Consider the following 144179-nt stretch of genomic DNA (forward strand, 5'->3'; position numbering starts at 1 on the left):
GTTTTTCGGCGGAGGCCAGGGGGCTGCTGGGTAAGTAAAACACTATATATTTGGGCGGTTTCTGAACCCGAGACACCACACTTGTAGTGTCTCCCACCCGCTCTCCTCCTCTAACCAAAAAAAAAGGACTCGGTGGGGTGTTTATAAGGTAAGGCTTTTTCGATTTCTCTGGTTTTATTGTGATTGGTAAAAACTTTTCGTTCCTTTTTCATTTAACTAAGTTTAAACTTAAGATTAAAAATGGCAGGAGATCTCAGACCCGTATCATGCTCCTCTTGCTCAATGTGGGAGCTCAGGGACATGGCTGATGACCCTGACTCCTTCACGTGCAGGAAGTGTGTCCAGCTGCAGCTCTTGTTGGACCGCATGACGGCTCTCGAGCTGCGGATGGACTCACTTTGGAGCATGCGCGATGCTGAGGAGGTCGTGGATAGCACGTTTAGTGAATTGGTCACACCGCAGATTAGGATTGCTGAGGGAGAAAGGGAATGGGTGACCAAAAGGCAGAGAAAGAGCAGGAAGGCAGCGCAGGAGTCCCCTGCGGTCATCTCCCTCCAAAACAAGTATACCGTTTTGGATACTGTTGAGGGAGATGGCTCACCAGGGGAAGGCAGCAGTAGCCAGGTCCATGGCACCGTGGCTGGCTCTGCTGCTCAGAAGGGCGGGAAAAAGAGTGGAAGGGCTATAGTCGTAGTGGATTCGATTGTAAGGGGAGTAGATAGGCGGTTCTGTGGTCGAAAACGAGGCTCCCGAATGGTATGTTGCCTCCCAGGTGCACGGGTCAGGGACGTCTCAGATCGGCTACAGAACATTCTAAAGGGGGAGGGTGAACAGCCAGTTGTCATTGTGCACATAGGCACTAATGATATAGGTAAAAAACGGGATGAGGTCCTACAAGCAGAGTTTAGGGAGTTAGGAGCCAAGTTAAAAAGTAGGACCTCAGAGGTAGTAATCTCAGGATTACTACCAGTGCCACGTGATAGTCAGAGTAAAAATGAAAGAATAGTCAGGATGAATGCGTGGCTTGAGAGATGGTGCAGGAAGGAGGGGTTCAGATTTTTGGGACATTGGGACCGGTTCTGGGGGAGGTGGGACTATTACAAATTGGACGGTCTACACCTGGGCCGGACTGGAACCAATGTCCTTGGAGGTGCTTTTGCTAACGCTGTTGGGGAGGGTTTAAACTAATGTGGCAGGGGGATGGGAACCAATTGAGGTCAGTTGACAGTGAGGAGGTAGTAACAAAAGCCTGTAAGAAACTAGATAATGAAGTCAGTGTGACTAAGGGGAAGAGCAGGCAGGGAGCAGATGATGAATATAAAGGGACTGGTGGTCTGAGGTACATTTGTTTTAATGCAAGAAGTGTAGTTGGTAAGGCAGATGAACTTAGGGCTTGGATTAGTACCTGGGAGTATGATGTTAATGCTATTACTGAGACTTGGTTGAGGGAAGGGCATGATTGGCAACTAAATATCCCAGGATATCGATGCTTCAGGCGGGATAGAGAGGGAGGTAAAAGGGGTGGAGGAGTTGCATTACTGGTCAAAGAGGATATCACAGCTGTGCTGAAGGAGGGCACTATGGAGGACTCGAGCAGTGAGGCAATATGGACAGAACTCAGAAATAGGAAGGGTGCGGTAACAATGTTGGGGCTGTACTACAGGCCTCCCAACAGCGAGCGTGAGATAGAGGTACAAATATGTAAACCGATTATGGAAAGATGCAGGAGCAACAGGGTGGTGGTGATAGGAGATTTTAATTTTCCCAACATTGACTGGGATTCGCTTAATGTTAGAGGTCCAGATGGAGCAGAATTTGTAAGGAGCATCCAGGAGGGTTTTCTAGAGCAGTATGTAAATAGTCCAACTCGGGAAGGGGCCATACTGGACTTGGTGTTGGGGAATGAGCCCGGCCAGGTTGTTGAAGTTTCAGTAGGGGACTACTTTGGGAATAGTGATCACAATTCCGTAAGCTTTAAAATACTCATGGACAAAGACGAGAGTGGTCCAAAAGGAAGAGTGCTAAATTGGGGGAAGGCCAACTATACCAAAATTCGGCAGGAGCTGGGAAATGTAGATTGGGAGCAGCTGTTTGAAGGTAAATCCACATGTGATATGTGGGAGGCTTTTAAAGAGAGGTTGATTAGCGTGCAGGAGAGACATGTTCCTGTGAAAATGAAGGATAGAAATGGCAAGATTAGGGAACCATGGATGACAGGTGAAATTGTGAGACTAGCTAAGAGGAAAAAGGAAGCATACATAAGGTTTAGGCGGCTGATGAAAGACGAAGCTTTGAAAGAATATCGGGAATGTCGGACCAATCTGAAACGAGGAATTAAGAGGGCTAAAAGGGGTCATGAAATATCTTTAGCAAACAGGGTTAAGGAAAATCCCAAAGCCTTTTATTCATATATAAGGAGAAAGAGGGTATCTAGAGAAAGGATTGGCCCACTAAAGGACAAAGGAGGAATGTTATGCTTGGACTCAGAGAAAATAGGTGAGATTCTAAACGAGTACTTTGCATCGGTATTCACCGAGGAGAGGGACATGACGGATGTTGAGGTTAGGAACAGATGTTTGATTACTCTAGGTCAAGTCGGCATAAGGAGGGAGGAAGCGTTGGGTATTCTAAAGGGCATTAAGGTGGACAAGTCCCCAGGTCCGGATGGGATCTATTCCAGGTTACTGAGGGAAGCGAGAGAGGAAATAGCTGGGGCCTTAACAGATATCTTTGCAGCATCCTTAAACACGGGTGAGGTCCCGGAGGACTGGAGAATTGCTAATGTTGTCCCCTTGTTTAAGAAGGGTAGCAGGGATAATCCAGGTAATTATAGACCGGTGAGCCTGACGTCAGTGGTAGGGAAGCTGCTGGAGAAGATACTGAGGGATAGGATCTATTCCCATTTGGAAGAAAATGGGCTCATCAGTGATAGGCAACATGGTTTTGTGCAGGGAAGGTCATGTCTTACCAACTTAATAGAATTCTTTGAGGAAGTGACAAAGTTGATTGATGACGGAAGGGCTGTCGATGTCATATACATGGACTTCAGTAAGGCGTTTGATAAGGTTCCCCATGGCAGGCTGATGGAGAAAGTGAAGGCGCTTGGGGTCCAAGGTGTACTAGCTAGATGGATAAAGAACTGGCTGGGCAACAGGAGACAGAGAGTAGCAGTAGAAGGGAGTTTCTCAAAATGGAGACGTGTGACCAGTGGTGTTCCACAGGGATCCGTGCTGGGACCACTGTTGTTTGTGATATACATTAATGATTTGGAGGAAAGTATAGGTGGACTGATTAGCAAATTTGCAGACGACACTAAGATTGGTGGAGTAGCAGATAGTGAAGGGGACTGTCAGAGAATACAGCAGAATATAGATAGATTAGAGAGTTGGGCAGAGAAATGGCAGATGGAGTTCAATCAGGGCAAATGCGAGGTGATGCATTTTGGAAGATCCAATTCAAGAGTGAACTATACAGTAAATGGAAAAGTCCTGGGGAAAATTGATGCCCAGAGAGATTTGGGTGTTCAGGTCCACTGTTCCCTGAAGGTGGCAACGCAGGTAAATAGAGTGGTCAAGAAGGCATACGGCATGCTTTCCTTCATCGGACGGGGCATTGAGTACAAGAGTTGGCAGGTCATGTTACAGTTGTATAGGACTTTGGTTCGGCCACATTTGAAATACTGCGTACAGTTCTGGTCGCCACATTATCAAAAGGATGTGGATGCTTTGGAGAGGGTGCAGAGGAGGTTCACCAGGATGTTGCCTGGTATGGAGGGCGCTAGCTATGAAGAGAGGTTGAGTAGATTAGGATTATTTTCATTAGAAAGAAGGAGGTTGAGGGGGACCTGATTGAGGTGTACAAAATCATGAGAGGTAGAGACAGGGTGGATAGCAAGAAGCTTTTTCCCAGAGTGGGGGTTTCAATTACTAGAGGACACGAGTTCAAAGTGAAAGGGGAAAAGTTTAGGGGGGATATGCGTGGAAAGTTCTTTACGCAGAGGGTGGTGGGCACCTGGAACGCATTGCCAGCGGAGGTGGTAGATGCGGGCACGATGGAGTCTTTTAAGATGTATCTGGACAGATACATGAATGGGCAGGAAGAAAAGAGATACAGAAGCTTAGAAAATAGGCGACATGTTTAGAGAGAGGATCTGGATCGGCGCAGGCTTGGAGGGCCGAAGGGCCTGTTCCTGTGCTGTAATTATCTTTGTTCTTTGTTCTGACACTCTATCACTCTCAGACTCTCTCTATCACTCTCAGACAATCTGAGACACTCACTATCAATCTCTGATGCTTACTATCACTCTCAGACACTCTCGCACACTCTCTGACACTCTCTGAAACTCTCTATCACTCTCTGAAACTCTCTATCACTCTCTGACACTCTCAGACACTCACTATCACACTCTGATACACTCTGACACTCACTATCACTCTCTGACACTCTCTATCACTCTCTGACACTCTCTGACACTCACTATCACTCTCTGACACTCACTATCACTGTCTGACACTCTCTATCACTCTCTGACACTCTCAGACACTTACTATCACTCTCTGACACTCTCTATCACTCTTAGACACTCTCAGACAATCACTATCACTCTCTGACACTCTCTATCACTCTCTGACACTCTCTGATACTCTCAGTCACGCACAGACACTCACTATCACTCTCTGACACTCTCTGACACTCTCTGACACTCACTGTCACTCTCTGACACTCTCTGACACTCTCTGATGCTCTCTGACACTCACTATCACACTCTGACACACTCTGACACTCTCGACACTCTCTGTCACTCTCTGACACTCTCAGACACTTACTATCACTCTCTGACACTCTCTATCACTCTTAGACACTCTCAGACTATCACTATCACTCTCTGACACTCTCTATCACTCTCTGACACTCTCTGATACTCTCAGTCACTCACAGACACTCACTGTCACTCTCTGACACTCTCTGACACTCTCAGACACTCTCTGACACTCTCTGACACTCTCTGATGCTCTCTGACACTCACTATCACACTCTGACACACTCTGACACTCTCGACACTCCCTGTCACTCTCTATCAATCTCTGACACACTCTGACACTCTCTGACACTCTTGGACACTCACTATCACTCTCTGACACTCTGTGAAACTCTCTAACACTCTCTGACACTCTCTGACACTCTCTGACACTCTCTGACACGCTCACTATCACTCTCTGACACTCTCTGACATTCTCTGACACTCTCTGACACTTTCTATCACTCTCTGACACTCTCTCTTACTCTCTGACACTCACTATCACTCTCAGACACTCACTATCACTCTCTGACACTCTCTCTCTTACTCTCTGACACTCACTATCACTCTCAGACACTCACTATCACTCTCTGACACTCTCTGACACTCTCTGACACTCTCTGACACTCTTTGGCACTCACTATCACTCTCTGACACTCTCTATCACTCTCTGACACTCTCTATCACTCTCTGATACTCACATGCACTCACTATCACTCTCTGATACTCTCTGTCACTCTCAGACACTCTCAGACACTCACTATCACTCTCTGACACTCTCTATCTCTCTCAGACACTCTCAGACACTCACTATCACTCTCTGATACTCTCTATCACTCTCAGACACTCTCAGACACTCACTATCACTCTCTATCACTCTCTATCACTCGCTATCACTCTCTGACAATCTCTGACACTCACTATCTCTCTCTGACATTCACTATCTCTCTCTGACACACTCTATCACTCTCAGACACTCTCTATCACTCTCAGACACTCTCAGACACTCACTATCACTCTCTGACACTCACTATCACTCTCTAACACTCTCTCACACTCTCTGACACTCTCTGAAACACTCTATCTCTCTCTGAAACTCTCTATCACTCTCTGACTCTCTCTGACACTCTCAGACACTCTCAGACACTCACTATCGCTCTCTGATACTCTCTGACACTCACTATCACTCTCTGATACTCTCTGACACTCACTGTCACTCTCTGACACTCTCTATCACTCTCTGACACTCTCTGACACTCACTATCACTCTCTGACCCTCTCTGACACTCACTATCACTGCCTGACATTCTCTATCACTCTCTTACACTCTCAGACACTCACTATCACTCTCTGACACTCACTATCACTCTCTGACACTCTCTCACACTCTCTCACACTCTCTGAAACTCTCTATCTCACTCTGACACTCTCTATCACTCTCTGACACTGTCTGACACTCTCAATCACTCTCTGACACTATCTGACACTTTCAGACACTCTCAGACACTCTCAGACATTCACTATCACTCTCTGATACTCTCTGACACTCACTATCACTCTCTGATACTCTCTGACGCTCACTATCACTCTCTGATACTCTCTGACACTCAATATCACTCTCTGACACTCTTTATCACTCTCTGACACTCTCTGACACTCTCTGGCACTCACTATCACTCTCTGACACTCACTATCACTCTCTGACACTCTCTATCACTCTCTGACACTCTCTATAACTCTCTGACACTCACAGACACTCACTATCACTCTCTGATACTCTCTATCACTCTCAGACACTCTCAGACACTCACTATTACTCTCTGACACTCTCTATCTCTCTCAGACACTCTCAGACACTCACTATCACTCTCTGACACTCTCTATCTCTCTCTGACACTCTCTGACACTCACTATCTCTCTCTGACACTCACTATCTCTCTCTGACACACTCTACCACTCTCAGACACTCTCTATCACCCTCAGACACTCTCAGACACTCACTATCACTGTCTGACACTCTCTATCACTCTCTTACACTCTCAGACACTCACTATCACTCTCTGACACTCACTATCACTCTCTGACACTCTCTCACACTCTCTCACACTCTATGAAACTCTCTATCTCACTCTGGCACTCTCTATCACTCTCTGACACTGTCTGACACTCTCAATCACTCTCTGACACTCTCTGACTCTTTCAGACACTCTCAGACACTCTCAGACATTCACTATCAATCTCTGATACTCTCTGACACTCACTATCACTCTCTGATACTCTCTGACGCTCACTATCACTCTCTGATACTCTCTGACACTCAATATCACTCTCTGACACTCTCTATCACTCTCTGACACTCTCTGACACTCTCTGGCACTCACTATCACTCTCTGACACTCACTATCACTCTCTGACACTCTCTATCACTCTCTGACACTCTCTATAACTCTCTGACACTCACAGACACTCACTATCACTCTCTGATACTCTCTATCACTCTCAGACACTCTCAGACACTCACTATTACTCTCTGACACTCTCTATCACTCTCTGACACTCTCTATCTCTCTCAGACACTCTCAGACACTCACTATCACTCTCTGATACTCTCTATCACTCTCAGACACTCTCAGACACTCACTATCACTCTCTGACACTCTCTAACTCTCTCTGACACTCTCTTTCACTCTCTATCACTCTCTGACAATCTCTGACACTCACTATCTCTCTCTGACACTCACTATCTCTCTCTGACACACTCTATCACTCTCAGACACTCTCTATCACTCTCAGACACTCTCAGATACTCACTATCCCTCTCTGACACTCACTATCACTCTCTAACACTCTCTCACACTCTCCGACACTCTCTGAAATACTCTATCTCTCTCTGAAACTCTCTATCACTCTCTGACTCTCTCTGACACTCTCAGACACTCTCAGACACTCACTATCACTCTCTGATACTCTCTGACACTCACTATCACTCTCTGACACTCTCTGTCACTCTCTGACACTCTCTGACACTCACTATCACTGTCTGACCCTCTCTGACACTCACTATCACTGTCTGACACTCTCTATCACTCTCTTACACTCTCAGACACTCACTATCACTCACTATCACTCTCTGACACTCACTATCACTCTCTGACACTCTCTTACACTCTCTCACACTCTCTGAAACTCTCTATCTCACTCTGACACTCTCTATCACTCTCTGACACTATCTGACACTCTCAATCACTCTCTGACACTCTCTGACACTTTCAGACACTCTCAGACACTCTCAGACACTCACTATCACTCTCTGATACTCTCTGACACACACTATCACTCTCTGAAACTCTCTGACACTCACTATCACTCTCTGATACTCTCTGACACTCACTATCTCTCTCTGACACTCTCTATCACTCTCTGATACTCTCTGACACTCTCTGACACTCTCAGGCACTCACTATCACTCTCTGACACTCTCTATCACTCTCTGACACTCTCTATCACTCTCTGACACTCACAGACACTCACTATCACTCTCTGATACTCTCTATCACTCTCAGACACTCTCAGACACTCACTATCACTCTCTGACACTCTCTATCTCTTTCAGACACTCTCAGACACTCACTTTCACTCTCTGACACTCTCTATCTCTCTCTGACACTCTCTGACACTCACTATCTCTCTCTGACACTCACTATCTCTCTCTGACACACTCTATCACTCTCAGACACTCTCTATCACTCTCAGACACTCTCAGACACTCACTATCACTCTCTGACACTCACTATCACTCTCTAACACTCTCTCACACTCTCTGACACTCTCTGAAACTCTCTATCTCTCTCTGAAACTCTCTATCACTCTCTGACTCTCTCTGGCACTCTCAGACAGTCTCAGACACTCACTATCACTCTCTGATACTCTCTGACACTCACTATCACTCTCTGATACTCTCTGACACTCACTATCACTCTCTGACACTCTCTATCACTCTCTGACACTCTCGATCACTCTCTGACACTCTCTGACACTCACTATCACTCTCTGACGCTCTCTGACACTCACTATCACTGTCTGACACTCTCTATCACTCTCTTACACTCTCAGACACATACTATCACTCTCTGACACTCTCTATCACTCTCTGACACTCTCAGACAATCACTATCACTCTCTGACACTCTCTGACACTCTCTGACACTCTCTATCACTCTCTGACACTCTCTGATACTCTCAGACACTCACTATCACTCTCTGACACTCACTATCACTCTCTAACACTCTCTCACACTCTCCGACACTCTCTGAAATACTCTATCTCTCTCTGAAACTCTCTATCACTCTCTGACTCTCTCTGACACTCTCAGACACTCTCAGACACTCACTATCACTCTCTGATACTCTCTGACACTCACTATCACTCTCTGACACTCTCTGTCACTCTCTGACACTCTCTGACACTCACTATCACTGTCTGACCCTCTCTGACACTCACTATCACTGTCTGACACTCTCTATCACTCTCTTACACTCTCAGACACTCACTATCACTCACTATCACTCTCTGACACTCACTATCACTCTCTGACACTCTCTTACACTCTCTCACACTCTCTGAAACTCTCTATCTCACTCTGACACTCTCTATCACTCTCTGACACTATCTGACACTCTCAATCACTCTCTGACACTCTCTGACACTTTCAGACACTCTCAGACACTCTCAGACACTCACTATCACTCTCTGATACTCTCTGACACTCACTATCACTCTCTGAAACTCTCTGACACTCACTATCACTCTCTGATACTCTCTGACACTCACTATCTCTCTCTGACACTCTCTATCACTCTCTGATACTCTCTGACACTCTCTGACACTCTCAGGCACTCACTATCACTCTCTGACACTCTCTATCACTCTCTGACACTCTCTATCACTCTCTGACACTCACAGACACTCACTATCACTCTCTGATACTCTCTATCACTCTCAGACACTCTCAGACACTCACTATCACTCTCTGACACTCTCTATCTCTCTCAGACACTCTCAGACACTCACTTTCACTCTCTGACACTCTCTATCACTCTCTGACACTCACAGACACTCACTATCACTCTCTGATACTCTCTATCACTCTCAGACACTCTCAGACACTCACTATCTCTCTCTGACACTCTCTGACACTCACTATCTCTCTCTGACACTCACTATCTCTCTCTGACACACTCTATCACTCTCAGACACTCTCTATCACTCTCAGACACTCTCAGACACTCACTATCACTCTCTGACACTCACTATCACTCTCTAACACTCTCTCACACTCTCTGACACTCTCTGAAACTCTCTATCTCTCTCTGAAACTCTCTATCACTCTCTGACTCTCTCTGGCACTCTCAGACAGTCTCAGACACTCACTATCACTCTCTGATACTCTCTGACACTCACTATCACTCTCTGATACTCTCTGACACTCACTATCACTCTCTGACACTCTCTATCACTCTCTGACACTCTCGATCACTCTCTGACACTCTCTGACACTCATTATCACTCTCTGACCCTCTCTGACACTCACTATCACTGTCTGACACTCTCTATCACTCTCTTACACTCTCAGACACATACTATCACTCTCTGACACTCTCTATCACTCTCTGACACTCTCAGACAATCACTATCACTCTCTGACACTCTCTATCACTCTCTGACACTCTCTGATACTCTCAGACACTCACTATCACTCTCTGACTCTCTCTGACACTCAATATCACTCTCTGACACTCTCTATCACTCTCTGACACTCTCTTGCACTCACTATCACTCTCTGACACTCTCTATCACTCTCTGACACTCTCTATCACTCTCTGACACTCTCTGACAATCTCTGACACTCTCTGACACTCTCTATCACTCTCAGACACTCTCAGACACTCACTATCACTCTCAGACACTCTCGATCTCTCTCTGACACTCTCTATCACTCTCTATCTCTCTCTGACACTCTCTGACACTCACTATCTCTCTCTGACACTCTATCACTCTCAGACTCTCTCTATCACTCTCAGACACTCTGAGACACTCACTATCAATCTCTGACGCTCACTATCACTCTCAGACACTCTCGCACACTCTCTGACACTCTCTGAAACTCTCTATCTCTCTCTGAAACTCTCTATCACTCTCTGACACTCTCCGACACTCTCTGACACTCTCAGACACTCACTATCACGCTCTGATACTCTCTGACGCTCACTATCACTCTCTGACACTCTCTATCACTCTCTGACACTCTCATACACTCTCATACACTCACTATCACTCTCATACACTCACTATCACTCTCTGACACTCTCTGACACTCTCTGACACTATCACTCTCTGATACTCTCTGACTCTCACTATAAATCTCTAACAGTCTCTGTCACTCGCTGACACTCTCTGTCACTCATTATCACTCTCTGACAGTCTCGATAACTCTCTGACACTCTATATCACTCTCTGAAACTCTCTATCACTCTCTGACCCTCACTGACACTCTGTGACTCTCCCTGACACTCTCTGACACTCTCTGACACTCTCTGACACTCACGGACACTCACTATCACTCTCTGATACTCTCTGACACTCACTATCACTCTCTGACACTCTCTATCAATCTCTGACACTCTCTGACACTCACTATCACTCTCTGACACTCTCTATCTCTCTCTGACACTCTCTGTCCCTCTCTAAAACTCTCTGACACTCTCTGACACTCTCAGACATTCTCATACACTCACTATCACTCTCTGACAACCTCTGACAACCTCTGACACTCTCTGACACTCTCAGACACTCACTATCACTCTCTGACACTCTCTATCTCTCTCTGACACTCTCTGTCCCTCTCTAACACTCTCTGACACTCTCTGACTCTCTCAGACATTCTCATAAACTCACTATCACTCTCTGACAACCTCTGACAACCTCTGACACTCTCTGACACTCTCAGACACTCACTATCACTCTCTGATACTCTCTGATACACACTATCACTCTCTGATACTCTCTATCAATCTCTGACACTCTCTGACACTCACTATCACTCTCTGACACTCTCTACCACTCTCAGACACTCTCTATCACTCTCAGACACTCACTATCACTCTCTGACACTCACTATCACTCCCTGACAATCTCGGCCACTCTCTGAAACTCTCTATCTCTCTCTGACACTCTCTATCACTCCCTGACACTCTCTGACACTCTCTATCACTCTCTGACACTCTCTGACATTCTCAGCCACTCTCAGACACTCACTATCACTCTCTGATACTGTCTGAGACTCACTATCACTCTCTGATACTCTCTGACACTCTCTATCACTCTCTGACACGCACTATCACTCTCTGACACTCACAATCACTCTCTGACACACTCTGACACTCTCAGACACTCAGTGTCACTCTCTGACTCTCTCTGACACTCTCTATCACTCTCTGACACGCACTATCACTCTCTGACACTCTCTGACACTCACTGTCACTCTCTGACACTCTCTGACAATCTCAGACAATCACTATCACTCTCTGACACTCTTTGACACACTCTTTCACTCTCTATCACAATTTGACACACTCTGACACTCAGACACACTCACTGTCACTCTCTGACACTCTCTGACACTCTCTAACACACACTAACACTCTCTGACACTCTCTGCCAATCTCTGACACTCTCACTATCACTCTCTGACACTCTCTGACACTCTCTGACACTCTCTATCACTCTCTGACACTCTCTATTACTCTCTGACACTCACTATCACTCTCTGATACTCTCTGACACTCAATATCACTCTCTGACACTCTCTATTACTCTCTGACACTCTCTGACACTCTCTTGCACTCACTATCACTCTCTGACACTCTCGATCACTCTCTGACACTCTCTATCACTCTCTGACACTCTCAGACACTCACTATCACTCTCTGACACTCTCTCACACTCTCTCACACTCTCTATCAATCTCTGACACTCTCAGACACTCACTGTCACTCTCTGACACTCTCTGACAATCTCAGACAATCACTATCACTCTCTGACACTCTCTGACACACTCTTTCACTCTCTATCACACTCTGACACACTCTGACACTCAGAGACACTCACTGTCACTCTCTGACACTCTCTGACACTCTCTAACACACACTAACACTCTCTGACACACTCTGACAATCTCTGACACTCTCACTATCACTCTCTGACACTCTCTGACACTCTCTGACACTCTCTATCACTCTCTGACACTCTCTATTACTCTCTGACACTCACTATCACTCTCTGATACTCTCTGACACTCAATATCACTCTCTGACACTCTCTATTACTCTCTGACACTCTCTGACACTCTCTTGCACTCACTATCACTCTCTGACACTCTCGATCACTCTCTGACACTCTCTATCACTCTCTGACACTCTCAGACACTCACTATCACTCTCTGACACTCTCTCACACTCTCTCACACTCTCTATCAATCTCTGACACTCTCAGACAATCTCAGACAATCACTATCACTCTCTGACACTCTCTGACACACTCTTTCACTCTCTGTCACACTCTGACACACTCTGACACTCAGAGACACTCACTGTCACTCTCTGACACTCTCTGACACTCTCTAACACACACTAACACTCTCTGACACTCTCTGACACTCTCTGACACTCACTATCACTCTCTGACACTCTCTGACACTCACTATCACTCTCTGACACTCTCTATTACTCTCTGACACTCTCTGACACTCTCTTGCACTCACTATCACTCTCTGACACTCTCGATCACTCTCTGACACTCTCTATCACTCTCTGACACTCTCAGACACTCACTATCACTCTCTGACACTCTCTCACACTCTCTCACACTCTCTATCAATCTCTGACACTCTCAGACACTCACTGTCACTCTCTGACACTCTCTGACAATCTCAGACAATCACTATCACTCTCTGACACTCTCTGACACACTCTTTCACTCTCTATCACACTCTGACACACTCTGACACTCAGAGACACTCACTGTCACTCTCTGACACTCTCTGACACTCTCTAACACCACTAACACTCTCTGACACTCTCTGACAATCTCTGACACTCTCACTATCACTCTCTGACACTCTCTGACACTCTCTGACACTCTCTATCACTCTCTGACACTCTCTATTACTCTCTGACACTCACTATCACTCTCTGATACTCTCTGACACTCAATATCACTCTCTGACACTCTCTATTACTCTCTGACACTCTCTGACACTCTCTTGCACTCACTATCACTCTCGGACACTCTCGATCACTCTCTGACACTCTCTATCACTCTCTGACACTCTCAGACACTCACTATCACTCTCTGACACTCTCTCACACTCTCTCACACTCTCTATCAATCTCTGACACTCTCAGACAATCTCAGACAATCACTATCACTCTCTGACACTCTCTGACACACTCTTTCACTCTCTGTCACACTATGACACACTCTGACACTCAGAGACACTCACTGTCACTCTCTGACACTCTCTGACACTCTCTAACACACACTAACACTCTCTGACACTCTCTGACACTCTCTGACACTCACTATCACTCTCTGACACTCTCTGACACTCACTATCACTCTCTGACACTCTCTGACACTCTCTATCACTCTCTGACACTCTCTATCACTCTCTGACACTCTCAGACACTTACTATCACTCTCTGACACTCTCAATTACTGTCTGACATTCTCAGACAATCACTATCACTCTCTGACACTCTCTGACACTCTCTATCACTCTCTCACACTCTCTGACACTCTCGGACACTCACTGTCACTCTCTGACACTCTCCGACATTCACTATCACTCTCTGACACACTCTGACACTCTCTGACACTCTCTGACACTCTCTATCAGTCTCTGTCACTCTCTGACACTCTCTGACACTCTCTGACACTCACTTTCACTCTCTGACACTCTCTGACACTCTCTGACACTCTCTGTCACTCTCTGATACTCTCTATCACTCTCAGACACTCTCAGACACTCACTATCACTCTCTGACACTCTCTATCTCTCTCTGACACTCTCTATCACTCTTTAACACTCTCTATCACTCTCTGACACTCTCTGACACTCTCAGACACTCACTTTCACTCTCTGACACTCTCTGACACTCTCTGTCACTCTCTGAAACTCTCTGACACTCACTGTCACTCTCTGACACTCTCAATCACTCTCTAACACTCTCTGACATTCTCAGACACTCTCGGACACTCACTATCACTCTCTGACACTCTCGGACACTCAATGAAACTCTCTGACACTCTCTATCACTCTCTGACACTCTCATACACTCTCATACACTCACTATCACTCTCTGACACTCTCTGACACTATCACTCTCTGATACTCTCTGACTCTCACTATCAATCTCTAACAGTCTCTGTCACTCGCTGACACTCTCTGTCACTCATTATCACTCTCTGACAGTCTCGATAACTCTCTGACACTCTATATCACTCTCTGAAACTCTCTATCACTCTCTGACACTCTCTGACACTCTCTGACTCTCCCTGACACTCTCTGACACTCTCTGACACTCACGGACACTCACTATCACTCTCTGATACTCTCTGACACTCACTATCACTCTCTGACACTCTCTATCAATCTCTGACACTCTCTGACACTCACTATCACTCTCTGACACTCTCTATCTCTCTCTGACACTCTCTGTTCCTCTCTAACACTCTCTGACACTCTCTGACACTCTCAGACATTCTCATACACTCACTATCACTCTCTGACAACCTCTGACAACCTCTGACACTCTCTGACACTCTCAGACACTCACTATCACTCTCTGACACTCTCTATCTCTCTCTGACACTCTCTGTCCCTCTCTAACACTCTCTGACACTCTCTGACACTCTCAGACATTCTCATACACTCACTATCACTCTCTGACAACCTCTGACAACCTCTGACACTCTCTGACACTCTCAGACACTCACTATCACTCTCTGATACTCTCTGATACACACTATCACTCTCTGATACTCTCTATCAATCTCTGACACTCTCTGACACTCACTATCACTCTCTGACACTCTCTACCACTCTCAGACACTCTCTATCACTCTCAGACACTCACTATCACTCTCTGACACTCACTATCACTCTCTGACAATCTCGGACACTCTCTGAAACTCTCTATCTCTCTCTGACACTCTCTATCACTCCCTGACACTCTCTGACACTCTCTATCACTCTCTGACACTCTCTGACATTCTCAGCCACTCTCAGACACTCACTATCACTCTCTGATACTGTCTGACACTCACTATCACTCTCTGATACTCTCTGACACTCTCTATCACTCTCGGACACGCACTATCACTCTCTGACACTCACAATCACTCTCTGACACACTCTGACACTCTCAGACACTCAGTGTCACTCTCTGACTCTCTCTGACACTCTCTATCACTCTCTGACACGCACTATCACTCTCTGACACTCTCTGACACTCACTGTCACTCTCTGACACTCTCTGACAATCTCAGACAATCCCTATCACTCTCTGACACTCTCTGACACACTCTTTCACTCTCTATCACACTCTGACACACTCTGACACTCAGAGACACTCACTGTCACTCTCTGACACTCTCGGACACTCTCTAACACACACTAACACTCTCTGACACTCTCTGACAATCTCTGACACTCTCACTATCACTCTCTGACACTCTCTGACACTCTCTGACACTCTCTATCACTCTCTGACACTCTCTATTACTCTCTGACACTCACTATCACTCTCTGATACTCTCTGACACTCAATATCACTCTCTGACACTCTCTATTACTCTCTGACACTCTCTTGCACTCACTATCACTTTCTGACACTCTCGATCACTCTCTGACACTCTCTATCACTCTCTGACACTCTCAGACACTCACTATCACTCTCTGACACTCTCTGACACTCTCTCACACTCTCTCACACTCTCTATCAATCTCTGACACTCTCAGACACTCACTATCACTCTCAGCCACTCTCTATCTCTCTCTGACACTCTCTATCACTCTCTATCTCTCTCTGACACTCTCTGACACTCACTATCTCTCTCTGACACTCTATCACTCTCTGACACTCTCTGACATTCTCAGACACTCTCGGACACTCACTATCACTCTGTGACACTCTCGGACACTCAATAAAACTCTCTGACACTCTCTATCACTCTCTGACACTCTCTGACACTCTCTGACACTCTCATACACTCTCATACACTCACTATCACTCTCTGATACTCTCTGACACTCTCTGACACTATCACTCTCTGATACTCTCTGACTCTCACTATCACTCTCTGACAGTCTCTGTCACTCGCTGACACTCAATAAAACTCTCTGACACTCTCTATCACTCTCTGACACTCTCTGACACTCTCATACACTCTCATACACTCACTTTCACTCTCTGACACTCTCTGACACTCTCTGACACTATCACTCTCTGATACTCTCTGACTCTCACTATTCAGTGCAGCAGCTTTTTCGGGAGCAGCGCGTGAGCGAGTGAGCAGCTGGGAAAGTCAGTTTGAAAGTAAATTTAATTTCCTTTTGTTTTTCGGCGGAGGCCAGGGGGCTGCTGGGTAAGTAAAACACTATATATTTGGGCGGTTTCTGAACCCGAGACACCACACTTGTAGTGTCTCCCACCCGCTCTCCTCCTCTAACCAAAAAAAAAGGACTCGGTGGGGTGTTTATAAGGTAAGGCTTTTTCGATTTCTCTGGTTTTATTGTGATTGGTAAAAACTTTTCGTTCCTTTTTCATTTAACTAAGTTTAAACTTAAGATTAAAAATGGCAGGAGATCTCAGACCCGTATCATGCTCCTCTTGCTCAATGTGGGAGCTCAGGGACATGGCTGATGACCCTGACTCCTTCACGTGCAGGAAGTGTGTCCAGCTGCAGCTCTTGTTGGACCGCATGACGGCTCTCGAGCTGCGGATGGACTCACTTTGGAGCATGCGCGATGCTGAGGAGGTCGTGGATAGCACGTTTAGTGAATTGGTCACACCGCAGATTAGGATTGCTGAGGGAGAAAGGGAATGGGTGACCAAAAGGCAGAGAAAGAGCAGGAAGGCAGCGCAGGAGTCCCCTGCGGTCATCTCCCTCCAAAACAAGTATACCGTTTTGGATACTGTTGAGGGAGATGGCTCACCAGGGGAAGGCAGCAGTAGCCAGGTCCATGGCACCGTGGCTGGCTCTGCTGCTCAGAAGGGCGGGAAAAAGAGTGGAAGGGCTATAGTCGTAGTGGATTCGATTGTAAGGGGAGTAGATAGGCGGTTCTGTGGTCGAAAACGAGGCTCCCGAATGGTATGTTGCCTCCCAGGTGCACGGGTCAGGGACGTCTCAGATCGGCTACAGAACATTCTAAAGGGGGAGGGTGAACAGCCAGTTGTCATTGTGCACATAGGCACTAATGATATAGGTAAAAAAACGGGATGAGGTCCTACAAGCAGAGTTTAGGGAGTTAGGAGCCAAGTTAAAAAGTAGGACCTCAGAGGTAGTAATCTCAGGATTACTACCAGTGCCACGTGATAGTCAGAGTAAAAATGAAAGAATAGTCAGGATGAATGCGTGGCTTGAGAGATGGTGCAGGAAGGAGGGGTTCAGATTTTTGGGACATTGGGACCGGTTCTGGGGGAGGTGGGACTATTACAAATTGGACGGTCTACACCTGGGCCGGACTGGAACCAATGTCCTTGGAGGTGCTTTTGCTAACGCTGTTGGGGAGGGTTTAAACTAATGTGGCAGGGGGATGGGAACCAATTGAGGTCAGTTGACAGTGAGGAGGTAGTAACAAAAGCCTGTAAGAAACTAGATAATGAAGTCAGTGTGACTAAGGGGAAGAGCAGGCAGGGAGCAGATGATGAATATAAAGGGACTGGTGGTCTGAGGTGCATTTGTTTTAATGCAAGAAGTGTAGTTGGTAAGGCAGATGAACTTAGGGCTTGGATTAGTACCTGGGAGTATGATGTTAATGCTATTACTGAGACTTGGTTGAGGGAAGGGCATGATTGGCAACTAAATATCCCAGGATATCGATGCTTCAGGCGGGATAGAGAGGGAGGTAAAAGGGGTGGAGGAGTTGCATTACTGGTCAAAGAGGATATCACAGCTGTGCTGAAGGAGGGCACTATGGAGGACTCGAGCAGTGAGGCAATATGGACAGAACTCAGAAATAGGAAGGGTGCGGTAACAATGTTGGGGCTGTACTACAGGCCTCCCAACAGCGAGCGTGAGATAGAGGTACAAATATGTAAAACGATTATGGAAAGATGCAGGAGCAACAGGGTGGTGGTGATAGGAGATTTTAATTTTCCCAACATTGACTGGGATTCGCTTAATGTTAGAGGTCCAGATGGAGCAGAATTTGTAAGGAGCATCCAGGAGGGTTTTCTAGAGCAGTATGTAAATAGTCCAACTCGGGAAGGGGCCATACTGGACTTGGTGTTGGGGAATGAGCCCGGCCAGGTTGTTGAAGTTTCAGTAGGGGACTACTTTGGGAATAGTGATCACAATTCCGTAAGCTTTAAAATACTCATGGACAAAGACGAGAGTGGTCCAAAAGGAAGAGTGCTAAATTGGGGGAAGGCCAACTATACCAAAATTCGGCAGGAGCTGGGAAATGTAGATTGGGAGCAGCTGTTTGAAGGTAAATCCACATGTGATATGTGGGAGGCTTTTAAAGAGAGGTTGATTAGCGTGCAGGAGAGACATGTTCCTGTGAAAATGAAGGATAGAAATGGCAAGATTAGGGAACCATGGATGACAGGTGAAATTGTGAGACTAGCTAAGAGGAAAAAGGAAGCATACATAAGGTTTAGGCGGCTGATGAAAGACGAAGCTTTGAAAGAATATCGGGAATGTCGGACCAATCTGAAATGAGGAATTAAGAGGGCTAAAAGGGGTCATGAAATATCTTTAGCAAACAGGGTTAAGGAAAATCCCAAAGCCTTTTATTCATATATAAGGAGAAAGAGGGTATCTAGAGAAAGGATTGGCCCACTAAAGGACAAAGGAGGAATGTTATGCTTGGACTCAGAGAAAATAGGTGAGATTCTAAACGAGTACTTTGCATCGGTATTCACCGAGGAGAGGGACATGACGGATGTTGAGGTTAGGAACAGATGTTTGATTACTCTAGGTCAAGTCGGCATAAGGAGGGAGGAAGCGTTGGGTATTCTAAAGGGCATTAAGGTGGACAAGTCCCCAGGTCCGGATGGGATCTATTCCAGGTTACTGAGGGAAGCGAGAGAGGAAATAGCTGGGGCCTTAACAGATATCTTTGCAGCATCCTTAAACACGGGTGAGGTCCCGGAGGACTGGAGAATTGCTAATGTTGTCCCCTTGTTTAAGAAGGGTAGCAGGGATAATCCAGGTAATTATAGACCGGTGAGCCTGACGTCAGTGGTAGGGAAGCTGCTGGAGAAGATACTGAGGGATAGGATCTATTCCCATTTGGAAGAAAATGGGCTCATCAGTGATAGGCAACATGGTTTTGTGCAGGGAAGGTCATGTCTTACCAACTTAATAGAATTCTTTGAGGAAGTGACAAAGTTGATTGATGACGGAAGGGCTGTCGATGTCATATACATGGACTTCAGTAAGGCGTTTGATAAGGTTCCCCATGGCAGGCTGATGGAGAAAGTGAAGGCGCTTGGGGTCCAAGGTGTACTAGCTAGATGGATAAAGAACTGGCTGGGCAACAGGAGACAGAGAGTAGCAGTAGAAGGGAGTTTCTCAAAATGGAGACGTGTGACCAGTGGTGTTCCACAGGGATCCGTGCTGGGACCACTGTTGTTTGTGATATACATTAATGATTTGGAGGAAAGTATAGGTGGACTGATTAGCAAATTTGCAGACGACACTAAGATTGGTGGAGTAGCAGATAGTGAAGGGGACTGTCAGAGAATACAGCAGAATATAGATAGATTAGAGAGTTGGGCAGAGAAATGGCAGATGGAGTTCAATCAGGGCAAATGCGAGGTGATGCATTTTGGAAGATCCAATTCAAGAGTGAACTATACAGTAAATGGAAAAGTCCTGGGGAAAATTGATGTCCAGAGAGATTTGGGTGTTCAGGTCCACTGTTCCCTGAAGGTGGCAACGCAGGTAAATAGAGTGGTCAAGAAGGCATACGGCATGCTTTCCTTCATCGGACGGGGCTTTGAGTACAAGAGTTGGCAGGTCATGTTACAGTTGTATAGGACTTTGGTTCGGCCACATTTGGAATACTGCGTACAGTTCTGGTCGCCACATTATCAAAAGGATGTGGATGCTTTGGAGAGGGTGCAGAGGAGGTTCACCAGGATGTTGCCTGGTATGGAGGGCGCTAGCTATGAAGAGAGGTTGAGTAGATTAGGATTATTTTCATTAGAAAGACGGAGGTTGAGGGGGGACCTGATTGAGGTGTACAAAATCATGAGAGGTAGAGACAGGGTGGATAGCAAGAAGCTTTTTCCCAGAGTGGGGGTTTCAATTACTAGAGGACACGAGTTCAAAGTGAAAGGGGAAAAGTTTAGGGGGGATATGCGTGGAAAGTTCTTTACGCAGAGGGTGGTGGGCACCTGGAACGCATTGCCAGCGGAGGTGGTAGATGCGGGCACGATGGAGTCTTTTAAGATGTATCTGGACAGATACATGAATGGGCAGGAAGAAAAGAGATACAGAAGCTTAGAAAATAGGCGACATGTTTAGAGAGAGGATCTGGATCGGCGCAGGCTTGGAGGGCCGAAGGGCCTGTTCCTGTGCTGTAATTATCTTTGTTCTTTGTTCTGACACTCTATCACTCTCAGACTCTCTCTATCACTCTCAGACACTCTGAGACACTCACTATCAATCTCTGACGCTTACTATCACTCTCAGACACTCTCGCACACTCTCTGACACTCTCTGAAACTCTCTATCACTCTCTGAAACTCTCTATCACTCTCTGAAACACTCTATCACTCTCTGACACTCTCAGACACTCACTATCACACTCTGATACACTCTGACACTCACTATCACTCTCTGACACTCTCTGACACTCTCTGATGCTCTCTGACACTCACTATCACACTCTGACACACTCTGACACTCTCGACACTCTCTGTCACTCTCTGACACTCTCAGACACTTACTATCACTCTCTGACACTCTCTATCACTCTTAGACACTCTCAGACTATCACTATCACTCTCTGACACTCTCTATCACTCTCTGACACTCTCTGATACTCTCAGTCACTCACAGACACTCACTGTCACTCTCTGACACTCTCTGACACTCTCAGACACCCTCTGACACTCTCTGATGCTCTCTGACACTCACTATCACACTCTGACACACTCTGACACTCTCGACACTCTCTGTCACTCTCTATCAATCTCTGACACACTCTGACACTCTCTGACACTCTTGGACACTCACTATCACTCTCTGACACTCTGTGAAACTCTCTAACACTCTCTGACACTCTCTGAGACTCTCTGACACGCTCACTATCACTCTCTGACACTCTCTGACATTCTCTGACACTCTCTGACACTTTCTATCACTCTCTGACACTCTCTCTTACTCTCTGACACTCACTATCACTCTCAGACACTCACTATCACTCTCTGACACTCTCTCTCTTACTCTCTGACACTCACTATCACTCTCAGACACTCACTATCACTCTCTGACACTCTCTGACACTCTCTGACACTCTTTGGCACTCACTATCACTCTCTGACACTCTCTATCACTCTCTGACACTCTCTATCACTCTCTGATACTCACATGCACTCACTATCACTCTCTGATACCCTCTGTCACTCTCAGACACTCTCAGACACTCACTATCACTCTCTATCACTCTCTATCACTCTCTATCACTCTCTGACAATCTCTGACACTCACTATCTCTCTCTGACATTCACTATCTCTCTCTGACACACTCTATCACTCTCAGACACTCTCTATCACTCTCAGACACTCTCAGACACTCACTATCACTCTCTGACACTCACTATCACTCTCTAACACTCTCTCACACTCTCTGACACTCTCTGAAACACTCTATCTCTCTCTGAAACTCTCTATCACTCTCTGACTCTCTCTGACACTCTCAGACACTCTCAGACACTCACTATCGCTCTCTGATACTCTCTGACACTCACTATCAGTCTCTGATACTCTCTGACACTCACTGTCACTCTCTGACACTCTCTATCACTCTCTGACACTCTCTGACACTCACTACCACTCTCTGACCCTCTCTGACACTCACTATCACTGTCTGACATTCTCTATCACTCTCTTACACTCTCAGACACTCACTATCACTCTCTGACACTCACTATCACTCTCTGACACTCTCTCACACTCTCTCACACTCTCTGAAACTCTCTATCTCACTCTGACACTCTCTATCACTCTCTGACACTGTCTGACACTCTCAATCACTCTCTGACACTATATGACACTTTCAGACACTCTCAGACACTCTCAGACATTCACTATCACTCTCTGATACTCTCTGACACTCACTATCACTCTCTGATTCTCTCTGACGCTCACTATCACTCTCTGATACTCTCTGACACTCAATATCACTCTCTGACACTCTCTGACACTCTCTGGCACTCACTATCACTCTCTGACACTCACTATCACTCTCTGACACTCTCTATCACTCTCTGACACTCTCTATAACTCTCTGACACTCACAGACACTCACTATCACTCTCTGATACTCTCTATCACTCTCAGACACTCTCAGACACTCACTATTACTCTCTGACACTCTCTATCTCTCTCAGACACTCTCAGACACTCACTATCACTCTCTGACACTCTCTATCTCTCTCTGACACTCTCTGACACTCACTATCTCTCTCTGACACTCACTATCTCTCTCTGACACACTCTATCACTCTCAGACACTCTCTATCACTCTCAGACACTCTCAGACACTCACTATCACTGTCTGACACTCTCTATCACTCTCTTACACTCTCAGACACTCACTATCACTCTCTGACACTCACTATCACTCTCTGACACTCTCTGACACTCTCTCACACTCTCTGAAACTCTCTATCTCACTCTGACACTCTCTATCACTCTCTGACACTGTCTGACACTCTCAATCACTCTCTGACACTCTCTGACTCTTTCAGACACTCTCAGACACTCTCAGACATTCACTATCAATCTCTGATACTCTCTGACACTCACTATCACTCTCTGATACTCTCTGACGCTCACTATCACTCTCTGATACTCTCTGACACTCAATATCACTCTCTGACACTCTCTATCACTCTCTGACACTCTCAGACACTCTCTGACACTCTCTGGCACTCACTATCACTCTCTGACACTCACTATCACTCTCTGACACTCTCTATCACTCTCTGACACTCTCTATAACTCTCTGACACTCACAGACACTCACTATCACTCTCTGATACTCTCTATCACTCTCAGACACTCTCAGACACTCACTATCTCTCTCTGACACTCACTATCTCTCTCTGACACACTCTATCACTCTCAGACACTCTCTATCACTCTCAGACTCTCTCTGACACTCTCAGACACTCTCAGACACTCACTATCGCTCTCTGATACTCTCTGACACTCACTATCACTCTCTGATACTCTCTGACACTCACTGTCACTCTCTGACACTCTCTATCACTCTCTGACACTCTCTGACACTCACTACCACTCTCTGACCCTCTCTGACACTCACTATCACTGTCTGACATTCTCTATCACTCTCTTACACTCTCAGACACTCACTATCACTCTCTGACACTCACTATCACTCTCTGACACTCTCTTACACTCTCTCACACTCTCTGAAACTCTCTATCTCACTCTGACACTCTCTATCACTCTCTGACACTGTCTGACACTCTCAATCACTCTCTGACACTATCTGACACTTTCAGACACTCTCAGACACTCTCAGACATTCACTATCACTCTCTGATACTCTCTGACACTCACTATCACTCTCTGATACTCTCTGACGCTCACTATCACTCTCTGATACTCTCTGACACTCAATATCACTCTCTGACACTCTCTGACACTCTCTGGCACTCACTATCACTCTCTGACACTCACTATCACTCTCTGACACTCTCTATCACTCTCTGACACTCTCTATAACTCTCTGACACTCACAGACACTCACTATCACTCTCTGATACTCTCTATCACTCTCAGACACTCTCAGACACTCACTATTACTCTCTGACACTCTCTATCTCTCTCAGACACTCTCAGACACTCACTATCACTCTCTGACACTCTCTATCTCTCTCTGACACTCTCTGACACTCACTATCTCTCTCTGACACTCACTATCTCTCTCTGACACACTCTATCACTCTCAGACACTCTCTATCACTCTCAGACACTCTCAGACACTCACTATCACTCTCTGACACTCTCTATCACTCTCTTACACTTTCAGACACTCACTATCACTCTCTGACACTCACTATCACTCTCTGACACTCTCTGACACTCTCTCACACTCTCTGAAACTCTCTATCTCACTCTGACACTCTCTATCACTCTCTGACACTGTCTGACACTCTCAATCACTCTCTGACACTCTCTGACTCTTTCAGACACTCTCAGACACTCTCAGACATTCACTATCAATCTCTGATACTCTCTGACACTCACTATCACTCTCTGATACTCTCTGACGCTCACTATCACTCTCTGATACTCTCTGACACTCAATATCACTCTCTGACACTCTCTATCACTCTCTGACACTCTCTGACACTCTCTGACACTCTCTGGCACTCACTATCACTCTCTGACACTCACTATCACTCTCTGACACTCTCTATCACTCTCTGACACTCTCTATAACTCTCTGACACTCACAGACACTCACTATCACTCTCTGATACTCTCTATCACTCTCAGACACTCTCAGACACTCACTATTACTCTCTGACACTCTCTATCACTCTCTGACACTCTCTATCTCTCTCAGACACTCTCAGACACTCACTATCACTCTCTGATACTCTCTATCACTCTCAGACACTCTTAGACACTCACTATCACTCTCTGACACTCTCTAACTCTCTCTGACACTCTCTTTCACTCTCTATCACTCTCTGACAATCTCTGACACTCACTATCTCTCTCTGACACTCACTATCTCTCTCTGACACACTCTATCACTCTCAGACACTCTCTATCACTCTCAGACACTCTCAGACACTCACTATCACTCTCTGACACTCACTATCACTCTCTAACACTCTCTCACACTCTCCGACACTCTCTGAAATACTCTATCTCTCTCTGAAACTCTCTATCACTCTCTGACTCTCTCTGACACTCTCAGACACTCTCAGACACTCACTATCACTCTCTGATACTCTCTGACACTCACTATCACTCTCTGACACTCTCTGTCACTCTCTGACACTCTCTGACACTCACTATCACTGTCTGACCCTCTCTGACACTCACTAACACTGTCTGACACTCTCTATCACTCTCTTACACTCTCAGACACTCACTCTCACTCACTATCACTCTCTGACACTCACTATCACTCTCTGACACTCTCTTACACTCTCTCACACTCTCTGAAACTCTCTATCTCACTCTGACACTCTCTATCACTCTCTGACACTATCTGACACTCTCAATCACTCTCTGACACTCTCTGACACTTTCAGACACTCTCAGACACTCTCAGACACTCTCAGACACTCACTATCACTCTCTGATACTCTCTGACACTCACTATCACTCTCTGAAACTCTCTGACACTCACTATCACTCTCTGATACTCTCTGACACTCACTATCTCTCTCTGACACTCTCTATCACTCTCTGATACTCTCTGACACTCTCTGACAATCTCAGGCACTCACTATCACTCTCTGACACTCTCTATCACTCTCTGACACTCTCTATCACTCTCTGACACTCACAGACACTCACTATCACTCTCTGATACTCTCTATCACTCTCAGACACTCTCAGACACTCACTATCACTCTCTGACACTCTCTATCTCTCTCAGACACTCTCAGACACTCACTTTCACTCTCTGACACTCTCTATCTCTCTCTGACACTCTCTGACACTCACTATCTCTCTCTGACACTCACTATCTCTCTCTGACACACTCTCACACTCTCTGACACTCTCTGAAACTCTCTATCTCTCTCTGAAACTCTCTATCACTCTCTGACTCTCTCTGGCAGTCTCAGACAGTCTCAGACACTCACTATCACTCTCTGATACTCTCTGACACTCACTATCACTCTCTGATACTCTCTGACACTCACTATCACTCTCTGACACTCTCTATCACTCTCTGACACTCTCGATCACTCTCTGACACTCTCTGACACTCACTATCACTCTCTGACCCTCTCTGACACTCACTATCACTCTCTGACACTCTCTATCACTCTCTTACACTCTCAGACAAATACTATCACTCTCTGACACTCTCTATCACTCTCTGACACTCTCAGACAATCACTATCACTCTCTGACACTCTCTGACACTCTCTATCACTCTCTGACACTCTCTGATACTCTCAGACACTCACAGACACTCACTATCACTCTCTGACTCTCTCTGACACTCAATATCACTCTCTGACACTCTCTATCACTCTCTGACACTCTCTTGCACTCACTATCACTCTCTGACACTCTCTATCACTCTCTGACACTCTCTATCACTCTCTGACACTCTCTGACACTCTCTGACACTCTCTGACACTCTCAGACACTCTCAGACACTCACTATCACTCTCAGACACTCTCGATCTCTCTCTGACACTCTCTATCACTCTCTATCTCTCTCTGACACTCTCTGACACTCACTATCTCTCTCTGACACTCTATCACTCTCAGACTCTCTCTATCGCTCTCAGACACTCTGAGACACTCACTATCAATCTCTGACGCTCACTATCACTCTCAGACTCTCTCACACACTCTCTGACACTCTCTGAAACTCTCTATCTCTCTCTGAAACTCTCTATCACTCTCTGACACTCTCCGACACTCTCTGACACTCTCAGACACTCACTATCACACTCTGATACTCTCTGACGCTCACTATCACTCTCTGACACTCTCTATCACTCTCTGACACTCTCTGACACTCACTATCACTCTCTGACACTCACTATCACTGTCTGACACTCTCTATCACTCTCTGACACTCTCAGACACTTACTATCACTCTCTGACACTCTCTATCACTCTTAGACACTCTCAGACAATCACTATCACTCTCTGACAATCTCTATCACTCTCTGACACTCTCTGATACTCTCAGTCACTCACAGACACTCACTATCACTCTCTGACACTCTCTGACACTCTCTGACACTCACTGTCACTCTCTGACACTCTCTGACACTCTCTGATGCTCTCTGACACTCACTATCACTCTCTGACACACTCTGACACTCTCGACACTCTCTGACACTCTCTGTCACTCTCTATCAATCTCTGACACTCACTATCACTCTCTGATACTCTCTGACGCTCACTATCACTCTCTGATACTCTCTGACACTCAATATCACTCTCTGACACTCTCTATCACTCTCTGACACTCTCTGACACTCTCTGACACTCTCTGGCACTCACTATCACTCTCTGACACTCACTATCACACTCTGACACTCTCTATCACTCTCTGACACTCTCTATAACTGTCTGACACTCACAGACACTCACTATCACTCTCTGATACTCTCTATCACTCTCAGACACTCTCAGACACTCACTATTACTCTCTGACACTCTCTATCTCTCTCAGACACTCTCAGACACTCACTATCACTCTCTGACACTCTCTATCTCTCTCTGACACTCTCTGACACTCACTATCTCTCTCTGACTCTCACTATCTCTCTCTGACACACTCTATCACTCTCAGACACTCTCTATCACTCTCAGACACTCTCAGACACTCACTATCACTCTCTGACACTCACTATCACTCTCTAACACTCTCTCACACTCTCTGACACACTCTGAAACTCTCTATCTCTCTCTGAAACTCTCTCTCACTCTCTGACACGCTCTGACACTCACTATCACTCTCTGACCCTCTCTGACACTCACTATCACTTTCTGACACTCTCTATCACTCTCTTACACTCTCAGACACTTACTATCACTCTCTGACACTCTCTATCACTCTCTGACACTCTCAGACAATCACTATCACTCTCTGACACTCTCTGACACACTCTATCACTCTCTGACACTCTCTGATACACTCAGACACTCACAGACACTCACTATCACTCTCTGACACTCTCTGACACTCAATATCACTGTCTGACACTCTCTATCACTCTCTGACACTCTCTTGCACTCACTATCTCTCTCTGACACTCTATCACTCTCAGACTCTCTCTATCACTCTCAGACACTCTGTGACACTCACTATCAATCTCTGACGCTCACTATCACTCTCAGACACTCTCGCACACTCTCTGACACTCTCTGAAACTCTCTATCTCTCTCTGAAACTCTCTATCACTCTCTGACACTCTCTGACACTCTCTGACACTCTCAGACACTCACTATCACACTCTGATACTCTCTGACACTCACTATCACTCTCTGACACTCTCTATCACTCTCTGACATTCTCTGACACTCACTATCACTCTCTGACACTCACTATCACTGTCTGACACTCTCTATCACTCTCTGACACTCTCAGACACTTACTATCACTCTCTGACACTCTCTATCACTCTTAGACACTCTCAGACAATCACTATCACTCTCTGACACTCTCTATCACTCTCTGACACTCTCTGATACTCTCAGTCACTCACAGACACTCACTATCACTCTCTGTCACTCTCTGTCACTCTCTATCACTCTCTATCAATCTCTGACACACTCTGACACTCTCTGACACTCTTGGACACTCACTATCACTCTCTGACACTCTGTGAAACTCTCTAACACTCTCTGACACTCTCTGACACTCTCTGACACTCTCACTATCACACTCTGACACTCTCTGACACTCTCTGACACTCTCTCTTACTCTCTGACACTCACTATCACTCTCAGACACTCACTATCAATCTCTGATACTCTCTGACACTCACTATCACTCTCTGACACTCTCTCTTACTCTCTGACACTCACTATCACTCTCAGACACTCACTATCACTCTCTGATACTCTCTGACACTCACTATCACTCTCTGACACTCTCTCTTACTCTCTGACACTCACTATCACTCTCAGACACTCGCTATCACTGTCTGACACTCTCTGACACTCTTTGGCACTCACTATCACTCTCTGACACTCTCTATCACTCTCTGACACTCTCTATCACTCTCTGATACTCACATACACTCACTATCACTCTCTGATACTCTCTATCACTCTCAGACACTCTCAGACACTCACTATCACTCTCTGACACTCTCTATCTCTCTCAGACACTCTCAGACACTCACTATCACTCTCTGATACTCTCTATCACTCTCACACACTCTCAGACACTCACTATCACTCTCTGACACTCTCTAACTCTCTCTGACACTCTCTATCACTCTCTATCACTCTCTATCACTCTCTGACAATCTCTGACACTCACTATCTCTCTCTGACACTCACTATCTCTCTCTGACACACTCTATCACTCTCAGACACTCTCTATCACTCTCAGACACTCTCAGACACTCACTATCACTCTCTGACACTCACTATCACTCTCTAACACTCTCTCACACTCTCCGACACTCTCTGAAACACTCTATCTCTCTCTGAAACTCTCTATCACTCTCTGACTCTCTGTGACACTCTCAGACAGTCACTATCACACTCTGATACTCTCTGACACTCACTATCACTCTCTGATACTCTCTGACACTCACTATCACTCTCTGACACTCTCTATCACTCTCTGACACTCTCTGACACTCACTATCACTGTCTGACCCTCTCTGACACTCACTATCACTGTCTGACACTCTCTATCACTCTCTTACACTCTCAGACACTCACTATCACTCACTATCACTCTCTGACACTCACTATCACTCTCTGACACTCTCTTACACTCTCAATCACTCTCTGACACTCTCTGACACTTTCAGACACTCTCAGAAACTCTCAGACACTCACTATCACTATCTGATACTCTCCGACACTCACTATCACTCTCTGAAACTCTCTGACACTCACTATCACTCTCTGATACTCTCTGACACTCACTATCACTCTCTGACACTCTCTATCACTCTCTGATACTCTCTGACACTCTCTGACACTCTCTGACACTCTCTGACACTCTCTGGCACTCACTATCACTCTCTGACACTCTCTGACACACTCTATCACTCTCTGACACTCTCTGATACACTCAGACACTCACAGACACTCACTATCACTCTCTGACACTCTCTGACACTCAATATCACTCTCTGACACTCTCTATCACTCTCTGACACTCTCTTGCACTCACTATCTCTCTCTGACACTCTATCACTCTCAGACTCTCTCTATCACTCTCAGACACTCTGAGACACTCACTATCAATCTCTGACGCTCACTATCACTCTCAGACACTCTCGCACACTCTCTGAAACTCTCTATCTCTCTCTGAAACTCTCTATCACTCTCTGACACTCTCTGACACTCTCTGACACTCTCAGACACTCACTATCACACTCTGATACTCTCTGACACTCACTATCACTCTCTGACACTCTCTATCACTCTCTGACATTCTCTGACACTCACTATCACTCTCTGACACTCACTATCACTGTCTGACACTCTCTATCACTCTCTGACACTCTCAGACACTTACTATCACTCTCTGACACTCTCTATCACTCTCTGACACTCTCTGATACTCTCAGTCACTCACAGACACTCACTATCACTCTCTGTCACTCTCTGTCACTCTCTATCACTCTCTATCAATCTCTGACACACTCTGACACTCTCTGACACTCTTGGACACTCACTATCACTCTCTGACACTCTGTGAAACTCTCTAACACTCTCTGACACTCTCTGACACTCTCTGACACTCTCTGACACTCTCACTATCACACTCTGACACTCTCTGACACTCTCTGACACTCTCTGACACTCTCTATCACTCTCTGACACTCTCTCTTACTCTCTGACACTCACTATCACTCTCAGACACTCACTATCACTCTCTGATACTCTCTGACACTCACTATCACTCTCTGACACTCTCTCTTACTCTCTGACACTCACTATCACTCTCAGACACTCACTATCACTCTCTGACACTCTCTGACACTCTTTGGCACTCACTATCACTCTCTGACACTCACTATCACTCTCAGACACTCACTATCACACTCTGACACTCTCTGACACTCTTTGGCACTCACTATCACTCTCTGACACTCTCTATCACTCTCTGACACTCTCTATCACTCTCTGATACTCACATACACTCACTATCACTCTCTGATACTCTCTATCACTCTCAGACACTCTCAGACACTCACTATCACTCTCTGACACTCTCTATCTCTCTCAGACACTCTCAGACACTCACTATCACTCTCTGATACTCTCTATCACTCTCACACACTCTCAGACACTCACTATCACTCTCTGACACTCTCTAACTCTCTCTGACACTCTCTATCACTCTCTATCACTCTCTGACAATCTCTGACACTCACTATCTCTCTCTGACACTCACTATCTCTCTCTGACACACTCTATCACTCTCAGACACTCTCTATCACTCTCAGACACTCTCACACACTCACTATCACTCTCTGACACTCACTATCACTCTCTAACACTCTCTCACACTCTCCAACACTCTCTGAAACACTCTATCTCTCTCTGAAACTCTCTATCACTCTCTGACTCTCTCTGACACTCTCAGACACTCTCAGACAGTCACTATCACACTCTGATACTCTCTGACACTCACTATCACTCTCTGATACTCTCTGACACTCACTATCACTCTCTGACACTCTCTATCACTCTCTGACACTCTCTGACACTCACTATCACTGTCTGACCCTCTCTGACACTCACTATCACTGTCTGACACTCTCTATCACTCTCTTACACTCTCAGACACTCACTATCACTCACTATCACTCTCTGACACTCACTATCACTCTCTGACACTCTCTTACACTCTCTCACACTCTCTGAAACACTCTATCTCACTCTGACACTCTCTATCACTCTCTGACACTATCTGACACTCTCAATCACTCTCTGACACTCTCTGACACTTTCAGACACTCTCAGAAACTCTCAGACACTCACTATCACTCTCTGATACTCTCCGACACTCACTATCACTCTCTGAAACTCTCTGACACTCACTATCACTCTCTGATACTCTCTGACACTCACTATCACTCTCTGACACTCTCTATCACTCTCTGATACTCTCTGACACTCTCTGACACTCTCTGACACTCTCTGGCACTCACTATCACTCTCTGACACTCTCTGACACACTCTATCACTCTCTGACACTCTCTATCACTCTCTGACACTCTCTTGCACTCACTATCTCTCTCTGACACTCTATCACTCTCAGACTCTCTCTATCACTCTCAGACACTCTGAGACACTCACTATCAATCTCTGACGCTCACTATCACTCTCAGACACTCTCGCACACTCTCTGACACTCTCTGAAACTCTCTATCTCTCTCTGAAACTCTCTATCACTCTCCGACACTCTCTGACACTCTCTGACACTCTCAGACACTCACTATCACACTCTGATACTCTCTGACACTCACTATCACTCTCTGACACTCTCTATCACTCTCTGACATTCTCTGACACTCACTATCACTCTCTGACACTCACTATCACTGTCTGACACTCTCTATCACTCTCTGACACTCTCAGACATTTACTATCACTCTCTGACACTCTCTATCACTCTTAGACACTCTCAGACACTCACTATCACTGTCTGACACTCTTTATCGCTCTCTGACACTCTCAGACACTTACTATCACTCTCTGACACTCTCTATCACTCTTAGACACTCTCAGACAATCACTATCACTCTCTGACACTCTCTATCACTCTCTGACACTCTCTGATACTCTCAGTCACTCACAGACACTCACTATCACTCTCTGTCACTCTCTGTCACTCTCTATCACTCTCTATCAATCTCTGACACACTCTGACACTCTCTGACACTCTTGGACACTCACTATCACTCTCTGACACTCTGTGAAACTCTCTGACACTCTCTGACACTCTCTGAGACTCTCTGACACTCTCTGACACTCTCACTATCACACTCTGACACTCTCTGACACTCTCTGACACTCTCTATCACTCTCTGACACTCTCTCTTACTCTCTGACACTCACTATCACTCTCAGACACTCACTATCACTCTCTGATACTCTCTGACACTCACTATCACTCTCTGACACTCTCTCTTACTCTCTGACACTCACTATCACTCTCAGACACTCACTATCACTCTCTGACACTCTCTGACACTCTCTGACACTCTTTGGCACTCACTATCACTCTCTGACACTCTCTATCACTCTCTGACACTCTCTATCACTCTCTGATACTCACATACACTCACTATCACTCTCTGATACTCTCTATCACTCTCAGACACTCTCTATCACTCTCAGACACTCTCAGACACTCACTATCACTCTCTGATACTCACTATCACTCTCTAACACTCTCTCACACTCTCTGACACTCTCTGAAACTCTCTATCTCTCTCTGAAACTCTCTATCACTCTCTGACTCTCTCTGGCAGTCTCAGACACTCACTATCACTCTCTGATACTCTCTGACACTCACTATCACTCTCTGATACTCTCTGACACTCACTATCACTCTCTGACACTCTCTATCACTCTCTGACACTCTCGATCACTCTCTGACACTCTCTGACACTCACTATCACTCTCTGACCCTCTCTGACACTCACTATCACTCTCTGACACTCTCTATCACTCTCTTACACTCTCAGACAAATACTATCACTCTCTGACACTCTCTATCACTCTCTGACACTCTCAGACACTCTCTATCACTCTCTGACACTCTCTGATACTCTCAGACACTCACAGACACTCACTATCACTCTCTGACTCTCTCTGACACTCAATATCACTCTCTGACACTCTCTATCACTCTCTGACACTCTCTTGCACTCACTATCACTCTCTGACACTCTCTATCACTCTCTGACACTCTCTATCACTCTCTGACACTCTCTGACACTCTCTGACACTCTCAGACACTCTCAGACACTCACTATCACTCTCAGACACTCTCGATCTCTCTCTGACACTCTCTATCACTCTCTATCTCTCTCTGACACTCTCTGACACTCACTATCTCTCTCTGACACTCTATCACTCTCAGACTCTCTCTATCGCTCTCAGACACTCTGAGACACTCACTATCAATCTCTGACGCTCACTATCACTCTCAGACACTCTCACACACTCTCTGACACTCTCTGAAACTCTCTATCTCTCTCTGAAACTCTCTATCACTCTCTGACACTCTCCGACACTCTCTGACACTCTCAGACACTCACTATCACACTCTGATACTCTCTGACGCTCACTATCACTCTCTGACACTCTCTATCACTCTCTGACACTCTCTGACACTCACTATCACTCTCTGACACTCACTATCACTGTCTGACACTCTCTATCACTCTCTGACACTCTCAGACACTTACTATCACTCTCTGACACTCTCTATCACTCTTAGACACTCTCAGACAATCACTATCACTCTCTGACAATCTCTATCACTCTCTGACACTCTCTGATACTCTCAGTCACTCACAGACACTCACTATCACTCTCTGACACTCTCTGACACTCTCTGACACTCACTGTCACTCTCTGACACTCTCTGACACTCTCTGATGCTCTCTGACACTCACTATCACTCTCTGACACACTCTGACACTCTCGACACTCTCTGACACTCTCTGTCACTCTCTATCAATCTCTGACACTCACTATCACTCTCTGATACTCTCTGACGCTCACTATCACTCTTTGATACTCTCTGACACTCAATATCACTCTCTGACACTCTCTATCACTCTCTGACACTCTCTGACACTCTCTGACACTCTCTGGCACTCACTATCACTCTCTGACACTCACTATCACACTCTGACACTCTCTATCACTCTCTGACACTCTCTATAACTCTCTGACACTCACAGACACTCACTATCACTCTCTGATACTCTCTATCACTCTCAGACACTCTCAGACACTCACTATTACTCTCTGACACTCTCTATCTCTCTCAGACACTCTCAGACACTCACTATCACTCTCTGACACTCTCTATCTCTCTCTGACACTCTCTGACACTCACTATCTCTCTCTGACTCTCACTATCTCTCTCTGACACACTCTATCACTCTCAGACACTCTCTATCACTCTCAGACACTCTCAGACACTCACTATCACTCTCTGACACTCACTATCACTCTCTAACACTCTCTCACACTCTCTGACACACTCTGAAACTCTATATCTCTCTCTGAAACTCTCTATCACTCTCTGATACTCTCTGACACTCACTATCACTCTCTGATACTCTCTGACACTCACTATCACTCTCTGACACTCTCTCTCACTCTCTGACACGCTCTGACACTCACTATCACTCTCTGACCCTCTCTGACACTCACCATCACTTTCTGACACTCTCTATCACTCTCTTACACTCTCAGACACTTACTATCACTCTCTGACACTCTCTATCACTCTCTGACACTCTCAGACAATCACTATCACTCTCTGACACTCTCTGACACACTCTATCACTCTCTGACACTCTCTGATACACTCAGACACTCACAGACACTCACTATCACTCTCTGACACTCTCTGACACTCAATATCACTGTCTGACAGTCTCTATCACTCTCTGACACTCTCTTGCACTCACTATCTCTCTCTGACACTCTATCACTCTCAGACTCTCTCTATCACTCTCAGACACTCTGAGACACTCACTATCAATCTCTGACGCTCACTATCACTCTCAGACACTCTCGCACACTCTCTGACACTCTCTGAAACTCTCTATCTCTCTCTGAAACTCTCTATCACTCTCTGACACTCTCTGACACTCTCTGACACTCTCAGACACTCACTATCACACTCTGATACTCTCTGACACTCACTATCACTCTCTGACACTCTCTATCACTCTCTGACATTCTCTGACACTCACTATCACTCTCTGACACTCACTATCACTGTCTGACACTCTCTATCACTCTCTGACACTCTCAGACATTTACTATCACTCTCTGACACTCTCTATCACTCTTAGACACTCTCAGACACTCACTATCACTGTCTGACACTCTTTATCGCTCTCTGACACTCTCAGACACTTACTATCACTCTCTGACACTCTCTATCACTCTTAGACACTCTCAGACAATCACTATCACTCTCTGACACTCTCTATCACTCTCTGACACTCTCTGATACTCTCAGTCACTCACAGACACTCACTATCACTCTCTGTCACTCTCTGTCACTCTCTATCACTCTCTATCAATCTCTGACACACTCTGACACTCTCTGACACTCTTGGACACTCACTATCACTCTCTGACACTCTGTGAAACTCTCTAACACTCTCTGACACTCTCTGACACTCTCTGACACTCTCTGACACTCTCACTATCACACTCTGACACTCTCTGACACTCTCTGACACTCTCTGACACTCTCTATCACTCTCTGACACTCTCTCTTACTCTCTGACACTCACTATCACTCTCAGACACTCACTATCACTCTCTGATACTCTCTGACACTCACTATCACTCTCTGACACTCTCTCTTACTCTCTGACACTCACTATCACTCTCAGACACTCACTATCACTCTCTGACACTCTCTGACACTCTCTGACACTCTTTGGCACTCACTATCACTCTCTGACACTCTCTATCACTCTCTGACACTCTCTATCACTCTCTGATACTCACATACACTCACTATCACTCTCTGATACTCTCTATCACTCTCAGACACTCTCTATCACTCTCAGACACTCTCAGACACTCACTATCACTCTCTGACACTCTCTATCTCTCTCAGACACTCTCAGACACTCACTATCACTCTCTGATACTCTCTATCACTCTCACACACTCTCAGACACTCACTATCACTCTCTGACACTCTCTAACTCTCTCTGACACTCTCTATCACTCTCTATCACTCTCTATCACTCTCTGACAATCTCTGACACTCACTATCTCTCTCTGACACTCACTATCTCTCTCTGACACACTCTATCACTCTCAGACACTCTCTATCACTCTCAGACACTCTCAGACACTCACTATCACTCTCTGACACTCTCTATCTCTCTCAGACACTCTCAGACACTCACTATCACTCTCTGATACTCTCTATCACTCTCACACACTCTCAGACACTCACTATCACTCTCTGACACTCTCTAACTCTCTCTGACACTCTCTATCACTCTCTATCACTCTCTATCACTCTCTGACAATCTCTGCCACTCACTATCTCTCTCTGACACTCACTATCTCTCTCTGACACACTCTATCACTCTCAGACACTCTCTATCACTCTCAGACACTCTCAGACACTCACTATCACTCTCTGACACTCACTATCACTCTCTAACACTCTCTCACACTCTCCGACACTCTCTGAAACAATCTATCTCTCTCTGAAACTCTCTATCACTCTCTGACTCTCTCTGACACTCTCAGACACTCTCAGACAGTCACTATCACACTCTGATACTCTCTGACACTCACTATCACTCTCTGACACTCTCTGACACTCACTATCACTCTCTGACACTCTCTATCACTCTCTGACACTCTCTGACACTCACTATCACTGTCTGACCCTCTCTGATACTCACTATCACTGTCTGACACTCTCTATCACTCTCTTACACTCTCAGACACTCACTATCACTCACTATCACTCTCTGACACTCACTATCACTCTCTGACACTCTCTGACACTCTCTCACACTCTCTGAAACTCTCTATCTCACTCTGACACTCTCTATCACTCTCTGACACTATCTGACACTCTCAATCACTCTCTGACACTCTCTGACACTTTCAGACACTCTCAGAAACTCTCAGACACTCACTATCACTCTCTGAAACTCTCTGACACTCACTATCACTCTCTGATACTCTCTGACACTCACTATCACTCTCTGACACTCTCTATCAATCTCTGATACTCTCTGACACTCTCTGACACTCTCTGACACTCTCTGACACTCTCTGACACTCTCTGGCACTCACTATCACTCTCTGACACTCTCTATCACTCTCTGACACTCTCTATCACTCTCTGACACTCACAGACACTCACTATCACTCTCTGATACTCTCTATCACTCTCAGACACTCTCAGACACTCACTATCACTCTCTGACACTCTCTATCACTCTCTGACACTCACAGACACTCACTATCACTCTCTGATACTCTATATCACTCTCAGACACTCTCAGACACTCACTATCACTCTCTGACACTCTGTGAAACTCTCTAACACTCTCTGACACTCTCTGACACTCTCTGACACTCTCTGACACTCTCACTATCACACTCTGACACTCTCTGACACTCTCTGACACTCTCTGACACTCTCTGACACTCTCTGGCACTCACTATCACTCTCTGACACTCTCTATCACTCTCTGACACTCTCTATCACTCTCTGATACTCTCTGACACTCACTATCACTCTCTGACACTCTCTGTCACTCTCTGACACTCTCTGACACTCACTATCACTGTCTGACCCTCTCTGACACTCACTAACACTGTCTGACACTCTCTATCACTCTCTTACACTCTCAGACACTCACTCTCACTCACTATCACTCTCTGACACTCACTATCACTCTCTGACACTCTCTTACACTCTCTCACACTCTCTGAAACTCTCTATCTCACTCTGACACTCTCTATCACTCTCTGACACTATCTGAAACTCTCAATCACTCTCTGACACTCTCTGACACTTTCAGACATTCTCAGACACTCTCAGACACTCACTATCACTCTCTGATACTCTCTGACACTCACTATCACTCTCTGAAACTCTCTGACACTCACTATCACTCTCTGATACTCTCTGACACTCACTATCTCTCTCTGACACTCTCTATCACTCTCTGATACTCTCTGACACTCTCTGACAATCTCAGGCATTCACTATCACTCTCTGACACTCTCTATCACTCTCTGACACTCTCTATCACTCTCTGACACTCACAGACACTCACTATCACTCTCTGATACTCTCTATCACTCTCAGACACTCTCAGACACTCACTATCACTCTCTGACACTCTCTATCTCTCTCAGACACTCTCAGACACTCACTTTCACTCTCTGACACTCTCTATCTCTCTCTGACACTCTCTGACACTCACTATCTCTCTCTGACACTCACTATCTCTCTCTGACACACTCTATCACTCTCAGACACTCTCTATCACTCTCAGACACTCTCAGACACTCACTATCACTCTCTGACACTCACTATCACTCTCTAACACTCTCTCACACTCTCTGACACTCTCTGAAACTCTCTATCTCTCTCTGAAACTCTCTATCACTCTCTGACTCTCTCTGGCAGTCTCAGACAGTCTCTGACACTCACTATCACTCTCTGATACTCTCTGACACTCACTATCACTCTCTGATACTCTCTGACACTCACTATCACTCTCTGACACTCTCTATCACTCTCTGACACACTCGATCACTCTCTGACACTCTCTGACACTCACTATCACTCTCTGACCCTCTCTGACACTCACTATCACTCTCTGACACTCTCTATCACTCTCTTACACTCTCAGACAAATACTATCACTCTCTGACACTCTCTATCACTCTCTGACACTCTCAGACAATCACTATCACTCTCTGACACTCTCTGACACTCTCTATCACTCTCTGACACTCTCTGATACTCTCAGACACTCACAGACACTCACTATCACTCTCTGACTCTCTCTGACACTCAATATCACTCTCTGACACTCTCTATCACTCTCTGACACTCTCTTGCACTCACTATCACTCTCTGACACTCTCTATCACTCTCTGACACTCTCTATCACTCTCTGACACTCTCTGACACTCTCTGACACTCTCTGACACTCTCTATCACTCTCAGACACTCTCAGACACTCACTATCACTCTCAGACACTCTCGATCTCTCTCTGACACTCTCTATCACTCTCTATCTCTCTCTGACACTCTCTGACACTCACTATCTCTCTCTGACACTCTATCACTCTCAGACTCTCTCTATCACTCTCAGACACTCTGAGACACTCACTATCAATCTCTGACGCTCACTATCACTCTCAGACACTCTCACACACTCTCTGACACTCTCTGAAACTCTCTATCTCTCTCTGAAACTCTCTATCACTCTCTGACACTCTCCGACACTCTCTGACACTCTCAGACACTCACTATCACACTCTGATACTCTCTGACGCTCACTATCACTCTCTGACACTCTCTATCACTCTCTGACACTCTCTGACACTCACTATCACTCTCTGACACTCACTATCACTGTCTGACACTCTCTATCACTCTCTGACACTCTCAGACACTTACTATCACTCTCTGACACTCTCTATCACTCTTAGACACTCTCAGACAATCACTATCACTCTCTGACAATCTCTATCACTCTCTGACACTCTCTGATACTCTCAGTCACTCACAGACACTCACTATCACTCTCTGACACTCTCTGACACTCTCTGACACTCACTGTCACTCTCTGACACTCTCTGACACTCTCTGATGCTCTCTGACACTCACTATCACTCTCTGACACACTCTGACACTCTCGACACTCTCTGACACTCTCTGTCACTCTCTATCAATCTCTGACACTCACTATCACTCTCTGATACTCTCTGACGCTCACTATCACTCTCTGATACTCTCTGACACTCAATATCACTCTCTGACACTCTCTATCACTCTCTGACACTCTCTGACACTCTCTGACACTCTCTGGCACTCACTATCACTCTCTGACACTCACTATCACACTCTGACACTCTCTATCACTCTCTGACACTCTCTATAACTCTCTGACACTCACAGACACTCACTATCACTCTCTGATACTCTCTATCACTCTCAGACACTCTCAGACACTCACTATTACTCTCTGACACTCTCTATCTCTCTCAGACACTCTCAGACACTCACTATCACTCTCTGACACTCTCTATCTCTCTCTGACACTCTCTGACACTCACTATCTCTCTCTGACTCTCACTATCTCTCTCTGACACACTCTATCACTCTCAGACACTCTCTATCACTCTCAGACACTCTCAGACACTCACTATCACTCTCTGACACTCACTATCACTCTCTAACACTCTCTCACACTCTCTGACACACTCTGAAACTCTCTATCTCTCTCTGAAACTCTCTATCACTCTCTGATACACTCTGACACTCACTATCACTCTCTGATACTCTCTGACACTCACTATCACTCTCTGACACTCTCTCTCACTCTCTGACACGCTCTGACACTCACTATCACTCTCTGACCCTCTCTGACACTCACTATCACTTTCTGACACTCTCTATCACTCTCTTACACTCTCAGACACTTACTATCACTCTCTGACACTCTCTATCACTCTCTGACACTCTCAGACAATCACTATCACTCTCTGACACTCTCTGACACACTCTATCACTCTCTGACACTCTCTGATACACTCAGACACTCACAGACACTCACTATCACTCTCTGACACTCTCTGACACTCAATATCACTGTCTGACACTCTCTATCACTCTCTGACACTCTCTTGCACTCACTATCTCTCTCAGACACTCTATCACTCTCAGACTCTCTCTATCACTCTCAGACACTCTGAGACACTCACTATCAATCTCTGACGCTCACTATCACTCTCAGACACTCTCGCACACTCTCTGACACTCTCTGAAACTCTCTATCTCTCTCTGAAACTCTCTATCACTCTCTGACACTCTCTGACACTCTCTGACACTCTCAGACACTCACTATCACACTCTGATACTCTCTGACACTCACTATCACTCTCTGACACTCTCTATCACTCTCTGACATTCTCTGACACTCACTATCACTCTCTGACACTCACTATCACTGTCTGACACTCTCTATCACTCTCTGACACTCTCAGACACTTACTATCACTCTCTGACACTCTCTATCACTCTTAGACACTCTCAGACACTCACTATCACTGTCTGACACTCTTTATCGCTCTCTGACACTCTCAGACACTTACTATCACTCTCTGACACTCTCTATCACTCTTAGACACTCTCAGACAATCACTATCACTCTCTGACACTCTCTATCACTCTCTGACACTCTCTGATACTCTCAGTCACTCACAGACACTCACTATCACTCTCTGTCACTCTCTGTCACTCTCTATCACTCTCTATCAATCTCTGACACACTCTGACACTCTCTGACACTCTTGGACACTCACTATCACTCTCTGACACTCTGTGAAACTCTCTAACACTCTCTGACACTCTCTGACACTCTCTGACACTCTCACTATCACACTCTGACACTCTCTGACACTCTCTGACACTCTCTCTTACTCTCTGACACTCACTATCACTCTCAGACACTCACTATCACTCTCTGATACTCTCTGACACTCACTATCACTCTCTGACACTCTCTCTTACTCTCTGACACTCACTATCACTCTCAGACACTCACTATCACTCTCTGATACTCTCTGACACTCACTATCACTCTCTGACACTCTCTCTTACTCTCTGACACTCACTATCACTCTCAGACACTCGCTATCACTGTCTGACACTCTCTGACACTCTTTGGCACTCACTATCACTCTCTGACACTCTCTATCACTCTCTGACACTCTCTATCACTCTCTGATACTCACATACACTCACTATCACTCTCTGATACTCTCTATCACTCTCAGACACTCTCAGACACTCACTATCACTCTCTGACACTCTCTATCTCTCTCAGACACTCTCAGACACTCACTATCACTCTCTGATACTCTCTATCACTCTCACACACTCTCAGACACTCACTATCACTCTCTGACACTCTCTAACTCTCTCTGACACTCTCTATCACTCTCTATCACTCTCTATCACTCTCTGACAATCTCTGACACTCACTATCTCTCTCTGACACTCACTATCTCTCTCTGACACACTCTATCACTCTCAGACACTCTCTATCACTCTCAGACACTCTCAGACACTCACTATCACTCTCTGACACTCACTATCACTCTCTAACACTCTCTCACACTCTCCGACACTCTCTGAAACACTCTATCTCTCTCTGAAACTCTCTATCACTCTCTGACTCTCTCTGACACTCTCAGACAGTCACTATCACACTCTGATACTCTCTGACACTCACTATCACTCTCTGATACTCTCTGACACTCACTATCACTCTCTGACACTCTCTATCACTCTCTGACACTCTCTGACACTCACTATCACTGTCTGACCCTCTCTGACACTCACTATCACTGTCTGACACTCTCTATCACTCTCTTACACTCTCAGACACTCACTATCACTCACTATCACTCTCTGACACTCACTATCACTCTCTGACACTCTCTTACACTCTCTCACACTCTCTGAAACTCTCTATCTCACTCTGACACTCTCTATCACTCTCTGACACTATCTGACACTCTCAATCACTCTCTGACACTCTCTGACACTTTCAGACACTCTCAGAAACTCTCAGACACTCACTATCACTATCTGATACTCTCCGACACTCACTATCACTCTCTGAAACTCTCTGACACTCACTATCACTCTCTGATACTCTCTGACACTCACTATCACTCTCTGACACTCTCTATCACTCTCTGATACTCTCTGACACTCTCTGACACTCTCTGACACTCTCTGACACTCTCTGGCACTCACTATCACTCTCTGACACTCTCTGACACACTCTATCACTCTCTGACACTCTCTGATACACTCAGACACTCACAGACACTCACTATCACTCTCTGACACTCTCTGACACTCAATATCACTCTCTGACACTCTCTATCACTCTCTGACACTCTCTTGCACTCACTATCTCTCTCTGACACTCTATCACTCTCAGACTCTCTCTATCACTCTCAGACACTCTGAGACACTCACTATCAATCTCTGACGCTCACTATCACTCTCAGACACTCTCGCACACTCTCTGACACTCTCTGAAACTCTCTATCTCTCTCTGAAACTCTCTATCACTCTCTGACACTCTCTGACACTCTCTGACACTCTCAGACACTCACTATCACACTCTGATACTCTCTGACACTCACTATCACTCTCTGACACTCTCTATCACTCTCTGACATTCTCTGACACTCACTATCACTCTCTGACACTCACTATCACTGTCTGACACTCTCTATCACTCTCTGACACTCTCAGACACTTACTATCACTCTCTGACACTCTCTATCACTCTTAGACACTCTCAGACACTCACTATCACTGTCTGACACTCTTTATCGCTCTCTGACACTCTCAGACACTTACTATCACTCTCTGACACTCTCTATCACTCTCTGACACTCTCTGATACTCTCAGTCACTCACAGACACTCACTATCACTCTCTGTCACTCTCTGTCACTCTCTATCACTCTCTATCAATCTCTGACACACTCTGACACTCTCTGACACTCTTGGACACTCACTATCACTCTCTGACACTCTGTGAAACTCTCTAACACTCTCTGACACTCTCTGACACTCTCTGACACTCTCTGACACTCTCACTATCACACTCTGACACTCTCTGACACTCTCTGACACTCTCTGACACTCTCTATCACTCTCTGACACTCTCTCTTACTCTCTGACACTCACTATCACTCTCAGACACTCACTATCACTCTCTGATACTCTCTGACACTCACTATCACTCTCTGACACTCTCTCTTACTCTCTGACACTCACTATCACTCTCAGACACTCACTATCACTCTCTGACACTCTCTGACACTCTTTGGCACTCACTATCACTCTCTGACACTCTCTATCACTCTCTGACACTCTCTATCACTCTCAGACACTCTCAGACACTCACTATCACTCTCTGACACTCTCTATCTCTCTCAGACACTCTCAGACACTCACTATCACTCTCTGATACTCTCTATCACTCTCACACACTCTCAGACACTCACTATCACTCTCTGACACTCTCTAACTCTCTCTGACACTCTCTATCACTCTCTATCACTCTCTATCACTCTCTGACAATCTCTGACACTCACTATCTCTCTCTGACACTCACTATCTCTCTCTGACACACTCTATCACACTCAGACACTCTCTATCACTCTCAGACACTCTCACACACTCACTATCACTCTCTGACACTCACTATCACTCTCTAACACTCTCTCACACTCTCCAACACTCTCTGAAACACTCTATCTCTCTCTGAAACTCTCTATCACTCTCTGACTCTCTCTGACACTCTCAGACACTCTCAGACAGTCACTATCACACTCTGATACTCTCTGACACTCACTATCACTCTCTGATACTCTCTGACACTCACTATCACTCTCTGACACTCTCTATCACTCTCTTACACTCTCAGACACTCACTATCACTCACTATCACTCTCTGACACTCACTATCACTCTCTGACACTCTCTATCACTCTCTTACACTCTCTGAAACACTCTATCTCACTCTGACACTCTCTATCACTCTCTGACACTATCTGACACTCTCAATCACTCTCTGACACTCTCTGACACTTTCAGACACTCTCAGAAACTCTCAGACACTCACTATCACTCTCTGATACTCTCCGACACTCACTATCACTCTCTGAAACTCTCTGACACTCACTATCACTCTCTGATACTCTCTGCCACTCACTATCACTCTCTGACACTCTCTATCACTCTCTGATACTCTCTGACACTCTCTGACACTCTCTGACACTCTCTGGCACTCACTATCACTCTCTGACACTCTCTGACACACTCTATCACTCTCTGACACTCTCTATCACTCTCTGACACTCTCTTGCACTCACTATCTCTCTCTGACACTCTATCACTCTCAGACTCTCTCTATCTCTCTCAGACACTCTGAGACACTCACTATCAATCTCTGACGCTCACTATCACTCTCAGACACTCTCGCACACTCTCTGACACTCTCTGAAACTCTCTATCTCTCTCTGAAACTCTCTATCACTCTCTGACACTCTCTGACACTCTCTGACACTCTCAGACACTCACTATCACACTCTGATACTCTCTGACACTCACTATCACTCTCTGACACTCTCTATCACTCTCTGACATTCTCTGACACTCACTATCACTCTCTGACACTCACTATCACTGTCTGACACTCTCTATCACTCTCTGACACTCTCAGACATTTACTATCACTCTCTGACACTCTCTATCACTCTTAGACACTCTCAGACACTCACTATCACTGTCTGACACTCTTTATCGCTCTCTGACACTCTCAGACACTTACTATCACTGTCTGACCCTCTCTGACACTCACTATCACTGTCTGACACTCTCTATCACTCTCTTACACTCTCAGACACTCACTATCACTCACTATCACTCTCTGACACTCACTATCACTCTCTGACACTCTCTTACACTCTCTCACACTCTCTGAAACACTCTATCTCACTCTGACACTCTCTATCACTCTCTGACACTATCTGACACTCTCAATCACTCTCTGACACTCTCTGACACTTTCAGACACTCTCAGAAACTCTCAGACACTCACTATCACTCTCTGATACTCTCCGACACTCACTATCACTCTCTGAAACTCTCTGACACTCACTATCACTCTCTGATACTCTCTGACACTCACTATCACTCTCTGACACTCTCTATCACTCTCTGATACTCTCTGACACTCTCTGACACTCTCTGACACTCTCTGGCACTCACTATCACTCTCTGACACTCTCTGACACACTCTATCACTCTCTGACACTCTCTATCACTCTCTGACACTCTCTTGCACTCACTATCTCTCTCTGACACTCTATCACTCTCAGACTCTCTCTATCACTCTCAGACACTCTGAGACACTCACTATCAATCTCTGACGCTCACTATCACTCTCAGACACTCTCGCACACTCTCTGACACTCTCTGAAACTCTCTATCTCTCTCTGAAACTCTCTATCACTCTCTGACACTCTCTGACACTCTCAGACACTCACTATCACACTCTGATACTCTCTGACACTCACTATCACTCTCTGACACTCTCTATCACTCTCTGACATTCTCTGACACTCACTATCACTCTCTGACACTCACTATCACTGTCTGACACTCTCTATCACTCTCTGACACTCTCAGACATTTACTATCACTCTCTGACACTCTCTATCACTCTTAGACACTCTCAGACACTCACTATCACTGTCTGACACTCTTTATCGCTCTCTGACACTCTCAGACACTTACTATCACTCTCTGACACTCTCTATCACTCTTAGACACTCTCAGACAATCACTATCACTCTCTGACACTCTCTATCACTCTCTGACACTCTCTGATACTCTCAGTCACTCACAGACACTCACTATCACTCTCTGTCACTCTCTGTCACTCTCTATCACTCTCTATCAATCTCTGACACACTCTGACACTCTCTGACACTCTTGGACACTCACTATCACTCTCTGACACTCTGTGAAACTCTCTAACACTCTCTGACACTCTCTGACACTCTCTGACACTCTCTGACACTCTCACTATCACACTCTGACACTCTCTGACACTCTCTGACACTCTCTGACACTCTCTATCACTCTCTGACACTCTCTCTTACTCTCTGACACTCACTATCACTCTCAGACACTCACTATCACTCTCTGATACTCTCTGACACTCACTATCACTCTCTGACACTCTCTCTTACTCTCTGACACTCACTATCACTCTCAGACACTCACTATCACTCTCTGACACTCTCTGACACTCTCTGACACTCTTTGGCACTCACTATCACTCTCTGACACTCTCTATCACTCTCTGACACTCTCTATCACTCTCTGATACTCACATACACTCACTATCACTCTCTGATACTCTCTATCACTCTCAGACACTCTCTATCACTCTCAGACACTCTCAGACACTCACTATCACTCTCTGACACTCTCTATCTCTCTCAGACACTCTCAGACACTCACTATCACTCTCTGACACTCTCTAACTCTCTCTGACACTCTCTATCACTCTCTATCACTCTCTATCACTCTCTGACAATCTCTGACACTCACTATCTCTCTCTGACACTCACTATCTCTCTCTGACACACTCTATCACTCTCAGACACTCTCTATCACTCTCAGACACTCTCAGACACTCACTATCACTCTCTGACACTCTCTATCTCTCTCAGACACTCTCAGACACTCACTATCACTCTCTGATACTCTCTATCACTCTCACACACTCTCAGACACTCACTATCACTCTCTGACACTCTCTAACTCTCTCTGACACTCTCTATCACTCTCTATCACTCTCTATCACTCTCTGACAATCTCTGCCACTCACTATCTCTCTCTGACACTCACTATCTCTCTCTGACACACTCTATCACTCTCAGACACTCTCTATCACTCTCAGACACTCTCAGACACTCACTATCACTCTCTGACACTCACTATCACTCTCTAACACTCTCTCACACTCTCCGACACTCTCTGAAACAATCTATCTCTCTCTGAAACTCTCTATCACTCTCTGACTCTCTCTGACACTCTCAGACACTCTCAGACAGTCACTATCACACTCTGATACTCTCTGACACTCACTATCACTCTCTGATACTCTCTGACACTCACTATCACTCTCTGACACTCTCTATCACTCTCTGACACTCTCTGACACTCACTATCACTGTCTGACCCTCTCTGATACTCACTATCACTGTCTGACACTCTCTATCACTCTCTTACACTCTCAGACACTCACTATCACTCACTATCACTCTCTGACACTCACTATCACTCTCTGACACTCTCTGACACTCTCTCACACTCTCTGAAACTCTCTATCTCACTCTGACACTCTCTATCACTCTCTGACACTATCTGACACTCTCAATCACTCTCTGACACTCTCTGACACTTTCAGATACTCTCAGAAACTCTCAGACACTCACTATCACTCTCTGATACTCTCTGACACTCACTATCACTCTCTGAAACTCTCTGACACTCACTATCACTCTCTGACACTCTCTATCAATCTCTGATACTCTCTGACACTCTCTGACACTCTCTGACACTCTCTGACACTCTCTGGCACTCACTATCACTCTCTGACACTCTCTATCACTCTCTGACACTCTCTATCACTCTCTGACACTCACAGACACTCACTATCACTCTCTGATACTCTCTATCACTCTCAGACACTCTCAGACACTCACTATCACTCTCTGACACTCTCTATCACTCTCTGACACTCACAGACACTCACTATCACTCTCTGATACTCTATATCACTCTCAGACACTCTCAGACACTCACTATCACTCTCTGACACTCTCTATCACTCTCAGACACTCTCAGACACTCTCTGACACTCACTATCACTCTCTGATACTCTATATCACTCTCAGACGCTCTCAGACACTCACTATCACTCTCTGACACTCTCTATCACTCTCTGACACTCTCTGACACTCTCTGACACTCTCTGACACTCTCTGGCACTCACTATCACTCTCTGACACTCTCTATCACTCTCTGACACTCTCTATCACTCTCTGACACTCACAGACACTCACTATCACTCTCTGATACTCTATATCACTCTCAGACACTCTCAGACACTCACTATCACTCTCTGACACTCTCTATCACTCTCAGACACTCTCAGACACTCACTATCACTCTCTGACACTCTCTATCTCTCTCTGACACTCTCTGACACTCACTATCTCTCTCTGACACTCACTATCTCTCTCTGACACACTCTATCACTCTCAGACACTCTCTATCACTCTCAGACACTCTCAGACACTCACTATCACTCTCTGACACTCACTATCACTCTCTGACTCTCTCTGGCACTCTCAGACAGTCTCAGACACTCACTATCACTCTCTGATACTCTCTGACACTCACTATCACTCTCTGATACTCTCTGACACTCACTATCACTCTCTGACACTCACTATCACTCTCTGACCCTCTCTGACACTCAATATCACTGTCTGACACTCTCTATCACTCTCTTACACTCTCAGACACTTACTATCACTCTCTGACACTCTCTATCACTCTCTGACACTCTCAGACAATCACTATCACTCTCTGACACTCTCTGACACTCTCTGGCACTCACTATCACTCTCTGACACTCTCTATCACTCTCTGACACTCTCTATCACTCTCTGACACTCACAGACACTCACTATCACTCTCTGATACTCTCTATCACTCTCAGACACTCTCAGACACTCACTATCACTCTCTGACACTCTCTATCACTCTCAGACACTCTCAGACACTCACTATCACTGTCTGACACTCTCTATCTCTCTCTGACACTCTCTGACACTCACTATCTCTCTCTGACACTCACTATCTCTCTCTGACACACTCTATCACTCTCAGACACTCTCTATCACTCTCAGACACTCTCTGACACTCACTATTACTCTCTAACACTCTCTCACACTCTCTGACACTCTCTGAAACTCTCTATCTCTCTCTGAAACTCTCTATCACTCTCTGACTCTCTCTGGCACTCTCAGACAGTCTCAGACACTCACTATCACTCTCTGATACTCTCCGACACTCACTATCACTCTGATACTCTCTGACACTCACTATCACTCTCTGACACTCTATCACTCTCTGACACTCCCTGACACTCACTATCACTCTCTGACCCTCTCTGACACTCACTATCACTGTCTGACACTCTCTATCACTCTCTTACACTCTCAGACACTTACTATCACTCTCTGACACTCTCTATCACTCTCTGACACTCTCAGACAATCACTATCACTCTCTGACACTCTCTGACACTCTCTGACACTCTCTATCACTCTCTGACACTCTCTGATACTCTCAGACACTCACAGACACTCACTATCACTCTCTGACTCTCTCTGACACTCAATATCACTCTCTGACACTCTCTATCACTCTCTGACACTCTCTTGCACTCACTATCACTCTCTGACACTCTCTATCACTCTCTGACACTCTCTATCACTCTCTGACACTCTCTGACACTCTCTGACACTCTCTCAAACTCTCTGACACTCTCGATCTCTCTCTGACACTCTCTATCACTCTCTATCTCTCTCTGACACTCTCTGACACTCACTATCTCTCTCTGACACTCTATCACTCTCAGACTCTCTCTATCATTCTCAGACACTCTGAGACACTCACTATCAATCTCTGACGCTCACTATCACTCTCAGACACTCTCGCACACTCTCTGACACTCTCTGAAACTATCTGTCTCTCTCTGAAACTCTCTATCACTCTCTGACACTCTCCGACACTCTCTGACACTCTCAGACACTCACTATCACACTCTGATACTCTCTGACGCTCACTATCACTCTCTGACACTCTCTATCACTCTCTGACACTCTCTGACACTCACTATCACTCTCTGACACTCACTATCACTGTCTGACACTCTCTATCACTCTCTGACACTCTCAGAAACTTACTATCACTCTCTGACACTCTCTATCACTCTTAGACACTCTCAGACAATCACTATCACTCTCTGACAATCTCTATCACTCTCTGACACTCTCTGATACTCTCAGTCACTCACAGACACTCACTATCACTCTCTGACACTCTCTGACACTCTCTGACACTCTCTGACACTCACTGTCACTCTCTGACACTCTCTGACACTCTCTGATGCTCTCTGACACTCACTATCACTCTCTGACACACTCTGACACTCTCGACACTGTCTGACACTCTCTGTCACTCTCTGGCACTCTCTATCAATCTCTGACACACTCTGACACTCTCTGACACTCTTGGACACTCACTATCACTCTCTGACACTCTGTGAAACTCTCTAACACTCTCTGATACTCTCTGTCACTCTCTGACACTCTCACTATCACTCTCTGAAACTCTCTGACACTCTCTATCACTCTCTGACACTCTCTGACACTTAGAGGTGGGAAGAGGTCAGTGCAGGGATCTCCTGTGGTCGTTCCCCTCAACAACAAGTATACAGTTTTAGATACTGTTGGGGGGGACGGCCTATCGGGGGCAGGCTGCAGTGACCGGGCCTCTGGCACGGGGTCCTGCACTGTGGCTCAGAAGGGAAGGAGGGAAAATGGGAGAGCACTAGTCATCGGGGACTCGATGGTGAGGAGTACGGACAGGCGGTTCTGTGGGCGCAGGCGAGACGCACGGATGGTTTGTTGCCTCCCTGGTGCCAGGGTCCGTGATGTTTGTGATCGCGTCTTCAGGATCCTTAAAGGGGAGGGGGAGCAGCCAGAGGTCGTGGTGCACATTGGCACCAACGACGTAGGAAGGAAGGGTGGCACAGATGTTAGAAGTGAGTTTAGGGAGTTAGGCTGGAAGCTGAAAGCTCGGACGGACAGAGTTGTTATCTCTGGTTTGTTGCCGGCGCCACGTGATAGTGAGGCTAGGAATAGGGAGAGAGCACAGCTGAACACGTGGCTGCAGGAATGGTGTAGGAGGGAGGGCTTCCAGTTCTTGGATAATTGGACTGCATTCTGGGGAAGATGGGACCTGTTCAAACAGGACGGGCTGCATCTGAACCAGAGGGGCACCAATATCCTGGGAGGGAGGTTTGCTAGTACTGTTCGGGAGGGTTTAAACTAGTTTGGGAGGGGGATGGGAACCGGACTTGTAATCCAGGGACCAGTGGGTCCACTCAGAAAGACAAAGAGTGTAGTGAGGTATTGGGGAAGGTAGCACTGTCACAGAGGACAGATGGGCACGGAGAAGGGTTAAAGTGCGTATACTTCAACGCAAGAAGCATCAGGAATAAGGTGAGTGAATTGAAGGCGTGGATGGGCACTTGGGACTACGATGTTGTGGCCATCACTGAAACGTGGATAGGTGAGGGGGAGGAATGGTTTTTGGAGGTACCTGGTTATAGATGTTTTCATAAGATTAGGAATGGTGGTAAAAGAGGTGGGGGGGTGGCATTGTTAGTTAGAAATAGTGTAACAACTGCTGAAAGAATTTTCGAGGAGGATCTGCCGACTGAGGCACTGTGGGTTGAGGTCAGGAACAGGAAAGGAGCAGTCACCTTGATGGGAGTTTTCTATAGGCCCCCCAATAGCAGCAGGGAGGTGGAAGAGCAGATTGGGAAACAGATTTTGGAAAGGAGCAGAAGTCACAGGGTAGTAATTATGGGGGATTTCAACTTCCCAAATATTGATTGGCAACTCTTTAGATCGAATAGTTTGGATGGGGTAGTGTTTGTGCAGTATGTCCAGGAAGCTTTTCTGACTCAGTATGTAGACTGCCCGACCAGAGGGGAGGCAATATTGGATTTGGTACTAGGTAATGAACCAGGGCAAGTGATAGAGCTGTTGGTGGGCGAGCACTTTGGAGATAGTGATCACAATTCTGTAGCATTCACTGTGGTAATGGAGAGGGATAGGTATGTGCAACAGGGCAAGGTTTACAATTGGGGGAAGGGTAGATATGATGCTGTCAGGCAGGAACTGAGGAGCATAAGTTGGGAGCATATGCTGGCAGGGAAGGGCACGGTCGAAATGTGGAACTTTTTCAAGGAGCAGATAGTAGGGGCCATTGATAAGCATGTCCCTGTCAGACAGGGAAGGGATGGTCATGTGAGGGAACCGTGGTTGACAAGAGAGGTTGAGAGTCTTGTTAGGAAGAAGAAGGATGCGTATATAAAGTTGAGGAAAAAGGGCACAGGCATAGCTCTGGAGGGATACAAGATGGCCAGGAAGGATCTGAAGAAAGGGATTAGGAGAGCTAAGAGAGGGCATGAAAAATGCTTGGCGGGTAGGATAAAAGAAAACCCCAAGGCCTTTTACGCGTATGTCAGAAATATGAGGATGACCAGGGGGACCGTAGGTCCGGTCAAGGACAATAGCGGGAGACTGTGTGTTGAGCCGGAAGAGATAAGTGAGGTTTTGAATGAGTACTTCTCTTCGGTATTTACGAATGAGAAGGGGTGTATTACTGAAGAGGACGGTGTGAAACAGACTGGTAAGCTCGAGGAAGTGCTCGTTAGGAGGGAAGATGTGTTGGGGTTTTTGAATAACTTGAAGATAGACAAGTCTCCCGGGCCTGACGGGGTATATCCAAGGATGTTATGGGAAGCAAGGGATGAAATTGCAGAGCCGCTGGCAATGATCTTTTCATCTTCTCTGCTGACGGGGGTGGTACCAGGTGATTGGAGGGTGGCAAATGTTGTGCCCCTGTTCAAGAAAGGGAATAGGAACAACCCTGGGAATTACAGGCCAGTTAGTCTTACTTCGGTGGTAGGTAAGTTGATGGAAAAGGTGCTGAGGGATAGGATTTCTGAGCATCTGGAAAGACACTGCTTGATTCGGGACAGTCAGCACGGTTTTGTGAGGGGTAGGTCTTGCCTCACAAGCCTGATTGAATTCTTTGAGCAGGTGACCAAGCAAGTGGATGAGGGTAAACCAGTGGATGTGGTGTACATGGATTTTAGTAAGGCATTTGATAAGGTCCCCCATGGTAGACTTATGGAGAAAGTCAGGAGGCATGGGATAGTGGGGAATGTGGCCAGTTGGATTAAGAATTGGCTAACTGATAGAAGGCAGAGAGTGGTCTTAGATGGTAAATACTCAGCCTGGAGCCCAGTTACCAGTGGCGTGCCGCAGGGATCAGTTCTGGGTCCTCTCCTGTTTGTGATTTTTATTAACGACTTGGATGAGGAAGTCGAAGGGTGGGTCAGTAAATTTGCAGATGATACAAAGGTTGGTGGAGTTGTGGATACCGAGGAGGGCTATTGTCGTCTGCAAAGGGACTTGGATAGGTTGCAGTGCTGGGCTGAAAAGTGGCAGATGGAGTTTAACCCTGAAAAGTGTGAGGTCGTCCATTTTGGAAGGACAAACATGAATGCAAAATACTGGGTTAACGGTAGGGTTCTTGGGCATGTGGAGGAGCAGAGAGACCTTGGGGTCTATGTGCATAGATCATTGAAAGTTGCAACTCAAGTGGATAGGGCTGTGAAGAAGGCATATGGGGTGTTAGCGTTCATTAGCAGAGGGATTGAATTTAAGAGCCGTGAGGTGATGATGCAGCTGTACAGGACCTTGGTAAGGCCTCATTTGGAGTACTGTGTGCAGTTCTGGTCGCCTCATTTTAGGAAGGATGTGGAAGCCTTGGAGAGGGTGCAGAGGAGATTTACCAGGATGTTGCCTGGAATGGAGAATAAGTCTTACGAGGAAAGGCTGAACATTCTAGGCCTCTTCTCATTAGAAAGGAGAAGGATGAGGGGTGACATGATAGAGGTTTATAAGATGATCAGGGGAATAGATAGGGTAGACAGTCAGAAACTTTTTCCCCGGGTGGAGCAAAGCGTTACAAGGGGTCATAAATTTAAGGTGAAGGGTGGGAGATATAAGGGGGATGTCAGGGGAAGGTTCTTTACCCAGAGAGTGGTCGAGGCATGGAATGCCTTGCCCGGGGAAGTTGTTGAGTCAGAAACTTTAGGGACTTTCAAAAGGCTTTTGGATAGGTATATGGATAAAGGAGAATGATGGGGTATAGATTAAATTGTCCTTGACAGAGGACAAAGGATCGGCACAACATTGTGGGCCGAAGGGCCTGTTCTGTGCTGTATGTTCTATGTTCTATGTTCTATGTTCTCTGACACTCTCTGATACTCTCAGACACTCACAGACACTCACTATCACTCTCTGACACTCTCTGACACTCAATATCACTCTCTGACACTCTCTATCACTCTCTGACACTCTCTTGCACTCACTATCACTCTCTGACACTCTCTATCACTCTCTGACACTCTATCACTCTCTGACACTCTCAGACGCTCACTATCACTCTCTGACACTCTCTATCACTCTCTGACACTCTCTGACACTCTCTATCACTCTCAGACACTCTCAGACACTCACTATCACTCTCAGACACTCTCTATCTCTCTCTGACACTCGCTATCACTCTCTATCTCTCTCTGACACTCTCTGACACTCACTATCTCTCTCTGACACTCTATCACTCTCAGACTCTCTCTATCACTCTCAGACACTCTCGCACACTCTCTGAAACTCTCTGAAACTCTCTATCTCTCTCTGAAACTCTCTATCACTCTCTGACACTCTCTGACACTCTCTGACACTCAGTATCACACTCTGATACTCTCTGACACTCACTATCACTCTCTGACACTCTCCATCACTCTCTGACACTCTCTGACACTCACTATCACTCTCTGACACTCACTATCACTGTCTGACACTCTCTATCACTCTCTGACACTCTCAGACACTTACTATCACTCTCTGACACTCTCTATCACTCTTAGACACTCTCAGACAATTACTATCACTCTCTGACACTCTCTATCACTCTCTGACACTCTCTGATACTCTCAGTCACTCACAGACACTCACTATCACTCTCTGACACTCTCTGACACTCTCTGACACTCTCTGACACTCACTGTCACTCTCTGACAATCTCTGACACTCTCTGACACTCTCTGATGCTCTCTGACACTCACTATCACACTCTGACACACTCTGACACTCTCGACACTCTCTGTCACTCTCTGTCACTCTTTGTCACTCTCTATCACTCTCTATCAATCTCTGACACTCTCTGACACTCTTGGACACTCACTATCACTCTCTGACACTCTGTGAAACTCTCTAACACTCTCTGACACTCTCTGACACTCTCTGACACTCTCACTATCACTCTCTGACACTCTCTGACAGTCTCTGACACTCTCTATCACTCTCTGACACTCTCTCTTACTCTCTGACACTCACTATCACTCTCAGACACTCACTATCACACTCTGACACACACTGACACTCTCGACACTCTCTGTCACTCTCTGTCACTCTCTGTCACTCTCTATCACTCTCTATCAATCTCTGACACTCTCTGACACTCTCTGACACTCTCTGACACTCTCACTATCACTCTCTGACACTCTCTGACAGTCTCTGACACTCTCTATCACTCTCTGACACTCTCTCTTACTCTCTGACACTCACTATCACTCTCAGACACTCACTATCACTCTCTGATACTCTCTGACACTCACTATCACTCTCTGACACTCTCTCTTACTCTCTGACACTCACTATCACTCTCAGACACTCACTATCACTCTCTGACACTCTCTGACACACTTTGGCACTCACTATCACTCTCTGACACTCTCTATCACTCTCTGACACTCTCTATCACTCTCTGATACTCACATACACTCACTATCACTCTCTGATACTCTCTATCACTCTCAGACACTCTCAGACACTCACTATCACTCTCTGACACTCTCTATCTCTCTCAGACACTCTCAGACACTCACTATCAGTCTCTGATACTCTCTATCACTCTCAGACACTCTCAGACACTCACTATCACTTTCTGACACTCTCTTACTCTCTCTGACACTCTCTATCACTCTCTATCACTCTCTATCACTCTCTGACAATGTTTGACACTCACTATCTCTCTCTGACACTCACTATCTCTCTCTGACACACTCTATCACTCTCAGACTCTCTCTATCACTCTCAGACACTCTGAGACACTCACTATCAATCTCTGACGCTCACTATCACTCTCAGACACTCTTGCACACTCTCTGACACTCTCTGACACTCTCTGACACTCTCTATCACTCTCTGACACTCTCTATCACTCTCTGACACTCACTATCACTCTCAGACACTCACTATCACTCTCTGATACTCTCTGACACTCACTATCACTCTCTGACACTCTCTCTTACTCTCTGACACTCACTATCACTCTCAGACACTCACTATCACTCTCTGACACTCTCTGACACTCTCTGACACTCTTTGGCACTCACTATCACTCTCTGACACTCTCTATCACTCTCTGATACTCAAATACACTCACTATCACTCTCTGATACTCTCTATCACTCTCAGACACTCTCAGACACTCACTATCACTCTCTGACACTCTCTATCACTCTCTGATACTCACATACACTCACTATCACTCTCTGATACTCTCTATCACTCTCAGACACTCTCAGACACTCACTATCACTCTCTGACACTCTCTATCTCTCTCAGACACTCTCAGACACTCACTATCACTCTCTGATACTCTCTATCACTCTCAGACACTCTCAGACACTCACTATCACTCTCTGACACTCTCTAACTCTCTCTGACACTCTCTATCACTCTCTATCACTCTCTATCACTCTCTATCACTCTCTGACAATCTCTGACACTCACTATCTCTCTCTGACACTCACTATCTCTCTCTGACACACTCTATCACTCTCAGACACTCTCTATCACTCTCAGACACTCTCAGACACTCACTATCACTCTCTGACACTCTCTATCACTCTCTAACACTCTCTCACACTCTCTGACACTCTCTGAAACACTCTATCTCTCTCTGAAACTCTCTATCACTCTCTGACACTCTCTATCACTCTCTTACACTCTCAGACACTTACTATCACTCTCTGACACTCTCTATCACTCTCTGACACTCTCAGACAATCACTATCACTCTCTGACACTCTCTGACACTCTCTGACACTCTCTATCACTCTCTGACACTCTCTGATACTCTCAGACACTCACAGACACTCACTGTCACTCTCTGACTCTCTCTGACACTCAATATCACTCTCTGACACTCTCTTGCACTCACTATCACTCTCTGACACTCTCTATCACTCTCTGACACTCTCTATCACTCTCTGACACTCTCTGACACTCTCTGACACTCTCTCAAACTCTCTGACACTCTCTATCACTCTCTGACACTCTCTGACACTCTCTATCACTCTCAGACACTCTCAGACACTGACTATCACTCTCAGACACTCTCTATCTCTCTCTGACACTCTCTATCACTCTTTATCTCTCTCTGACACTCTCTGACACTCACTATCTCTCTCTGACACTCTATCGCTCTCAGACTCTCTCTATCACTCTCAGACACTCTGAGACACTCACTATCAATCTCTGACGCTCACTATCACTCTCAGACACTCTCGCACACTCTCTGACACTCTCTGAAACTCTCTATCTCTCTCTGAAACTCTCTATCAATCTCTGACACTCTCCGACACTCTCTGACACTCTCAGACACTCACTATCACACTCTGATACTCTCTGACGCTCACTATCACTCTCTGACACTCTCTATCACTCTCTGACACTCTCTGACACTCACTATCACTCTCTGACACTCACTATCACTGTCTGACACTCTCTATCACTCTCTGACACTCTCAGACACCTACTATCACTCTCTGACACTCTCTATCACTCTTAGACACTCTCAGACAATCACTATCACTCTCTGACAATCTCTATCACTCTCTGACACTCTCTGATACTCTCAGTCACTCACAGACACTCACTACCACTCTCTGACACTCTCTGACACTCTCTGACACTCACTGTCACTCTCTGACACTCTCTGACTCTCTCTGACACTCAATATCACTCTCTGACACTCTCTTGCACTCACTATCACTCTCTGACACTCTCTATCACTCTCTGACACTCTCTATCACTCTCTGACACTCTCTGACACTCTCTGACACTCTCTCAAACTCTCTGACACTCTCTATCACTCTCTGACACTCTCTGACACTCTCTATCACTCTCAGACACTCTCAGACACTCACTATCACTCTCAGACACTCTCTATCTCTCTCTGACACTCTCTATCACTCTCTATCTCTCTCTGACACTCTCTGACACTCACTATCTCTCTCTGACACTCTATCACTCTTAGACTCTCTGAGACACTCACTATCAATCTCTGACGCTCACTATCACTCTCAGACACTCTCGCACACTCTCTGACACTCTCTGAAACTCTCTATCTCTCTCTGAAACTCTCTATCACTCTCTGACACTCTCCGACACTCTCTGACACTCTCAGACACTCACTATCACACTCTGATACTCTCTGACGCTCACTATCACTCTCTGACACTCTCTATCACTCTCTGACACTCTCTGACACTCACTATCACTCTCTGACACTCACTATCACTGTCTGACACTCTCTATCACTCTCTGACACTCTCAGACACTTACTATCACTCTCTGACACTCTCTATCACTCTTAGACACTCTCAGACAATCACTATCACTCTCTGACAATCTCTATCACTCTCTGACACTCTCTGATACTCTCAGTCACTCACAGACACTCACTATCACTCTCTGACACTCTCTGACACTCTCTGACACTCACTATCACTCTCTGACACTCTCTGACAATCTCTGATGCTCTCTGACACTCACGATCACTCTCTGACACACTCTGACACTCTCGACACTCTCTGACACTCTCTGTCACTCTCTATCACTCTCTCTCAATCTCTGACACACTCTGACACTCTCTGACACTCTTGGACACTCACTATCACTCTCTGACACTCTGTGAAACTCTCTAACACTCTCTGATACTCAGTGACACTCTCTGACACTCTCACTATCACTCTCTGAAACTCTCTGACACTCTCTATCACTCTCTGACACTCTCTGATACTCTCAGACACTCACAGACAATCACTATCACTCTCTGACACTCTCTGACACTCAATATCACTCTCTGACACTCTCTATCACTCTCTGACACTCTCTTGCACTCACTATCACTCTCTGACACTCACTATCACTCTCTGACACTCTCTATCACTCTCTGACACTCTATCACTCTCTGACACTCTCAGACGCTCACTATCACTCTCTGACACTCTCTATCACTCTCTGACATTCTCTGACACTCTCTATCACTCTCAGACACTCTCAGACACTCACTATCACTCTCAGACACTCTCTATCTCTCTCTGACACTCTCTATCACTCTCTATCTCTCTCTGACACTCTCTGACACTCACTATCTCTCTCTGACACTCTATCACTCTCAGACTCTCTCTATCACTCTCAGACACTCTCGCACACTCTCTGAAACTCTCTGAAACTCTCTATCTCTCTCTGAAACTCTCTATCACTCTCTGACACTCTCTGACACTCTCTGACACTCTCAGACACCTACTATCACTCTCTGACACTCTCTATCACTCTTAGACACTCTCAGACAATCACTATCACTCTCTGACAATCTCTATCACTCTCTGACACTCTCTGATACTCTCAGTCACTCACAGACACTCACTACCACTCTCTGACACTCTCTATCACTCTCTGACACTCTCTGACACTCTCTATCACTCTCAGACACTCTCAGACACTCACTATCACTCTCAGACACTCTCTATCTCTCTCTGACACTCTCTATCACTCTCTATCTCTCTCTGACACTCTCTGACACTCACTATCTCTCTCTGACAGTCTATCACTCTCAGACTCTCTCTATCACTCTCAGACACTCTCGCACACTCTCTGAAACTCTCTGAAACTCTCTATCTCTCTCTGAAACTCTCTATCACTCTCTGACACTCTCTATCACTCTCTTACACTCTCAGACACTTACTATCACTCTCTGACACTCTCTATCACTCTCTGACACTCTCAGACAATCACTATCACTCTCTGACACTCTCTGACACTCTCTGACACTCTCTATCACTCTCTGACACTCTCTGATACTCTCAGACACTCACAGACACTCACTGTCACTCTCTGACTCTCTCTGACACTCAATATCACTCTCTGACACTCTCTTGCACTCACTATCACTCTCTGACACTCTCTATCACTCTCTGACACTCTCTATCACTCTCTGACACTCTCTGACACTCTCTGACACTCTCTCAAACTCTCTGACACTCTCTATCACTCTCTGACACTCTCTGACACTCTCTATCACTCTCAGACACTCTCAGACACTGACTATCACTCTCAGACACTCTCTATCTCTCTCTGACACTCTCTATCACTCTTTATCTCTCTCTGACACTCTCTGACACTCACTATCTCTCTCTGACACTCTATCGCTCTCAGACTCTCTCTATCACTCTCAGACACTCTGAGACACTCACTATCAATCTCTGACGCTCACTATCACTCTCAGACACTCTCGCACACTCTCTGACACTCTCTGAAACTCTCTATCTCTCTCTGAAACTCTCTATCAATCTCTGACACTCTCCGACACTCTCTGACACTCTCAGACACTCACTATCACACTCTGATACTCTCTGACGCTCACTATCACTCTCTGACACTCTCTATCACTCTCTGACACTCTCTGACACTCACTATCACTCTCTGACACTCACTATCACTGTCTGACACTCTCTATCACTCTCTGACACTCTCAGACACCTACTATCACTCTCTGACACTCTCTATCACTCTTAGACACTCTCAGACAATCACTATCACTCTCTGACAATCTCTATCACTCTCTGACACTCTCTGATACTCTCAGTCACTCACAGACACTCACTACCACTCTCTGACACTCTCTGACACTCTCTGACACTCACTGTCACTCTCTGACACTCTCTGACTCTCTCTGACACTCAATATCACTCTCTGACACTCTCTTGCACTCACTATCACTCTCTGACACTCTCTATCACTCTCTGACACTCTCTATCACTCTCTGACACTCTCTGACACTCTCTGACACTCTCTCAAACTCTCTGACACTCTCTATCACTCTCTGACACTCTCTGACACTCTCTATCACTCTCAGACACTCTCAGACACTCACTATCACTCTCAGACACTCTCTATCTCTCTCTGACACTCTCTATCACTCTCTATCTCTCTCTGACACTCTCTGACACTCACTATCTCTCTCTGACACTCTATCACTCTTAGACTCTCTGAGACACTCACTATCAATCTCTGACGCTCACTATCACTCTCAGACACTCTCGCACACTCTCTGACACTCTCTGAAACTCTCTATCTCTCTCTGAAACTCTCTATCACTCTCTGACACTCTCCGACACTCTCTGACACTCTCAGACACTCACTATCACACTCTGATACTCTCTGACGCTCACTATCACTCTCTGACACTCTCTATCACTCTCTGACACTCTCTGACACTCACTATCACTCTCTGACACTCACTATCACTGTCTGACACTCTCTATCACTCTCTGACACTCTCAGACACTTACTATCACTCTCTGACACTCTCTATCACTCTTAGACACTCTCAGACAATCACTATCACTCTCTGACAATCTCTATCACTCTCTGACACTCTCTGATACTCTCAGTCACTCACAGACACTCACTATCACTCTCTGACACTCTCTGACACTCTCTGACACTCACTATCACTCTCTGACACTCTCTGACAATCTCTGATGCTCTCTGACACTCACGATCACTCTCTGACACACTCTGACACTCTCGACACTCTCTGACACTCTCTGTCACTCTCTATCACTCTCTCTCAATCTCTGACACACTCTGACACTCTCTGACACTCTTGGACACTCACTATCACTCTCTGACACTCTGTGAAACTCTCTAACACTCTCTGATACTCAGTGACACTCTCTGACACTCTCACTATCACTCTCTGAAACTCTCTGACACTCTCTATCACTCTCTGACACTCTCTGATACTCTCAGACACTCACAGACAATCACTATCACTCTCTGACACTCTCTGACACTCAATATCACTCTCTGACACTCTCTATCACTCTCTGACACTCTCTTGCACTCACTATCACTCTCTGACACTCACTATCACTCTCTGACACTCTCTATCACTCTCTGACACTCTATCACTCTCTGACACTCTCAGACGCTCACTATCACTCTCTGACACTCTCTATCACTCTCTGACACTCTCTGACACTCTCTATCACTCTCAGACACTCTCAGACACTCACTATCACTCTCAGACACTCTCTATCTCTCTCTGACACTCTCTATCACTCTCTATCTCTCTCTGACACTCTCTGACACTCACTATCTCTCTCTGACACTCTATCACTCTCAGACTCTCTCTATCACTCTCAGACACTCTCGCACACTCTCTGAAACTCTCTGAAACTCTCTATCTCTCTCTGAAACTCTCTATCACTCTCTGACACTCTCTGACACTCTCTGACACTCTCAGACACCTACTATCACTCTCTGACACTCTCTATCACTCTTAGACACTCTCAGACAATCACTATCACTCTCTGACAATCTCTATCACTCTCTGACACTCTCTGATACTCTCAGTCACTCACAGACACTCACTACCACTCTCTGACACTCTCTATCACTCTCTGACACTCTCTGACACTCTCTATCACTCTCAGACACTCTCAGACACTCACTATCACTCTCAGACACTCTCTATCTCTCTCTGACACTCTCTATCACTCTCTATCTCTCTCTGACACTCTCTGACACTCACTATCTCTCTCTGACACTCTATCACTCTCAGACTCTCTCTATCACTCTCAGACACTCTCGCACACTCTCTGAAACTCTCTGAAACTCTCTATCTCTCTCTGAAACTCTCTATCACTGTCTGACACTCTCTATCACTCTCTGACACTCTCAGACACCTACTATCACTCTCTGACACTCTCTATCACTCTTAGACACTCTCAGACAATCACTATCACTCTCTGACAATCTCTATCACTCTCTGACACTCTCTGATACTCTCAGTCACTCACAGACACTCACTACCACTCTCTGACACTCTCTGACACTCTCTGACACTCACTGTCACTCTCTGACACTCTCTGACTCTCTCTGACACTCAATATCACTCTCTGACACTCTCTTGCACTCACTATCACTCTCTGACACTCTCTATCACTCTCTGACACTCTCTATCACTCTCTGACACTCTCTGACACTCTCTGACACTCTCTCAAACTCTCTGACACTCTCTGTCACTCTCTGACACTCTCTGACACTCTCTATCACTCTCAGACACTCTCAGACACTCACTATCACTCTCAGACACTCTCTATCTCTCTCTGACACTCTCTATCACTCTCTATCTCTCTCTGACACTCTCTGACACTCACTATCTCTCTCTGACACTCTATCACTCTCAGACTCTCTGAGACACTCACTATCAATCTCTGACGCTCACTATCACTCTCAGACACTCTCGCACACTCTCTGACACTCTCTGAAACTCTCTATCTCTCTCTGAAACTCTCTATCACTCTCTGACACTCTCCGACACTCTCTGACACTCTCAGACACTCACTATCACACTCTGATACTCTCTGACGCTCACTATCACTCTCTGACACTCTCTATCACTCTCTGACACTCTCTGACACTCACTATCACTCTCTGACACTCACTATCACTGTCTGACACTCTCTATCACTCTCTGACACTCTCAGACACTTACTATCACTCTCTGACACTCTCTATCACTCTTAGACACTCTCAGACAATCACTATCACTCTCTGACAATCTCTATCACTCTCTGACACTCTCTGATACTCTCAGTCACTCACAGACACTCACTATCACTCTCTGACACTCTCTGACACTCTCTGACACTCACTATCACTCTCTGACACTCTCTGACAATCTCTGATGCTCTCTGACACTCACGATCACTCTCTGACACACTCTGACACTCTCGACACTCTCTGACACTCTCTGTCACTCTCTATCACTCTCTCTCAATCTCTGACACACTCTGACACTCTCTGACACTCTTGGACACTCACTATCACTCTCTGACACTCTGTGAAACTCTCTAACACTCTCTGATACTCAGTGACACTCTCTGACACTCTCACTATCACTCTCTGAAACTCTCTGACACTCTCTATCACTCTCTGACACTCTCTGATACTCTCAGACACTCACAGACAATCACTATCACTCTCTGACACTCTCTGACACTCAATATCACTCTCTGACACTCTCTATCACTCTCTGACACTCTCTTACACTCACTATCACTCTCTGACACTCACTATCACTCTCTGACACTCTCTATCACTCTCTGACACTCTATCACTCTCTGACACTCTCAGACGCTCACTATCACTCTCTGACACTCTCTATCACTCTCTGACACTCTCTGACACTCTCTATCACTCTCAGACACTCTCAGACACTCACTATCACTCTCAGACACTCTCTATCTCTCTCTGACACTCTCTATCACTCTCTATCTCTCTCTGACACTCTCTGACACTCACTATCTCTCTCTGACACTCTATCACTCTCAGACTCTCTCTATCACTCTCAGACACTCTCGCACACTCTCTGAAACTCTCTGAAACTCTCTATCTCTCTCTGAAACTCTCTATCACTCTCTGACACTCTCTGACACTCTCTGACACTCTCTGACACTCGGTATCACACTCTGATACTCTCTGACACTCACTATCACTCTCTGACACTCTCCATCACTCTCTGACACTCTCTGACACTCACTATCACTCTCTGACACTCACTATCACTGTCTGACACTCTCTATCACTCTCTGACACTCTCAGACACTTACTATCACTCTCTGACACTCTCTATCACTCTTAGACACTCTCAGACAATCACTATCACTCTCTGACACTCTCTATCACTCTCTGACACTCTCTGATACTCTCAGTCACTCACAGACACTCACTATCACTCTCTGACACTCTCTGACACTCTCTGACACTCTCTGACACTCACTGTCACTCTCTGACACTCTCTGACACTCTCTGATGCTCTCTGACACTCACTATCACACTCTGACACACTCTGACACTCTCGACACTCTCTGTCACTCTCTGTCACTCTCTGTCACTCTCTATCACTCTCTATCAATCTCTGACACTCTCTGACACTCTTGGACACTCACTATCACTCTCTGACACTCTGTGAAACTCTCTAACACTCTCTGACACTCTCTGACACTCTCTGACACTCTCACTATCACTCTCTGACACTCTCTGACAGTCTCTGACACTCTCTATCACTCTCTGACACTCTCTCTTACTCTCTGACACTCACTATCACTCTCAGACACTCACTATCACACTCTGACACACTCTGACACTCTCGACACTCTCTGTCACTCTCTGTCACTCTCTGTCACTCTCTATCACTCTCTATCAATCTCTGACACTCTCTGACACTCTCTGACACTCTCTGACACTCTCACTATCACTCTCTGACACTCTCTGACAGTCTCTGACACTCTCTATCACTCTCTGACACTCTCTCTTACTCTCTGACACTCACTATCACTCTCAGACACTCACTATCACTCTCTGATACTCTCTGACACTCACTATCACTCTCTGACACTCTCTCTTACTCTCTGACACTCACTATCACTCTCAGACACTCACTATCACTCTCTGACACTCTCTGACACACTTTGGCACTCACTATCACTCTCTGACACTCTCTATCACTCTCTGACACTCTCTATCACTCTCTGATACTCACATACACTCACTATCACTCTCTGATACTCTCTATCACTCTCAGACACTCTCAGACACTCACTATCACTCTCTGACACTCTCTATCTCTCTCAGACACTCTCAGACACTCACTATCACTCTCTGATACTCTCTATCACTCTCAGACACTCTCAGACACTCACTATCACTTTCTGACACTCTCTTACTCTCTCTGACACTCTCTATCACTCTCTATCACTCTTTATCACTCTCTGACAATGTCTGACACTCACTATCTCTCTCTGACACTCACTATCTCTCTCTGACACACTCTATCACTCTCAGACTCTCTCTATCACTCTCAGACACTCTGAGACACTCACTATCAAACTCTGACGCTCACTATCACTCTCAGACACTCTTGCACACTCTCTGACACTCTCTGACACTCTCTGACACTCTCTATCACTCTCTGACACTCTCTATCACTCTCTGACACTCACTATCACTCTCAGACACTCACTATCACTCTCTGATACTCTCTGACACTCACTATCACTCTCTGACACTCTCTCTTACTCTCTGACACTCACTATCACTCTCAGACACTCACTATCACTCTCTGACACTCTCTGACACTCTCTGACACTCTTTGGCACTCACTATCACTCTCTGACACTCTCTATCACTCTCTGACACTCTCTATCACTCTCTGATACTCACATACACTCACTATCACTCTCTGATACTCTCTATCACTCTCAGACACTCTCAGACACTCACTATCACTCTCTGACACTCTCTATCTCTCTCAGACACTCTCAGACACTCACTATCACTCTCTGATGCTCTCTATCACTCTCAGACACTCTCAGACACTCACTATCACTCTCTGACACTCTCTAACTCTCTCTGACACTCTCTATCAATCTCTATCACTCTCTATCACTCTCTGACAATCTCTGACACTCACTATCTCTCTCTGACACTCACTATCTCTCTCTGACACACTCTATCACTCTCAGACACTCTCTATCACTCTCAGACACTCTCAGACACTCACTATCACTCTCTGAAACTCTCTATCACTCTCTAACACTCTCTCACACTCTCTGACACTCTCTGAAACACTCTATCTCTCTCTGAAACTCTCTATCACTCTCTGACACTCTCTATCACTCTCTTACACTCTCAGACACTTACTATCACTCTCTGACACTCTCTATCACTCTCTGACACTCTCAGACAATCACTATCACTCTCTGACACTCTCTGACACTCTCTGACACTCTCTATCACTCTCTGACACTCTCTGATACTCTCAGACACTCACAGACACTCACTGTCACTCTCTGACTCTCTCTGACACTCAATATCACTCTCTGACACTCTCTTGCACTCACTATCACTCTCTGACACTCTCTATCACTCTCTGACACTCTCTATCACTCTCTGACACTCTCTGACACTCTCTGACACTCTCTCAAACTCTCTGACACTCTCTATCACTCTCTGACACTCTCTGACACTCTCTATCACTCTCAGATACTCTCAGACACTCACTATCACTCTCAGACACTCTCTATCTCTCTCTGACACGCTCTATCACTCTTTATCTCTCTCTGACACTCTCTGACACTCACTATCTCTCTCTGACACTCTATCACTCTCAGACTCTCTCTATCACTCTCAGACACTCTCAGACACTCACTATCACTCTCTGACACTCTCTATCACTCTCTGACACTCTCTGACACTCTCTATCACTCTCAGACACTCTCAGACACTCACTATCACTCTCAGACACTCTCTATCTCTCTCTGACACTCTCTATCACTCTCTATCTCTCTCTGACACTCTCTGACACTCACTATCTCTCTCTGACACTCTATCACTCTCAGACTCTCTGAGACACTCACTATCAATCTCTGACGCTCACTATCACTCTCAGACACTCTCGCACACTCTCTGACACTCTCTGAAACTCTCTATCTCTCTCTGAAACTCTCTATCACTCTCTGACACTCTCTGACACTCTCTGACACTCTCAGACACTCACTATCACACTCTGATACTCTCTGACGCTCACTATCACTCTCTGACACTCTCTATCACTCTCTGACACTCTCTGACACTCACTATCACTCTCTGACACTCACTATCACTGTCTGACACTCTCTATCACTCTCTGACACTCTCAGACACTTACTATCACTCTCTGACACTCTCTATCACTCTTAGACACTCTCAGACAATCACTATCACTCTCTGACAATCTCTATCACTCTCTGACACTCTCTGATACTCTCAGTCACTCACAGACACTCACTATCACTCTCTGACACTCTCTGACACTCTCTGACACTCACTGTCACTCTCTGACACTCTCTGACAATCTCTGATGCTCTCTGACACTCACTATCACACTCTGACACACTCTGACACTCTCGACACTCTCTGACACTCTCTGTCACTCTCTATCACTCTCTATCAATCTCTGACGCACTCTGACACTCTCTGACACTCTTGGACACTCACTATCACTCTCTGACACTCTGTGAAACTCTCTAACACTCTCTGATACTCTCTGACACTCTCTGACACTCTCACTATCACTCTCTGAAACTCTCTGACACTCTCTATCACTCTCTGACACTCTCTGATACTCTCAGACACTCACAGACACTCACTATCACTCTCTGACACTCAATATCACTCTCTGACACTCTCTATCACTCTCTGACACTCTCTTGCACTCACTATCACTCTCTGACACTCTCTATCACTCTCTGACACTCTCAGACGCTCACTATCACTCTCTGACACTCTCTCACACTCTCTGACACTCTCTATCACTCTCTGACACTCTCTGACACTCTCTATCACTCTCAGACACTCTCAGATACTCACTATCACTCTCAGACACTCTCTATCTCTCTCTGACACTCTCTATCACTCTCTATCTCTCTCTGACACTCTCTGACACTCACTATCTCTCTCTGACACTCTATCACTCTCAGACTCTCTCTATCACTCTCAGACACTCTCGCACACTCTCTGACACTCTCTGAAACTCTCTATCTCTCTCTGAAACACTCTATCACTCTCTGACACTCTCTGACACTCTCTGACACTCACTATCACACTCTGATACTCTCTGACACTCACTAAAACTCTCTGACACTCTCCATCACTCTCTGACACTCACTATCACTCTCTGACACTCACTATCACTGTCTGACACTCTCTATCACTCTCTGACACTCTCAGACACTTACTATCACTCTCTGACACTCTCTATCACTCTTAGACACTCTCAGACAATCACTATCACTCTCTGACACTCTCTATCACTCTCTGACACTCTCTGATACTCTCAGTCACTCACAGACACTCACTATCACTCTCTGACACTCTCTGACACTCTCTGACACTCACTGTCACTCTCTGACACTCTCTGACACTCTCTGACACTCTCTGATGCTCTCTGACACTCACTATCACACTCTGACACACTCTGACACTCTCGACACTCTCTGTCACGCTCTGTCACTCTCTGTCACTCTCTGTCACTCTCTATCACTCTCTATCAATCTCTGACACTCTCTGACACTCTTGGACACTCACTATCACTCTCTGACACTCTGTGAAACTCTCTAACACACCCTGACACACTCTGACACTCTCTGACACTCTCACTATCACTCTCTGACACTCTCTGACAGTCTCTGACACTCTCTATCACTCTCTGACACTCTCTCTTACTCTCTGACACTCACTATCACTCTCAGACACTCACTATCACTCTCTGATACTCTCTGACACTCACTATCACTCTCTGACACTCTCTCTTACTCTCTGACACTCACTATCACTCTCAGACACTCACTATCACTCTCTGACACTCTCTGACACACTTTGGCACTCACTATCACTCTCTGACACTCTCTATCACTCTCTGACACTCTCTATCACTCTCTGATACTCACATACACTCACGATCACTCTCTGATACTCTCTATCACTCTCAGACACTCTCAGACACTCACTATCACTCTCTGACACTCTCTAACTCTCTCTGACACTCTCTATCACTCTCTATCACTCTCTATCACTCTCTGACAATGTCTGACACTCACTATCTCTCTCTGACACTCACTATCTCTCTCTGACACACTCTATCACTCTCAGACTCTCTCTATCACTCTCAGACACTCTGAGACACTCACTATCAATCTCTGGCGCTCACTATCACTCTCAGACACTCTCGCACACTCTCTGACACTCTCTGACACTCTCTGACACTCTCTATCACTCTCTGACACTATCTCTTACTCTCTGACACTCACTATCACTCTCAGACACTCACTATCACTCTCTGATACTCTCTGACACTCACTATCACTCTCTGACACTCTCTCTTACTCTCTGACACTCACTATCACTCTCAGACACTCACTATCACTCTCTGACACTCTCTGACACTCTCTGACACTCTTTGGCACTCACTATCACTCTCTGACACTCTCTATCACTCTCTGACACTCTCTATCACTCTCTGATATTCACATACACTCACTATCACTCTCTGATACTCTCTATCACTCTCAGACACTCTCAGACACTCACTATCACTCTCTGACACTCTCTATCACTCTCTGATACTCACATACACTCACTATCACTCTCTGATACTCTCTATCACTCTCAGACACTCTCAGACACTCACTATCACTCTCTGACAGTCTCTATCTCTCTCAGACACTCTCAGACACTCACTATCACTCTCTGATACTCTCTATCACTCTCAGGCACTCTCAGACACTCACTATCACTCTCTGACACTCTCTAACTCTCTCTGACACTCTCTATCACTCTCTATCACTCTCTATCACTCTCTATCACTCTCTGACAATCTCTGACACACACTATCTCTCTCTGACACTCACTATCTCTCTCTGACACACTCTATCACTCTCAGACACTCTCTATCACTCTCAGACACTCTCAGACACTCACTATCACTCTCTGACACTCTCTATCACTCTCTAAAACTCTCTCACACTCTCTGACACTCTCTGAAACACTCTATCTCTCTCTGAAACTCTCTATCACTCTCTGACACTCTCTATCACTCTCGTACACTCTCAGACACTTACTATCACTCTCTGACACTCTCTATCACTCTCTGACACTCTCAGACAATCACTATCACTCTCTGACACTCTCTGACACTCTCTGACACTCTCTATCACTCTCTGACACTCTCTGATACTCTCAGACACTCACATACACTCACTATCACTCTCTGACTCTCTCTGACACTCAATATCACTCTCTGACACTCTCTATCACTCTCTGACACTCTCTATCACTCTCTGACACTCTCTATCACTCTCTGACCCTCTCTGACACTCTCTGACATTCTCTCAAACTCTCTGACACTCTCTATCACTCTCTGACACTCTCTGACACTCTCTATCACTCTCAGACACTCTCAGACACTCACTATCACTCTCAGACACTCTCTATCTCTCTCTGACACTCTCTATCACTCTCTATCTCTCTCTGACACTCTCTGACACTCACTATCTCTCTCTGACACTCTATCACTCTCAGACTCTCTCTATCACTCTCAGACACTCTGAGACACCCACTATCAATCTCTGACGCTCACTATCACTCTCAGACACTCTCGCACACTCTCTGACACTCTCTGAAACTCTCTATCTCTCTCCGAAACTCTCTATCACTCTCTGACACTCTCCGACACTCTCTGACACTCTCAGACAATCACTATCACACTCTGATACTCTCTGACGCTCACTATCACTCTCTGACACTCTCTATCACTCTCTGACACTCTCTGACACTCACTATCACTCTCTGACACTCACTATCACTGTCTGACACTCTCTACCACTCTCTGACACTCTCAGACACTTACTATCACTCTCTGACACTCTCTATGACTCTTAGACACTCTCAGACAATCACTATCACTCTCTGACAATCTCTATCACTCTCTGACACTCTCTGATACTCTCAGTCACTCACAGACACTCACTATCACTCTCTGACACTCTCTGACACTCTCTGATGCTCTCTGACACTCACTATCACTCTCTGACACACTCTGACACACTCTGACACTCTCGACACTCTCTGACACTCTCTGTCACTCTCTATCACTCTCTATCAATCTCTGAAACACTCTGACACTCTCTGACACTCTTGGACACTCACTATCACTCTCTGGCACTCTGTGAAACTCTCTAACACTCTCTGATACTCTCTGACACTCTCACTATCACTCTCTGAAACTCTCTGACACTCTCTATCACTCTCTGACACTCTCTGATACTCTCAGACACTCACAGACACTCACTATCACTCTCTGACACTCTCTGACACTCAATATCACTCTCTGACACTCTCTATCACTCTCTGACACTCTCTTGCACTCACTATCACTCTCTGACACTCTCTATCACTCTCTGACACTCTCTATCACTCTCTGACACTCTCAGACGCTCACTATCACTCTCAGACACTCTCAGACACTCACTATCACTCTCAGACACTCTCTATCTCTCTCTGACACTCTCTATCACTCCCTATCTCTCTCTGACACTCTCTGACACTCACTATCTCTCTCTGACACTCTATCACTCTCAGACTCTCTCTATCACTCTCAGACACTCTCGCACACTCTCTGACACTCTCTGAAACTCTCTATCTCTCTCTGATACACTCTATCACTCTCTGACACTCTCTGACACTCTCTGACACTCTCTGACACTCACTATCACACTCTGATACTCTCTGACACTCACTATCACTCTCTGACACTCTCCATCACTCTTAGACACTCTCAGACAATCACTATCATTCTCTGACACTCTCTATCACTCTCTGACACTCTCTGATACTCTCAGTCTCTCACAGACACTCACTATCACTCTCTGACACTCTCTGACACTCTCTGACACTCTCTGACACTCACTGTCACTCTCTGACACTCTCTGACACTCTCTGACACTCTCTGACACTCTCTGAAGCTCTCTGACACTCACTATCACACTCTGACACACTCTGACACTCTCGACACACTCTGTCACTCTCTGTCACTGTCTATCACTCTCTATCAATCTCTGACACACTCTGACACTCTCTGAAACTCTTGGACACTCACTATCACTCTCTGACACTCTGTGAAACTCTCTGACACTCTCTGACACTCTCTGACACTCTCTGACACTCTCTGACACTCTCACTATCACTCTCTGACACTCTCTGACAGTCTCTGACACTGTCTATCACTCTCTGACACTCTCTCTTACTCTCTGACACTCACTATCACTCTCAGACACTCACTATCACTCTCTGATACTCACTATCACTCTCTGACACTCTCTCTTACTCTCTGACACTCACTATCACTCTCAGACACTCACTATCACTGTCTGACACTCTCTGACACACTTTGGCACTCACTATCACTCTCTGACACTCTCTATCACTCTCTGACACTCTCTATCACTCTCTGATACTCACATACACTCACTATCACTCTCTGATACTCTCTATCACTCTCAGACACTCTCAGACACTCTCAGACACTCACTATCGCTCTCTGACACTCTCTATCTCTCTCAGACACTCTCAGACACTCACTATCACTCTCTGATACTCTCTATCACTCTCAGACACTCTCAGACACTCACTATCACTCTCTGACACTCTCTAACTCTCTCTGACACTCTCTATCACTCTCTGACAATGTCTGACACTCACTATCTCTCTCTGACACTCACTATCTCTCTCTGACACACTCTATCACTCTCAGACTCTCTCTATCACTCTCAGACACTCTGAGACACTCACTATCAATCTCTGACGCTCACTATAACTCTCAGACACTCTCGCAAACTCTCTGACACTCTCTGACACTCTCTGACACTCTCTATCTCTCTCTGACACTCTCTCTTACTCTCTGACACTCACTATCACTCTCAGACACTCACTATCACTCTCTGATACTCTCTGACACTCACTATCACTCTCTGACACTCTCTCTTACTCTCTGACACTCACTATCACTCTCAGACACTCACTATCACTCTCTGACACTCTCTGACACTCTCTGACACTCTTTGGCACTCACTATCACTCTCTGACACTCTCTATCACTCTCTGACACTCTCTATCACTCTCTGATACTCACATACACTCACTATCACTCTCTGATACTCTCTATCACTCTCAGACACTCTCAGACACTCACTATCGCTCTCTGACACTCTCTATCACTCTCTGATACTCACATACACTCACTATCACTCTCTGATACTCTCTATCACTCTCAGACACTCTCAGACACTCACTATCACTCTCTGACACTCTCTATCTCTCTCAGACACTCTCAGACACTCACTATCACTCTCTGATACTCTCTATCACTCTCAGACACTCTCAGACACTCACTATCACTCTCTGACACTCTCTAACTCTCTCTGACACTCTCTATCACTCTCTATCACTCTCTATCACTCTCTGACAATCTCTGACACTCACTATCTCTCTCTGACACTCTCTATCACTCTCTGATACTCTCTATCACTCTCAGACACTCTCAGACACTCACTATCGCTCTCTGACACTCACTATCACTCTCTGATACTCACATACACTCACTATCACTCTCTGATGGTCTCTATCACTCTCAGACACTCTCAGACACTCACTATCACTCTCTGACAGTCTCTATCTCTCTCAGACACTCTCAGACACTCACTATCACTCTCTGATACTCTCTATCACTCTCAGACACTCTCAGACACTCACTATCACTCTCTGACACTCTCTAACTCTCTCTCTGACACTCTCTATCACTCTCTATCACTCTCTATCACTCTCTGACAATCTCTGACACTCTCTATCACTCTCTGATATTCACATACACTCACTATCACTCTCTGATACTCTCTATCACTCTCAGACACTCTCAGACACTCACTATCACTCTCTGACACTCTCTATCTCTCTCAGACACTCTCAGACACTCACTATCACTCTCTGATACTCTCTATCACTGTCAGACACTCTCAGACACTCACTATCACTCTCTGATACTCTCTATCACTCTCAGACACTCTCAGACACTCACTATCACTCTCTGACACTCTCTAACTCTCTCTGACACTCTCTATCACTCTCTATCACTCTCTATCACTCTCTATCACTCTCTGACAATCTCTGACACTCACTATCTCTCTCTGACACTCACTATCTCTCTCTGACACACTCTATCACTCTCAGACACTCTCTATCACTCACAGACACTCTCAGACACTCACTATCACTCTCTGACACTCTCTATCACTCTCTAACACTCTCTCACACTCTCTGACACTCTCTGAAACACTCTATCTCTCTCTGAAACTCTCTATCACTCTCTGACACTCTCTATCACTCTCTTACACTCTCAGACACTTACTATCACTCTCTGACACTCTCTATCACTCTCTGACACTCTCAGACAATCACTATCACTCTCTGACACTCTCTGACACTCTCTGACACTCTCTATCACTCTCTGACACTCTCTGATACTCTCAGACACTCACAGACACTCACTATCACTCTCTGACTCTCTCTGACACTCAATATCACTCTCTGACACTCTCTATCACTCCCTGACACTCTCTTGCACTCACTATCACTCTCTGACACTCTCTATCACTCTCTGACACTCTCTATCACTCTCTGACCCTCTCTGACACTCTCTGACATTCTCTCAAACTCTCTGACACTCTCTATCACTCTCTGACACTCTCTGACACTCTCTATCACTCTCAGACACTCTCAGACACTCACTATCACTCTCAGACACTCTCTATCTCTCTCTGACACTCTCTATCACTCTCTATCTCTCTCTGACACTCTCTGACACTCACTATCTCTCTCTGACACTCTATCACTCTTAGACTCTCTCTATCACTCTCAGACACTCTGAGACACCCACTATCAATCTCTGACGCTCACTATCACTCTCAGACACTCTCGCACACTCTCTGACACTCTCTGAAACTCTCTATCTCTCTCTGAAACTCTCTATCACTCTCTGACACTCTCCGACACTCTCTGACACTCTCAGACAATCACTATCACACTCTGATACTCTCTGACGCTCACTATCACTCTCTGACACTCTCTATCACTCTCTGACACTCTCTGACACTCACTATCACTCTCTGACACTCACTATCACTTTCTGACACTCTCTATCACTCTCTGACACTCTCAGACACTTACTATCACTCTCTGACACTCTCTATGACTCTTAGACACTCTCAGACAATCACTATCACTCTCTGACAATCTCTATCACTCTCTGACACTCTCTGATACTCTCAGTCACTCACAGACACTCACTATCACTCTCTGACACTCTCTGACACTCTCGACACTCTCTGACACTCTCTGTCACTCTCTATCACTCTCTATCAATCTCTGAAACACTCTGACACTCTCTGACACTCTTGGACACTCACTATCACTCTCTGACACTCTGTGAAACTCTCTAACACTCTCTGATACTGTCTGACACTCTCACTATCACTCTCTGAAACTCTCTGACACTCTCTATCACTCTCTGACACTCTCTGATACTCTCAGACACTCACAGACACTCACTATCACTCTCTGACACTCTCTGACACTCAATATCACTCTCTGACACTCTCTATCACTCTCTGACACTCTCTTGCACTCACTATCACTCTCTGACACTCTCTATCACTCTCTGACACTCTCAGACGCTCACTATCACTCTCTGACACTCTCTGACACTCTCTGACACTCTCTATCACTCTCTGACACTCTCTGACACTCTCTATCACTCTCAGACACTCTCAGACACTCACTATCACTCTCAGACACTCTCTATCTCTCTCTGACACTCTCTATCACTCTCTATCTCTCTCTGACACTCTCTGACACTCACTATCTCTCTCTGACACTCTATCACTCTCAGACTCTCTCTATCACTCTCAGACACTCTCGCACACTCTCTGACACTCTCTGAAACTCTCTATCTCTCTCTGATACTCTCTATCACTCTCTGACACTCTCTGACACTCTCTGACACTCTCTGACACTCACTACCACACTCTGATACTCTCTGACACTCACTATCACTCTCTGACACTCTCCATCACTCTCTGACACTCTCTGACACTCACTATCACTCTCTGACACTCACTATCACTGTCTGACACTCTCTATCACTCTCTGACACTCTCAGACACTTACTATCACTCTCTGACACTCTCTATCACTCTTAGACACTCTCAGACAATCACTATCATTCTCTGACACTCTCTATCACTCTCTGACACTCTCTGATACTCTCAGTCTCTCACAGACACTCACTATCACTCTCTGACACTCTCTGACACTCTCTGACACTCACTGTCACTCTCTGACACTCTCTGACACTCTCTGACACTCTCTGATGCTCTCTGACACTCACTATCACACTCTGACACACTCTGACACTCTCGACACTCTCTGTCACTCTCTGTCACTCTCTGTCACTCTCTATCACTCTCTATCAATCTCTGACACACTCTGACACTCTCTGTAACTCTTGGACACTCACTATCACTCTCTGACACTCTGTGAAACTCTCTAACACTCTCTGACACTCTCTGACACTCTCTGACACTCTCTGACACTCTCTGACACTCTCACTATCACTCTCTGACACTCTCTGACAGTCTCTGACACTGTCTATCACTCTCTGACACTCTCTCTTACTCTCTGACACTCACTATCACTCTCAGACACTCACTATCACTCTCTGATACTCACTATCACTCTCTGACACTCTCTCTTACTCTCTGACACTCACTATCACTCTCAGACACTCACTATCACTGTCTGACACTCTCTGACACACTTTGGCACTCACTATCACTCTCTGACACTCTCTATCACTCTCTGACACTCTCTATCACTCTCTGATACTCACATACACTCACTATCACTCTCTGATACTCTCTATCACTCTCAGACACTCTCAGACACTCACTATCGCTCTCTGACACTCTCTATCTCTCTCAGACACTCTCAGACACTCACTATCACTCTCTGATACTCTCTATCACTCTCAGACACTCTCAGACACTCACTATCACTCTCTGACACTCTCTAACTCTCTCTGACACTCTCTATCACTCTCTATCACTCTCTATCACTCTCTGACAATGTCTGACACTCACTATCTCTCTCTGACACTCACTATCTCTCTCTGACACACTCTATCACTCTCAGACTCTCTCTATCACTCTCAGACACTCTGAGACACTCACTATCAATCTCTGACGCTCACTATCACTCTCAGACACTCTCGCACACTCTCTGACACTCTCTGACACTCTCTGACACTCTCTATCACTCTCTGACACTCTCTCTTACTCTCTGACACTCACTATCACTCTCAGACACTCACTATCACTCTCTGATACTCTCTGAAACTCAATATCACTCTCTGACACTCTCTCTTACTCTCTGACACTCACTATCACTCTCAGACACTCACTATCACTCTCTGACACTCTCTGACACTCTCTGACACTCTTTGGCACTCACTATCACTCTCTGACACTCTCTATCACTCTCTGACACTCTCTATCACTCTCTGATACTCACATACACTCACTATCACTCTCTGATACTCTCTATCACTCTCAGACACTCTCAGATACTCACTATCGCTCTCTGACACTCTCTATCACTCTCTGATACTCACATACACTCACTATCACTCTCTGATACTCTCTATCACTCTCAGACACTCTCAGACACTCACTATCACTCTCTGACACTCTCTATCTCTCTCAGACACTCTCAGACACTCACTATCACTCTCTGATACTCTCTATCACTCTCAGACACTCTCAGACACTCACTATCACTCTCTGACACTCTCTAACTCTCTCTGACACTCTCTATCACTCTCTATCACTCTCTATCACTCTCTGACAATCTCTGACACTCACTATCTCTCTCTGACACTCTCTATCACTCTCTGATACTCTCTATCACTCTCAGACACTCTCAGACACTCACTATCGCTCTCTGACACTCTCTATCACTCTCTGATACTCACATACACTCACTATCACTCTCTGATACTCTCTATCACTCTCAGACACTCTCAGACACTCACTATCACTCTCTGACACTCTCTATCTCTCTCAGACACTCTCAGACACTCACTATCACTCTCTGATACTCTCTATCACTCTCAGACACTCTCAGACACTCACTATCACTCTCTGACACTCTCTAACTCTCTCTCTGACACTCTCTATCACTCTCTATTACTCTCTATCACTCTCTGACAATCTCTGACACTCTCTATCACTCTCTGATATTCACATACACTCACTATCACTCTCTGATACTCTCTATCACTCTCAGACACTCTCAGACACTCACTATCACTCTCTGACACTCTCTATCTCTCTCAGACACTCTCAGACACTCACTATCACTCTCTGATACTCTCTATCACTCTCAGACACTCTCAGACACTCTCTATCACTCTCAGACACTCACTATCACTCTCTGACACTCTCTATCACTCTATAACACTCTCTCACACTCTCTGACACTCTCTGAAACACTCTATCTCTCTCTGAAACTCTCTATCACTCTCTGACTCTCTCTGACACACTCAGACACTCTCAGACACTCACTATCACTCTCTGATACTCTCTGACACTCACTATCACTCTCTGATACTCTCTGACACTCACTATCACTCTCTGACACTCTCTATCACTCTCTGACAGTCTCTGACACTCACTATCACTGTCTGACACTCTCTATCACTCTCTTACACTCTCAGACACTCACTATCACTCTCTGACACTCACTATCACTCTCTGACACTCTCTCACACTCTCTCGCACTCTCTGAAACTCTCTATCTCACTCTGACACTCTCTATCACTCTCTGACACTGTCTGACAATCTCAATCACTCTCTGACACTCTCTGACATTTTCTAACACACTCAGACACTCTCAGACACTCACTATCACTCTCTGATACTCTCTGACACTCACTATCACTCTCTGATACTCTCTGACGCTCACTATCACTCTCTGATACTCTCTGACACTCACTATCACTCTCTGACATTCTCTATCACTCTCTGATACTCTCTGACACTCTCTGACACTCTCTGACACTCTCTGGCACTCACTATCACTCTCTGACACTCTCTATCACTCTCTGACACTCTCTGACACTCTCTGGCACTCACTATCACTCTCTGACACTCTCTATCACTCTCTGACACTCTCTATCACTCTCTGAAACTCACAGACACTCACTATCACTCTCTGATACTCTCTATCACTCTCAGACACACTCAGACACTCACTATCACTCTCAGACACTCACTATCACTCTCTGACACTCTCTGACACTCTCTGACACTCTCTATCTCTCTCTGACACTCTCTGACACTCACTATCTCTCTCTGACACTCACTATCTCTCTCTGACACACTCTATCACTCTCAGACACTCTCTATCACTCTCTGATACTCTGTGACACTCACTATCACTCTCTGACACTCTCTCTTACTCTCTGACACTCACTATCACTCGCAGACACTCACTATCACTCTCTGACACTCTCTGACACTCTCTGACACTCTTTGGCACTCACTATCACTCTCTGACACTCTCTATCACACTCTGACACTCTCTATCACTCTCTGATACTCACATACACTCACTATCACTCTCTGATACACTCTATCACTCTCAGACACTCTCAGACACTCACTATCACTCTCTGACACTCTCTATCACTCTCTGATACTCACATACACTCACTATCACTCTCTGATACTCTCTATCACTCTCAGACACTCTCAGACACTCACTATCACTCTCTGATACTCTCTATCACTCTCAGACACTCTCAGACACTCACTATCACTCTCTGACACTCTCTAACTCTCTCTGACACTCTCTATCACTCTCTATCACTCTCTATCACTCTCTATCACTCTCTGACAATCTCTGACACTCACTATCTCTCTCTGACACTCACTATCTCTCTCTGACACACTCTATCACTCTCAGACACTCTCTATCACTCTCAGACACTCTCAGACACTCACTATCACTCTCTGACACTCTCTATCACTCTCTAACACTCTCTCACACTCTCTGACAATCTCTGAAACACTCTATCTCTCTCTGAAACTCTCTATCACTCTCTGACTCTCTCTGACACACTCAGACACTCTCAGACACTCACTATCACTCTCTGATACTCTCTGACACTCACTATCACTCTCTGATACTCTCTGACACTCACTATCACTCTCTGACACTATCTATCACTCTCTGACCCTCTCTGACACTCACTATCACTGTCTGACACTCTCTATCACTCTCTTACACTCTCAGACACTCACTATCACTCTCTGACACTCACTATCACTCTCTGACACTCTCTCACACTCTCTCGCACTCTCTGAAACTCTCTATCTCACTCTGACACTCTCTATCACTCTCTGACACTGTCTGACACTCTCAATCACTCTCTGACACTCTCTGACACTTTCTAACACTCTCAGACACTCTCAGACACTCACTATCACTCTCTGATACTCTCTGACACTCACTATCACTCTCTGATACTCTCTGACGCTCACTATCACTCTCTGATACTCTCAGACGCTCACTATCACTCTCTGACACTCTCTATCACTCTCTGATACTCTCTGACACTCTCTGACACTCTCTGACACTCTCTGGCACTCACTATCACTCTCTGACACTCTCTATCACTCTCTGACACTCTCTATCACTCTCTGAAACTCACAGACACTCACTATCACTCTCTGATACTCTCTATCACTCTCAGACACACTCAGATACTCACTATCACTCTCTGACACTCTCTATCTCTCTCAGACACTCTCAGACACTCACTATCACTCTCTGACACTCTCTATCTCTCTCTGACACTCTCTGACACTCACTATCTCTCTCTGACACTCACTATCTCTCTCTGACACACTCTATCACTCTCAGACACTCTCAGACACTCACTATCACTCTCTGACACTCACTATCACTCTCTAACACTCTCTCACTCTCTCTGACACTCTCTGAAACTCTCTATCTCTCTCTGAAAATCTCTATCACTCTCTGACTCTCTCTGGCACTCTCAGACAGTCTCAGACACTCACTATCACTCTCTGATACTCTCTGACACTCACTATCACTCTCTGATACTCTCTGACACTCACTATCACTCTCTGACACTCTCTATCACTCTCTGACACTCTCTGACACTCACTATCACTCTCTGACCCTCTCTGACACTCACTATCACTGTCTGACACTCTCTATCACTCTCTTACACTCTCAGACACTTACTATCACTCTCTGACACTCTCTATCACTCTCTGACACTCTCAGACAATCACTATCACTCTCTGACACTCTCTGACACTCTCTATCGCTCTCTGACACTCTCTGATACCCTCAGACACTCACAGACACTCACTATCACTCTCTGACACTCTCTGACACTCAATATCACTCTCTGACACTCTCTATCACTCTCTGACACTCTCTTGCACTCACTATCACTCTCTGACACTCTCTATCACTGTCTGACACTCTCTATCACTCTCTGACACTCTCTATCACTCTCTATCACTCTCTGACACTCTCTGACACTCTCTCACACTCTCTGACACTCTCTATCACTCTCTGACACTCTCTGACACTCTCTATCACTCTCAGACACTCTGAGACGCTCACTATCAATCTCTGACACTCTCTATCACTGTCTGACACTCTCTATCACTCTCTGACACTCTCTATCACTCTCTATCACTCTCTATCACTCTCTGACACTCTCTATCACTCTCTGACACTCTCTGACTCTCTCTATCACTCACTGACACTCTCTGACACTCACTATCACTCTCTGACACTCACTATCACTGTCTGACACTCTCTATCACTCTCTGACAGTCTCAGACACTTACTATCACTCTCTGACACTCTCTATCACTCTTAGACACTCTCAGAGAATCACTATCACTCTCTGACACTCTCTATCACTCTCTGACACTCTCTGATACTCTCAGTCACTCACAGACACTCACTATCACTCTCTGACACTCTCTGACACTCTCTGACACTCACTGTCACTCTCTGACACTCTCTGACACTATCTGATGCTCTCTGACACTTACTATCACTCTCTGACACACTCTGACACTCTCGAAACTCTCTGACACTCTCTGTCACTCTCTATCACTCTCTATCAATCTCTGACACACTCTGACACTCTCTGACACTCTTGGACACTCACTATCACTCTCTGACACTCTGTGAAACTCTCTAACACTCTCTGACACTCTCTGACACTCTCTGACACTCTCACTATCACTCTCTGACACTCTCTGACACTCTCTATCAGTCTCTGACACTCTCTCTCTTACTCTCTGACACTCACTATCACTCTCAGAGACTCACTATCACTCTCTGATACTCTCTGACACTCACTATCACTCTCTGACACTCACTATCACTCTCTGACACACTCTGACACTCTCTGACACTCTTTGGCACTCACTATCACTCTCTGACACTCTCTATCTCTCTCAGACACTCTCAGACACTCACTATCACTCTCTGACACTCTCTAACTCTCTCTGACACTCTCTATCACACTCAATCACTCTCTGACAATCTCTGACACTCACGATCTCTCTCTGACACTCACTATCTCTCTCTGACACACTCTATCACTCTCAGACACTCTCTATCACTCTCAGACACTCTCAGACACTCTCTATCACTCTCTATCTCCCTCTGACACTCTCTGACACTCTCAGAGGCTCTCTATCACTCTCTATCACTCACTGACACACTCAAAAACTCTCTATCACTCTCTGACACTCACTGACACTCTCAGACACTCTCTTTCGCTCTCTGTCACTCTCAGACACTCTGTGACACACTCTGACACTCTCTATCACTCTATGACACTCTCTGACGCTCTCTATCACTCTCTGACACTCTCTGACGCTCTCAGACAATCTCTCTCACTCACAGACACTCTCTATCACGCTCTGACACTCTCTGACACTCTCCATCACTCCATGACACTCTCTGACACTCTCTATCACTCTCTATCACTCTCTGACACTCTCTGACACTCTCTATCACTCAATGACACTCTGTGACACTCTCTATCACTCTCCATCACTATCTGACACACTCTGACACACTCGAAAACTCTTTATCACTCTCTGACACTCACTGACACTCTCAGACACTCTCTTTCGCTCTCAGACACTTTCAGACACTCTCTATCACTCTCTATCACTCTCTGACACTCTCTGACACTCTATATCACTCAATGACACTCTGTGACACTCTCTATCACTCTCCATCACTATCTGACACACTCTGACACACTCGAAAACTCTTTATCACTCTCTGACACTCACTGACACTCTCAGACACTCTCTTTCGCTCTCAGACACTTACAGACACTCTCTATCACTCTCTGACTATCTATATCACTCTCTGACACTCTCTATCGCTCTCTGACACTCTCAGACACTCTCTATCACTCTCTATCACTCTCTGACACTCTCTGACACTCTATATCACTCAATGACACTCTGTGACACTCTCTATCACAATCTATCACTATCTGACACTCTGTGACATACTCAGACACTCTGTGACACACTCTGACACTCTCTATCACTCTCTGACGCTCTCTATCACTCTCTATCACTCTCTGACACTCTCTGACGCTCTCTGACGCTCTCAGACACCCTCTATCACTCACAGACACTCTCTATCACGCTCTGACACTCTCTGACACTCTCCATCACTCCATGACACTCTCTGACACTCTCGATCACTCTCTATCACTCTCTGACACTCTCTTACACCCTCTGACACACTCTGACACACTCTGACACACTCTGAAACTCTCTGACACTATCTGACACACTCTGACACTCTCCATCACTCTGTATCACTCTCTGACACTCTCTATCACTCACTGACACACTCAAAAACTCTCTATCACTCTCTGACACTCACTGACACTCTCAGACACTCTCTTTCGCTCTCTGTCACTCTCAGACACTCTGTGACACTCTCTGACACTCTCTATCACTCTCTATCACTCTCTATCACTCTCTGACACTCTCTGACACCCTCTGACACTCTCTATCACTCTCTATCACTCTCTAACACTCTCTTACACTCTCTGACACTCTCCATCACTCTATGACACTCTCTGACACTCTCTATCACTCTGTATCACTCTCTGACACTCTCTGACACTCTCTGACACACTCTGACACACTCTGACACACTCTGACACTCTCTATCACTCTCTGACACTCTCTGACAATCTATATCACTCTCTGTCGCTCTCTATCACTCTCTGACAATCTATATCACTCTCTGACACTCTCTGACACTCTCAGAGGCTCTCTATCACTCTCTTTCACTCACTGACACACTCAGACACTCTCTATCACTCTCTGACATTCACTGACACTCTCAGACACGCGCTTTCACTCTCTGTCACTCTCAGACACTATCAGACACTCTATAACACTCTCTGACACTCTCTATCACTCTATGACACTCTCCGACTCTCTCTATCACTCTCTGACACTCTCTGACACTCTCTATCACTCTCTATCACTCTCTGACACTCTCTGACACTCTCCATCACTCAATGAGACTCTGTGACACTCTCTATCACTCTCTGACACTCTCTATCACTCTCTGACACTCTCTTTCACTCTCTATCACTCTCTTACACTCTCTATCACTCTCTTACACTCTCTATCACTCTCTGACACACTCTGACACTCTCTGACATTCTCTGACACTCTCTGACACTCTCTCTTACTCAATGACACTCTGTGACACTCTCTATCCCTCTCTATCACTCTATGACACTCTCCGAAACACTCTGACACTCTCTATCACTCTCTATCACTCTCTGACACTCTCTGACACTCTCCATCACTCTCTGAAACCCTCTGACACTCTCTATCACTCTCTATCACTCTCTAACACTCTTTTACACTCTCTGACACTCTCCATCACTCTATGACACTCTCTGACACTCTCTATCACTCTGTATCACTCTCTGACACTCTCTGACACTCTCCGACACCCTCCGACACCCTCTGACACACTCTGACACACTCTATTACTCTCTATCACTCTCTGACACTCTCTGACACTCTCTATCATTCTCTATCACTCTCTGACACTCTCTGACACTCTCCATCACTCATTGACACTCTGTGACACTCTCTATCACTCTCTATCACTATCTGAAACTCTCTGACACACTCAGACACTCTGTGACACACTCTGACACTCTCTATCGCTCTATGACACTCTCTGACGCTCTCTATCACTCTCTATCACTCTCTGACACTCTCTGACCCTCTCATACACTCTCTGACGCTCTCTATCACTCTCTATCACTCTCTGACACTCTCTGACCCTCTCATACACTCTCAGACACTCTCTATCACTCTCAGACACTCTCTATCACGCTCTGACACTCTCTGAAGCTCTCAGACACACTCAATCACTCTCTACCACTCTCTGACACTCTCTAACATTCTTCATCACTCTCTGACACACTCTGACACTCTCTGACACGCTCTATCACTCTCTATCATTCTCTATCACTCTCTGACACTCTCTATCACTCTCTGACATTATCTGACACTCTCTATCACACTCTGACACTCTCTGACACTCTCTATCACTCAATGACACACTCTGAACATCTCTGTCACTCTCTATCACTCTCTATCACTCTCTGACACTCACTGACAATCTCAGACACTCTCATACACTCTCTCTAACTCTCTGACACTCTCTGACACTCTCAGACACTCTCTGACACTCTCAGACACTCTCTATCACTCTCTATCACTCTCTGACACTCTCTGACACTCTCTATCACTCTCTATCACTCTCTGACACTCTATGACAGTCTCTGTAACTCTCTATCACTCTCTGACACTCTCTGACACACTCAGACACTCTGTGACACACTCTGACACTCTCTATCATTCTATGACACTCTCTGACACTCTCTGACACTCTCTGACACTCTCTGTCACTCTCAGACACTTTCTAACACCCTTTGTCACTCTCTGACACTCTCTGACACTCTCGGACACTCTCTGACACTCACAGAAAGTCTCAGATACTCTTTATCTCTCTGTATCACTTTCTAACACTCTCTGACACACTTAATCACTCTCTGACACTCTCTGACACTCTCTGACACTCTCCATCACTCAATGACACTCTCTGACACGCTCTATCACTCTCTATCACTCTCTATCACTCTCTGACACTCTCTGACACCCTCTGACACTCTCTATCACTCTCTAACACTCTCTTACACTCTCTGACACTCTCCATCAGTCTATGACACTCTCTGACACTCTCTATCTCTCTGTATCACTCTCTGACACTCTCTGACACTCTCTGACACCCTCTGACACACTCTGACACACTCTGACACTCTCTATCACTCTCTGACACTCACTGACACTCTCAGACACTCTCTGTCGCTCTCTATCACTCTCTGACAATCTATATCACTCTCTGACACTCTCTGACACTCTCAGAGGCTCTCTATCACTCTCTTTCACTCTCAGAAACTCTCAGACATTCTCTATCACTCTCTATCACTCTCTGACACTCTCTGAGACTCTCTATCACTCTCTGACACTCTATGACACTCTCTGTAACTCACTATCACTCTCTGACACTCTCTGATACACTCAGACACTCTGTGACACACTCTGACACTCTCTATCATTCTATGACACTCTGTGACACTCTCTGACACTCTCAGACACATTCTAACACCCTTTGTCACTCTCTGACACTCACTGACACTCTCGGACACTCTCTGACACTTACAGTCTCAGATACTCTCTATCTCTCTGTATCACTCTCTAACACTCTGACACACTTAATCACTCTCTGACACTCTCTATCACTCTCTGACACTCTCTATCACTCTCTGACACACTCTAGCACTCTCTGACACTCTTGATCACTCTCTGACACTCTCTGAAACTCTCTATCACTCAATGACACTCTATGAGACTCTCTATCACTCTCTATCATTCTCTGACTCTCTCTGACACACTCTGACACTCTCAGACACTCTCTATCACTCTCTATCACTCTCTGACACTCTCTATCACTCTCTGACACTCTCTGACACTCTCTGACACTCTCTATCACTCAATGACACTCTGTGACACTCTCTATCACTCTCCATCACTCTCTGACACTCTCTGACACTGTCAGACACTCTCTTTCACTCTCCGTATCACTTTCTGACACTCTGTGACACTCTCCATCACTCTCTATCACTCTGTGACACTCCCTGACACTCTCTCTCACTCTCTGACACTCTCTGACACTCTCTATCACTCTCTATCATTCTCTGACACTCTCTGACACTCTCTCTTACTCAATGACACTCTGTGACACTCTCTATCCCTCTTTATCACTCTATGACACTCTCTGACGCTCTCGATCACTCTCTATCACTCTCTGACACACTCTGAAACACTCTGACACTCTCTATAACTCTCTATCACTCTCTGACACTCTCTGACACTCTCTGACACCCTCTGACACACTCTGACACTCTCTGACACTCTCTATCACTCTCTGACACTCACTGACACTCTCAGACACTCTCTGTCGCTCTCTATCACTCTCTGACAATCTATATCACTCTCTGACACTCTCTGACACTCTCAGAGGCTCTCTATCACTCTCTTTCGCTCACTGACACACTCAGACACTCTCTATCACTCTCTGACACTCACTGACACTCTCAGACACTCGCTTTCACTCTCTGTCACTCTCAGACACTATCAGACACTCTATATCACTCTCTGACACTCTCTATCACTCTATGACACTCTCTGACACTCTCTATCACTCTCTGACACACTCTGACACTCTCTGACACTCTCAGACACTCTCTGTCACTCTCTATCACTCTCTGACACTCTCTATCACTCTCTGACACTCTCTATCACTCTCTTTCACTCTCTTACTCTCTCTATCACTCTCTTACACTCTCTATCACTCTCTGACACTCTCTATCACTCTCTATCACTCTCTGACACTCTCTATCACTCTCTGACACACACTGACACTCTCAGACACTCTCTGTCACTCTCTAACTCTCTCTGACACTCTCTATCACTCTCTGACACTCTCAGAGGCTCTCGATCACTCTCTATCACTCACTGACACTCTGAGACGCTCACTATCACACTCTGACACTCACTGAGACTCTCTTTCACTCTCTTTCACTCTCTGTCACTCTCAGACTCTCTCAGACGCTCTCTATCACTCTCTGACACTCTCTATCACTCTCTGACACTCTCAATCGCTCTCTGAAACTCTCTGACACACTCAATCACTCTCTGAAGCACTCTGACACTCCCTATCACACTATGACACTCTCTATCACTCTCTATCACGCTCTGACACTCACTGACAATCTCAGACACTCTCATACACTCTCTCTAGCTCTCTGACACTCTCTGACACTCTCAGACACTCTCTGACACTCTCAGACACTCTCTATCACTCTCTATCACTCTCTGACACTCTCTGACACTCTCTATCACTCTCTATCACTCTCTGACACTCTATGACAGTCTTTGTAACTCTCTATCACTCTCTGACACTCTCTGACACACTCAGACACTCTGTGACACACTCTGACACTCTCTATCATTCTATGACACTCTCTGACACTCTCTGACACTCTCTGACACTCTCTGACACTCTCAGACACTTTCTAACACCCTTTGTCACTCTCTGACACTCTCTGACACTCTCGGACACTCTCTGACACTCACAGACAGTCTCAGATACTCTTTATCTCTCTGTATCACTCTCTAACACTCTCTGACACACTTAATCACTCTCTGACACTCTCTGACACTCTCTGACACTCTCCATCACTCAATGACACTCTCTGACACTCTCTATCACTCTCTATCACTCTCTATCACTCTCTGACACTCTCTGACACCCTCTGACACTCTCTATCACTCTCTAACACTCTCTTACACTCTCTATCACTCTGTATCACTCTCTGACACTCTCTGACACCCTCTGACACACTCTGACACACTCTGACACTCTCTATCACTCTCTGACACTCACTGACACTCTCAGACACTCTCTGTCGCTCTCTATCACTCTCTGACAATCTATATCACTCTCTGACACTCTCTGACACTCTCAGAGGCTCTCTATCACTCTCTTTCACTCTCAGACACTCTCAGACACTCTCTATCACTCTCTATCACTCTCTGACACTCTCTGACACTCTCTATCACTCTCTGACACTCTATGACACTCTCTGTAACTCTCTATCACTCTCTGACACTCTCTGACACACTCAGACACTCTGTGACACACTCTGACACTCTCTATCATTCTATGACACTCTCTGACACTCTCTGACACTCTCAGACACATTCTAACACCCTTTGTCACTCTCTGACACTCACTGACACTCTCGGACACTCTCTGACACTCACAGTCTCAGATACTCTCTATCTCTCTGTATCACTCTCTAACACTCTGACACACTTAATCACTCTCTGACACTCTATATCACTCTCTGACACTCTCTATCACTCTCTGACACACTCTAGCACTCTCTGACACTCTTGATCACTCTCTGACACTCTCTATCACTCTCTGACACTCTCTATCACTCTCTGACACTCTCAGAGGCTCTCGATCACTCTCTATCACTCACTGACACTCTGAGACGCTCACTATCACTCTCTGACACTCACTGAGACTCTCAGACACTCTCTTTCACTCTCTGTCACTCTCAGACTCTCTCAGACGCTCTCTATCACTCTCTGACACTCTCTATCACTCTCTGACACTCTCAATCGCTCTCTGAAACTCTCTGACACACTCAATCACTCTCTATCACTCTCTGAAGCACTCTGACACTCCCTATCACACTATGACACTCTCTAACACTCTCTTACACTCTCTGACACTCTCCATCAGTCTATGACACTCTCTGACACTCTCTATCACTCTGTATCACTCTCTGACACTCTCTGACACTCTCTGACACCCTCTGACACACTCTGACACACTCTGACACTCTCTATCACTCTCTGACACTCACTGACACTCTCAGACACTCTCTGTCGCTCTCTATCACTCTCTGACAATCTATATCACTCTCTGACACTCTATGACACTCTCTGTAACTCTCTATCACTCTCTGACACTCTCTGACACACTCAGACACTCTGTGACACACTCTGACACTCTCTATCATTCTATGACACTCTCTGACACTCTCTGACACTCTCAGACACATTCTAACACCCTTTGTCACTCTCTGACACTCACTGACACTCTCGGACACTCTCTGACACTCACAGTCTCAGATACTCTCTATCTCTCTGTATCACTCTCTAACACTCTGACACACTTAATCACTCTCTGACACTCTCTATCACTCTCTGACACTCTCTATCACTCTCTGACACACTCTAGCACTCTCTGACACTCTTGATCACTCTCTGACACTCTCTGAAACTCTCTATCACTCAATGACACTCTATGAGACTCTCTATCACTCTCTATCATTCTCTGACTCTCTCTGACACACTCTGACACTCTCAGACACTCTCTATCACTCTCTATCACTCTCTGACACTCTCTATCACTCTCTGACACTCTCTGACACTCTCTATCACTCTCTGACACTCTCTATCACTCTCTGACACACTCTAGCACTCTCTGACACTCTCTATCACTCTCCATCACTCTCTGACACTCTCTGACACTGTCAGACACTCTCTTTCACTCTCCGTATCACTCTCTGACACTCTGTGACACTCTGTGACACTCTCCATCACTCTCTATCACTCTGTGACACTCCCTGACACTCTCTCTCACTCTCTGACACTCTCTGACACTCTCTATCACTCTCTATCATTCTCTGACACTCTCTGACACTCTCTCTTACTCAATGACACTCTGTGACACTCTCTATCCCTCTTTATCACTCTATGACACTCTCTGACGCTCTCGATCACTCTCTATCACTCTCTGACACACTCTGAAACACTCTGACACTCTCTATCACTCTCTATCACTCTCTGACACTCTCTGACACTCTCTGACACCCTCTGACACACTCTGACACTCTCTGACACTCTCTGACACTCTCTATCACTCTCTGACACTCACTGACACTCTCAGACGCTCTCTGTCGCTCTCTATCACTCTCTGACAATCTATATCACTCTCTGACACTCTCTGACACTCTCAGAGGCTCTCTATCACTCTCTTTCGCTCACTGACACACTCAGACACTCTCTATCACTCTCTGACACTCACTGACACTCTCAGACACTCGCTTTCACTCTCTGTCACTCTCAGACACTATCAGACACTCTATATCACTCTCTGACACTCTCTATCACTCTATGACACTCTCTGACACTCTCTATCACTCTCTGACACACTCTGACACTCTCTGACACTCTCAGACACTCTCTGTCACTCTCTATCACTCTCTGACACTCTCTATCACTCTCTGACACTCTCTATCACTCTCTTTCACTCTCTTACTCTCTCTATCACTCTCTTACACTCTCTATCACTCTCTGACACTCTCTATCACTCTCTATCACTCTCTGACACTCTCTATCACTCTCTGACAAACACTGACACTCTCAGACACTCTCTGTCACTCTCTAACTCTCTCTGACACTCTCTATCACTCTCTGACACTCTCAGAGGCTCTCGATCACTCTCTATCACTCACTGACACACTGAGACGCTCACTATCACTCTCTGACACTCACTGAGACTCTCAGACACTCTCTTTCACTCTCTGTCACTCTCAGACTCTCTCAGACGCTCTCTATCACTCTCTGACACTCTCTATCACTCTCTGACACTCTCAATCGCTCTCTGAAACTCTCTGACACACTCAATCACTCTCTATCACTCTCTGAAGCACTCTGACACTCCCTATCACACTATGACACACTCTGACACTCTCTATCACTCTCTGACACACTCTGACACTCTCTGACACTCTCAGACATTCTCTGTCAATCTCTATCAATCTCTATCACACCATGACACTCTCGGACACTCTCAGAATCTCTCTCTCATTCTCTGACACTCTCAGACACTCTCTATCACTCTCTGAAACTCTCTATCACTCTCTGACATTCTCAGACACTCTCTATCACTCTCTGACACTCTCTATCATTCTCTGACACTCTCTGACACTCTCTGTCACTATCACTCTCAGAAACTCTCTGTCACTCTCAGACACTCTCGGACACTCTCTATCACTCTCTGACACTCTCTATCACTCTCTATCACTCTCTTTCGCTCACTGACACTCTCAGACACTCGTTTTCACTCTATGTCACTCTCTGACACTCTCTGACACTCTCTATCACTCTCTGACACACTCTGACACTCTCTGACACTCTCAGACACTCTCTGTCACTCTCTATCACTCTCTGACACTCTCTATCACTCTCTGACACTCTCTATCACTCTCTTTCACTCTCTTACTCTCTCTATCACTCTCTTACACTCTCTATCACTCTCTGACACTCTCTATCACTCTCTATCACTCTCTGACACTCTCTATCACTCTCTGACAAACACTGACACTCTCAGACACTCTCTGTCACTCTCTAACTCTCTCTGACACTCTCTATCACTCTCTGACACTCTCAGAGGCTCTCGATCACTCTCTATCACTCACTGACACACTGAGACGCTCACTATCACTCTCTGACACTCACTGAGACTCTCAGACACTCTCTTTCACTCTCTGTCACTCTCAGACTCTCTCAGACGCTCTCTATCACTCTCTGACACTCTCTATCACTCTCTGACACTCTCAATCGCTCTCTGAAACTCTCTGACACACTCAATCACTCTCTATCACTCTCTGAAGCACTCTGACACTCCCTATCACACTATGACACACTCTGACACTCTCTATCACTCTCTGACACACTCTGACACTCTCTGACACTCTCAGACATTCTCTGTCAATCTCTATCAATCTCTATCACACCATGACACTCTCTGACACTCTCAGAATCTCTCTCTCATTCTCTGACACTCTCAGACACTCTCTATCACTCTCTGAAACTCTCTATCACTCTCTGACATTCTCAGACACTCTCTATCACTCTCTGACACTCTCTATCATTCTCTGACACTCTCTGACACTCTCTGTCACTATCACTCTCAGAAACTCTCTGTCACTCTCAGACACTCTCGGACACTCTCTATCACTCTCTGACACTCTCTATCACTCTCTATCACTCTCTTTCGCTCACTGACACTCTCAGACACTCGTTTTCACTCTATGTCACTCTCTGACACTCTCTGACACTCTCTATCACTCTCTGACACTCACTGACGCTTTCAGACACTCCCTTTCACTCACTGACACTCTCAGACACTCGCTTTCACTATCTGTCACTCTCTGACACTCTCTGACACTTTCTATCACTCTCTGACACTCACTGACACTCTCAGACACTCGCTTTCACTCTCTGTCACTCTCAGACACTCTCAGTCACTCTCTATCACTCTCTGACTCTCTCCATCACTCTATGACACTCTCTGACACTCTCTATCACTCTGTGACACTCTCTGACACACTCGGACACTCTCTGACACTCTCAGACACTCTCTGTCACTCTCTGTCACTCTCTATCACTCTCTGACACTCTATATCACTCTCTGACACTCTCTATCACTCTCTCTCACTCTCTTAGACTCTCTATCACTCTCTGACACTCTCTATCACTCTCTGACACTCTCTATCACTCACTGACACTCTCAGACGCTCACTATCGCTCTCTGACACTCACTGACACTCTTAGACACTCTCTTTCACTCTCTGTCACTCTCTTTCACTCTCTGTCACTCTCAGACTCTCTCAGACGCTCTCTATCACTCTCTGACACTCTCTATCACTCTCTGACACTCTCTGACACTCTCTATCACTCTCTGACACTCTCAATCGCTCTCTGAAACTCTCTGACACACTCAATCACTCTCTATCACTCTCTGACGCACTCTGACACTCTCTATCACTCTATGACACTCTCTGACACTCTCTATCACTCTCTATCACTCTCTGACACACTGACACTCTCTGACACTCTCAGACATTCTCTGTCACTCTCTATCACTCTCTGTCTCTCTCTATCACTCTCTGACACTCTCTATCACTCTCTATCACTCTCTTACACTCTCTAACACTCTCTGACACTCTCTGACACACTCTATCACCATCTGACACTGTCTGACACTCTCCATCACTCAATGACTCACTCTGAAAGTCTCTATCACTCCCTATCACTCTCTATCAAACTCTGACACTCTCAGACACGTTCAGATTCTCTCTATCACTCCCTGACTCTCTCTATCACTCTCTGACACTCTCTATCACTCTCTGACACTCTCTATCGCGCTCTGACACTCTCACATACTCTGACACTCTCTGACACCGTCAGACACTCTCTGTCACTCTCTATCACTGTCTGACACACTCTATCACTCTCTGACACTCACTGACACTTTCAGACACTCTCAGACACTCTATGGCACTCTCTAACACTCTCTGACACTCTCTATCACTCTCTGACACTCTCTGACATTCTCAGAGGCTCTCTATCACTCTCTATAACTCACTGACACTCTCAGACACTCACTATCACTCTCTGACACTCACTGACACTCTCAGAAACTCTCTTTCACTCTGTGTCACTCTCAGACTCTCTCAGACGCTCTCTATCACTCTCTGACACTCTCTATCACTCTCTGACACTCTCAATCGCTCTCTGACACTCTCTGACACACTCAATCACTCTCTGTCACTCTCTGACACACTCTGACACTCTCTATCACTCTATGACACTCTCTGACACTCTCTATCACTCTCTATCACTCTCTGACACACTCTGACACACTCTGACACTCTCTGACACTCTCAGACACTCTCTATCACTCTCTATCACTCTCTTACACTCTCTATCACTCTCTGACACTCTCTGACACACTCTGTCACACTCTGACACTGTCTGACACTCTCTATCACTCAATGACACTCTCTGAAACTCTCTATCACTCTCTATCACTCTCTGACACACTCTGACACACTCTGACACTCTCTGACACTCTCCATCACTCTCTATCACTCTCTATCACTCTCTGACACTCACTGACACTCTCAGACACTCACTGTCACTCTCAGATACTCTCTGTCACTCTGAGACACTCTCAGACACTCTCTATCACTCTCTGACACTCTCTATCACTCTCTGACACTCTCTTTCGCTCTCATGACACTCTCTGACACGCTCTGACACTCTCTGACACTCTCAGACACTCTCTATCACTCTCTATCACTCTCTGACACTCTCTGACAATCTCAGAATCTCTCTCTCACTCTCTGAAACTCTCAGACACTCTCTATCACTCTCTGACACTCTCTCTCACTCTCTGACATTCTCAGACTCTCTCTATCACTCTCTGACACTCTCTATCACTCTCTGACACTCTCTGACACTCTCTATCACTCTCCGACACTTTCTGACACTCTCAGACACTCTCTATCACTCTCTATCACTCTCTGACACTCTCTGACACTCTCAGAAACTCTCTATCACTCAATGGCACTCTGTGACACTCTCTATCACTCTCTATCATTCTCTGACTCTCTCTGACACACACTGACACTCTCAGACACTCTCAGACACTCTCTATCACTCTCTATCAGACTCAGACACTCTCTGACACTCTCTGACACTCTCTATCAAACTCTGACACTCTCAGACACGCTCAGATTCTCTCTATCACTCCCTGACTCTCTCTATCACTCTCTGACACTCTCTATCACTCTCTGACACTCTCTATCGCGCTCTGACACTCTCACATACTCTGACACTCTCTGACACCGTCAGACACTCTCTGTCACTCTCTATCACTGTCTGACACACTCTATCACTCTCTGACACTCACTGACACTTTCAGACACTCTCAGACACTCTATGGCACTCTCTAACACTCTCTGACACTCTCTATCACTCTCTGACACTCTCTGACATTCTCAGAGGCTCTCTATCACTCTCTATAACTCACTGACACTCTCAGACACTCACTATCACTCTCTGACACTCACTGACACTCTCAGAAACTCTCTTTCACTCTGTGTCACTCTCAGACTCTCTCAGACGCTCTCTATCACTCTCTGACACTCTCTATCACTCTCTGACACTCTCAATCGCTCTCTGACACTCTCTGACACACTCAATCACTCTCTGTCACTCTCTGACACACTCTGACACTCTCTATCACTCTATGACACTCTCTGACACTCTCTATCACTCTCTATCACTCTCTGACACACTCTGACACACTCTGACACTCTCTGACACTCTCAGACACTCTCTATCACTCTCTATCACTCTCTTACACTCTCTATCACTCTCTGACACTCTCTGACACACTCTGTCACACTCTGACACTGTCTGACACTCTCTATCACTCAATGACACTCTCTGAAACTCTCTATCACTCTTTATCACTCTCCATCACTCTCTATCACTCTCTATCACTCTCTGACACTCACTGACACTCTCAGACACTCACTGTCACTCTCAGATACTCTCTGTCACTCTGAGACACTCTCAGACACTCTCTATCACTCTCTGACACTCTCTATCACTCTCTGACACTCTCTTTCGCTCTCATGACACTCTCTGACACGCTCTGACACTCTCTGACACTCTCAGACACTCTCTATCACTCTCTATCACTCTCTGACACTCTCTGACAATCTCAGAATCTCTCTCTCACTCTCTGAAACTCTCAGACACTCTCTATCACTCTCTGACACTCTCTCTCACTCTCTGACATTCTCAGACTCTCTCTATCACTCTCTGACACTCTCTATCACTCTCTGACACTCTCTGACACTCTCTATCACTCTCCGACACTTTCTGACACTCTCAGACACTCTCTATCACTCTCTATCACTCTCTGACACTCTCTGACACTCTCAGAAACTCTCTATCACTCAATGGCACTCTATGACACTCTCTATCACTCTCTATCATTCTCTGACTCTCTCTGACACACACTGACACTCTCAGACACTCTCAGACACTCTCTATCACTCTCTATCAGACTCAGACACTCTCTGACACTCTCTGACACTCTCTATCACACTTTGACACTCTCTGACACGCTCTATCACTCTCTATCACTCTGTGACACTCTCTATCACTCAATGACACTCTGTAACACTCTCTATCACTATCTGACACTCTCTGACATACTCAGACACTCTGTTACACACTCTGACTCTCTCTATCACTCTATGACACTCTCTGACGCTCTCTATCACTCTCTATCACTCTCTGACACTCTCGGACGCTCTCAGACACTCTCAGACACTCTCTATCACTCTCAGAAACTCTCTATCACGCTCTGACACTCTCTGACGCTCTCAGACACACTCAATCACTCTCTATCACTCTGACACTCTCTAACATTCTTCATGACTCTCTGACACTCTCTGACACTCTCTGACACTCTCTATCACTCTCTATCACTCTCTGACACTCTCTATCACACTCTGACACTCTCTGACACTCATATCACTCAATGACTCACTCTGAAACTTTCTGTCACTCTCTATCACTCTCTATCACTCTCTGACACTCACTGACACTCTCAGACACTCTCATACACTCTCTCTCACTCTCTGACACTCTGTGACACTCTCAGAACCTCTCTGTCACTCTCAGACACTCTCTATCTCTCTCTATCACTCGCTGACACTCTCTGACACTCGCTATCACTCTCTATCACTCACTGACACTCTCTGACACTCTCTGTAACTCTATATCACTCTCTGACACTCTCTGACACACTCAGACACTCTGTGACACACTCTGACTCTCTCAGACACTTTCTGTCACCCTTTGTCTCTCTCTGACACTCTCTGACACTCTCTGACACTCACAGACACTCTCAGATACTCTCTATCACTCTGTATCACTCTCTAACACTCTCTGACACACTTAATCACTCTCTATCACTCTCTATCACTCGCTGACACTCTCTATCACTCTCTGACACACTCTAGCACTCCCTGACACTCTCGATCACTCTCTGACACTCTCTGAAACTCTCTATCACTCAATGGCAATCTATGACACTCTCTATCACTCTCTATCATTCTCTGACTCTCTCTGACACACTCTGACATTCTCAGACACTCTCAGACACTCTCTGTCACTCTCTATCACACTCTGACACACTCTGACACTCTCAGACATTCTGTGACACACTCTGACACTCTCTATCACTCTCTGACACTCTCTGACACTCTCTATCACTCTTTGACACTCTCTGACACGCTCTATCACTCTCTATCACTCTCTGAAACTGTCTGACACTCTCTGACACTCTCTGACACTCTCTATCACTCTATGACACTCTCTGACACTCTCTATCACTCTCTATCACTCTCTGACACACTCTGACACTCTCTGACACTCTCAGACACTCTCTGTCACTCTCTATCACTCTCTTACACTCTCTATCACTCTCTGACACTCTCTGACACACTCTGTCACACTCTGACACTGTCTGACACTCTCTATCACTCAATGACACTCTCTGAAACTCTCTATCACTCTTTATCACTCTCCATCACTCTCTATCACTCTCTATCACTCTCTGACACTCACTGACACTCTCAGACACTCACTGTCACTCTCAGATACTCTCTGTCACTCTGAGACACTCTCAGACACTCTCTATCACTCTCTGACACTCTCTATCACTCTCTGACACTCTCTTTCGCTCTCATGACACTCTCTGACACGCTCTGACACTCTCTGACACTCTCAGACACTCTCTATCACTCTCTATCACTCTCTGACACTCTCTGACAATCTCAGAATCTCTCTCTCACTCTCTGAAACTCTCAGACACTCTCTATCACTCTCTGACACTCTCTCTCACTCTCTGACATTCTCAGACTCTCTCTATCACTCTCTGACACTCTCTATCACTCTCTGACACTCTCTGACACTCTCTATCACTCTCCGACACTTTCTGACACTCTCAGACACTCTCTATCACTCTCTAGCACTCTCTGACACTCTCTGACACTCTCAGAAACTCTCTATCACTCAATGGCACTCTATGACACTCTCTATCACTCTCTATCATTCTCTGACTCTCCCTGACACACACTGACACTCTCAGACACTCTCAGACACTCTCTATCACTCTCTATCAGACTCAGACACTCTCTGACACTCTCTGACACTCTCTATCACACTTTGACACTCTCTGACACGCTCTATCACTCTCTATCACTCTGTGACACTCTCTATCACTCAATGACACTCTGTAACACTCTCTATCACTATCTGACACTCTCTGCCATACTCAGACACTCTGTTACACACTCTGACACTCTCTATCACTCTATGACACTCTCTGACGCTCTCTATCACTCTCTATCACTCTCTGACACTCTCGGACGCTCTCAGACACTCTCAGACACTCTCTATCACTCTCAGAAACTCTCTATCACGCTCTGACACTCTCTGACGCTCTCAGACACACTCAATCACTCTCTATCACTCTGACACTCTCTAACATTCTTCATGACTCTCTGACACTCTCTGACACTCTCTGACACTCTCTATCACTCTCTATCACTCTCTGACACTCTCTATCACACTCTGACACTCTCTGACACTCTCGGACACTCATATCACTCAATGACTCACTCTGAAACTTTCTGTCACTCTCTATCACTCTCTATCACTCTCTGACACTCACTGACACTCTCAGACACTCTCATATACTCTCTCTCACTCTCTGACACTCTGTGACACTCTCAGAACCTCTCTGTCACTCTCAGACACTCTCTATCTCTCTCTATCACTCGCTGACACTCTCTGACACTCGCTATCACTCTCTATCACTCACTGACACTCTCTGACACTCTCTGTAACTCTATATCACTCTCTGACACTCTCTGACACACTCAGACACTCTGTGACACACTCTGACTCTCTCAGACACTTTCTGTCACCCTTTGTCTCTCTCTGACACTCTCTGACACTCTCTGACACTCACAGACACTCTCAGATACTCTCTATCACTCTGTATCACTCTCTAACACTCTCTGACACACTTAATCACTCTCTATCACTCTCTATCACTCGCTGACACTCTCTATCACTCAATGACACTCTCTGAAACTCTCTATCACTCTTTATCACTCTCCATCACTCTCTATCACTCTCTATCACTCTCTGACACTCACTGACACTCTCAGACACTCGCTGTCACTCTCAGATACTCTCCGTCACTCTGAGACACTCTCAGACACTCTCTATCACTCTCTGACACTCTCTATCACTCTCTGACACTCTCTTTCGCTCTCATGACACTCTCTGACACGCTCTGACACTCTCTGACACTCTCAGACACTCTCTATCACTCTCTGACACTCTCTGACAATCTCAGAATCTCTCTCTCACTCTCTGAAACTCTCAGACACTCTCTATCACTCTCTGACACTCTCTATCACTCTCTGACATTCTCAGACTCTCTCTATCACTCTCTGACACTCTCTATCACTCTCTGACACTCTCTTACACTCTCTATCACTCTCCGACACTTTCTGACACTCTCAGACACTCTCTATCACTCTCTATCACTCTCTATCACTCTCTGACACTCTCTGACACTCTCAGAAACTCTCTATCACTCAATGGCACTCTATGACACTCTCTATCACCCTCTATCATTCTCTGACTCTCTCTGACACACACTGACACTCTCAGACACTCTCTATCACTCTCTATCAGACTCAGACACTCTCTGACACTCTCTGACACTCTCTATCACACTTTGACACTCTCTGACACGCTCTATCACTCTCTATCACTCTCTATCACTCTCTGACACTCTCTGACACTCTCTGACACTCTCTATCACTCTCTATCACTCCATGACACTCTCTGACTGTCTCAGACACTGTCTATCACTCTCTATCACTCTCAGACACTCTCAGATACTCTCTATCACTCTGTATCACTCTCTAACACTCTCTGACACACTTAATCACTCTCTATCACTCTCTATCACTCGCTGACACTCTCTATCACTCTCTGACACACTCTAGCACTCCCTGACACTCTCGATCACTCTCTGACACTCTCTGAAACTCTCTATCACTCAATGGCAATCTATGACACTCTCTATCACTCTCTATCATTCTCTGACTCTCTCTGACACACTCTGACATTCTCAGACACTCTCAGACACTCTCTGTCACTCTCTATCACACTCTGACACACTCTGACACTCTCAGACATTCTGTGACACACTCTGACACTCTCTATCACTCTCTGACACTCTCTGACACTCTCTATCACTCTTTGACACTCTCTGACACGCTCTATCACTCTCTATCACTCTCTGAAACTCTCTGACACTCTCTGACACTCTCTGACACTCTCTATCACTCTCTATCAATCTCTGACACTCTCTGACTGTCTCAGACACTGTCTATCACTCTCTATCACTCTCAGACACTCTCAGACACTCTCTATCACTCTCTGACACTCACTGACACTCTCAGACACTCTCTGTCACTCTCTGTCACTCTCAGACACGCTCAGATTCTCTCTATCACTCCCTGACTCTCTCTATCACTCTCTGACACTCTCTAGTACTGTTCGGGAGGGTTTAAACTAGTTTGGGAGGGGGATGGGAACCGGACTTGTAATCCAGGGACCAGTGGGTCCACTCAGAAAGACAAAGAGTGTAGTGAGGTATTGGGGAAGGTAGCACTGTCGCAGAGGACAGATGGGCACGGAGAAGGGTTAAAGTGCGTATACTTCAACGCAAGAAGCATCAGGAATAAGGTGAGTGAATTGAAGGCGTGGATGGGCACTTGGGACTACGATGTTGTGGCCATCACTGAAACGTGGATAGGTGAGGGGGAGGAATGGTTTTTGGAGGTACCTGGTTATAGATGTTTTCATAAGATTAGGAATGGTGGTAAAAGAGGTGGGGGGGGTGGCATTGTTAGTTAGAAATAGTGTAACAACTGCTGAGAGAATTTTCGAGGAGGATCTGCCGACTGAAGCACTGTGGGTTGAGGTCAGGAACAGGAAAGGAGCAGTCACCTTGATGGGAGTTTTCTATAGGCCCCCCAATAGCAGCAGGGAGGTGGAAGAGCAGATTGGGAAACAGATTTTGGAAAGGAGCAGAAGTCACAGGGTAGTAATTATGGGGGATTTCAACTTCCCAAATATTGATTGGCAACTCTTTAGATCGAATAGTTTGGATGGGGTAGTGTTTGTGCAGTATGTCCAGGAAGCTTTTCTGACTCAGTATGTAGACTGCCCGACCAGAGGGGAGGCAATATTGGATTTGGTACTAGGTAATGAACCAGGGCAAGTGATAGAGCTGTTGGTGGGCGAGCACTTTGGAGATAGTGATCACAATTCTGTAGCATTCACTGTGGTAATGGAGAGGGATAGGTATGTGCAACAGGGCAAGGTTTACAATTGGGGGAAGGGTAGATATGATGCTGTCAGGCAGGAACTGAGGAGCATAAGTTGGGAGCATATGCTGGCAGGGAAGGGCACGGTCGAAATGTGGAACTTTTTCAAGGAGCAGATAGTAGGGGCCATTGATAAGCATGTCCCTGTCAGACAGGGAAGGGATGGTCATGTGAGGGAACCGTGGTTGACAAGAGAGGTTGAGAGTCTTGTTAGGAAGAAGAAGGATGCGTATATAAAGTTGAGGAAAAAGGGCACAGGCATAGCTCTGGAGGGATACAAGATGGCCAGGAAGGATCTGAAGAAAGGGATTAGGAGAGCTAAGAGAGGGCATGAAAAATGCTTGGCGGGTAGGATAAAAGAAAACCCCAAGGCCTTTTACGCGTATGTCAGAAATATGAGGATGACTAGGGGGACCGTAGGTCCGGTCAAGGACAATAGCGGGAGACTGTGTGTTGAGCCGGAAGAGATAAGTGAGGTTTTGAATGAGTACTTCTCTTCGGTATTTACGAATGAGAAGGGGTGTATTACTGAAGAGGACGGTGGGAAGCAGACTGGTAAGCTCGAGGAAGTGCTCGTTAGGAGGGAAGATGTGTTGGGGTTTTTGAATAACTTGAAGATAGACAAGTCTCCCGGGCCTGACGGGGTATATCCAAGGATGTTATGGGAAGCAAGGGATGAAATTGCAGAGCCGCTGGCAATGATCTTTTCATCTTCTCTGCTGACGGGGGTGGTACCAGGTGATTGGAGGGTGGCAAATGTTGTGCCCCTGTTCAAGAAAGGGAATAGGAACAACCCTGGGAATTACAGGCCAGTTAGTCTTACTTCGGTGGTAGGCAAGTTGATGGAAAAGGTGCTGAGGGATAGGATTTCTGAGCATCTGGAAAGACACTGCTTGATTCGGGACAGTCAGCACGGTTTTGTGAGGGGTAGGTCTTGCCTCACAAGCCTGATTGAATTCTTTGAGCAGGTGACCAAGCAAGTGGATGAGGGTAAACCAGTGGATGTGGTGTACATGGATTTTAGTAAGGCATTTGATAAGGTCCCCCATGGTAGACTTATGGAGAAAGTCAGGAGGCATGGGATAGTGGGGAATGTGGCCAGTTGGATTAAGAATTGGCTAACTGATAGAAGGCAGAGAGTGGTCTTAGATGGTAAATACTCAGCCTGGAGCCCAGTTACCAGTGGCGTGCCGCAGGGATCAGTTCTGGGTCCTCTCCTGTTTGTGATTTTTATTAACGACTTGGATGAGGAAGTCGAAGGGTGGGTCAGTAAATTTGCAGATGATACAAAGGTTGGTGGAGTTGTGGATACCGAGGAGGGCTATTGTCGTCTGCAAAGGGACTTGGATAGGTTGCAGTGCTGGGCTGAAAAGTGGCAGATGGAGTTTAACCCTGAAAAGTGTGAGGTCGTCCATTTTGGAAGGACAAACATGAATGCAAAATACTGGGTTAACGGTAGGGTTCTTGGGCATGTGGAGGAGCAGAGAGACCTTGGGGTCTATGTGCATAGATCATTGAAAGTTGCAACTCAAGTGGATAGGGCTGTGAAGAAGGCATATGGGGTGTTAGCGTTCATTAGCAGAGGGATTGAATTTAAGAGCCGCGAGGTGATGATGCAGCTGTACAGGACCTTGGTGAGGCCTCATTTGGAGTACTGTGTGCAGTTCTGGTCGCCTCATTTTAGGAAGGATGTGGAAGCCTTGGAGAGGGTGCAGAGGGGATTTACCAGGATGTTGCCTGGAATGGAGAATAAGTCTTACGAGGAAAGGCTGAACATTCTAGGCCTCTTCTCATTAGAACGGAGAAGGATGAGGGGTGACATGATAGAGGTTTATAAGATGATCAGGGGAATAGATAGGGTAGACAGTCAGAAACTTTTTCCCCGGGTGGAGCAAAGCGTTACAAGGGGTCATAAATTTAAGGTGAAGGGTGGGAGATATAAGGGGGATGTCAGGGGAAGGTTCTTTACCCAGAGAGTGGTCGAGGCATGGAATGCCTTGCCCGGGGAAGTTGTTGAGTCAGAAACTTTAGGGACTTTCAAAAGGCTTTTGGATAGGTATATGGATAAAGGAGAATGATGGGGTATAGATTAAATTGTCCTTGACAGAGGACAAAGGATCGGCACAACATTGTGGGCCGAAGGGCCTGTTCTGTGCTGTATGTTCTATGTTCTATGTTCTATCACTCTCTGACACTCTCTATCACGCTCTGACACTCTCACATACTCTGACACTCTCTGACACTCTAAGACACTCTCTGTCACTCTCTATCACTGTCTGACACACTCTATCACTCTCTGACACTCACTGACACTTTCAGACACTCTCAGACACTCTATGGCACTCTCTAACACTCTCTGACACTCTCTATCTCTCTCTGACACTCTCTGACATTCTCAGAGGCTCTCTATCACTCTCTATAACTCACTGACACTCTCAGACACTCACTATCACTCTCTGACACTCACTGACACTCTCAGAAACTCTCTTTCACTCTGTGTCACTCTCAGACTCTCTCAGACGCTCTCTATCACTCTCTGACACTCTCTATCACTCTCTGACACTCTCAATCGCTCTCTGACACTCTCTGACACACTCAATCACTCTCTGTCACTCTCTGACACACTCTAACACTCTCTATCACTCTATGACACTCTCTGACACTCTCTATCACTCTCTATCACTCTCTGACACACTCTGACACTCTCTGAGACTCTCAGACACTCTCTATCACTCTCTATCACTCTCTTACACTCTCTATCACTCTCTGACACTCTCTGACACACTCTGTCACACTCTGACACTGTCTGACACTCTCTATCACTCAATGACACTCTCTGAAACTCTCTATCACTCTTTATCACTCTCCATCACTCTCTATCACTCTCTATCACTCTCTGACACTCACTGACACTTTCAGACACTCTCAGACACTCTATGGCAGTCTCTAACACTCTCTGACACTCTCTATCTCTCTCTGACACTCTCTGACATTCTCAGAGGCTCTCTATCACTCTCTATAACTCACTGACACTCTCAGACACTCACTATCACTCTCTGACACTCACTGACACTCTCAGAAACTCTCTTTCACTCTGTGTCACTCTCAGACTCTCTCAGACGCTCTCTATCACTCTCTGACACACTCTGTCACACTCTGACACTGTCTGACACTCTCTATCACTCATTGACACTCTCTGAAACTCTCTATCACTCTTTATCACTCTCCATCACTCTCTATCACTCTCTATCACTCTCTGACACTCACTGACACTCTCAGACACTCGCTGTCACTCTCAGATACTCTCCGTCACTCTGAGACACTCTCAGACACTCTCTATCACTCTCTGACACTCTCTATCACTCTCTGACACTCTCTTTCGCTCTCATGACACTCTCTGACACGCTCTGACACTCTCTGACACTCTCAGACACTCTCTATCACTCTCTATCACTCTCTGACACTCTCTGACAATCTCAGAATCTCTCTCTCACTCTCTGAAACTCTCAGACACTCTCTATCACTCTCTGACACTCTCTATCACTCTCTGACATTCTCAGACTCTCTCTATCACTCTCTGACACTCTCTATCACTCTCTGACACTCTCTTACACTCTCTATCACTCTCCGACACTTTCTGACACTCTCAGACACTCTCTATCACTCTCTATCACTCTCTATCACTCTCTGACACTCTCTGACACTCTCAGAAACTCTCTATCACTCAATGGCACTCTATGACACTCTCTATCACCCTCTATCATTCTCTGACTCTCTCTGACACACACTGACACTCTCAGACACTCTCAGACACTCTCTATCACTCTCTATCAGACTCAGACACTCTCTGACACTCTCTGACACTCTCTATCACACTTTGACACTCTCTGACACGCTCTATCACTCTCTATCACTCTCTATCACTCTCTGACACTCTCTGACACTCTCTGACACTCTCTATCACTCTCTATCACTCCATGACACTCTCTGACTGTCTCAGACACTGTCTATCACTCTCTATCACTCTCAGACACTCTCAGATACTCTCTATCACTCTGTATCACTCTCTAACACTCTCTGACACACTTAATCACTCTCTATCACTCTCTATCACTCGCTGACACTCTCTATCACTCTCTGACACACTCTAGCACTCCCTGACACTCTCGATCACTCTCTGACACTCTCTGAAACTCTCTATCACTCAATGGCAATCTATGACACTCTCTATCACTCTCTATCATTCTCTGACTCTCTCTGACACACTCTGACATTCTCAGACACTCTCAGACACTCTCTGTCACTCTCTATCACACTCTGACACACTCTGACACTCTCAGACATTCTGTGACACACTCTGACACTCTCTATCACTCTCTGACACTCTCTGACACTCTCTATCACTCTTTGACACTCTCTGACACGCTCTATCACTCTCTATCACTCTCTGAAACTCTCTGACACTCTCTGACACTCTCTGACACTCTCTATCACTCTCTATCAATCTCTGACACTCTCTGACTGTCTCAGACACTGTCTATCACTCTCAGACACTCTCAGACACTCTCTATCACTCTCTGACACTCACTGACACTCTCAGACACTCTCTGTCACTCGCTGTCACTCTCAGACACGCTCAGATTCTCTCTATCACTCCCTGACTCTCTCTATCACTCTCTGACACTCTCTATCACTCTCTGACACTCTCTATCACGCTCTGACACTCTCACGTACTCTGACACTCTCTGACACTCTAAGACACTCTCTGTCACTCTCTATCACTGTCTGACACACTCTATCACTCTCTGACACTCACTGACACTTTCAGACACTCTCAGGCACTCTATGGCACTCTCTAACACTCTCTGACACTCTCTATCTCTCTCTGACACTCTCTGACATTCTCAGAGGCTCTCTATCACTCTCTATAACTCACTGACACTCTCAGACACTCACTATCACTCTCTGACACTCTCTGACACTCTCAGAAACTCTCTTTCACTCTGTGTCACTCTCAGACTCTCTCAGACGCTCTCTATCACTCTCTGACACTCTCTATCACTCTCTGACACTCTCAATCACTCTCTGACACTCTCTGACACACTCAATCACTCTCTGTCACTCTCTGACACACTCTGACACTCTCTATCACTCTATGACACTCTCTGACACTCTCTATCACTCTCTATCACTCTCTGACACACTCTGACACTCTCTGAGACTCTCAGACACTCTCTATCACTCTCTATCACTCTCTTACACTCTCTATCACTCTCTGACACACTCTGTCACACTCTGACACTGTCTGACACTCTCTATCACTCAATGACACTCTCTGAAACTCTCTATCACTCTTTATCACTCTCCATCACTCTCTATCACTCTCTATCACTCTCTGACACTCACTGACACTTTCAGACACTCTCAGACACTCTATGGCACTCTCTAACACTCTCTGACACTCTCTATCTCTCTCTGACACTCTCTGACATTCTCAGAGGCTCTCTATCACTCTCTATAACTCACTGACACTCTCAGACACTCACTATCACTCTCTGACACTCACTGACACTCTCAGAAACTCTCTTTCACTCTGTGTCACTCTCAGACTCTCTCAGACGCTCTCTATCACTCTCTGACACTCTCTATCGCTCTCTGACACTCTCAATCGCTCTCTTACACTCTCTGACACACTCAATCACTCTCTGTCACTCTCTGACACACTCTGACACTCTCTATCACTCTATGACACTCTCTGACACTCTCTATCACTCTCTATCACTCTCTGACACACTCTGACACTCTCTGAGACTCTCAGACACTCTCTATCACTCTCTATCACTCTCTTACACTCTATCACTCTCTGACACTCTCTGACACACTCTGTCACACTCTGACACTGTCTGACACTCTCTATCACTCAATGACACTCTCTGAAACTCTCTATCACTCTTTATCACTCTCCATCACTCTCTATCACTCTCTATCACTCTCTGACACTCACTGACACTCTCAGACACTCGCTGTCACTCTCAGATACTCTCCGTCACTCTGAGACACTCTCAGACACTCTCTATCACTCTCTGACACTCTCTATCACTCTCTGACACTCTCTTTCGCTCTCATGACACTCTCTGACACGCTCTGACACTCTCTGACACTCTCAGACACTCTCTATCACTCTCTATCACTCTCTGACACTCTCTGACAATCTCAGAATCTCTCTCTCACTCTCTGAAACTCTCAGACACTCTCTATCACTCTCTGACACTCTCTATCACTCTCTGACATTCTCAGACTCTCTCTATCACTCTCTGACACTCTCTATCACTCTCTGACACTCTCTTACACTCTCTATCACTCTCCGACACTTTCTGACACTCTCAGACACTCTCTATCACTCTCTATCACTCTCTATCACTCTCTGACACTCTCTGACACTCTCAGAAACTCTCTATCACTCAATGGCACTCTATGACACTCTCTATCACCCTCTATCATTCTCTGACTCTCTCTGACACACACTGACACTCTCAGACACTCTCAGACACTCTCTATCACTCTCTATCAGACTCAGACACTCTCTGACACTCTCTGACACTCTCTATCACACTTTGACACTCTCTGACACGCTCTATCACTCTCTATCACTCTCTATCACTCTCTGACACTCTCTGACACTCTCTGACACTCTCTATCACTCTCTATCACTCCATGACACTCTCTGACTGTCTCAGACACTGTCTATCACTCTCTATCACTCTCAGACACTCTCAGATACTCTCTATCACTCTGTATCCCTCTCTAACACTCTCTGACACACTTAATCACTCTCTATCACTCTCTATCACTCGCTGACACTCTCTATCACTCTCTGACACACTCTAGCACTCCCTGACACTCTCGATCACTCTCTGACACTCTCTGAAACTCTCTATCACTCAATGGCAATCTATGACACTCTCTATCACTCTCTATCATTCTCTGACTCTCTCTGACACACTCTGACATTCTCAGACACTCTCAGACACTCTCTGTCACTCTCTATCACACTCTGACACACTCTGACACTCTCAGACATTCTGTGACACACTCTGACACTCTCTATCACTCTCTGACACTCTCTGACACTCTCTATCACTCTTTGACACTCTCTGACACGCTCTATCACTCTCTATCACTCTCTGAAACTCTCTGACACTCTCTGACACTCTCTGACACTCTCTATCACTCTCTATCAATCTCTGACACTCTCTGACTGTCTCAGACACTGTCTATCACTCTCTATCACTCTCAGACACTCTCAGACACTCTCTATCACTCTCTGACACTCACTGACACTCTCAGACACTCTCTGTCACTCTCTGTCACTCTCAGACACGCTCAGATTCTCTCTATCACTCCCTGACTCTCTCTATCACTCTCTGACACTCTCTATCACTCTCTGACACTCTATCACGCTCTGACACTCTCACATACTCTGACACTCTCTGACACTCCAAGACACTCTCTGTCACTCTCTATCACTGTCTGACACACTCTATCACTCTCTGACACTCACTGACACTTTCAGACACTCTCAGACACTCTATGGCACTCTCTAACACTCTCTGACACTCTCTATCTCTCTCTGACACTCTCTGACATTCTCAGAGGCTCTCTATCACTCTCTATAACTCACTGACACTCTCAGACACTCACTATCACTCTCTGACACTCACTGACACTCTCAGAAACTCTCTTTCACTCTGTGTCACTCTCAGACTCTCTCAGACGCTCTCTATCACTCTCTGACACTCTCTATCACTCTCTGACACTCTCAATCGCTCTCTGACACTCTCTGACACACTCAATCACTCTCGGTCACTCTCTGACACACTCTGACACTCTCTATCACTCTATGACACTCTCTGACACTCTCTATCACTCTCTATCACTCTCTGACACACTCTGACACTCTCTGAGACTCTCAGACACTCTCTATCACTCTCTATCACTCTCTTACACTCTCTATCACTCTCTGACACTCTCTGACACACTCTGTCACACTCTGACACTGTCTGACACTCTCTATCACTCAATGACACTCTCTGAAACTCTCTATCACTCTTTATCACTCTCCATCACTCTCTATCACTCTCTATCACTCTCTGACACTCACTGACACTTTCAGACACTCTCAGACACTCTATGGCACTCTCTAACACTCTCTGACACTCTCTATCTCTCTCTGACACTCTCTGACATTCTCAGAGGCTATCTATCACTCTCTATAACTCACTGACACTCTCAGACACTCACTATCACTCTCTGACACTCACTGACACTCTCAGAAACTCTCTTTCACTCTGTGTCACTCTCAGACTCTCTCAGACGCTCTCTATCACTCTCTGACACTCTCTATCGCTCTCTGACACTCTCAATCGCTCTCTTACACTCTCTGACACACTCAATCACTCTCTGTCACTCTCTGACACACTCTGACACTCTCTATCACTCTCCGACACTTTCTGACACTCTCAGACACTCTCTATCACTCTCTATCACTCTCTATCACTCTCTGACACTCTCTGACACTCTCAGAAACTCTCTATCACTCAATGGCACTCTATGACACTCTCTATCACCCTCTATCATTCTCTGACGCTCTCTGACACACACTGACACTCTCAGACACTCTCAGACACTCTCTATCACTCTCTATCAGACTCAGACACTCTCTGACACTCTCTGACACTCTCTATCACACTTTGACACTCTCTGACACGCTCTATCACTCTCTATCACTCTCTATCACTCTCTGACACTCTCTGACACTCTCTGACACTCTCTATCACTCTCTATCACTCCATGACACTCTCTGACTGTCTCAGACACTGTCTATCACTCTCTATCACTCTCAGACACTCTCAGATACTCTCTATCACTCTGTATCACTCTCTAACACTCTCTGACACACTTAATCACTCTCTATCACTCTCTATCACTCGCTGACACTCTCTATCACTCTCTGACACACTCTAGCACTCCCTGACACTCTCGATCACTCTCTGACACTCTCTGAAACTCTCTATCACTCAATGGCAATCTATGACACTCTCTATCACTCTCTATCATTCTCTGACTCTCTCTGACACACTCTGACATTCTCAGACACTCTCAGACACTCTCTGTCACTCTCTATCACACTCATGACACACTCTGACACTCTCAGACATTCTGTGACACACTCTGACACTCTCTATCACTCTCTGACACTCTCTGACACTCTCTATCACTCTTTGACACTCTCTGACACGCTCTATCACTCTCTATCACTCTCTGAAACTCTCTGACACTCTCTGACACTCTCTGACACTCTCTATCACTCTCTATCAATCTCTGACACTCTCTGACTGTCTCAGACACTGTCTATCACTCTCTATCACTCTCAGACACTCTCAGACACTCTCTATCACTCTCTGACACTCACTGACACTCTCAGACACTCTCTGTCACTCTCTGTCACTCTCAGACACGCTCAGATTCTCTCTATCACTCCCTGACTCTCTCTATCACTCTCTGACACTCTCTAGTACTGTTCGGGAGGGTTTAAACTAGTTTGGGAGGGGGATGGGAACCGGACTTGTAATCCAGGGACCAGTGGGTCCACTCAGAAAGACAAAGAGTGTAGTGAGGTATTGGGGAAGGTAGCACTGTCGCAGAGGACAGATGGGCACGGAGAAGGGTTAAAGTGCGTATACTTCAACGCAAGAAGCATCAGGAATAAGGTGAGTGAATTGAAGGCGTGGATGGGCACTTGGGACTACGATGTTGTGGCCATCACTGAAACGTGGATAGGTGAGGGGGAGGAATGGTTTTTGGAGGTACCTGGTTATAGATGTTTTCATAAGATTAGGAATGGTGGTAAAAGAGGTGGGGGGGTGGCATTGTTAGTTAGAAATAGTGTAACAACTGCTGAGAGAATTTTCGAGGAGGATCTGCCGACTGAAGCACTGTGGGTTGAGGTCAGGAACAGGAAAGGAGCAGTCACCTTGATGGGAGTTTTCTATAGGCCCCCCAATAGCAGCAGGGAGGTGGAAGAGCAGATTGGGAAACAGATTTTGGAAAGGAGCAGAAGTCACAGGGTAGTAATTATGGGGGATTTCAACTTCCCAAATATTGATTGGCAACTCTTTAGATCGAATAGTTTGGATGGGGTAGTGTTTGTGCAGTATGTCCAGGAAGCTTTTCTGACTCAGTATGTAGACTGCCCGACCAGAGGGGAGGCAATATTGGATTTGGTACTAGGTAATGAACCAGGGCAAGTGATAGAGCTGTTGGTGGGCGAGCACTTTGGAGATAGTGATCACAATTCTGTAGCATTCACTGTGGTAATGGAGAGGGATAGGTATGTGCAACAGGGCAAGGTTTACAATTGGGGGAAGGGTAGATATGATGCTGTCAGGCAGGAACTGAGGAGCATAAGTTGGGAGCATATGCTGGCAGGGAAGGGCACGGTCGAAATGTGGAACTTTTTCAAGGAGCAGATAGTAGGGGCCATTGATAAGCATGTCCCTGTCAGACAGGGAAGGGATGGTCATGTGAGGGAACCGTGGTTGACAAGAGAGGTTGAGAGTCTTGTTAGGAAGAAGAAGGATGCGTATATAAAGTTGAGGAAAAAGGGCACAGGCATAGCTCTGGAGGGATACAAGATGGCCAGGAAGGATCTGAAGAAAGGGATTAGGAGAGCTAAGAGAGGGCATGAAAAATGCTTGGCGGGTAGGATAAAAGAAAACCCCAAGGCCTTTTACGCGTATGTCAGAAATATGAGGATGACTAGGGGGACCGTAGGTCCGGTCAAGGACAATAGCGGGAGACTGTGTGTTGAGCCGGAAGAGATAAGTGAGGTTTTGAATGAGTACTTCTCTTCGGTATTTACGAATGAGAAGGGGTGTATTACTGAAGAGGACGGTGGGAAGCAGACTGGTAAGCTCGAGGAAGTGCTCGTTAGGAGGGAAGATGTGTTGGGGTTTTTGAATAACTTGAAGATAGACAAGTCTCCCGGGCCTGACGGGGTATATCCAAGGATGTTATGGGAAGCAAGGGATGAAATTGCAGAGCCGCTGGCAATGATCTTTTCATCTTCTCTGCTGACGGGGGTGGTACCAGGTGATTGGAGGGTGGCAAATGTTGTGCCCCTGTTCAAGAAAGGGAATAGGAACAACCCTGGGAATTACAGGCCAGTTAGTCTTACTTCGGTGGTAGGCAAGTTGATGGAAAAGGTGCTGAGGGATAGGATTTCTGAGCATCTGGAAAGACACTGCTTGATTCGGGACAGTCAGCACGGTTTTGTGAGGGGTAGGTCTTGCCTCACAAGCCTGATTGAATTCTTTGAGCAGGTGACCAAGCAAGTGGATGAGGGTAAACCAGTGGATGTGGTGTACATGGATTTTAGTAAGGCATTTGATAAGGTCCCCCATGGTAGACTTATGGAGAAAGTCAGGAGGCATGGGATAGTGGGGAATGTGGCCAGTTGGATTAAGAATTGGCTAACTGATAGAAGGCAGAGAGTGGTCTTAGATGGTAAATACTCAGCCTGGAGCCCAGTTACCAGTGGCGTGCCGCAGGGATCAGTTCTGGGTCCTCTCCTGTTTGTGATTTTTATTAACGACTTGGATGAGGAAGTCGAAGGGTGGGTCAGTAAATTTGCAGATGATACAAAGGTTGGTGGAGTTGTGGATACCGAGGAGGGCTATTGTCGTCTGCAAAGGGACTTGGATAGGTTGCAGTGCTGGGCTGAAAAGTGGCAGATGGAGTTTAACCCTGAAAAGTGTGAGGTCGTCCATTTTGGAAGGACAAACATGAATGCAAAATACTGGGTTAACGGTAGGGTTCTTGGGCATGTGGAGGAGCAGAGAGACCTTGGGGTCTATGTGCATAGATCATTGAAAGTTGCAACTCAAGTGGATAGGGCTGTGAAGAAGGCATATGGGGTGTTAGCGTTCATTAGCAGAGGGATTGAATTTAAGAGCCGCGAGGTGATGATGCAGCTGTACAGGACCTTGGTGAGGCCTCATTTGGAGTACTGTGTGCAGTTCTGGTCGCCTCATTTTAGGAAGGATGTGGAAGCCTTGGAGAGGGTGCAGAGGGGATTTACCAGGATGTTGCCTGGAATGGAGAATAAGTCTTACGAGGAAAGGCTGAACATTCTAGGCCTCTTCTCATTAGAACGGAGAAGGATGAGGGGTGACATGATAGAGGTTTATAAGATGATCAGGGGAATAGATAGGGTAGACAGTCAGAAACTTTTTCCCCGGGTGGAGCAAAGCGTTACAAGGGGTCATAAATTTAAGGTGAAGGGTGGGAGATATAAGGGGGATGTCAGGGGAAGGTTCTTTACCCAGAGAGTGGTCGAGGCATGGAATGCCTTGCCCGGGGAAGTTGTTGAGTCAGAAACTTTAGGGACTTTCAAAAGGCTTTTGGATAGGTATATGGATAAAGGAGAATGATGGGGTATAGATTAAATTGTCCTTGACAGAGGACAAAGGATCGGCACAACATTGTGGGCCGAAGGGCCTGTTCTGTGCTGTATGTTCTATGTTCTATGTTCTATCACTCTCTGACACTCTCTATCACGCTCTGACACTCTCACATACTCTGACACTCTCTGACACTCTAAGACACTCTCTGTCACTCTCTATCACTGTCTGACACACTCTATCACTCTCTGACACTCACTGACACTTTCAGACACTCTCAGACACTCTATGGCACTCTCTAACACTCTCTGACACTCTCTATCTCTCTCTGACACTCTCTGACATTCTCAGAGGCTCTCTATCACTCTCTATAACTCACTGACACTCTCAGACACTCACTATCACTCTCTGACACTCACTGACACTCTCAGAAACTCTCTTTCACTCTGTGTCACTCTCAGACTCTCTCAGACGCTCTCTATCACTCTCTGACACTCTCTATCACTCTCTGACACTCTCAATCGCTCTCTGACACTCTCTGACACACTCAATCACTCTCTGTCACTCTCTGACACACTCTAACACTCTCTATCACTCTATGACACTCTCTGACACTCTCTATCACTCTCTATCACTCTCTGACACACTCTGACACTCTCTGAGACTCTCAGACACTCTCTATCACTCTCTATCACTCTCTTACACTCTCTATCACTCTCTGACACTCTCTGACACACTCTGTCACACTCTGACACTGTCTGACACTCTCTATCACTCAATGACACTCTCTGAAACTCTCTATCACTCTTTATCACTCTCCATCACTCTCTATCACTCTCTATCACTCTCTGACACTCACTGACACTTTCAGACACTCTCAGACACTCTATGGCACTCTCTAACACTCTCTGACACTCTCTATCTCTCTCTGACACTCTCTGACATTCTCAGAGGCTCTCTATCACTCTCTATAACTCACTGACACTCTCAGACACTCACTATCACTCTCTGACACTCACTGACACTCTCAGAAACTCTCTTTCACTCTGTGTCACTCTCAGACTCTCTCAGACGCTCTCTATCACTCTCTGACACTCTCTATCGCTCTCTGACACTCTCAATCGCTCTCTGACACTCTCTGACACACTCAATCACTCTCTGTCACTCTCTGACACACTCTAACACTCTCTATCACTCTATGACACTCTCTGACACTCTCTATCACTCTCTGACACACTCTGACACTCTCTGAGACTCTCAGACACTCTCTATCACTCTCTATCACTCTCTTACACTCTCTATCACTCTCTGACACTCTCTGACACACTCTGTCACACTCTGACACTGTCTGACACTCTCTATCACTCAATGACACTCTCTGAAACTCTCTATCACTCTTTATCACTCTCCATCACTCTCTATCACTCTCTATCACTCTCTGACACTCACTGACACTCTCAGACACTCGCTGTCACTCTCAGATACTCTCCGTCACTCTGAGACACTCTCAGACACTCTCTATCACTCTCTGACACTCTCTATCACTCTCTGACACTCTCTTTCGCTCTCATGACACTCTCTGACACGCTCTGACACTCTCTGACACTCTCAGACACTCTCTATCACTCTCTATCACTCTCTGACACTCTCTGACAATCTCAGAATCTCTCTCTCACTCTCTGAAACTCTCAGACACTCTCTATCACTCTCTGACACTCTCTATCACTCTCTGACATTCTCAGACTCTCTCTATCACTCTCTGACACTCTCTATCACTCTCTGACACTCTCTTACACTCTCTATCACTCTCCGACACTTTCTGACACTCTCAGACACTCTCTATCACTCTCTATCACTCTCTATCACTCTCTGACACTCTCTGACACTCTCAGAAACTCTCTATCACTCAATGGCACTCTATGACACTCTCTATCACCCTCTATCATTCTCTGACTCTCTCTGACACACACTGACACTCTCAGACACTCTCAGACACTCTCTATCACTCTCTATCAGACTCAGACACTCTCTGACACTCTCTGACACTCTCTATCACACTTTGACACTCTCTGACACGCTCTATCACTCTCTATCACTCTCTATCACTCTCTGACACTCTCTGACACTCTCTGACACTCTCTATCACTCTCTATCACTCCATGACACTCTCTGACTGTCTCAGACACTGTCTATCACTCTCTATCACTCTCAGACACTCTCAGACACTCTCCATCACTCTCTGACACTCACTGACACTCTCAGACACTCTCTGTCACTCTCTGTCACTCTCAGACACGCTCAGATTCTCTCTATCACTCTCTGACTCTCTCTATCACTCTCTGACACTCTCTATCACTCTCAGACACTCTCTATCACTCTCTGACACTCACTGACACTCTCAGACACTCTCTGTCACTCTCTGTCACTCTCAGACACGCTCAGATTCTCTCTATCACTCTCTGACTCTCTCTATCACTCTCTGACACTCTCTGACACTCTCAGACACTCTCTATCACTCTCTATCACTGTCTGACACACTCTATCGCTCTCTGACACTCTCTGACACTCTCTATCACTCTCTATCACTGTCTGACACTCTCTATCACTCTCTGACCCTCTCTGACATTCTCAGAGGCTCTCTATCACTCTCTATAACTCACTGACACTCTCAGACACTCACTATCACTCTCTGACACTCACTGACACTCTCAGAAACTCTCTTTCACTCTCTGTCACTCTCAGACTCTCTCAGACGCTCTCTATCACTCTCTGACACTCTCTATCACTCTCTGACACTCTCAATCGCTCTCTGACACTCTCTGACACACTCAATCACTCTCTGTCACTCTCTGACACACTGTGACACTCTCTATCACTCTCTGACACTCTCTGACACTCTCTATCACTCTCTGACACACTCTTACAATCTCAGACACTCTCTATCACTCTCTATCACTCTCTTACACTCTCTATCACTCTCTGACACTCTCTGACACACTCTGTCACACTCTGACACTGTCTGACACTCTCTATCACTCAATGACACTCTCTGAAACTCTCTATCACTCTTTATCACTCTCCATCACTCTCTATCACTCTCTGTCACTCTCTGACACTCACTGACACTCTCAGACACTCGCTGTCACTCTCAGACACTCTCTATCACTCTCTGACACTCTCTATCACTCTCTGACACTCTCTTTCGCTCTCTGACACTCTCTGACACGCTCTGACACTCTCTGACACTCTCAGACACTCTCTATCACTCTCTATCACTCTCTGACACTCTCAGAATCTCTCTCTCACTCTCTGAAACTCTCAGACACTCTCTATCACACTCTGACACTCTCTATCACTCTCTGACACTCTCTGACACTCTCTATCACTCTCTGACACTCTCAGACACTCTCCATCACTCTCTATCACTCTCTGACACTCTCTGACACTCTCAGAATATCTCTATCACTCTCTGACACTCTCAGACACTCTCTATCACTCTCTGACACTCTCTATCACTCTCTGACATTCTCAGACACTCTCTATCACTCTCTGACACTCTCTATCACTCTCTGTCACTCTCTGACACTCTCTATCACTCTCTGACATTCAGTGACACTCTCAGACGCTCTCTGTCACTCTCAGACTCTCTCTATCACGCTCTATCACTCTCTGACACTCTCTATCACTCAATGACACTCTGTGACACTCTCTATCACCCTCTATCACTCTCTGACACACTCAGACACTCTGTGACACACTCTGACACTATCTGTCACTCTATGGCACTCTCTGACGCTCGCTATCACTCTCTATCACTCTCTGACACTCTATGACACTGTCTGACTCTCTCTGACACTCTCTATCACACTCTATCACGCTCTTACACTCTCTGACACTCTCTGACACTCTCTATCTCTCTCTATCACACTCTGACACTCTCTGACTGTCTCAGACACTGTCTATCACTCTCTGTCACTCTCAGACACTCACAGACACTCTCTATCACTCTCTGACACTCACTGACACTCTCAGACACTCTCAGACACTCTCTGTCACTCTCTGTCACTCTCAGACACGCTCAGATTCTCTCTATCACTCTCTGACACTGTCTGACACACTCTATCACTCTCTGACACTCATTGACACTCTCAGACTCTCTCTGTCACTCTCTAACTCTCTCTGACACTCTCTATCACTCTCTGACACTCTCAATCGCTCTCTGACACTCTCTGACGCACTCAATCACTCTCTATCACTCTCTGACACACTCTGACACTCTCTATCACTCTCTGACACACTCTGACACTCTCTCTCGCTCTCTATCACTCTCTTACATTCTCTTTCTCTCTCTGACACTCTCTGACACACTCTATCACACTCTGACACTGTCTGACACTCTCTATCACTCAATGACAGACTCTGAAAATCTCTATCACTCTTTATCACTCTCTATCACTCTCTATCACTCTCTATCACTCTCTGACACTCACTGACACTCTCAGACACTCGCTGTCACTCTCAGACACTCTCTGTCACTCTCAGACACTCTCAGACACTCACTATCACTCTCTGACACACTCTATCACTCTCTGACACTCTCTTTCGCTCTCTGAAACTCTCTGACACTCTCAGAATCTCTCTCTCACTCTCTGAAACTCTCAGACACTCTCTATCACACTCTATTACTATCTGACAATCTCTGACATACTCAGACACTCTGTGACACACTCTGACACTCTCTATCACTCTATGACACTCTCTGACGCTCTCTATCACTCTTTATCACTCTCTGACAATCTCTGACGCTCTCAGACACTCTCAGACACTCTCTATCACTCTCAGACACTCTCTATCACGCTCTGACACTCTCTGACACTCTCAGACACACTCAATCACTCTCTATCACTCTCTGACAGTCTCTTTCGCTCTCTGTCACTCTCAGACACTCACAGACACTCTCTATCACTATCTGACACTCTCTATCGCTCTCTGACACTCTCAGACACTCTCTATCACTCTCTATCACTCTCTGACACTCTCTGACACTCTCTATCACTCAATGACACTCTGTGACACTCTCGATCACTCTCTATCACTATCTGACACTCTCTGACATACTCAGACACTCTGTGACACACTCTGACACTCTCTATCGCTCTATGACACTCTCTGACTCTCTGACACTCTCTATCACTCTCTATCACTCTCTGACACACTCTGACACTCTCTGACACTCTCAGACATTCTCTGTCACTCTCTGTCACTCTCTATCACTCTCTATCACTCCATGACACTCTCGGACACTCTCAGAATCTCTCTCTCATTCTCTGACACTCTCAGACACTCTCTATCACTCTCTGACACTCTCTATCGCTCTCTGACACTCTCAGACACTCTCTATCACTCTCTATCACACTCTGACACTCTCTATCACTCTCTGACACACTCTGACACTCTCTCTCGCTCTCTATCACTCTCTTACATTCTCTTTCTCTCTCTGACACTCTCTGACACTCTCTATCACACTCTGACACTGTCTGGCACTCTCTATCACTCAATGACACACTCTGAAACTCTCTATCACTCTTTATCACTCTCTATCACTCTCTATCACTCTCTATCACTCTCTGACACTCACTGACACTCTCAGACACTCGCTGTCACTCTCAGACACTCTCTGTCACTCTCAGACACTCTCAGACACTCACTATCACTCTCTATCACTCCATGACACTCTCTGACACTCTCAGAATCTCTCATTCTCTGACACTCTCAGACACTCTCTATCACTCTCTGACACTCTCTATCACTCTCTGACATTCTCAGACACACTCTATCACTCTCAGACACTCTCTGTCACTCTCTGACACTCTCTGACACTCTCTGACACTCTCTATCACTCTCTGACACTCTCTGACTGTCTCATACACTGTCTATCACTCTCGATCACTCTCAGACACTCTCAGACACTCTCTATCACTCTCTGACACTCACTGACACTCTCTGTCACTCTCTGTCACTCTCAGACACGCTCAGATTCTCTCTATTACTCTCTGACTCTCTCTATCACTCTCTGACACTCTCTATCACTCTCTGACACTCTCTATCGCTCTCTGACACTCTCACATACTCTGACACTCTCTGACACTCTCAGACACTCTCTATCACTCTCTATCACTGTCTGACACACTCTATCACTCTCTGACTCACTGACACTCTCAGACACTCTCTGTCACTCTCTAACTCTCTCTGACACTCTCTATCACTCTCTGACACTCTCTGACATTCTCAGAGGATCTCTATCACTCTCTATAACTCACTGACACTCTCACACACTCACTATCACTCTCTGACACTCACTGACACTCTCAGAAACTCTCTTTCACTCTCTGTCACTCTCAGACTCTCTCAGACGCTCTCTATCACTCTCTATCACTCTCTGACACTCCCAATCGCTCCCTGACACTCTCTGACACCCTCAATCACTATCTGTCACTCTCCGACACACTCTGACACTATCTATCACTCTATGACACTCTCTGACACTCTCTGACACTCTCTATCACTCTCTATCACTCTCTGACACACTCTAACACTCTCTGACACTCTCAGACAATCTCTGTCAATCTCTAACTCTCTCTGACACTCTCTATCGCTCTCTGACACTCTCTATCACTCTCTGACACTCTCTGACATTCTCAGAGGCTCTCTATCACTCTCTATAACTCACTGACACTCTCAGACACTCACTATCAATCTCTGACACTCACTGACTCTCTCAGACGCTCTCTATCACTCTCTGACACTCTCTATCACTCTCTGACACTCTCAATCGCTCTCTGACACTCTCTGACGCACTCAATCACTCTCTATCACTCTCTGACACACTCTGACACTCTCTATCACTCTATGACACTCTCTGGCACTCTCTATCACTCTCTATCACTCTCTGACACACTCTGACACTCTCTCTCGCTCTCTATCACTCTCTTACACTCTCTTTCACTCTCTGACACTCTCTGACACACTCTATCACACTCTGACACAGTCTGACACTCTCTATCACTCAATGACACACTCTGAAACTCTCTATCACTCTCTATCACTCTCTATCACTCTCTGACACTCACTGACACTCTCAGACACTCGCTGTCACTCTCAGACACTCTCTGTCACTCTCAGACACTCTCAGACACTCTCTATCACACTCTGACACACTCTATCACTCTCTGACACTCTCTGTCGCTCTCTGAAACTCTCTGACACTCTCAGAATCTCTCTCTCACTCTCTCAAACTCTCAGACAATATCTATCACTCTCTATCACTATCTGACACTCTCTGACATACTCAGACACTCTGTGACACACTCTGACACTCTCTATCACTCTATGACACTCTCTGACGTTCTCTATCACTCTCTATCACTCTCTGACACTCTCTGACGCTCTCAGACACTCTCTATCACTCTCAGACACTCTCAATCACGCTCTGACACTCTCTGACGCTCTCAGACACACTCAATCACTCTCTATCACTCTCTGACACTCTCTTTCGCTCTCTGTCACTCTCAGACACTCACAGACACTCTCTATCACTCTCTGACAATCTATATCACTCTCTGACACTCTCTATCGCTCTCTGACACTCTCAGACACTCTCTATCACTCTCTATCACTCTCTGACACTCTCTGACACTCTCTATCACTCAATGACACTCTCTGACACTCTCTATCACTCTCTATCACTATCTGACACTCTCTGACATACTCAGACACTCTGTGACACACTCTGACACTCTCTATCACTCTATGACACCCTCTGACGCTCTCTATCACTCTCTATCACTCTCTGACACTCTCTGACGCTCTCAGACACTCTCAGACACTCTCCATCACTCTCCGACACTCTCTATCACGCTCTGACACTCTCTGACGCTCTCAGACACACTCAATCACTCTCTATCACTCTCCGACACTCTCTGACACTCTCTAACATTCTTCATCACTCCCTGACACTCTCTGACACTCTCTGACACTCTCTGACACTCTCTATCACTCTCTGACACTCTCTTTCGTTCTCTGTCACTCTCAGACACTCACAGACACTCTCTATCACTCTCTGACAATCTATATCACTCTCTGACACTCTCTATCGCTCTCTGACACTCTCAGACACTCTCAGACACTCTCTATCACTCTCTATCACTCTCTGACACTCTCTGACACTCTCTATCACTCAATGACACTCTGTGAAACTCTCTATCACTCTCTATCACTATCTGACACTCTCTGACATACTCAGACACACTGTGACACACTCTGACACTCTCTATCACTCTCTGACACTCTCTGACGCTCTCAGACACTCTCTATCACTCTCTATCACTCTCTGACACTCTCTATCACACTCTGTTGGGGAATGAGCCCGGCCAGGTTGTTGATGTTTCAGTAGGGGACTACTTTGGGAATAGTGATCACAATTCCGTAAGCTTTAAAATACTCATGGACAAAGACGAGAGTGGTCCTAAAGGAAGAGTGCTAAATTGGGGGAAGGCCAACTATACCAAAATTCGGCAGGAGCTGGGAAATGTAGATTGGGAGCAGCTGTTTGAAGGTAAATCCACATGTGATATGTGGGAGGCTTTTAAAGAGAGGTTGATGAGCGTGCAGGAGAGACATGTTCCTGTGAAAATGAGGGATAGAAATGGCAAGATTAGGGAACCATGGATGACAGGTGAAATTGTGAGACTAGCTCAGAGGAAAAAGGAAGCATACATAAGGTCTAGGCGGCTGATGAAAGACGAAGCTTTGAAAGAATATCGGGAATGTAGGACCAATCTGAAACGAGGAATTAAGAGGGCTAAAAGGGGTCATGAAATATCTTTAGCAAACAGGGTTAAGGAAAATCCCAAAGCCTTTTATTAATATATAAGGAGAAAGAGGGTAACTAGAGAAAGGATTGGCCCACTAAAGGACAAAGGAGGAATGTTATGCTTGGACTCAGAGAAAATGGGTGAGATTCTAAACGATTACTTTGCATCGGTATTCACCGAGGAGAGGGACATGACGGATGTTGAGGTTAGGAACAGATGTTTGATTACTCTAGGTCAAGTCGGCATAAGGAGGGAGGAAGTGTTGGGTATTCCAAAGGGCATTAAGGTGGACAAGTCCCCAGGTCCGGATGGGATCTATTCCAGGTTACTGAGGGAAGCGAGAGAGGAAATAGCTGGGGCCTTAACAGATATCTTTGCAGCATCCTTAAACACGGGTGAGGTCCCGGAGGACTGGAGAATTGCTAATGTTGTCCCCTTGTTTAAGAAGGGTAGCAGGGATAATCCAGGTAATTATAGACCGGTGAGCCTGACGTCAGTGCTAGGGAAGCTGCTGGAGAAGATACTGAGGGATAGGATCTATTCCCATTTGGAAGAAAATGGGCTCATCAGTGATAGGCAACATGGTTTTGTGCAGGGAAGGTCATGTCTTACCAACTTAATAGAATTCTTTGAGGAAGTGACAAAGTTGATTGATGATGGAAGGGCTGTCGATGTCATATACATGGACTTCAGTAAGGCGTTTGATAAGGTTCCCCATGGCAGGCTGATGGAGAAAGTGAAGGCGCTTGGGGTCCAAGGTGTACTAGCTAGATGGATAAAGAACTGGCTGGGCAACAGGAGACAGAGAGTAGCAGTAGAAGGGAATTTCTCAAAATGGAGACGTGTGACCAGTGGTGTTCCACAGGGATCCGTGCTGGGACCACTGTTGTTTGTGATATACATTCATGATTTGGAGGAAAGTATAGGTGGACTGATTAGCAAATTTGCAGACGACACTAAGATTGGTGGAGTAGCAGATAGTGAAGGGGACTGTCAGAGAATACAGCAGAATATAGATAGATTGGAGAGTTGGGCAGAGAAATGGCAGATGGAGTTCAATCAGGGCAAATGCGAGGTGATGCATTTTGGAAGATCCAATTCAAGAGTGAACTATACAGTAAATGGAAAAGTCCTGGGGAAAATTGATGTCCAGAGAGATTTGGGTGTTCAGGTCCACTGTTCCCTGAAGGTGGCAACGCAGGTAAATAGAGTGGTCAAGAAGGCATACGGCATGATTTCCTTCATCGGACGGGGCATTGAGTACAAGAGTTGGCAGGTCATGTTACAGTTGTATAGGACTTTGGTTCGGCCACATTTGGAATACTGCGTACAGTTCTGGTCGCCACATTATCAAAAGGATGTGGATGCTTTGGAAAGGGTGCAGAGGAGGTTCACCAGGATGTTGCCTGGTATGGAGGGCGCTAGCTATGAAGAGAGGTTGAGTAGATTAGGATTATTTTCATTAGAAAGACGGAGGTTGAGGGGGGACCTGATTGAGGTGTACAAAATCATGAGAGGTATAGACAGGGTGGATAGCAAGAAGCTTTTTCCCAGAGTGGGGGTTTCAGTTACTAGAGGACACGAGTTCAAAGTGAAAGGGGAAAAGTTTAGGGGGGATATGCGTGGAAAGTTCTTTACGCAGAGGGTGGTGGGCACCTGGAACGCATTGCCAGCGGAGGTGGTAGATGCGGGCACGATGGAGTCTTTTAAGATGTATCTAGACAGATACATGAATGGGCAGGAAGAAAAGAGATACAGAAGCTTAGAAAATAGGCGACATGTTTAGAGAGAGGATCTGGATCGGCGCAGGCTTGGAGGGCCGAAGGGCCTGTTCCTGTGCTGTAATTATCTTTGTTCTTTGTTCTTTGTTCTGACACTCTCTGACACTCACTATCACTCAATGACTCACTCTGAAACTCTCTGTCACTCTCTATCACTCTCTATCACTCTCTGACACTCACTGACACTCTCAGACACTCTCATACACTCTCTCTCACTCTCTGACACTCTGTGACACTCTCAGACAATCTCTGACACTCTCAGACACTCTCTGACACTCTCTATCACTCTCTATCACTCTCTGACACTCTCTGACACTCTCTATCACTCTCTGACACTCTCTGACACACTCAGACACTCTGTGACACACTCTGACTCTCTCTATCATTCCATGACACTCTCTGACACTCTCTGACATTCTCTGACACTCTCAGACACTTTCTATCACCCTTTGTCTCTCTCTGACACTCTCTGACACTCTCTGACACTCTCTGACACTCACAGACAATCTCAGTTACTCTCTATCACTCTGTATCACTCTCTAACACTCTCTGACACACTTAATCACTCTCTATCACTCTCTATCACTCGCTGACACTCTCTATCACTCAATGGCACTCTCTGACACTCTCCATCACTCTCTCTCACACTCTGACACTCTCTGACACTCTCAGACATTCTGTGACACACTCTGACACTCGCTATCACTCTCTGACACTCTCTGACACTCTCTATCACTCTTTGACACTCTCTGACACGCTCTATCACTCTCTATCACTCTCTGACACTCTCTGACATTCTCTGACACTCTCTATCATTCTCTATCACTCTCTGACACTCTCTGACTGTCTCAGACACTGTCTATCACTCTCTATCACTCTCTGACACGCTCTATCACTCTCTATCACTCTCTGACACTCTCTGACACTCTCTATCACTCTCTATCACTCTCTGACACTCACTGACACTCTCAGACACTCTCTGTCACTCTCTGTCACTCTCTGTCACTCTCAGACACGCTCAGATTCTCTCTATCACTCTCCGACTCTCTCTATCACTCTCTGACACTCTCTATCACTCTCTGACACTCTCTATCGCTCTCTGACACTCTCACATACTCTGACACTCTCTGACACACTCAGACACGCTCAGATTCTCTCTATCTCTCTCTGACACTCTCTATCACTCTTTGACACTCTCTGACACGCTCTGTCACTCTCTATCACTCTCTGACACTCTCTGACACTCTCTGGCACTCTCTGACACTCTCTATCACTCTCTATCACTCTCTGACACTCTCTGACTGTCTCAGACACTGTCTATCACTCTCTATCACTCTCTGACACGCTCTATCACTCTCTATCACTCCCTGACACTCTCTGACACTCTCTATCACTCTCTGACACTCTCTGACACTCACTGACACTCTCAGACACTCTCTGTCACTCTCTGTCACTCTCTGTCACTCTCTGTCACTCTCAGACACGCTCAGATTCTCTCTATCACTCTCCGACTCTCTCTATCACTCTCTGACACTCTCTATCACTCTCTGACACTCTCTATCGCTCTCTGACACTCTCACATACTCTGACACTCTCTGACACACTCAGACACGCTCAGATTATCTCTATATCTCTCTGACTCTCTCTATCACTCTCTGACACTCTCTATCACTGTCTGACACTCTCTATCACTGTCTGACACACTCTATTACTCTCTGACACTCACTGACACTCTCAGACACTCTCTGTCACTCTCAGACACTCTCCATCACTCTCTATCACTGTCTGACACTCTCTATCAATCTCTGACACTCTCTGACATTCTCAGAGGCTCTCTATCACTCTCTGTAACTCACTGACACTCTCAGACACTCACTATCACTCTCTGACACTCACTGACACTCTCAGAAACTCTCTTTCACTCTCTGTCACTCTCAGACTCTCTCAGACGCTCTCTATCACTCTCTGACACTCTCTATCACTCTCTGACACTCTCAATCGCTCTCTGACACTCTCTGACACACTCAATCACTCTCTATCACTCTCTGACACACTCTGACATTCGCTATCACTCTTTGACACTCTCTGACACTCTCTATCACTCTCTATCACTCTCTGACACACTCTGACACTCTCTGACACTCTCAGAAACTCTCTTTCACTCTCTGTCACTCTCAGACTCTCTCAGACGCTCTCTATCACTCTCTGACACTCTCTATCACTCTCTGACACTCTCAATCGCTCTCTGACACTCTCTGACACACTCAATCACTCTCTATCACTCTCTTACACTCTCTATCACTCTCTGACACTCTCTGACACACTCTGTCACACTCTGACACTGTCTGACACTCTCTATCGCTCAATGACACAGTCTGAAACTCTCTATCACTCTCCATCACACTCTATAACTCTCTATCACTCTCTGACACTCACTGACACTCTCAGACACTCGCTGTCACTCTCAGACACTCTCAGACACTCTCTATCACTCTCTGACACTCTCTTTCGCTCTCTGACACTCTCTGACACGCTCTGACACTCTCTGACACGCTCTGACACTCTCTGACACTCTCTGACACACTCTATCACTCTCTATCACTCTCTGACACTCTCTGACACTCTCAGAATCTCTCTCTCACTCTCTGACACTCTCAGACACTCTCTATCACTCTCTGACACTCTCTTTCACTCTCTGACATTCTCAGACACTCTCTATCACTCTCTGACACTCTCTATCCCTCTCTGACATTCTCAGACACTCTCTATCACTCTCTGACACTCTCTATCACTCTCTGACACTCTCTGACACTCTCTATCACTCTCTGACACTTTCTGACACTCTCAGACACTCTCTATCACTCTCTATCACTCTCTGACACTCTCTGACACTCTCAGAATCTCTCTATCACTCTCTGACACTCTCAGACACTCTCTATCACTCTCTGACACTCTCTTTCACTCTCTGACATTCTCAGACACTCTCTATCACTCTCTGACACTCTCTATCACTCTCTATCACTCTCTGACACTCTCTGACACTCTCTATCACTCTCTGACACTCACTGACACTCTCAGACGCTTTCTGTCACTCTCAGACACTCTCTATCACTCTCTGACACTCTCTGACACTCTCTATCACTCAATGACACTCTGTGACACTCTCTATCACACTCTATCACTCTCTGACACACTCAGACACTCTGTGACACACTCTGACACTCTCTGTCACTCTATGGCACTCTCTGACGCTCGCTATCACTCTCTATCACTCTCTGACACTCTATGACACTGTCTGACTCTCTCTGACACTCTCTATCACTCTCTATCACTCTCTATCACGCTCTTACACTCTCTGACACTCTCTGACACTTTCTATCACTCTCCATCACACTCTGACACTCTCTGACTGTCTCAGACACTGTCCATCACTCTCTGTCACTCTCAGACACTCTCAGACACTCTCTATCACTCTCGGACACTCACTGACACTCTCAGACACTCTCTGTCACTTTCTGTCACTCTCAGACACGCTCAGATTCTCTCTATCACTCTCTGACTCTCTCTATCACTCTCTGACACACTCTATCACACTCTGACACTGTCTGACACTCTCTATCACTCAATGACACACTCTGAAACTCTCTATCACTCTTTATCACGCTCTATCACTCTCTATCACTCTCTATCACTCTCTGACACTCACTGACACTCTCAGACACTCGCTGTCACTCTCAGACACTCTCTGTCACTCTCAGACACTCTCAGACACTCTCTATCACTCTCTGACACACTCTATCACTCTCTGACACTCCCTTTCGCTCTCTGAAACTCTCTGACACTTTCAGAATCTCTCTATCACTCTCTGACACTCTCTGACATTCTCTATCACTCTCTGACACTCTCTAACACTCTCTGACATTCTCAGACACTCTCTATCACTCTCTGACACTCTCTATCACTCTCTGACACTCTCTGACACTCTCTATCGCTTTCTGAAACTTTCTGACACTCTCAGACACTCTCGATCACTCTCTATCACTCTCTGACACTCTCTGATACTCTCAGAATCTCTCTCTCACTCTCTGACACTCTCAGACACTCTTTATCACTCTCTGACACTCTCTATCACTCTCTGACATTCTCAGACACTCTCTATCCCTCTCTGACACTCTCTATCACTCTCTGACACTCTCAGACACTCTCTGACACTCTCTATCACTCTCTGACACTCACTGACACTCTCAGACGCTCTCTGTCACTCTCAGACTCTCTCTATCACACTCTGACACTCTCTGACACTCTCTATCACTCTCTGACACTCACTGACACTCTCAGACGCTCTCTGTCACTCTCAGACTCTGTCTATCTCTCTCTGACACTCTCAATCGCTCTCTGACACTCTCTGACGCACTCAATCACTCTCTATCACTCTCTGACACACTCTGACACTCTCTATCACTCTATGACACTCTCTGGCACTCTCTATCACTCTCTATCACTCTCTGACACACTCTGACACTCTCTCTCGCTCTCTATCACTCTCTTACACTCTCTTTCACTCTCTGACACTCTCTGACACACTCTATCACACTCTGACACAGTCTGACACTCTCTATCACTCAATGACACACTCTGAAACTCTCTATCACTCTCTATCACTCTCTATCACTCTCTGACACTCACTGACACTCTCAGACACTCGCTGTCACTCTCAGACACTCTCTGTCACTCTCAGACACTCTCAGACACTCTCTATCACACTCTGACACACTCTATCACTCTCTGACACTCTCTGTCGCTCTCTGAAACTCTCTGACACTCTCAGAATCTCTCTCTCACTCTCTCAAACTCTCAGACAATATCTATCACTCTCTATCACTATCTGACACTCTCTGACATACTCAGACACTCTGTGACACACTCTGACACTCTCTATCACTCTATGACACTCTCTGACGTTCTCTATCACTCTCTATCACTCTCTGACACTCTCTGACGCTCTCAGACACTCTCTATCACTCTCAGACACTCTCAATCACGCTCTGACACTCTCTGACGCTCTCAGACACACTCAATCACTCTCTATCACTCTCTGACACTCTCTTTCGCTCTCTGTCACTCTCAGACACTCACAGACACTCTCTATCACTCTCTGACAATCTATATCACTCTCTGACACTCTCTATCGCTCTCTGACACTCTCAGACACTCTCTATCACTCTCTATCACTCTCTGACACTCTCTGACACTCTCTATCACTCAATGACACTCTCTGACACTCTCTATCACTCTCTATCACTATCTGACACTCTCTGACATACTCAGACACTCTGTGACACACTCTGACACTCTCTATCACTCTATGACACCCTCTGACGCTCTCTATCACTCTCTATCACTCTCTGACACTCTCTGACGCTCTCAGACACTCTCAGACACTCTCCATCACTCTCCGACACTCTCTATCACGCTCTGACACTCTCTGACGCTCTCAGACACACTCAATCACTCTCTATCACTCTCCGACACTCTCTGACACTCTCTAATATTCTTCATCACTCCCTGACACTCTCTGACACTCTCTGACACTCTCTGACACTCTCTATCACTCTCTGACACTCTCTTTCGTTCTCTGTCACTCTCAGACACTCACAGACACTCTCTATCACTCTCTGACAATCTATATCACTCTCTGACACTCTCTATCGCTCTCTGACACTCTCAGACACTCTCAGACACTCTCTATCACTCTCTATCACTCTCTGACACTCTCTGACACTCTCTATCACTCAATGACACTCTGTGAAACTCTCTATCACTCTCTATCACTATCTGACACTCTCTGACATACTCAGACACACTGTGACACACTCTGACACTCTCTATCACTCTCTGACACTCTCTGACGCTCTCAGACACTCTCTATCACTCTCTATCACTCTCTGACACTCTCTATCACACTCTGTTGGGGAATGAGCCCGGCCAGGTTGTTGATGTTTCAGTAGGGGACTACTTTGGGAATAGTGATCACAATTCCGTAAGCTTTAAAATACTCATGGACAAAGACGAGAGTGGTCCTAAAGGAAGAGTGCTAAATTGGGGGAAGGCCAACTATACCAAAATTCGGCAGGAGCTGGGAAATGTAGATTGGGAGCAGCTGTTTGAAGGTAAATCCACATGTGATATGTGGGAGGCTTTTAAAGAGAGGTTGATGAGCGTGCAGGAGAGACATGTTCCTGTGAAAATGAGGGATAGAAATGGCAAGATTAGGGAACCATGGATGACAGGTGAAATTGTGAGACTAGCTCAGAGGAAAAAGGAAGCATACATAAGGTCTAGGCGGCTGATGAAAGACGAAGCTTTGAAAGAATATCGGGAATGTAGGACCAATCTGAAACGAGGAATTAAGAGGGCTAAAAGGGGTCATGAAATATCTTTAGCAAACAGGGTTAAGGAAAATCCCAAAGCCTTTTATTAATATATAAGGAGAAAGAGGGTAACTAGAGAAAGGATTGGCCCACTAAAGGACAAAGGAGGAATGTTATGCTTGGACTCAGAGAAAATGGGTGAGATTCTAAACGATTACTTTGCATCGGTATTCACCGAGGAGAGGGACATGACGGATGTTGAGGTTAGGAACAGATGTTTGATTACTCTAGGTCAAGTCGGCATAAGGAGGGAGGAAGTGTTGGGTATTCCAAAGGGCATTAAGGTGGACAAGTCCCCAGGTCCGGATGGGATCTATTCCAGGTTACTGAGGGAAGCGAGAGAGGAAATAGCTGGGGCCTTAACAGATATCTTTGCAGCATCCTTAAACACGGGTGAGGTCCCGGAGGACTGGAGAATTGCTAATGTTGTCCCCTTGTTTAAGAAGGGTAGCAGGGATAATCCAGGTAATTATAGACCGGTGAGCCTGACGTCAGTGCTAGGGAAGCTGCTGGAGAAGATACTGAGGGATAGGATCTATTCCCATTTGGAAGAAAATGGGCTCATCAGTGATAGGCAACATGGTTTTGTGCAGGGAAGGTCATGTCTTACCAACTTAATAGAATTCTTTGAGGAAGTGACAAAGTTGATTGATGATGGAAGGGCTGTCGATGTCATATACATGGACTTCAGTAAGGCGTTTGATAAGGTTCCCCATGGCAGGCTGATGGAGAAAGTGAAGGCGCTTGGGGTCCAAGGTGTACTAGCTAGATGGATAAAGAACTGGCTGGGCAACAGGAGACAGAGAGTAGCAGTAGAAGGGAATTTCTCAAAATGGAGACGTGTGACCAGTGGTGTTCCACAGGGATCCGTGCTGGGACCACTGTTGTTTGTGATATACATTCATGATTTGGAGGAAAGTATAGGTGGACTGATTAGCAAATTTGCAGACGACACTAAGATTGGTGGAGTAGCAGATAGTGAAGGGGACTGTCAGAGAATACAGCAGAATATAGATAGATTGGAGAGTTGGGCAGAGAAATGGCAGATGGAGTTCAATCAGGGCAAATGCGAGGTGATGCATTTTGGAAGATCCAATTCAAGAGTGAACTATACAGTAAATGGAAAAGTCCTGGGGAAAATTGATGTCCAGAGAGATTTGGGTGTTCAGGTCCACTGTTCCCTGAAGGTGGCAACGCAGGTAAATAGAGTGGTCAAGAAGGCATACGGCATGATTTCCTTCATCGGACGGGGCATTGAGTACAAGAGTTGGCAGGTCATGTTACAGTTGTATAGGACTTTGGTTCGGCCACATTTGGAATACTGCGTACAGTTCTGGTCGCCACATTATCAAAAGGATGTGGATGCTTTGGAAAGGGTGCAGAGGAGGTTCACCAGGATGTTGCCTGGTATGGAGGGCGCTAGCTATGAAGAGAGGTTGAGTAGATTAGGATTATTTTCATTAGAAAGACGGAGGTTGAGGGGGGACCTGATTGAGGTGTACAAAATCATGAGAGGTATAGACAGGGTGGATAGCAAGAAGCTTTTTCCCAGAGTGGGGGTTTCAGTTACTAGAGGACACGAGTTCAAAGTGAAAGGGGAAAAGTTTAGGGGGGATATGCGTGGAAAGTTCTTTACGCAGAGGGTGGTGGGCACCTGGAACGCATTGCCAGCGGAGGTGGTAGATGCGGGCACGATGGAGTCTTTTAAGATGTATCTAGACAGATACATGAATGGGCAGGAAGAAAAGAGATACAGAAGCTTAGAAAATAGGCGACATGTTTAGAGAGAGGATCTGGATCGGCGCAGGCTTGGAGGGCCGAAGGGCCTGTTCCTGTGCTGTAATTATCTTTGTTCTTTGTTCTTTGTTCTGACACTCTCTGACACTCACTATCACTCAATGACTCACTCTGAAACTCTCTGTCACTCTCTATCACTCTCTATCACTCTCTGACACTCACTGACACTCTCAGACACTCTCATACACTCTCTCTCACTCTCTGACACTCTGTGACACTCTCAGACAATCTCTGACACTCTCAGACACTCTCTGACACTCTCTATCACTCTCTATCACTCTCTGACACTCTCTGACACTCTCTATCACTCTCTGACACTCTCTGACACACTCAGACACTCTGTGACACACTCTGACTCTCTCTATCATTCCATGACACTCTCTGACACTCTCTGACATTCTCTGACACTCTCAGACACTTTCTATCACCCTTTGTCTCTCTCTGACACTCTCTGACACTCTCTGACACTCTCTGACACTCACAGACAATCTCAGTTACTCTCTATCACTCTGTATCACTCTCTAACACTCTCTGACACACTTAATCACTCTCTATCACTCTCTATCACTCGCTGACACTCTCTATCACTCTCTGACACACTCTAGCACTCCCTGACACTCTCGATCACTCTCTGACACTCTCTGAAACTCTCTATCACTCAATGGCACTCTCTGACACTCTCCATCACTCTCTCTCACACTCTGACACTCTCTGACACTCTCAGACATTCTGTGACACACTCTGACACTCGCTATCACTCTCTGACACTCTCTGACACTCTCTATCACTCTTTGACACTCTCTGACACGCTCTATCACTCTCTATCACTCTCTGACACTCTCTGACATTCTCTGACACTCTCTATCATTCTCTATCACTCTCTGACACTCTCTGACTGTCTCAGACACTGTCTATCACTCTCTATCACTCTCTGACACGCTCTATCACTCTCTATCACTCTCTGACACTCTCTGACACTCTCTATCACTCTCTATCACTCTCTGACACTCACTGACACTCTCAGACACTCTCTGTCACTCTCTGTCACTCTCTGTCACTCTCAGACACGCTCAGATTCTCTCTATCACTCTCCGACTCTCTCTATCACTCTCTGACACTCTCTATCACTCTCTGACACTCTCTATCGCTCTCTGACACTCTCACATACTCTGACACTCTCTGACACACTCAGACACGCTCAGATTCTCTCTATCTCTCTCTGACACTCTCTATCACTCTTTGACACTCTCTGACACGCTCTGTCACTCTCTATCACTCTCTGACACTCTCTGACACTCTCTGGCACTCTCTGACACTCTCTATCACTCTCTATCACTCTCTGACACTCTCTGACTGTCTCAGACACTGTCTATCACTCTCTATCACTCTCTGACACGCTCTATCACTCTCTATCACTCCCTGACACTCTCTGACACTCTCTATCACTCTCTGACACTCTCTGACACTCACTGACACTCTCAGACACTCTCTGTCACTCTCTGTCACTCTCTGTCACTCTCTGTCACTCTCAGACACGCTCAGATTCTCTCTATCACTCTCCGACTCTCTCTATCACTCTCTGACACTCTCTATCACTCTCTGACACTCTCTATCGCTCTCTGACACTCTCACATACTCTGACACTCTCTGACACACTCAGACACGCTCAGATTATCTCTATATCTCTCTGACTCTCTCTATCACTCTCTGACACTCTCTATCACTGTCTGACACTCTCTATCACTGTCTGACACACTCTATTACTCTCTGACACTCACTGACACTCTCAGACACTCTCTGTCACTCTCAGACACTCTCCATCACTCTCTATCACTGTCTGACACTCTCTATCAATCTCTGACACTCTCTGACATTCTCAGAGGCTCTCTATCACTCTCTGTAACTCACTGACACTCTCAGACACTCACTATCACTCTCTGACACTCACTGACACTCTCAGAAACTCTCTTTCACTCTCTGTCACTCTCAGACTCTCTCAGACGCTCTCTATCACTCTCTGACACTCTCTATCACTCTCTGACACTCTCAATCGCTCTCTGACACTCTCTGACACACTCAATCACTCTCTATCACTCTCTGACACACTCTGACATTCGCTATCACTCTTTGACACTCTCTGACACTCTCTATCACTCTCTATCACTCTCTGACACACTCTGACACTCTCTGACACTCTCAGAAACTCTCTTTCACTCTCTGTCACTCTCAGACTCTCTCAGACGCTCTCTATCACTCTCTGACACTCTCTATCACTCTCTGACACTCTCAATCGCTCTCTGACACTCTCTGACACACTCAATCACTCTCTATCACTCTCTTACACTCTCTATCACTCTCTGACACTCTCTGACACACTCTGTCACACTCTGACACTGTCTGACACTCTCTATCGCTCAATGACACAGTCTGAAACTCTCTATCACTCTCCATCACACTCTATAACTCTCTATCACTCTCTGACACTCACTGACACTCTCAGACACTCGCTGTCACTCTCAGACACTCTCAGACACTCTCTATCACTCTCTGACACTCTCTTTCGCTCTCTGACACTCTCTGACACGCTCTGACACTCTCTGACACGCTCTGACACTCTCTGACACTCTCTGACACACTCTATCACTCTCTATCACTCTCTGACACTCTCTGACACTCTCAGAATCTCTCTCTCACTCTCTGACACTCTCAGACACTCTCTATCACTCTCTGACACTCTCTTTCACTCTCTGACATTCTCAGACACTCTCTATCACTCTCTGACACTCTCTATCCCTCTCTGACATTCTCAGACACTCTCTATCACTCTCTGACACTCTCTATCACTCTCTGACACTCTCTGACACTCTCTATCACTCTCTGACACTTTCTGACACTCTCAGACACTCTCTATCACTCTCTATCACTCTCTGACACTCTCTGACACTCTCAGAATCTCTCTATCACTCTCTGACACTCTCAGACACTCTCTATCACTCTCTGACACTCTCTTTCACTCTCTGACATTCTCAGACACTCTCTATCACTCTCTGACACTCTCTATCACTCTCTATCACTCTCTGACACTCTCTGACACTCTCTATCACTCTCTGACACTCACTGACACTCTCAGACGCTTTCTGTCACTCTCAGACACTCTCTATCACTCTCTGACACTCTCTGACACTCTCTATCACTCAATGACACTCTGTGACACTCTCTATCACACTCTATCACTCTCTGACACACTCAGACACTCTGTGACACACTCTGACACTCTCTGTCACTCTATGGCACTCTCTGACGCTCGCTATCACTCTCTATCACTCTCTGACACTCTATGACACTGTCTGACTCTCTCTGACACTCTCTATCACTCTCTATCACTCTCTATCACGCTCTTACACTCTCTGACACTCTCTGACACTTTCTATCACTCTCCATCACACTCTGACACTCTCTGACTGTCTCAGACACTGTCCATCACTCTCTGTCACTCTCAGACACTCTCAGACACTCTCTATCACTCTCGGACACTCACTGACACTCTCAGACACTCTCTGTCACTTTCTGTCACTCTCAGACACGCTCAGATTCTCTCTATCACTCTCTGACTCTCTCTATCACTCTCTGACACACTCTATCACACTCTGACACTGTCTGACACTCTCTATCACTCAATGACACACTCTGAAACTCTCTATCACTCTTTATCACGCTCTATCACTCTCTATCACTCTCTATCACTCTCTGACACTCACTGACACTCTCAGACACTCGCTGTCACTCTCAGACACTCTCTGTCACTCTCAGACACTCTCAGACACTCTCTATCACTCTCTGACACACTCTATCACTCTCTGACACTCCCTTTCGCTCTCTGAAACTCTCTGACACTTTCAGAATCTCTCTATCACTCTCTGACACTCTCTGACATTCTCTATCACTCTCTGACACTCTCTAACACTCTCTGACATTCTCAGACACTCTCTATCACTCTCTGACACTCTCTATCACTCTCTGACACTCTCTGACACTCTCTATCGCTTTCTGAAACTTTCTGACACTCTCAGACACTCTCGATCACTCTCTATCACTCTCTGACACTCTCTGATACTCTCAGAATCTCTCTCTCACTCTCTGACACTCTCAGACACTCTTTATCACTCTCTGACACTCTCTATCACTCTCTGACATTCTCAGACACTCTCTATCCCTCTCTGACACTCTCTATCACTCTCTGACACTCTCAGACACTCTCTGACACTCTCTATCACTCTCTGACACTCACTGACACTCTCAGACGCTCTCTGTCACTCTCAGACTCTCTCTATCACACTCTGACACTCTCTGACACTCTCTATCACTCTCTGACACTCACTGACACTCTCAGACGCTCTCTGTCACTCTCAGACTCTGTCTATCTCTCTCTGACACTCTCTGACACTCTCTATCACTCAATGACACTCTGTAACATTCTCCATCACACTCCATCACTCTCTGACACTCTCTGACACACTCAGACACTCTGTGACACACTCTGACACTCTCTGTCACTCTATGGCACTCTCAGACGCTCGCTATCACTCTATATCACTCTCTGACACTCTATGACACTGTCTGACTCTCTCTGACACTTTCTATCACTCTCCATCACGCTCTTACACTCTCTGACACTCTCTATCACTCTCTATCACACTCTGACACTCTCTGACTGTCTCAGACACTGTCTATCACTCTCTGTCACTCTCAGACACTCTCGGACACTCTCTATCACTCTCTGACACTCACTGACACTCTCAGACACTCTCTGTCACTCTATATCACACTCTATCACTCTCTGACACACTCATACACTCTGTGACACACTCTGACACTCTCTCTCACTCGATGGCACTCTCTGACGCTCGGTATCACTCTCTATCACTGTCTGACACTCTATGACACTGTCTGACTCTCTCTGACACTCTCTATCACTCTCTATCACGTTTTTACACGCTCTGACACTCTCTATCACTCTCTATCACACTCTGACACTCTCTGACTGTCTCAGACACTGTCTATCACTCTCTGTCACTCTCAGACACTCTCGGACACTCTCTATCACTCTCTGACACTCACTGACACTCTCAGACACTCTCTGTCACTCTCTGTCACTCTCAGACACGCTCAGATTCTCTCTATCACTCTCTGACTCTCTCTATCACTCTCTGACACTCTCTATCACTCTCTGACACTCTCTATCACTCTCTGACAGTCTCTATCGCTCTCTGACACTCTCACATACTCTGACACTCTCTGACACTCTCAGACACTCTCTATCACTCTCTATCACTGTCTGACACTCTCTATCACTCTCTATCACTGTCTGACACACTCTATCACTCTCTGACACTCACTGATACTCTCAGACACTCTCTGTCACTCTCAAACTCTCTCTGGCACTCTCTTTCACTCTCTGACACTCTCTGACATTCTCAGAGGCTCTCTTTCACTCTCTATAACTCACTGACACTCTCAGACACTCACAATCACTCTCTGACACTCACTGACACTCTCAGAAACTCTCTATCACTCTCTATCACTGTCTGACACACTCTATCACTCTCTGACACTCACTGACACGCTCAGACACTCTCTGTCACTCTCAAACTCTCTCTGGCACTCTCTTTCACTCTCTGACACACTTTGACATTCTCAGAGGCTCTCTTTCACTCTCTATAACTCACTGACACTCTCAGACGCTCACTATCACTCTCTGACACTCACTGACACTCTCAGAAACTCTCTTTCACTCTCTGTCACTCTCAGACTTTCTCAGATGCTCTCTATCACTCTCTGACACTCTCTATCACTCTCTGACACTCTCAATCGCTCTCAGACACTCTCTGACGCACTCAATCACTCTCTATCACTCTGTGACACACTCTGACACTCTATCACTCTATGACACTCTCTGACACTCTCTATCACTCTCTATCACTCTCTGACACACTCTGACACTCTCGTTCTCTATCACTCTCTTACACTCTCTTTCACTCTCTGACACTCTCTGACACACTCTATCACACTCTGAGACTGTCTGACACTCTCTATCACTCAATGACACACTCTGAAACTCTCTATCACTCTTTATCACTCTCTATCACTCTCTATCGCTCTCTGACACACTCTGACACTCTCGTTCTCTATCACTCTCTTACACTCTCTTTCACTCTCTGACACTCTCTGACACACTCTATCACACTCTGAGACTGTCTGACACTCTCTATCACTCAATGACACACTCTGAAACTCTCTATCACTCTTTATCAGTCTCTATCACTCTCTATCACTCTCT

Source organism: Heterodontus francisci, chromosome 41 (assembly GCF_036365525.1).
Source record: "Heterodontus francisci isolate sHetFra1 chromosome 41, sHetFra1.hap1, whole genome shotgun sequence".
In the NCBI taxonomy this organism is placed as follows: Eukaryota; Metazoa; Chordata; class Chondrichthyes; order Heterodontiformes; family Heterodontidae; genus Heterodontus; species Heterodontus francisci.